This window comes from Parasteatoda tepidariorum, chromosome 6, assembly GCF_982258835.1.
Source record: "Parasteatoda tepidariorum strain Cologne lab strain chromosome 6, Ptep-v5.0, whole genome shotgun sequence".
Taxonomy (NCBI): domain Eukaryota; kingdom Metazoa; phylum Arthropoda; class Arachnida; order Araneae; family Theridiidae; genus Parasteatoda; species Parasteatoda tepidariorum.
The window spans coordinates 107474824-107619002 of NC_141760.1; the positions used below are offsets into that span (position 1 = coordinate 107474824).

Here is a 144179-nt window from a genome sequence, read left to right on the forward strand (position 1 = left end):
CACATTCATTCATAACGAAAATTACTAGACTTAGTCCCCCTCGTTTCCTCCCTCGTGAAACAGTTGATTTTTATTTATTTTTTAATTTAAGCATGCATAGACAAAGAGGTTATTCAAAAGAAAATAAAAGGAAAATTATGACTGACTAGGACTAAAGTCTTTTTCAAATTGTATTCAAATGATTAATTTATTGACAAAATTTGAAATTTATTAAAATTGCTAAAATCGAAACAAAACAAAAAACTTGGGTAACTGTTTCCAATTGCGTTATTAGAAAAAAAAAGAAAATTTAAAAAGGAGAAAAAAAAAGCTGAAAAGACAGCAAAACAACTATTGTTTTCTTTTTAAGAATTTTCTTTAAGAAAAAAAAAGAAGATTTGATTACATAAAATATGATAGAGTTTTCTTATGTCTACCAATATTAATCATCAGATTTTGAATAGATTGTTTTGAATTAATTTCAATTGAATGGTACCATTGAAATAAATTTATTTTATGAATATGCTTACATTTATTTAATGGTTGATTTTGTGAAGTAATTTAAAATTTAAATATCACTATACAATGTAATTTCTTATATCATTGAAATCTTTAAAGTTTTAAATTATAATTTCTGCGCAATTAGATTTTTTTGAACAAGTATTTTAAGTTCCTTAAAAGTTTTGTTTTCAAAATCTTTATTAAATATTCTAAATATTGTTAAATCTGTTTTAAGATTGGCTGCCAGCAAAAAAAAAAAAATAATAATGCCCACAATATTTAAAATCCTTTAATTTTTAAGTATTAGTTTTTAGACATTAAATTTCATTATTTCTAATAAAAATCACATTTCTTATTTAGAAAAAAAAAATTAAGAGGAGAGAAAAATAACTAAGTAGAGGAAGTTTATTTCTTATAATTTTCTGTTTCTACTTTGCATTAGTAACAATATATGTCTCTGCTTAATTATTTACTTACTTAATTATATTTTTTTTTATGTGTGGATAAAAAAATTTTCTATTTTTTTTTCTTAAATCTATGGGAAACACCATAAACTAGGGTACGTAGTCGATCAGAGAAGGTATATATGAAATTGAAAATGCATGAAAAATTTGCACTTAATAAATTGAAGTATATATTATTTTCCCCTAATTAAAACAATTAAAATTTAATTAACTCATGTTATTGTTTAAAGAGAGAGAGACTAACAGTTGAATTATTAGACATTATTTACTAAAAGAAACTAATTAAATACAATAGAAAAAGTGTAATAGAAAAAAGGCTAGATATCTTTAATTTTATCACCATAGAAAAACCAACAGTGCTTAGTTAATATTATATTTATAAATCTTATGAAAATTGCACGACCTTTTGGTGTGACAATGTTTGAATATGAATTTCTCTAATTTTTTTTCCTCCAATATCAGTTTTATCTATATCTTTTTCTTAAGGTGCTCTGTGTTTTTTCCTTATTTTTTACGATGATCGTTAATCTCTCTGTCCCTGAAAAAAAAAATATAGTATAATTTTTTCTTGAATTTAAAAAAAAAAAAACAACAGAAAATGAAGTGGTTGAATTTTGTGTATTTTTCTTTGGTGACGTTTACTGTGTGCAATACCTTACAATGCCTTTCCGCAGCTATTGTAATTCCACAAGTAACAATGAAGAAGGAATAGACAAGTATTGAAAGAATTTCTGCCTCTGGTAACTGTGGGTTAGTAGGATAGTTTAGATGCCCTGTGGTGAAGAGGAGTCAAAAAGCTTTGTGAAATTTTTCTATGTAAAGCAAATAGTGGACAACCGTATTGTGTAAATCCTTACACAGAATACTTACAAACATTAGTCTTTCCCTTGCCACGAAAAAAAGAAATATTCCTAAGGGAGTACTACCACAGTAATATAAATTTGAAATAGAACACTGAATGATTTTTATGAAAGAAAAATGACTACGCATAATTAAGAAAAAGAAGAAAAAAAAGAAAATATTTATTATTTAAAGTTAGTAAAATATTAACACTAATCATTAGCATTTTGAATAACATTAAAACGGTTTGATATCAATGAGGTTGAGAATCAATGAGAAATTAAAGTAGTATTTTGATCGATAAAAACTTGATTTTTGTATGACTAATGAAAGGCTTTCAAACATTTTCGAAAATTCGTTAGGTCGTCTATTTCTAAACATTTTCTGAACAAAAATAAACGAAAAAGATATTCAAAAAAGTAGAAATACTGAAAATTCCTTAGAATAAATTCGTATCTTTTCTTACATTGAAATAAATTTGTAGACATTAATATATTGTATTTTCAATATTTTTATGCACCATAAAATATTAAAAGATAATGTCTAAGTTTCTTTATTCGCGATCAATATCGAGTAACATAACGACGCATATCATAATGAAAAATATAAGTTTTAATGTTGTTATACATTTTTAAATTTAAAAAAGTAACCAAAACAAGAAATCAGTCCTTTTTCAATTTCAATCTTTTTTTTTTCCTTTATCGATTTATGCGGCGTATTATTATTTAACAATAAAGCATTGATCTTTATCATTCGAAGACTATTCGAAAGTTTTATGTAAGTGTTCCTGAGGTTTCCTTGTGTACCTGCTCAAAAGCACATTAATTCGTATATGCAATTATAAAACGTATTCGTATAAAGCACTACATTTCCTCTGTGTACTAGATATATTGTTTTGAAAAAAAATTCCGCGAAAAACTATGTAATTAAAATTTGATTCCACTTTTTAATAAGAAAAATTAAGTATAAGGTAATTGCTCAAGCATCATTACCTCCAAAGACTTGAGAATAACAATTGTATTAGATAATTAAGTTGAAATATCAAACAAATTTCTGTATGCGCTAATTACAAACGCTTTTTTTTCTAATACAAAAGTGTTTTTTTTCCTTCTTTCTTTTATTTATTCATTTTTTTTAACCGCTGATGTATTTTAACAAGTGTAAAAGAAATGTTAATCAATGTTTGACAGAATTAATTAAACAACTTTCTTATTCCTATGAATAGCGAATATTTAATGTGGTTAGAGTGAAGTACAGTTTCGTCAGTTTAGGCTATTTTGTCAGTAAACTCGACATGGAAATCCAATATGGCAACAGTTTATTTTACGTTTCAGTTAAAAGAAAAAATTTTAAATTCATATATACTTATATTTAGCACGATTTTAACAAGTCAAATTGCCACAAATGAACATAGCCGTTGATTAAATGGTTCTTTTTTTTTGCTTCAAAAATAAAATTTCATAATGTGATATGAAAAAAATTATAATTTCGTTTTAAAATTTAAGGTGTTAATGCAAAGAAAAATTATTAAACCGAAGAAATTAATATATGTTCCATAATTATTCGAAGTTTGCTTAACGGTTGCACTATGACAAACTCTTGTGGCTAAGAGAAAAGAATTATTAAAGTATAGCAGCTCTTAGGAATTCCCGCGAAGAATAAAAAAACGCTACGTTTCAGTTTTAATTGTAATTTGACACAATTATAAATTCTTATTGATTAAATAATTGTAAATACTTTAACATAAATTCTGAAAAACATTTATGTATTTATTTATTTTTTATAAAAAAGGGCTGTGAAGCATTTCGTTATAACACAGGATACGTCCATTTGTTGATTTAAAACAGTGTCTTTCCGTGAAGTTTGCATTAGAAGATAAAATTTGGTGTTTGGCGCTTTCTCTAAGAGCCATGCCTGCAATTTTTAAAGTTAAGAATAGCAACCTTAGGAGAAAACTTTTCAACAATGCATAGGGAGGGAACTAATTGATGTTAACTGACAATCCTATTTTCTCCCCTCCCCCAATGAACCCCAACAACCGCGAAGCTACCTTCCCCACCTTATATACCTGGAGAGTCACGAAACAACACCTATCCGGAGTTTGCATGTAGATGTTTTTTCGTGACGCTTCGGAAATAAGGGGTTAAAAAAAAAAAATTCCGTCATGCAGGAACCTCTAGAATATCGAAAACCACATAAAAAAAATTAAAATAATTTAAAATAAACAAAAAAAAAGGAAAAAAAATTTCTGAAAATTTGATCGTCCCTGGGATTCGAACCCAGGACCCCTCCCTCCTGCAGCGAACTCTCTTGACTGGTGGTCTACCTTCCAGTCCACGGGGATACATGAAGCCTACCACAGTTTCGCTTCAAAAGCTCTCTCCTCTCATCTTCGCAATATACCTTTTGGGGCCCACTGTGACCCCCCTAATTGGCCTACAAAAATTATCTTCATCAGCCTTGTTTGGACCATAGACCCCTACTTAGGGTCCGAGTTTGAAAATTATACCTTGATATAAAAGGGAGCTAGGGGATCTTGAAATTTGATTCTTTCTCGAGCCATTTTATTTTTTTATTCCTTTTTTTTATTATTCCATTACGCTTTGTTTGCTGAATTTCACACACAGAAAACACCCCATGCACTCTAGAATATCCAAAATGTTATGATAGAAGTCGAAAAAGAGCAAATAAACTGATTTTCCTGGATTTTTCCCATTTTCCCAATAAAAAAATGAAAATTCCTACATGCAGGAACCTCCAGAATATCGAAAAAAATAAAAAAAATAATATAATTTTAAAAAAAAGAAAGAGAAAAAAATTGAAAATTTGACCGTTCCTCGGATTCGAACCCAGGACCCCTCCCTCCTGCAGCGAACTTGCTTGTCTGGTGACCTACCTTCCAGTCCACGGTGATACGTGAAGCCTTCCACAGTTTCGCTTCAAAAGCTCTCTCCTCTCATCTTCGCTATATACCTTTAGGGGCCCACTGTGACCCCCCTAATTGGCCTATAAAAATTATCTTCAGCAGCCTTGTTTGGACCATAGACCCCTACTTAGGGTCCGAGTTTGAAAATTAGACCTTGATATAAAAGGGATCTAGGGGGTCTTGAAATTTGAACCTTTCTCGAGCCATTTTATATTTTTAATTCTTTTTTTTTATTATTCCATTGCGCTTTCTTTGCTGGACTTCACACACAGAAAACATCCCATGCATGCTAGAATACCCAAAATGTTACAATAGAAGTCGAAAAAGAGCAAATAAACTGATTTTCCAGGATTTTTCCAGTTTTTCCCCACTTTCCCAATTAAAATTTTTTTTCCTACATGCAGGAATTTCATGAATATCGAAAAACACATAAAAAAATAATATAATTTAAAAAAAAAAATAAAAAATAAAAAAAAAAAAAATTTTTTTTTTTGAAAATTTGACCGTCCCTGGTATTCGAACCCAGGACCCCTCCCTCCTGCAGCGAACTTGCTTGTCTGATGGCCTACCTTCCAGTCCACGTTGATACGTCAAGCCTACCACAGTTTCGCTTCTAAAGCTGTCTCCTCTCATCTTCGCAATATACATTTAGGGGCCCACTGTGACCCCCCTAATTGGCCTATAAAAATTATCTTCAGCTGCCTTGTTTGTACCATAGTCCCCTCTTTAGGGTCCGAGTTTGAAATTTATACCTTGATATTAATGGGAGCTAGGGGGTCTTGAAATTTGAACCTTTCTCGAGGCATTTTATTATTTTATTCTTTTTTTTTATTATTCCATTACGCCGTCTTTGCAGGACTTCACACACCGAAAACACCCCATGCATGCCAGAATATCTAAAATGTTACAATAGAAGTCGAAAAAGGGAAAATAAACTGATTTTCCTGGATCTTTCCAGTTTTTTCCCTCTTTCCAAATTAAAAATTTTTTTCTTCCTACATGCAGGAATCTCCCGAATATCGGAAAGCACATAAAAAAATAAAATAATTTAACATAAACAACAAAAAAAAAAGAAAATTTTTTGAAAAATTGACCGTCCCTGGGATTCGAACCCAGGACCTCTCCCTCCTGCAGCGATCTTGCATGTCTGGGGACCTACCTTCCAGTCCACGGTGATACGTGAAGCCACTGTGACCCCCTAATTGGCCTGTAAAAATTATCTTCAGCATCCCTGTTTGGACCATAGACCCCTACTTAGGGTCCGAGTTTGAAAATTATACCTTGATATTAAAGGGAGCTAGGGGGTCTTGAAATTTGAACCTTTCTCGAGCCATTTTATTTTTTTATTCTTTTTTTTTTATTATTCCATTACGCTTTCTTTGCTGGACTTCACACACAGAAAACTCCCCATGCATGCCGGAATATCCCAAATTTTACAATAGAAGTCGAAAAAGAGCAAATAAACTGATTTTCCTGGATTTTTCCTGTTTTTCCCCATTTTCCCAATTAAAATTTTTTTTCCCTACATGCAGGAACCTCCAGAATATCGAAAAACGCATAAAAAATTATATAAATTAAAATAAACAAAAAAAAAAGAAATTTTTTTGAAAACTCGCCCGTCATTGGGATTCGAACCCAGGACCCCTCCTCCTGCAGCAAACTTGCTTGTCTGGGGGCCTTCCTTCCAGTCCACGGTGATACGTGAGTCCTACCACAGTTCGGCTTCAAAAGCTCTCTCCGCTCAGCTTTGCAATATACCTTTAGGGGCCCACTGTGACCCCCCTAATTGGCCTATAAAAATTATCTTCAGCAGCCTTGTTTGGACCATTGACTCCTACTTAGGGTCCGAGTTTGAAAATTATACCTTGATATTAAAGGGAGCTAGGGGGTCTTGAAATTTGAACCTTTCTCGAGCCATTTTATTTTTTTATTCTTTTTTTTTGTTATTCCATTACGCTTTCTTTGCTGGATTTTACACATAGAGCACCCCATGCATGCCGGAATAGCCAAAATGTTGCAAAAGTTGTCGAAAAAGAGCAAATAAACTGATTTTCCTGGATTTTTCCAGTTTTTTCCCATTTTCACTATAAAAAATTTTTTCTTCCTACATGCAGGACCCTCCTGAATATCGAAAAAATGCAAAATAAACAAAAGGGAAAAAAAATGAAATTTTTTTGCAAAAATGTACGTCCCTGGGATTCGAGCCCTGAGCTTCTCCTTCCAGCAGCGAACTTGCTTGTCCAGTGCTCTGCCACCTAGTCCTCTGTTATATATGTGTGAAATCGTGCATGTTTCTTGAACGCATAATGAAATAATAATAAAAAAAATAATAATTAAATGGCGGGGTGGGGTTCGAATTTCGAAGCCATCTAACTCCCTTTATTATTAAGTTATATGTTTCAAACTCAGACCCTAAGTAGGGGTCCTTCGTCCAAACAAGCCTGGAGGAGGAAATTTTTATCGGTGAATTAAGGGGGTCTCAGTGGGCCCCTAAATGTCTTTTGTATTACTGACCGTGAGAGCCCTTTTGAAGTGAAACTACGGCAGGCTTATCTTGCTCAAGCGGTCTGGTGATTAAGTCACCGGACTAGCAACTCATGCCTGGAGCGAGGGGGCGAAGGTTCGAATCCCGGAGGCGAGCAATATTTCGAAAAAGTTTCTTTTTTTTTCTTTTGTTTATTTCACATTATATTATTTTTTTAATATGCTTTTCCATATTCTGGAGGGTCCTGCATGTAGGAAATTATTTTTTTCATTCGGAAAATGTTGAAAAAACTGGAAAAATGCTGGAAAATTAGCTTATTTTGTATTTTTTGACTCCTTTTGCAATATTTTGGATAGTTTAGCATGCGTAAGGTGCTCTATGTATAAAATTCAGCATCTTTCTTCGTTAAAGAACGCATAGTGGAATAATAAAAAAAATTGTAAAAAAATAAAATGGAGCGAATAATGTTCAAATTTTGAAACCGCCTTAGATTCCTTTAATATTAAGCTATAATTTTCAAACTCGGACCCTAAGTAGGGGTCTATGGTCCAAACATGCCTGCCAGAGGAAATTTATATAGGTGAATTAGGGGAGTCTCAGCGGGCTCCTAAAGGTCTATTGCATAGCTGACCCTGAGAAGGCTTTTGAAGCAATACTATGGCAGGCTTGTCGTGCTGAAGCGGTCTTGTGGTTAAGACACCAGACTAGTAACTCAAGGCTTGGAGCGAGGGGGTGCAGGTTCGAATCCCGGAAGCGGGCAATTTTTCGAAAAAAAAATTTTCTTTCGCTTATTTTACATTATATTATTTTTTTAATGAGTTTTTCAATATTCGGGAGGGTCCTGCATATGGGAAAAAAATATTTTTATTCGGAAAATGGGAAAAAAACTGGAAAAATCTATTAAAATTAGCTTATATGTTATTTTTTGACACCTTTTGCAATATTTTGGATAGTTTAGCATGCGTAAAGTGTTCTATGTATAAAATGCAGAATCTTTCTTTGTTAAAGATGGCATAATGGAATAATTAAAAAAATAATAAAAAATAATAAAATGGCGCGAATGAGGTTCAAATTTCGTGACCGCCTAGCTCCCTCTAATATTATGCTATAATTTTCAAACTCGGACCCTAAGTAGGGGTCTATGGTCCTAACATGCCTGCCGGAAGAAATTTTAATAAGTGAATTAGGGGGGGCTCCTGCATTTTTTATGTAGAAAATTTAGTCCTACAACCAGGCTATCCCGGTCCCTAGAGTGGAAATATTTTATTTCACAACCGTCGTTGAACAGCTGACCCAATTTTATTGGTTTACGACAACTAATGCTCAACTCCGTAGTCTTGTAATTTTGAACCCAATTCAGAAGACGAGGGAACTCCTGAATCGAGTATTGGGAGAAATTTGCCTTCGTGGAGGACTTTTCTATGGAGTTAACCCGCATTTGCGTTACATGGAGAGGAATATCACGAGAACCTTCCGTGGTTAGCCTGAAGGCAAAGGGACTTAAACCCATGATCCGCCTACCACTGTGGATACGTCTCGTCAACGCTGTGGTCGTTGCCAGCTGGATGCTTAATTCGTATCGACTGGGATTCGAACCCGTTTCGCCACAGTGGAAGACGAATGCTCTATCCCGTGAGCCATCGCGGCCCAGTGTGACAATATTATCAGTGTGGCAATATCGCGCTTAATGTCACCTTTACTTCCCTTCGCTGAGCGGCATCACCCACCAAACACTATGTAGCAAGTTCGAATTTTCGATGTATTTTCGTGTTGTTTTACTCTAATCTGGCCATCTGCTCTTCTAAATAACAAAGGCTTACGGGTCGTACTTATTTAATTGAACACACAAGCCCACTTATGTATGTCTACCAATAAATCAATCAATTAAAATTTAATTCCCAGACAATGTCGCAGTGGAATGATCGTAAAGACACGGTTCCCTGTAGAACACTGACGTCTGTCATCACTGGCTGTATTCAGTAAGCGGGTGGGGGCCCACTTTGATCAGTCTGCGTAGGGACTGAGGGTGCGTGATATGTGTCCTCGTTAACCTGTTCTGCCGTAAAGTACATGACTTCAGGTCGTTTGGCTACCAAAGCGGAGAAACCATCCCTTCTTCAGAGGATCAAAAGAGTGATCATGTTCAGGGGTATTTTCCAGACCGTCACCAATAACCCATCGTGGAGCTCTAGTGCAACATAAATAAAGTACCTACTATCCAGACCATCGGTTATCATTGATCTGAAATTGGTTGAGATTTAGGTCTGTACTGAGATTTCTAACCCCGGTCCTTTGTTATGATAGCTCACTGATGCCAGTTAGACCCTTTTAGTTTACTAAAAATGTGGTAAAGTATTCGAATCTCAAGCCATGGCGTCTGAATATAACTCTTTTTAAAATGGGGTGGTTTTTACTTGTGTCACATAGGGTATACCCTTTCGATTTTTAAGTTAAACTAACGAAATACTCGTAGTCTGAATCTTGGATATAGAACCTAAAGTGTGTCACCCCGAGATAAACTTTAGCAAACATTTCAAATTTACTAAGAAAAACATAAATCTAGGCAAATCATTATGAGAAAAACTTAAACCAAGTCAGGCGATGTATTATTTTCTGTGTATTTTTACGCTGAAACGAATGACATTAAAATCAAATTGATGAGACTAAAAGTACAGAAGTTATAATGAATTTGATGAGTATAAAAATGAATTTTTTTTACATCCTTTTATGTATCTGAAATACCTTTTTAGAAAAACTAATACGCATTTCTAAAATTAATACGTCAGGTGGGATCGTATTGCCGAAGTATTATTTGAGCTAAGCTGAATGACACCAATACAAAAATCGAGAAAACTAATTGTTGAAAAGGTGTAGTTTAAAAGGTATATAAATTTAAAAAATAAAATTCTGTGATACATAAATAAGTGTCCAATATTGCTGCATACGTATATATCATGGATATACAGCTACAAAAATCTGCAAAAAATCATAGGGTATTTGGAACATTTGTGTTTCCTTCACAAAATGTGTTTTCTTCATCTTTTCTGCAGAAAATAAAAAAGTAGCTTTTTTGCTAAAAACCTTCAAAAAAAGTATAAAAGTCAAAAATAGTCACAGTCACAAGTGGGGTAGTTTTGAATTGTCCCAAGGAGGTCATAATGTGACTTTTATGTTATTCTGTCTTGAGAAATCCCATAAAAGTCTCCATGACTATTTATGGTGACTTTCGTCTCTTGGTAGTCACCCTGGTTGAATGCCTTGAAAGTCATATGAGATCTATTTTACGACTTGTCTTTCTAAAATTATGAGGATATTTTTTGTGATTTGTTTCTTTAAAGTCAGACCTGTTACTTAAAAGTCTATAAGCAGTTTCCTTACGATCCCTGTCCCGCAGTAGACTGATCGTTAAGACATGGTTCCCAGCAGATCTACATGTGCAGCTCTAGTGCGACGTAAATGAACAAATCAAACAAATCAAATCAAAATGAATAACACACACACACAGTCGTAACAACTGAGCCACGCCATACACGGTGTTCCTCCGACTATTTAGCTTAAAGAACCCTCCCACGGTCACTCAAACAAAAGGGTTTTTGATCCATTGTGGTCCAAAGGGTTTTTAACAAATATGCTAACCGAGTATTAATTCATTTCAAGCCAAGCATAGAAATTTCATGAAATGTGATATTTTTTTACTTTGAAATATGCTTAAAAAATGAAACGTTGCATGCACCATTGGCCAAATCAATGGACAAACCATTAGTTGAACACTAGCTATTTTTTAAAGAAATTTGTTATATTTTTATTTTATTTACGGAACGTTCAACTCTTTTCCGTCATGAAAACATAGAATCAATCTTAAAGGGAATAATTATAAATTTTCAAAAAGTCGAATTGAATAAAATTAGTGAAAAATATACATCACAGTGTTAATTAAAAAAATGTTTATTGAAATGGTGTTTTTACGCACCTTGCTTTAACCGAAAATGAGTTAAAGCAATTAGATCAATAGAACCTGAACATTTATAAATCGCAAAATGTTATTCGAGAAGCATTTTTTTTATTTTTTTATCTTGAATTCAGCTTTAGTTACTTTTTTTTCTGTAGTGATGCCAATCTTTACCGTAGATAAAAAAAATTATGAAAATTTTAGTTTGATGTATTGAATATGAAAAACAATTTTCGAATCAAAGTATATTTTCAGAAAATAAAGAGATGTTTTTAAAATTAAGGGAGCGTGAAGTATGATTCAAAAATGTTAAAGATTTTAACAAGCAAATAATGCTTAAAAAATTTACATTTATTTTTTCTTCAGAAATTTAAATTTTAGTTAGAACACCCCTTTTGACTTTTTCTTAGACCGAGTGTAAGTGTTTGGAAACTTAGAGTTAAAAGAAAAGTTTTAAATACGTTTGTAAAAGTAAGTTAAATAAAAGAAAGTAAAAAAAAGAGAATAATAGTTTAATACCACTCTTTTTGTATTATTTTTAGAGAAGTCTTTTAAAGCATTCAAATGCAGTGAAAATTGTGAACAGGATCTTGTTCACAATTTTTAAATTTTAAGTGTCAATAGTTTTCTGAATTTTTCGTAATAATTATATTTGTGAATTTTTTTGTATTAATGTTCTAAACAAGTCATGGAGTGACTCTTCAAAGGTATTTCCCTCTGCAAAGAAAAGATAAATTACAATTTAAATACAAAAAGGGATATTTATAGGTAATATATTTTTATTATTAAAAAATAAAACGTAATAATTTATGTCATTTTCCTTAATCTTCTAGCTTCTTTAATCTTTAGGTCAGCGAAATCCCCCTACTATTCTCCAAACCACCTTATTTCGATAGGGCTATCAAAAAGCACGCGAACCTATGATCTCAAACAGTGTCATGGAAACTATCTAACCCCCTCTCCAAAAGGTCCAAACTGTGATGGCAAGTCTGAAAAACTTTTAATACATATTTTCGCTGCCTTTTTTAGTACTTCTCTATACCCAAGTGTTTTGTTTTAGCCTTTCCCGCTAAAAGATTTCATTTACCAGGTTATGCTTCAAATCTCTCTCTCCCATTCGCGAATTTTCTTAAACAGTGAGAATGTCCCTTGCGGTTAAACAACGGGTGAGCCAGTTGCTTTAGGTCAGGCTGATCCTTTAATTTAAAATCAAAGAACTCATGCAACAGAAATAGAAGGTCAGAAACGTCTTAATCAAAACAAATAGAATTCAAATTTAGCAGAAAATTTAATTTTTCGTTTTTCAATAAGCTTCGAGAAATGAGATTAAAATTTTCTATTTTTAGAAGACTATGAAGAATGGACCTCATTTAAGAAATCCTTCGTCTCTTGGGAATTCCTTTAAAGAACATTAAGCAGTATGCTTTTGATGAAGCTATATGCTTGGTTAGTTTTATTTCCACCCACTAAATGTTTAAATTAGTCATGGAACTAATTTAATCTTTTAGTGGTATACCATGCTTATTGTATTTTCTACTATAAATCGTATTTTGATAGGGATTTTTGATATCGTAAATAGCATAGTAATTTTGATAATCAGGGGTCTGTCCAGGCCGAATTTACTACCGTTTAGCGGTACCTTCACAAATTCAATTTTAGGAAAAACGGTAGTTTCACAAAGTACTTTTTCTTACAATTTTATTTTTGTATCCCTTAAGAAACGATAAATCCATATTTTTACCATATTTTTGTGTTGATTTTTAAATATAATTTTTAATTTTTCACAAATAACGTCTAAATTTTCACAAAATAGGTACCTCTCAGAAAAACCTAGACAGACCCCTGATAATGAAATGCTGTGAAGTATGAATAGTAGGTACTCAAACTCTTAAATTCGATGTTATAAAGGTTTTATAATTTTGTATAAAACTTTAATAATACAAGTATAGTTATTTAAAAAAAGAAATGTAAGAAAATTAAACTCTCTGTCATTATATTGAATTTTAATTTATTTAAATTCAAATATGTTTATGTAGGAACGGATTGCTAAACAATTCTATATGGCTATTTTTAGTATCACCCATTTCATTCAATTTGCTTCGGTTTTATTTTTTTTTTCAATGTCCTGGAAAAAATAAATTTTTTCCAGTAAATATTCCTAACTAATATAAAATCAAGATTTCTTGACAATCGAATATAAAATTTTTTTTCTATATTTTCCCTTTTTCTCAAGAAAGACCCTCATTCATCTTACCCTTTGGTTTTTGAGCCCACATTGTAAGTTGAAAGTTTTTTGCTTTGGTGAATTCTTTTACCCTTTATGGTTGAAACCATTAGTTTTGTCACACCTTGTTTACAACTAACAGCTATATAATTGATTTACTTGTTTTCAGTCAAGAATTCTTGCAAATAAAAGTTTATTCAGCTAACTTTATTTTGGTTGTAAGAGACAAATTTTTGATTTCGTGAAATATGACTAATTTATATTTAAGTATATAATATGCCAATAATATTTACTTCTTAGATGATGCTACTTAGATTAAACATAATTTGTTTATTTTTTAAAAAATTTCGTTAAAAAAACGTGTATTAGGGAGATATGTTTCACACTTTTATGGGGTCAGCAGATTTGACCCTGGAACTTAAATGGTCTTAACGGAGAATTAAACTGCCACTAATCATTTTATTTGTTTAACTGCAATAGCTTAGCAATTTTTGGGCATTTAATTTCTAAAAAAATTTTGGCAAATCCACCATATAAATTCAAAATAAGTTTCAATCATTTTACTTACCTAAAATATGTAAAAGACATATATAACCAGATGTAAGTTTGCGAACACGTCTTTTAAGCAACTCTCATAAGTAAAAACATCAGATTGTGTAAACAAGATATTTCTCAGAGTTTAAATAGCTTTAGCTTATACTTTTCTCAAAAAAAAAAATAAATAAATAAAAGATAGGAAAAAGCTCAAAATCTTTTATGAAAATTGTACCATTACTGATGATCATAAAAAATATGAGCAAAGGATTTTAAGGTGTAACACAATGAAGTCCTTTATACAATATTCCAAGTTTCAGAAAAAAAGGCTTACAGATATAATAATTTAAATTTTTTGACATATATTTTCAAAACAGTCATTGTTTAAGAAGTATGTAATTAAAGAAGTATGAAATTAAAATATTGTGAGAAAGAAAACAAATTTTTGAAACTAGCTATGTTTATTAGAACTCCTTAGACTGCACCAAAACTATTGCTTTTCAGTTATGAGATTTATCTATTTATTTCATGATAACATCATATGCAGGTTTGAGTTTTTGTATTTTGAAATAAAAAAAGTTAATTATAGAAGTAAATCATCTTTTTAGGTAAAACAACAAAAACAATTAAATTACTAAAATCAACTCTTAAATATAACACATTTCTAGCATTTATGTATAGTTTTTATGTTTTGTGAATATATTTGATTTTAACAAATCTTTTTCAAGGTCAAAGGAAAGGAAAAAGACTCTTAATACTTTTTATATTTTCTTTTTAATATAGGATGCAAGGGAAGACAATATTTGTTCAATATATGTCAACAAATAGTTCACAGCCAGTAGCACACAACTATTTATTTCAAAATTTTTAATAAATTTATTTATAATTTTTAAAATAAATGTTTATTTTACTTTATCTATTTACCTTTATTTTTCTTATTTCAAATTTTTTTTTGTGTGTTTAAATTAGTGTAATTAAATTACATACACTTAATTGTAAAACTTATACTTAACATTTTAATTTTATTTATTTACTTTTAGTTTTTCTTTTTTTTGATATCTGTAATGCATATCATTATTATTAAAAAGATTTTATTTTTCATAGATTATGCACACACAAAGCCACCAGAACATTATAGTGGCCCCACTTTCTTTCTTTTTGTTATCCAGCACAAAACTTGTTGAGAATAACCAAGAAAACCTTTCAGGAGCCTCAAACTAAATAGCACATTTAAATTCAGTGCCACATAATGTAATAAAACTTTGTTTGATATTAAGATTTTACGCTACACACAGTGCCATCTCCTTATTAGTGTGTGAAAAATTAATCATTAGATCGGAAGTTATTCAGTTTTTTATTTATTTTTTTGTAAATGTTTTTCTTATTTGAAGTTACCTAAAAAACTGCGTGATATTTTCTCAGACTACTAGCTTTCAGGAATTAGGTATTAAGTCTTTTTTTATTTTTTTTTTTAGTGCATTAATGTGTGGATCCATGCACACATTTTATACAACTCCCAACACTCTTTCTTCTAGATTAGCAATTTTGTATGAATAAAAATGTCATGATGAATAAAAGCAAAAGAATTCACAATTATTTGCTAAAAATTATAGTTTGTATTTTAAAAAGTAAAATAAAAATCACATAAAATTTCCTAGAGTTAAAAAATTTATTGTAAGACATCCCACAAAGTCAAATTGGATTTTTACTTTAAAGTTCATTAATATTTTTAATCATTAAATTGTTTCATTAATAACTGTTTTAATAATATGCCAATTTGTTCTAAGTTAAAACTTGCCAGCCATTTTTCAATAATAAAAAAAAATTAATTTTAGAGTGTGTTCATCAATAATTTCTACAGGAAGTTGTAACTAACTTCCTAGAAAATTTTAACGAATATCTTTACGAAATCTTATGTTCCGATTTAGTTTTATAGTATTTGTGGCAATGATACTTTTTTTATGCTAATATGCTTGATTTGATACTATATCAATATTCTCAAACCAATTAATATTGCACCTTAGTATGTGAAAATCTGTTCACCAGATAAACAATTATTCACAGTGTTCTTTTTATGCATTCTCCATAGTCTTTATGCTAATATATTCTTTTACTGAATTGTTATTAAATTGTTAGTATGAATTTTTTACAGACTTATTCTGAGGCTTTGTGTGATTTTTAGAAAAATTTGTTTAAGCTAAATGAAAGAAGAAAAGAAAACAACATAATTGTTCATTCTAATCCAGTTAACAAAGGTATTAATTCTTTTATTATTTTAAATATTATAAAGGGAGAGTAGGGGGAAACTGGGTACCTTGATTGTGTCAAAATTAATTCTATTTTTCAGTGGGCAAACTCTGAATTACATGTCACTTGTCAAAAAGATGCACCTATCATATTGTTGGTGATTAATTCAATGCATCTGTGTCGATAAACTTGTTTTTCTGTATCAGCTTTAATGTTCTTTCGTTTTTAAATCTAGCCTTATTACAATTATTTTTAGTACAGCTTAATAAACGTAATTACTAACGATTCATTACAAACAATAAGGTTCATTAGTTAGTATCACTCTTCAGTATAGCCTCTGCTCTTGAGGTTAGGCAGGGTAACACCCAATCTTTCCCTACCGTGAGCCCACGGAAGCTACAAAACATTGAAGGAAGAAAATAACTGTATTCAAGATTGAACAAAAGTTTCATGGAACAAAGTTTATTGCTTCTTCCATGCACCCTTATTTTAATATTTTGTGTAGTTTTTGAAGACAGCAGAATTGTAGTTTATGCTTTGATATAAAAAATTCTCTGCAATTTTCTTTTAAAAAAATGATTTAGTTTTCGTAATGAATTTTGGTCAGGCGCCTAGATGTTTTGTCCCCCTCCCTTGAGTACAGTCTTAATGACATCACATGTAAATTGCCTGCGTAATTTCCGTAAATTTCCTTATAAAATGGAAATGTCTACTTTTTCATTGAAATTCTAGTATTTCTAAATTTCCCATAGAGTTAGCATTTATTCCTGGTCTTATTAATGGGGCGATTCGACTTTTTCTAGAAAAAAATCATTTATAGCAAAAGTTATATATGTGTGACTTTTCATGACTGTTGTCTTGTACAAAACTAAACAATGGATATCTGACAGTTTCTATGTTGAGCAGATCAGCTCCAACACCCTTTAAATCTTAGCTAAACGATCTTTCCCCACTTTTCCTTATATCTGAGAATGAAAGACTATGATATTGAACTAAATTTATGTATTATCTTTTTAATTATCCTTTTTTTAATAAACTTTTATAATTTAATAATATCTCACTGCCATGTATATTTTTTCTATAAAATTATAACTCTCTATATTGGTTGTGTTTTGTGGATAAATTTACAAATTAGGTCATTGAAATGTAACATCACAAAATTACTTATGTATGATCTTTTGTGATGACTACTTGTTGTCATTCTATAATCTGGTCACTATAAAAAAAAGATGGCAAACCTACGGCCCTCGTGGCACTAGGTGTTCAGATGTCATGGTGGCACACAACAAGTATACTATAAATTACTTTATTTGCTTACATTTACTGCAAAACGTTTTTAAAAAATCTCTAAGACTGACAACAGCAAAGGTAGATTCAGAAACGAGTACCATTGTGTGCATAAGTTAATATGCCGTTATTTTATGATCTTTTGTCTATTTTAACTAGAATTCTTAAAATTTACATCTGAATGTGCTTTAAAAAATCACAAGTTATCTGAGTTGTTACAGGAAATAGAATCTCAATAGGGCAAACTTCTTACATTGTATACAAATTCTTCTCAAATTTGAGGAACTTTTAGATGAAATTTGATTTTTCATATCAAAACAAGGATTTACTTAATTTATGGGTTCAATTTAACTGTGTGATTTCATATTTTTTTTACATTTGAAGCACTATCAACTGATTTAACTTAGGAATTGCGAAGAAAAGTTTAAACTGAAAATATGTTGTTTGAGATCCCTGAAGTGCAAACTTGATATATATTCCTGAAAGGAATAGCGAGTTTCGCTGATTTATCTTCTAAAGGCAGAAAAATATTTTTAAGAGCTGTTTGGATATTACAAAATTCTGATGAAATATTATCAAAGCTATTTTCTCTATTTTGTAAATTTTATAAAACATAAAAGGTTTGTTTTAAGATCTCCCTTTGCTAAAATGAATAATCATAAAATGTCACTTTTTTAGTGGTTTGATATTTTGGAAAGGAAACTGACAGAATGGTCTTGGTAAAGCTTTAGAAGAACTTGAGAATACAGATTTGAAGAATTGAATACAAAAAATAGGGTAATTTTATCCTTAGAAAATTGAATATTTTCATACTTTTTTTTAATGAGATATTATATATTTATATATAATGTAATATAAACGCATTTTGAAATGTAATAAGTGCATTAAGAAGGCATCTTAAATTGAATTGAACAAAATTTTTTTAGAAACTGAAAGAAAATAAAGGCAGATTAAAATAATATTTTCAGTTGTATTGATGCATTTAATTTTCCATGCTATAAAAAATTAAAAACTTTTAACATTAACTATTTTTTTTGCTTATAACTGTCTTCTTCAGTACAATTTAAAAATCTTAATATTAAATTGAAATATTTTCAAAAAAATTTATTCAACTTATATCTGATACAAGTTAATCCTTAAACAGAAAATTCAGTAATAAAACATAATTTAATAGTTTAAAATCACAGTAAAGGTTTAAATATGAGTTTTAAAATGAAATACAATTTTTGGTAAACTGGACCATATATTGGACACTAGATGAACATTTTCAAATTCAAGAAGATTGATTCAAACAGTATACATAATGAACAAAACAATTGTTTCATTTATATTCAAATGCATATCATAGGTATTGAAATCAGTGTTATAAATTTACAACTGCATAAAATGAAGGGTTGAAAACTTTAAAATGTTTTCAAATAAAATTAAAATAAGCTATGTTAGACCAGAAACTGTAATTGCCTTATAACTAATAGATAATAAGTTGAGTGTCTACTGATAGGGACAGCTTTTTGTTCTATCTTACATCAAATACGCTGCAATTTATTTTTAACTAACTGATGATCAGTCAAGATCAGGACATACTTCCTTTATATTCTATTGAAAGTAGAATTTCTTAAAATTTTTGAATTATCGTTGATAAAAGTAATGTTAATCTAGAGGGTCAGATTCAGTAGCCATTTCAGCATTCTTGCTCTTAATTCAGACGATGAAAAAATTATTTAAAGATATTATGAAATTGTAGGTTTGATGAAAACATCCTTCCATCTCAATAGTTGAAGGGATTGATTGACTTTGACAAGAAAAACTGTTAGAAATTAGATATAGTAAATATAAATTCAGTGATGAGGAGTAGGATATTTGGTAACAACAAAAAACCCTTTCTTATGTCCAAGTGTGCAGTATATTGATATTTCCATGAAACTATTTTTAGAGAATAATTAAAAGTCAACCACTAAAGGGTTTTCTTAAGGGAACTTGGCTTTACATGTTTCAAAAGGATAAACAGAAATTATTGTATTTCTCTTGAAGGTGACGTTGATGAGAACAAGTAAATGAGACATAAATACAATAAGCAGAATTTTATTTAACAGCTGCAACTACTTGGAATCTCCCTCTATATTAACCACAAGTAAAGAAAGTATAGTTATGAAAGAAGTTTTTTTTATAAAAAGAAATCCAAAAATCCTATCTAAAAGTATATGAAAAATATCCATTTGGATTTTTTATGTACATATAATATTTTATGTGGTAGATAAGCACATTTTGTCATTCTTCTTTGTTTATGGTGCCTTGGGCTTCTTTAAGCCATGCATTTGGCAATCTCTGATAATAAATCCAAAACTTTCTCAATAAATTGTTTAAAAATTATTCTTACATTAAAAATATTTTCTTTCATACAAATTACTAATCTTTTAAAATTGTAATCTTGTTCCCAAACTGTTGAGCTGTAATGTATCTTAATTTTAAGTGAACTGATTGTTCATATTTTAGTGTTTTATCTACAAAGTGCTTACGAAATTCAATTTTTAAACTCTATTAATTTACTATTTGTATTAGAGCCCTGCTAATGTGTCTGGAATATATTTATGCTTTGAAATTAAATCGAGTGTTTACCTGATAGCTCTTACTTTCATAAAACTAATATAGTCATATTTGCTTTTTGTAGTAATGATCTTGATGACTTTTATCATTTCATCACAATCTTGTTATTTCAAAGGTTCAATATATCACAGATTTTAGATCGTAACTGTTATTATAGTTTATTTCAACTGTGTGATGCAATTAATTTTTATGATACATCATACATTCATAACTGCAGTTGTATAAATGTATAAGAAGGGTGCAAAAAAGTAATACAAAATAAATTTGTAGCAACTTTTTGCAACAAACTTTTTTTAGCTAACTTATTTCAAGCCTTTTGTGTAGTGCTAATTATGCTCTTCTGTGATGTGTACAAATCAACTGTTCTTTGAATGATATTTCAGTCCTCACATACTTGGTGGATCAACTATGTTATTGTTTTCCTCTCTATTTTTTACACATAATGGACCAATTACTATGTATTCTCCATAATGCTATCTTACCTCTTAGTATAAACTAATTTTTGTCTCTTCAGTAATTTTTTTACTGATACTGAATGATTTTAAAATGAAAAAAATAATAATACGGTTTTTTTATTCCTTCTAATTAAAAGAAGTCTTAATTTAGAAAAATATGTAAAATACTTCTAATACACTTTTCCACAATAAAAAACATAAATGAGCCATGCAAGCACATTAATTCCTATTGCCATTCTTTCCTTTGGCTTTGAAAGAATTAACAGGTTACTTCAAACTATTGAGTCAATTGCAGTCTGTGCATTGTATCCTTTTGCTAAGTTACAAACTCACAAATAGATTTTTTATCCACTGAAGAAAAACTCAATAGTATATTTTACGTGTTTTATTTTGCTAATTTTGTGTTGTGATTATTTTTATTTTGTGAATTTTTAATTATTTTAAAATTTGTTTGCTGGTTTTAGAAAAAAAACATTTCACGCTATTGAAATGGTGTAATTATTAGTTGTTGTATATTATTGAATCGAGATTATATATTATTCATTTCTAAGAATATGTAAAAATAAACCTTCATTATGTAACAAATGAAAGTGCTGTCAGAAACTTAAAGACTCATATCAATAAGAATATCTATGCCTTATCAATTCAAAGAAATAAGAAATATTGGTTATTTGTACTTTTTCCTAACTTTGTCATTTAAGTAGTTGAATGATTGTTCTGGTAACTGAATCTTCTTTTTAAATTATTTTAAATACAAAAGCAAAATTTAAGACTCCTGTTTTTTTATATATTTTTTTTCTATTGTATATCATTGAGCAATATTTTAAAAAGGTATTAAATTTGTCAAAATGTATATTCCAATATTGTTTAATTTTTCTAGGCAAAGATTCCTTTAAATGTTTTATTTTTTTAAATTCAATTCAATTAGATTATAGATTTGTGCAAATAATTTTTTTTACAACTCATTCAAGTTCTTTGCTAGATTTAATTGTTATTCAACAATACTACTCACTAAGCTGGTAATATTTAAATATATATTTTTTAAATTAAAATTACTGTTGTTTAAATATATTGTACATAGATTGTATAATGTTGTTTTTAGTTAATTTTTTTAAGGAAATTCTATAATATTGTATTTGAAAGAAAAATCGTGTAATTCTTTGCTTAGGTAATGATAGTTCAATATTATGATTTTTACATTACATTTATCTTTTTGCATCTAGTTTAAAAACTTGTTTAAACAACTACAACCAGCCATTACTGGCAGTACAGTTTATTTTATTTACGCTCTGAAATTTACGATATGAGTTAAATATTATAAAATAGTAACCTGAAGAAATACAATAATTTATATTCATATTGAAATCAAAAGTTTTTATTTTAATTAATGTTACGAAATTTATCCTTAAAATATAAACTAAATAATATACCTTCACACCATAGTTACCTCTCAAACTAATTCCGAAACAATGATTTACATGATATATAAAACTATAGTATGCTGGTATGATGAGCTAGCTAGGTGAGGCATTGCTTCAGATCTTGCCAGTAGTTCGAGAATGGCTAACTTAAATGTATTTTTGGAAGGTGGGACAAGAAGATAAAAAGGCATTAAATTTGAGCTTTTTTTTCTTGAATTCTTAAATCTAGGGATTGTAAATAACCACTGTTCTCCCAAACCAATACCATTACTATCTAAGTTTTGTTCCTTTGGACTTAAGTGGAGGAGTCTATGATACCCTTATGAAAGATCAAGGCTGGCTGTCAAAAATGTATTTAATGAAATATTAGCCAATATTTTAAAATTTCTACTACTATGTATTGATTTTTGAGATGTCAGGCATAGAAAATTAAAAAAAATTAAAAAATCTGTATGTCAATAGAGCTGAAAGTGAGGTATGGCAAGATATGTGCACTGGTGGACAAAATTAAGACAACATCAGAATTGGACACAGCTTCAATGGGCTAATGTTCTCTTCACCGATGAGTCCAGATTCAGTTTACAACCTGATTCTTGACGGTTATTGATATGGAGGGAACCTGGAACCCGATACCATCCCAGCAACATTATCGAAAGGGATCATTATGCTGGTGGAGGGCTCATGGTTTGGGCAGGGATCATGCAAGATGCCTGCACACCACTCGATGTGTTTGACAATGGTTCCGTGAATGCCCAGAGGTACAGGTAGGAGGTCCTAGAGCCCTATGTGCGTCTTTTCAGGGGCGCTGTTGGCCCTGAGTTCATTTTTATGGTGTAGAAATACATGTTATTGAACCACCGATAGATGGCGGAGTTTATCATTAGATTGTAACCGTAACCGCAAACTAAGATTTTGTAAAAAGCAAGAAAATTGTAATGTAGTAGTAGAAAAGTCTACCATTGTACCGTATTGAACATGTTAATGATTTAAATATATTTTTGTTACTTACCCCTTGGTAATTATTGAGTAGTTTTCCTGTGCCATCAAGAAAACGAGAAAAAGGTTATATTCACTAATAATAGTAATAAATCTTCGGTGTATTTACCCTATTAGAATTGCTTTAATTTGAAAAGCGAAACTGGTGCATCGATGCCGAGAAAGGCAATGCACTGAAGATAAGAATAGAATCGAATTTTAGTGGATAAAAGAAAGCCAGAAAAAAGGGGTAAGTTTATTTTGATTGAGAAATATTATATTTGGATATATCATGGATATAGAAAAACTTAAAATGAAAAGAAGAGCTTTGAAAAGTTCTGCTACTAAATTTCTCACTAACTTAGATAAAAACTTTGATAATTTGACAATTTATGAATTAGAAACATCTTTAGAACAATTAAGTGAGAAAATGTTGAACATAAAATTAATAAATGAAGAGATAATGAAAGAACTAGATGTTAAAGATATCGAAAAGGAAGTTGAATCCTCTGAAACATATGTAGAAGATTTGATTAACTATAAATGTAAAATTAAACAGAAGATTCAACAAATTAGTGCCACTTCCTCAACTAGTTCTAATTTAAATGGTGTAACTAGCTCTCAGACTGTAAATCAAACAGAAGTAAACAAATGCACGATAAAACTACCAAAATTAACTGTAAACAAATATTTCGGAGATCCAAATTCATGGTTGGAATTTATCGGCCAGTTCGAAAATTCAATTGATAAAAATCCGTATCTTTCAAATATTGAAAAACTAATTTATCTAAAAAGTTTTGTTGGAGGAGCAGCTTCAAAAGCAATTTCGGGTCTTTCTTTAACGGATGATAATTATAAAGCAGCCCTTAATTTGTTGAAAGATCGGTTTGGACAGAAAAACTTGCTTATAAATGCTCATTTAGGCCAATTATTAAATATAACACCAATAAAGCATAACTCTGATACTTTTGGATTGCGAAAATTATTCGATCGAGTAGAAATCGAAATTAGAAATTTAGAATCGCTAGGAATTGATTCGGCATCTTACGGAAATTTATTAACGCCGATAATTTTAAAGGTACTCCCATCGGAAATAACTTTAGATTTTAGTAGGAAAGAGAAGGGGGATAATTGGGATTTAAAAGCCCTTCTAAAATTTTTAAGTGAAGAAATAAAAAGTCGCGAAAAAACCACCGCCATTACAAATATAAAATGTTCGAATAATCAAAAAGAAGATAAATTTAGATCAAGGCCGCACCCACAAAAAGAAATAACATCCGCTCATGAATTATGCGCGACCGCAACGAGAATTAATAAATGTGTATTTTGTGGGGGTGACCATGAATCTGAGAAATGTGATACTCTCACAGTAGAAGAAAGAAAAAATGTTTTGATTAAGCAGAGACTCTGCTTTCTTTGCTTAAAACCAAATCATCGGTTAATTGATTGTTACAGTAAGAAGAAATGTGTTTTTTGTAATCGGAGACACTCGAAAGCGATTTGCTTTAAGTTAGAGGAAAATAAACAAACAAAAACTTTAAACGATAGAAAGAATTCTAAGGAAAATTTAGAAATTGTTTCGGCCATTTCTTCTTGCGAGAATAAATTAAAACAAAAACAAAATTCGAATCCCATTTTATTACAAACTTGCTCAATCATTGCGGAAAATAAAAACAAACAAGAAAATTTTACAATTTTTCTTGATAATGGAAGCCAACGGACTTTCATAACAAATAAATTGGTAAAAAGATTAAATTTACCAGTAATTAGAAAAGAAAAATTGTCGATTAATTCTTTTGGATCAGAGCAACCCCAAACTAAATTGTTTAATGTAGTTAGCATCCGATTAAGAAATAGGGAAGATCCTAATTATAAAATAGATATAGAAGCCGTAGAAACTGACACTATTTGTGCAACTCAGCTGCCTTCTCCAAGCAAAAACATTGTTAAGGATTACGAATTTTTAAAAACAGTTCAACTTGCGGATGATTTTCAAACCGAAACTAAAGATGTTTTGATTTTAATCGGATCGTATTTTTATTTTGATATAGTGACTGGCCGAATTCATAGACTTGATAAAAAACTTGTAGCGGTAGAAACAATTTTCGGTTGGTGCATTTATGGGCACATAAATAAAATAAACAATCTACTAGCTATGAACGTAATTGTTAACCGTGGTGATGAGACTTTAATTAGACAATTTTTTGATCTTGAGTCCATTGGAATTTTGCCTGATTCGCCTATTACTGATAACGAGGAAGAAACAATAGTTCAAGAGTTTGAGTCTTCCATTACATTTGATAAACGTTATAAAATTAAATTGCCCTGGAAATTAGAATTGATTGACAACTTAAAATCAAATTATGATGTTGCCCTTAAGAGACTCCACCATCTTGTACACAAATTCGAAAAGAACCCTTGGTTACTTAATGAATATAGACAAACCATAGAATCATATCTTGCAGAGGGTATTATTGAAGAAATTCCTGACACTCAATATTCAAATGATAAAATTATATTTTATCTTCCCCACAGGGCGGTTATTAAAGAAGAGCGCCAAACTACAAAACTCCGCATTGTTTATGATGCATCGTCTCACTCAGCTGAATCCTGTTCGCTAAATGATTGTTTATACACTGGTCCCAAATTAACTAATGATATTTTTGATATTCTAATAAACTTTAGGAACAAAGAGATAGCTTTTGTTGCAGATTTGAAGCAAGCTTTCCTTAATATCGAAATTGTGGAGGAAGATCGAGATGCGACCAGATTTATCTGGATGGAACCTCCCTTTGATGAAGGTAAGATTAAAATTTATCGATTTACTCGTGTTTTATTTGGACTTACTTCTAGTCCCTTCCTTCTTGCGGCAACTATAAAATTTCATTTGAAGAATTATGAAAAAATATATCCTCAAACTATAAAAATTATAAGAGAATCATTGTATGTGGACGATGTGATAGGATGCGAGGATAATGTAGATAAAGCTTTTAGTTTCAGTCAGGAAGCTATTAAAATTTTTGAAGATGCGGGTATGCAACTTAGAAAATGGAATTCAAATTCGAAACCTCTTATAGACTTGTGGGAAACTAATAACATTCAAATAGATCACACCATAGAAAATTCAGACTTAATACCTTCTGAGCATAAAGTACTTGGGATAGGGTGGAATAGTGACACAGACATTTTTTATTTTGATACTAAACATCTTATCAAATTTTTATCTGAAGGGAGACACACAAAAAGATTTTTGCTGAAAGCTGCTGGTCGTATATTCGACCCAATAGGATATTTGAGCCCCTTTGTAGTAACCATAAAGTGTTTAATTCAAGCAGTTTGGTGCGCTGGAATTGATTGGGATGAAGAACTCCCTCAGGAAATTGCTTGTGATTTTCAGGATTGGTGCAATGGTGTTAAAAAATTAAAAGACATTGAAATACCACGTTACTATTTAAGGGATGCTCTTGGAGATAGTATACAGGATATACAGCTTCACATATTTTCTGATGCTAGTTTGAAAGCATACGGCTGCGTGGCGTATTTGAGAATTGTTACAAATTCAGATAAGATATATACATCATTTGTTGCATCCAAAAGTAGAGTATCTCCCCTCAAAAGTCTGTCATTACCCAGACTGGAATTGATGGCTGCCCTTTTAGCTGCTCGATTGAGCAATAATTTGGTAAAAAACTTAAAATTTAAACTTACTCAAAAATTTTGGACTGATTCATCCATCACTTACTTCTGGATTAGAGGTTTACCCAACCGATTTAAACCCTTCGTAAAAAACCGCGTTGTTGAGATTCAACAATTAACAGATCCTGAACATTGGTTCCACTGCCTCGGCAAAGAAAACCCGGCAGACTTAGTTTCGAGAGGACTGAAAGCATCCGAATCGATTAACAACACTCTTTGGTGGGAAGGACCCCCTTTCCTCAAAAAACGTGTTGACAGTTGGCCTCAGACTTTTGAAACATCCCCGGAAGAAAATCTCCTGGAATTCAGAAAGAAGAAAGAGGAAATTCCAAGTTTCTGCTTTAGTACATCTTCCAATGATCTAAGAATTAATCCGGAGAATTATAGTTGCTTTTTAAAATTTTTGAGGATAACAGCATGGATTAGACGTTTTATTTCAAAGATCAGAAAACAATCTACCTCTAAGGGACTACTCACATCATCAGAAATTGAAGAAGCAGAAGAGTTTTGGATCAAATTTGAGCAAAGAAAAGCGTACCATTCAGAAATATTGGCCTTAGAAAGTGGAAAAGAAATTGACAAGAATTCTTCCATTAGAAGTTTTGCCCCCTTTTTGGATGATAAAAAGGTTTTAAGAATAGGAGGCAGATTGGAAAATTCGGAATTTTATCTAGAACAAAAACACCCTATCTTACTTCCTAATAAATGTAAATTTACGGAACTGTTGATTAGAAATAAACACGAAGGAATATTTCATGGTGGTGTTTCTGCCACCCTTTCTAAAATTAGAAATCGATTTTGGATCGCTAGAGGTCGGCAGCTTATAAAGAAAATAATAAAGAATTGCATAATATGTCGCAAATATTCAGCTCTACCTGCTAAGCAAATAACCAGTCCCCTACCTAAAGATCGAGTTTCAGAATCTCCACCATTCTCAGTTTGCGGAGTGGACTTTGCAGGTCCGATATATGCTAAAACATCGAATACTCCTGAAAAAGCCTATATATGTTTGTTTACTTGCGCAGTAACAAGAGCGTTACACTTAGAATTAGTTTCAAATCTAAGTACAGAAAAATTTATATTAGCCTTGCGTAGGTTTATTTCCAGACGAGGAATTGTCCAAACCATATATAGCGATAATGCAAAAACCTTTAAAAGCGCAAATAAAGAACTTCAACTCATTTTTAACTTGATTCAAGATCCAAAGATTCAAAATTTTATAGCAAATAAAAGGATCAAGTGGAAATTTATCATGGAACGAGCTGCATGGTGGGGAGGTTTCTACGAGAGATTAGTGAAATCGGTGAAGGAATGCTTACGCAAAACTCTATCTAAATCTCTTCTTACTTTTGAGGAATTAACAACAATCTTAACAGATATAGAATCAGTGTTAAACCAGCGCCCTTTAAGCTTTGTTTATTCTGACTTAAATGAACCCGAACCTTTGACTCCTGCTCATTTTTTATTGCCTCAGAAGAAAATCGAGCTTCCGTTATATTACACCGGAGCTCTTTTTGAACACTCAAATCGTTCTTCCTTAATCAAAAGGAAACTGTTCCAGATGAGACTTTTACAAAATTTTTGGACCAAATGGAAAGAACAGTATGTTCTTCTCTTAAAAACTGCGCATCGGCTGACAACTTCAGAAAGTCAACGGAACCTTCAAGTCCAGGACGTTGTCTTGATCGAAGGAGCCCAAAAGAATAAATTACTTTGGAGCCTTGGAGTAATCGAAGAAGTCTACCCTGGACGGGATGGCAAAGTCCGGAGCTGTCTCATAAGGACTAATGGAAGTCGGATCAGACGTCCCGTTCAACTGTTATATCCTTTTGAAATTTTAAATAATGCTTAAAAATTTGATTCATGTTGAACTTTAATGTTTTTTTTTCTATTTGTCATTTTTCCTTTAATCTTACTAGATATTATGGACGTCCCCGTCCATGATGGGGAGTTTGTAGAAATACATGTTATTGAACCACCGATAGATGGCGGAGTTTATCATTAGATTGTAACCGTAACCGCAAACTAAGATTTTGTAAAAAGCAAGAAAATTGTAATGTAGTAGTAGAAAAGTCTACCATTGTACCGTATTGAACATGTTAATGATTTAAATATATTTTTGTTACTTACCCCTTGGTAATTATTGAGTAGTTTTCCTGTGCCATCAAGAAAACGAGAAAAAGGTTATATTCACTAATAATAGTAATAAATCTTCGGTGTATTTACCCTATTAGAATTGCTTTAATTTGAAAAGCGAAATATGGACGACAATGCGCAATCACATAGGGCTCTCATGGTTGATGAGTATCTGGAAAGCGAGGATATTCAACGAATAGATTGACCAGCCAAATACCCTGACCAGATTTACAGTTACAAATCATTTATCACTCAAAAGTTATTCCAATAATTTACTTCATTGAAAGTAAACATAAAATGTAAACTACTTTTCTTGTAGCAGTTATTTTAAAAATTTAAACAATGGTGCATCAAACTTTGAGTTTTTGTTTGATATCTCAACTTTATTAAATAAATGAAGAAAAATTGAATAAAACTGGGTGACAAATTTTATTTATGTGTAACCATAATTTAAATTAAATATTTTAATTTAAGGAACTTTTGTCATTTGTTTTTCAAAAGCAGATTGCTAGCTTATTTTTATTTGCTCACTCCTAATAAAATATTATCCATGTTGCTCGATGAAAATGAGAGGGAATGTTGTTTATAGGTCTTAGAATTTTGTTAAAAAACTATCTGTTAACTTTTGAAAAGAAGCATAATATTTTTGAAGAAATAAAGATTTTGAAGTTATATAAATTTTGTAAAGAAAAAGTAAAATTCTAAAAACAAATAAATTATTCACTTTTTACAATGATTTTTTTTACTGTGAAATATGTTTTATAAAATAATTTTTTGATAATCAGATTTACAACATCGAATTACTGTGTTTTATAGAATCAACCAAGAATGTTTTATAGAATTAGTAATTTATAAAATAGCAACCTCCTGTGTTTTTCACATTTTGTAATAATTATGAAGCAACAATACTGTAAATTCTGTTTTTTTTTATTTAATTACTTAAATCAGGTTGGAAGATATGACAAAATTATGATAAGTGGATAGTCGAAACCCTTTGAATGTAGTAATCATTGATAAAGAAAGGACAGTGGAAGAAAGTGAATTTCTATTTCTGTCTATAAATAACCTTTTAAAGAACATTTTCTTTTCTTTTGTTTTTTATTGTGGACACCCTTTTTTTCTTATTTAGATAAAAGATGAAAAAATTATTAAAGAGCATTATGCCAGAAAACTGAGATAAAAGCACATATATTGATAGTTATGATGTGATAAATATGTGTTCAGTTATATATTTAGATTATTTTATGGGTGAATAAACCCTTGATGCTTATTACAGTTTAGAAAATTTTAAATGTTGACTTACTGACCTCTTGGTAGACACTCTAACTAAATGTATCATTAAGAATTAATCTTCTCTATTATGGGATTAAAGAAAAATTATATGATTATAGGCATTACATGTTTATAATCACTGTTAACTTTCCACTGCAATAAAGTTTCTCATTCAAACTTTTTATTCTTTCACAGGAATGGACAGCAGGTGAATGTATACCAGAATTTTTTCCGATCCTCTGATTTTTAATTCTATTCACTCAGACTTAAATGATCTTGGCATTCCATGGTGTGATAGTCCAGAAGATTTTGTGGCAAAGCATAGAAATGCTTTAGAAAGTTCTCATGTATCTGAGCCGCTTCATCACTGGATGGATTTAACTTTTGGTTGTATAGTATGTATTCTTAATTTTTCTCTTTTAAACAAATGGATTTATGTTTTTGGTGTGTTGAAAATTGTATTAATTTTCTGTACTGTGATTTTTAAGTAGCTTTTAGACTTACCATTATTTATATACATCAGTTTTTCAGGTAAAAATTTAAATAAATAATGTGAGAGTACTAATTTTAACCACAAATCATTTTTTTAAAATTGTTTGTTACTCATTTTTTCAAAAAAATAAATAAATAAAATAGGAAAAAAATGATTAAACTTCATAAAAGTAGATGTAAAATTTTTACTGATATTATAGCCTTTTTGTAACCAATGAAAAAAAATTAAAAAAATTTTATTAATTGTTTCTATTAAGTTTTTAAAAACATTCTGGGAAAATTTTTTCAACCATGACTTCAAAAAATTTTCTATTGTTGGGTTATTAATTTTTAAAGGGTAACCTAAATATCCTTACATATTGTTGCAGAAAATCTGGTTTTGTAAGCACTAATAACTCAAACAGTGAAAATGATACAATCTTAGTTTAGACTTGGAACTGAATTGTCTAAGTTTTTCATGTGATCAACATTTAGTGAACATATTATGTTACTTATTGCTTTTTACATTTGATAAACATATTACGTTACTTTTTTTAAAAAAACATCCATTTTTTTAGTATTTAAATATTATTTTTAAGTTTATTTTTACTATGAATTTTAACCTTTTATTTTAAACTGCATACATCATAATCCTATGAGACAGGAGACTTAAGCTTTTTTGAAAATGTTTATTTTTTAAGGTCATTTTTCATTGGTGAGGTAGAAAAAAAGTTTTACATAATGTTGCTTAAATGTATCATACTGGTTATTTCTTATTAATTTGCTCTATGATGCAAATAATGAAGGATGTTGCCCTTAAAAATAATAGTATTGAAATTTTATTTCTAAAAGTATTGAGACCTTAATTCCTAAAAGTTGTATATTTGTAAGGAAATGAAAGAAGGGGACAAATATTTCCTTTTAAGGTAAACAATGAAATTAAAAGGAATAATGTATACATCTACTAAATATTTCATGACAATATTTTTCTAGAAAGCAAGGAAGAGAAGAACTAAATTCTTTAAAATAGATTGAGTTTGTGCAGTAATATTGTAAAATTATATAGTACCTAATATAGTAATATTATAAAAATGGTCAAGCTGTTGTTATTCTTAATATGCAGAAATCATAAAAAAGGGAGGGAGCTAAGGAAGTAATCAACATGTATAACTTCATTCTTGAAAATTGCATGTATTTTTTTATTTCTGAGCCTATCTTTATTTCTTTTTAATTTTAAAATAAATTTTTCGTATCATTATTTAAGTAATTTTTTCCATTCCAATGACAGTGCAAACACATTAACTGAAAAATAAATATGTCAAAATTAGTTTCCTTTTATTTTTAGTACTAAAGCGTTCAAAACAAATCTTTGTGAGAAAAAAAATTCTAATAATTTTTGCTTAAAGCAAAATATGGATTGAGCTAATTTTCGTTTAAATTTAGGTCTATATAGTTTTAAAGTAAAATCTAATAGTGAGCTATAAATGGATGAATTAATTTATCACTCAATCTGACTGCCTTGAATTCTGAGTTTTATAAACAGTCAATTAGCACTGCTTTATGCATATTTAGAAGTCCAGCATAGACACAATGTTAGAGATAATTGGTTTTTAACTATAGCAGTAAATATTAAAAACAAAATGATCTTATTTTGGTTTTATTAACATTTTAAAATAGGTAGGTAATTTCTTTGCTTGGAGCAATGAGCTTAATATGGTTAAAAAATCAAATATGCTTTAAATATTTTTGTTTTATTCCATAGGTAATTTAATTTGTTTTTTTTTCAAGAGAAGTTTTTCAGATCTCATAACGAGTTATCTTAAAAATATGAACTCTCCCAAATAATGTCAAACACTTCAATGAAAATGAAAAATAATCTTTTTGAGTGTTAAAAATAGATAATAAAATTACGATTAAGAATAAGAATAATCAGGTAGTTTTCCTTACAAATATTATTATTTTTCTGTTCTTACAGTTTCAAACTGATATTGTTTTAGTAATGTTGTAATACTAAAAAATTATAGTTAGGCAAAGAAAAAAAAAACTTAAGATAAAATTTTAAGTTCAGAAGGCGAAAGTTGATTCGCATTATTTAATAAATTGATTTAAAGATTTTAAGTTATGAAAAAGCAATTTAAAGTTTAGGTGAGATTTTTGGGTGTGATTTTAAAATTCATTTAAGTTATAGAACTGCCAAAGTCTGAAATTGCTGGGGCTTTATTTAAAAAGTATAATTTTTTTATTAAAAAAGTACTTAACAGGACATTTTCTTGATTGTAGCAGAAAAGAGAATATACTCTTTTCGTTAAAATAATAACATTTTAAGGATTGGCTTCTGAAAGCTATAAATATGACCATGTTATTTGTTAATTTATTTTTTTGTATCTTACTAATTATTTAGGTAAACTATGTGTGAAATAAAATAAAATTTGCATAACAAAATGCTTATTTTTCATACCTGACATGTATCATGATATTTTATAACTAAGATTAAACATAAGAAGAAAATGATTTCCAGATGTGAAAAAAAATATAATTTGGAATTAAGTCTAGTGTCTAGTAATTCTTGCATTTGACATTTTTTGTAAATTTTATATCTATTTTTAATTCTTTTTTAGTATGGATTAGAAATGTTGTGCAAAGCAAAGGCTTAAAAATATTTAGCATCTTTATAATTAATTATTTGTTTGTATTTAAATCTTATTTTGAAAGAAAAAAACAACAACTTATTTCTTATACTTTTTGCATTTCAAAAAAGTTTGTTTCTTTTTTAACAGAAAAATATTTAATTCTTGGTAGTACCATTAGTTTTAAAATTTCCCTTTCTGTTGTTTATTTAGAAAATTACTAGACTTTAAAAGTTAAATCAACACTTCCTTTGCAAAGTATTTTAATGAAAACTATAAAGTCTGTGAATTTTGTTGCTAAGGCTCTTTTGAGTAGTTTTAATCATCTAGGTTGATTAAGTATTTTCAAAAATTTTGCAGTTTTATATATTTAAACTAGTACTTCCTTTTGTAAAAAGTTTTTAGAGCATGTTTTTAAATGTATTAAAAATCATTATAAAATAAGTATTAAAAAATATGAAGGATGAAGTTCTCAAACATATTCATTAAATAACTTTTTAAAGAGTGAACACAAAATTATAGAACAGTCATCTTTAATAAATTTTATTTTAAATTTTAACTTCATGCATAAAACTTCAGTTTTGTAATTTTGTTTACCTATGATGAATTAAAAATGGTAGACTTTTGACATCTAAATTCTAAAATAACATTGATTTATGAATTAATATTGGGACAGAAGATTTCCTTATAATATAGGATACTGCTGAGAGTTCAAATTATATTTTTCTTATCACGTAACGCTTATTTCTTTCTCTTATTTATTTATAAAATTTTGAAATGGAAAAACTAGGAAAATAATTTTTCTTTTCTTTTCAAAATGATCTAAAATTATTCACGTACACTATATTTGAAAAATGATTTCAAAATTGGAACAAAAGAAGCTTAAAGGTACAATTTTATGTCTGGTGAAATTCAATTTTATTTAGGGAGTTAAAAAGAAGGATGTTAATTAAAATTTTGATGCAATTAAAAAAAAAAGATTTTTTTTTTTAAAGAATATTAAAATTTTGTATATATTTTAAAGTTATTCATGTATAAAAACCAAACAAAGATGTTGTAAAACAATATATTTGTAGTTATTATTGTAGTAAAACACTTTTTAAAAACTATTCAGAGCTATTTTTTTTAAATTAATCAAACAAGCCTCCTTAATATATGCATTTCCAAGGCTCCCAAAAGTGGCCCTTTTGTCAAGCTAAAAAAGTATAATCATGAATGTTAGTGCTTTATCTTAAATTAACATTCAATATCTGGACAATAAAAAATAAAAAATTAAATTGTTTTTGGCTTTCAGGTTCAGCTGCTGTCAAAGCAAAATATGTCTGCTTACCATTAGTTGATCAGCATACAACAGTTCAAAGTTATGGAATGGTTCAGTTATTTACACATCCTCATCCCCATAAGTTGATCAAATCTTTATTTTTGAGAACTCCTTGAATTTTTAAAAGAATTCAATTTGTTTAGTTTTATTATTTTATAATAATTAGATTTCAGCAAAAGAAACATTGGTTCAGTAAGATATAAAATTAAAAAATACTTATTAAGTGTTAAGTTTCTGAACTGTCATTATGAAAAGCTCGGGCTCCATCCTCTGTGACGTCTTAAACCCCACACAGCTTCAGATTGATGGGTACCAGCTTGTCTGGGAAGTAAAGGTGGCCTGTGTGCAGTGCTGACCACATTGCCGCAATCATGTCGTTGGTCGCAAAAATTAGAAATTAAAACATGTTTATTACATTTAAAAGTGCTATTAATTGATGAAAAAGAATTGTAAAGACTTCTAATTACAATTTTAAAAAATAACATGTTTTCTAATATTTCTTTACTTCTAGAATGTTACAATATTAAGTTTTTTTCAGGCACTACTATCTTAGAACCACTGAATATTGTTATCTGCAGTGTTATTTGCCTTAATTAAATCCGTGAAATGAAAATAATTTAAAATTTTCTGGTGGAAGCTTAACAAAAATACTTTCTGAACGGTAGTATGAATGTTAGTTTTAAAATGTCGACATCTGATTGCATACCAAAATAAAATGTTACAGGTGTCTGACACAAAAGAGAGAGGTGATGAGGAAGGACAAGTCCAGCTTTTTTAAAACATTTAGGTAATATAAATAAATATTTTAATTTAAAATAATACATTTTTAAATTGTTATTCTTTAATTACTATTTGATTAACTTGTATTATAATTATATTGATTGAAATTATGTAAAATGTTGCTTAAGACAATTTCAAAGAATAATTTTATAAAAAGCATTTTTGTCTTGAGAGTAAATATGTTGAATTGCTCTGAGCATGTTGAATTTTTATCGATTTCAATAATAAAGAAAATAAGAATATTGTTTTTAAAAGTATTTTTTGCTAGTTTTGTTTTTAAAAGTATTTTTTGTATTAGTTTTCTTGAAATTATTTATCAAATACAGTGTGCTTATTTGTGTTCAAAACTGATGCAAAAAATAAACAAAACATCCTGAATTACTTTAGATGTAATGGTTGGATTTTTACATACTAAAACTTAATCCTTTCCCAATGGGAAAAGTTCAAATCTACTGGTATTTGAAATCCTATGGAGATGCAATGCTATCCTGTGCCTAAAATTACAGTTTTTAAAACATTCCAAAACACTGTCACAAATATGGGATGGTCGGAGCTGCCACCGTCATGTTCGCTGCCACCGACGCACTAGCGCATAAGAGCGGCACCTCCTGGTATGCCGACGGCGCGCTAGCGCGTCGATCGACTATGATAAGTTATATGCTCTGTGTTTAGTGTGGCTTTGGGAGTTGAACGGAGAGGTTGTTTTGGCACATTAGTGAAGCATTATTTTTTGTGGTTGGTTTTCAAAATTTTTGTTTGAATTTTTTTATGTGCGTGACTGCCAATATCTGCATATTGTGCTTATTATTTGTAAATATTTTCAATTCTGTTTCATACATGGTACTACATATACTTGAATGGTATTCTATTTTATTCCTTTTAAACTGCTATTTTATGCAATATGCCATTAATTTCTGAAAATATTGGTCAGACGCGCTGCAGCGTCAGTGGCACTGACGAAGACAGGTTGTGTCTGTGTGCCACTGATGCTCCAGAGCGTCGAAAAAAAACAACCACTCTCTAAACAGGAAAATAATATGTTTCTTTGTTTTTCTGGTTTTCCTAGTAAAATATAAGGAACATTTAAACCATTAAAACCCTGTTCTGTAATCCGGCTTCTGAGAATGGAAATATCATTTTTAGTGGCAACGAATGTGTTAACGAGAAAAGTGCATGGCAGTGTGTCGGCCGGAAAATGAGAGCGTTTCATTCCTGCTTGTGTATATGACAGTCAGCTCCAAACTGTTCAAGGAAGTGACTTCAGATATCTTAATTAATTAATGCATATGATTTTTTAGTTACGAAACCAGACACAAAACATACTTTCTCTGAATAAACTTACCCTTTTTTGGCAAATTTTTACCTTGCCCTCAAAATATTATGGGTCGTTGTTATCTTGGAATAATGGTCAGGTTAAAATTTTGGACCCTTTAATGTTAATTCTACTTTTTGCTTAGTTTGGAATGTTTTGAGAATTTCTTAAGTGAATGGAAAGATTTTTGCACACAATTATGGAATTGGTTTATCCAGAACTGATTTCTTTCAAAAGATAATTTTTATCCGTTTTAATTGTTTTTTATTATTTTATTTAATAATAGTTGAAAACATTTTGAATGGTAAGGTGTAAATTTTTTTTTTATCTCTTTAAGACTGTAATTGTATTTAGAAACATACAAACTTTGAACAAAATCAGTTGAATAGTTCCTGAGAAATGGAATTTTAAAGAAGTCTTTTATTTGAAATTCGAATTTCTACCGAAATATTTTGACCAATTTCATTTCAATATTTTGTATTTTATCACGAATTACATTTTTTAAAATGATGTAAAAATTTGTATATCTTATATATCTAACAATGTTTATCTTATATTTCTGTATCTTATATACCTTACACTTCAAAAAATTTTCAACTCTTATTAAATAAAAAAAAGACAAATAATTATTAAAAATTATTTTTTGCCTGAAGTTATCTTTGGAAGTTATCTTCAGTGGATCGATAAATGAGTACCAAGCATGCTTGGGAAATAAACACTGGGGGTTCTGACCACTCAACCGGAACATCTGTTCTTGCACCTCAGAGCCCAAGCTACGGAGTTGAGCATTGGTAATTGTAAACCCAAAATTGGATCCGCTGTTCAACGTGATTATAATACAAGGTAAAATATTCAACTATGTTCTCAATCGATGTCATCTCTCATTCAATTTTTTTTATTAATCAAAATTTAACAGCTATTAAGCCAATAACATTTAATCTTTGGTTATGAGTTAGGGCTTACATCAAAAGTAACGATTGCCACAGGGTGGCTGACTGTTACAAATAGTGATTAAAAACTTGTTTGCCAGTCTCCACCTTTTGTTAAAAATGTGAAATATGTGCACTTTATTATTGGATTTGGTTTTTTTTTAAAGTAAATATGGAATTAATATGAATATTCATAACAATTAGGGAAATTATTTTATTTAACACTTGCTTTTTAAAAATTTTCTTCATTTTACAATTGTAATATTTATCATATTTTGAGAGATGCTTTAAAAAAAATGTCTGATATTATTATTTATTGACAATTTTTAACCATTCAAAATTTTCTATTTTTGAAAAAGTTTCTACTGTTAAAAGTGCTACAACTGGCTGTTGCCATAGTTTCCTAATTTTGCCCTATACCATCTAACAACTCCTGAATATTTTATGCGCATGGGCGTCAAGAATTAAAAATTATATTACCCTGCATTTCCTAGGTTTGAAAAAAAAGTTAATTTTTTAATAAAATTTTAATTTTGAAATTTTTTTTATTTATTACCTAGATGCATATAAAAGATAGTACCTAGATACCTAGTAGATTTAGTACCTAGATACATAAAAAATATTTACATACCTAGAAATATATGTCTAGGTATGTAAATATTTTTTTACATTACCATCAATTCTTTTAAAAAGAAAACTTTGTACCAGAGTAGTGCAACTTGTAGTCCTTAAAAAGTTTTTGTATTTCATTTAAAAAAAATATATTGTTTTTATTTGGTACTATAAGATTTTTTAGTCTTTTTGCAGCATTTGGAAATATTTGTCTTTTGAGCTAAAATATTTCTTCAAAGTAATGATAAATGAAATGAGTTGTTTTATTCTCTTATCTTTTTCTTGGCAGTGATTTTGATATGGTTTTTTATCAGTGGCATGAAAAAAACCATAATGTAAGTAAGAATACACAAAAACTTAAAGAACCTGACTGGTGTGAAAATGAATTTGACAAGTAAGTGTTCTCTTTATTAGTTGTTAATTTAAATTCAACTTTTTTAAATCAGAAATAAATGAACCAGGTTTTTAATTTGAAATTTAATTGTTTGTAAGCTTTGCGAAAGTTGATGCTATTATATCCATCTTTTTATGCATCCCGATGTGATTTTAGTTTAAGATTAGATTTGATTATTTCCTTGCGCAACATGTTCTTCTTTTTTCTGAATATTACTTTATTATTCAATAAAAAAACTGCTTGGTTGCAAATTTGTAAAGAAAACTTGTGTTAAAGGTATTAATATTTTAATGTACTTTCATAAATTAAGTTACATTGCTACCTATTTTCACTAAAATGAATTTATCCACTTATGGGGAAAAAACTTTTATTTAAAACAAAATTTCACTGTGCATATTTTATTCAAATTATAATTTAATTATCTAATAAATATTATCTTGACAAAGTGTTATAAAGAAAGAAACCAATATTTGCAAATCATCTATGTTTCTTTTTTAGATTACTCTTTCGCCAAGTATCGATAAATTTTTTTTTTTCAAGATAAATTTTTTATTTGAGAGTTTAAGTTTTAAGCAACTTCCATGTATTCTTATTTACATTAAATGGTGGTAAGAATGTATGTCTTGTAGCCGTTAAGTCCCAGTTTTGATGCGACTCTTTCCAATTTTTTAATCAATCAGAAAAATGATTGTTTTTTATTTATTTATTTAAAGTATATAAATTAAAGCAAATGTACATCAAATTTCAGTCCCACAGTGGACTGATTGTTAAGACCCAGCAGATCACCGAAATCAAGCATCACTGGCTGTGGTCAGTGTGCGGGTGGGTGACCACTTGGATCAATCTGCATAGGGACTGACGGGGTGCGGTATTGGTCCTCGTTACTGTTCTACCGTAAAATGCTCAACTTCGCCTGCAGGTTGTCAGGTTACAGAAGCAGGGGTGTCGTCTGCACGGCAGAGGATCAAAAATGTGATGGCATGTCTTCGGATCATCCTCAGGGATGTTTCCCAGTCCGTCGCCAATAGCCATTGTGCAGCTCTAGTGCAGCGTAAATGAACTACAACTACAACAACATTAAATTTCATTTTGAATTTAAATTTTTTTTTATTCAAAAAATATTTCAATCGAAATGCATAAACTATTTTAAAAATGTTTTAATCAACTTTAAACTTTGTTCTGTTGTTATATTATTACTAATTATGAGTATTGTCAAAATAATAAATAATAATGTACTTTCTAAGTCAGATTTTCTGTTCAAATCAGAAAATAAACTTTAATTTTAAGATTTAAAATGGGTCTTACATAAATTTTTAAAAGAAAAACTTTTTGTCCCCCTATTCAGTGAGAATTTCAATTATTTAATTTTTTCAAATAACTTTAAAATATTTTCAATTAGAAAGAATGAAAAGCCTTTTATGAAATTTTAAGCTTTATTTTTCTTTTTTTTATCTATACTAATAAGGATAAGGCATTTTTAGCTGTACTAATTTATTCTTGCTATTATTTTCTTTAAAAAAAATCAGTTGTGGTATTGTTTATATAGATAAATTTTTTCTAGGATTGTTATCCCCGAAGAATGCATAAAAGAATTTTATGAAAAAAACAAAGGGCTAGTGAAATATAGGTATTTTAATTTTTTTGGTTACTTATATTATATATACGCTTAATAATGTATAACATAGTGTTCATTTGTGTCAATATAATTTAATATCTTATATACTTTTATTCTGTTAAGTTCAAGAATTTTCAAAAGCACTATTTTTATTAAATGCGATACTATGCATTGGTATAATTCTGTGGTTTTCAAAGTGTATACTATCATAAATAGAGGATCTTATCATAAATAGAAGAAAAATAATTTTTTGCATCTGCTGTTATAAATAATTTGAAAGAAGAAATGTATAAATAATTTGATAAGAAATGTAACTAACTACATTGATATATTGATAACTGAAACCGTAAGAACTTAGTGGTAACTATAGTGTTCAGGGTGGCCACCCACCTGGAAAACCTGGAATTATCAGGGAATTTTTTTATACTGGAAAAAATCAGGGAAATTTGGATAAAAACCTGGAAAAATCAGGAAAGTTTAAAGAAGAGCTGGAAATTTTTTCTTAGATATTTTTTAATTTCCCTAATTTAAATTATTTACTAATTTTCTTAGTTTAAATTATTTCATCCATTATACACAAATTTTTTTGACGGAAATGTGTCTCCAAACAGTTAAAATGTCATCAACTTTGCTTGCATCAAAATTTGCTATATTATAACCCTGTTAAACTAGAATGCCACATTAAATTCTCTCATGGTTGCTAAACAAATATTGAAACCTTTGATCTCTATGGAGACTATGGGACTGTGCAATTTAAGAAAGCAAAGATTGTGCTGGACGTGCAAAAAGGGGCTAAGATATTTGCTGCTGTTTTTAAATTCTGTCTGTGGGCTGAATCCATTTATGGCTCAAGTTTGTTCCAATGCTTTGGTGGTAATTTTTTTCTATTTTGACAAAATGAGTCAAAATGTTTTTGTATTTTTAAATAAAATTCTCCAAAAATTAGTTGGTTATAATTTAATAATAATAGATTTTATATTGCACTCTTTTGTACTCCCATTCAAAGAAATCTATAAATGATTTTTTCTCAGGTAATTTTTTTCTATTTTGACAAAATGAGTCAAAATGTTTTTGTATTTTTAAATAAAATTCTCCAAAAATTAGTTGGTTATAATATAATAATAATAGATTTTATATTGCACTCTTTTTCTGAAATCTTTTGTACTCCCATCAAAGAAATCTATAAATTATTTTTTCTTAGCAAACCAACCAATCACACATTTTTTTACAATCACTAACAGCAATGTTTGTCGACAAATTGTTACAATTGCTGCATTAATGCTAATTTTTTCTATTTCATTTTAACCTTTTATTACATATCTTAGTTTTTAAAAAAAGGTTCTTTTTGGAACAAACTATTTATTAATATTTAATTTTACTGTTTTGTTGGTAAAGATTTAATTTTTGATTCAAAATTCGAATTGTACAGTTATCACAATATCGAAAGTTCGTAAATGTTACTTGTATTCCAGAGATGATATTTCCAGAACTATCCCTCCTTTTAACCTAAAAAGCCGATAATGACTAAGTAATATATTGGAAACATATTAAATGATGTATAAACATAAAATATATATATTTTTTTATTCATATGTGTTTAGTCGGAGGAAGGAGAACGAAACTTAGTGTTTTAGTTGTGTGCTGTACAAGATTCTAATTGTTGAAACACAAAAACGATTAACTATGCTAAACGCTAAACTAAAAAACCGTGTGTCTTGTTTAGATTGGAATTCTTTAAATGTCTGAATTTCAAGAAAGAAAAAAAAAATTCAAAAAAGTATAAAATTAAGGAATTTTATCTTTTTTTTCCCCTACTGTGTATAGAACAAAAAATTAGACAATTTCACATTTGTGACATTTATTTTTGTGTACTGAATCTCTTAAAATAATAATGCTAATTCAAAACAATATTATTTAAAAATTTGACTTCAAATGTTGGCTTAAAGAAAATATGATCAATGAATTTTATAAAAAAGCATTGGTAAGAAAAAAGACAGTATAATGCGATATACAGTACAGCTTTATATTGAAATGTAATTACAGTGATTCACAAAAGTGTTGGTAGACTTATGACTTTCAATGAAATAAGACTATCCATTAATTAAAATGAATATTTCAGAATGAATATTTAAAAATAAAAAATGTAGTCTAATCTTAACAAAACTGTATGGAATATTCTAAAAACAAAGGAAAAGTTTATTTTTGAGAAATCAATCATCAAAAAATGACAAAAACTTAATCTCACTCAAAAAAAAAAAAGTCTGTCTATTAATAAATAGTCTAATTTTTTGTTAAATTTAACATTTCGCAAGTTTCCTTTTGCATCTACAATAGCTTTTATAAGTTTGTAAATACATGTAGCTAGTTTTTTTTTTTTGTCGGCTTAAATTCAAGCAGACTATTTTTTAAAAATTTTTACAGAAACTTTTACAACACTCAATTGCAAATTTATGAATTTTTCACAAATTTTATAATTTTAATCTCTTAAATGAAGTCCTTCTTTTAAGCATTTTATCACATATTGCACAGTGCAACAGGACACAATAAACTAATTTAACATTCATTACTGATTTACCTCTTATGATAACAAATAATCAAATTTGGTCTATTGTTTTATTACTACCACGAGCCATTTTTAAATGATAAAATAAAATATTATGGAGTTAACAAGCAAAAATTAAAATATAATTTTGCTATCATAAGTTTGATACTAAATTGCAAATAAATAAAAAAATTAAAGCAATTGACAATAATTTTAATTCTGAAGATTACATTATACATCTTATCAAATACCCATTGTGAAATATATTCATTTTAATTGATGAATTTTTATTTCCCATTTCAATAGAAGTTATAAGTTAATGACCACTTTTGGAAGCCACTGGAATTATAAAAATTTATTGATATATTACCACCTGAAACAGTTTTCCTTTGCTTAATGAAAATATATTAAATAATACTTATCCAAGGTTTTATTGGTCATTCTGTTTTTGCCATTTTGTAGGTACACTTTGAGCAAATACAACTTAAAGTAACACATTAAAAAAATTTTATTCTACAAAAACAATATATTCTACAAGCTAAACATATTATTTTCTCCACGTGTCTTAATTTTTTAAAAATTAATGTTGTACCAAAACATTAAAAAAAAAATCTTGTCAAAATAAATTTTTTTCCCTCAAGATCATATGTTAAAGAAATTACTTTTTGAATAAAATATTTTATAATATCGACACTTTTCTTGTATACATCCTACACTTTATAATAAAAGAAAAAAAAAAAAACACGGACCTGGAAATTTTAAGATTTTTACCTGGAAAACATGGAAAATCAGGGAAATTTGAAATCTAATTTGAGTGGCCACCCTGGTTCCTATCTATTACTTTATTTCTTTATTTTTATCTCTATAACTAGTACCTAATATGATTTGGGCTAAAAATATGTAAATGAAAATAAATAGAAAAACGTGTCTACAGATTTTAACAAAAGGGCATTTTATTACACTTTTTGGAAAAAAAATTCATAAATTTAAAAATAGATTTATACTAAAAAATATGCATATGATGTCTTATTTATTGCATATTATAAAATCAATGAAATTTTGCATGTTTCTTGGCCTTAATTTCACTATAAAATAAAATAGGCAGAGTAACCCAGGTCAGGGGGAAGATACTGTACGAAGATAACTTTGGAGATTTAGCACACGGTCGATCACTTCACTAAAACAAATTTCCCCAACTTCTTAGAAAAACAGTGAAAAGAAACAAAAATTACCAACGAGATAGCCAGATCTAACACAGATGGAGATTCATAGTGTTCAATTAATGACAGATGAAGAAAATGAAGGGTTGATGTACAACAGGCTGTAGTGCTTAGGTAGAAGTGCTGAAATACCTTTAGTAAAATATCACATTAACTACTAAGGATGCTTTTGTTTCATTAAAGAAAACATTTAATTTAATAATTGTAAAAATTCATACCAAAAATAATTTCCTCTTCCAAATTCGAAATTTCCTTCCGAACCTTGTTAACGCAAAATTGGCGGAACTATCATAATTATTTACGTTAACCAAATTTCATCTTATCCGATACATTATGAAAACAATTTATTATGTACTATTAATACATATCATGTACTACGCTTATGTACCAAACAATTTCAAATAAGCCTAAAAATTTTAATAACTTTATTTAACTATTTTACTTATTTGCCCATCTGCTACTCCTAACAAACGTGGATAATGGAAATAGCATTCCTCAAAATGAATAATTGGCACATTATGCACATGCTTCTTATCTGTGTTGTGACTTTTCATGTAAAGCGATATTCAGCAAGAAATTTTTATGTCAAATATTCTGTAAAACACAATAATTTATTGCTGACTCATGGGACCAAACATATATTTCATGTAAAGCGATATTTCACCCTAAGTGATTTCGCATTAATGAGGTTTGACAGTATTTCCTTTTTTTCACATGAAAAAAATTTGATATTTTCACCTTTTAGTTCATGTGGGAAATGATAAACACAAATTATATATTATATTCAAAACTTATTTTTAATTAGCCTGAGCAATTTCAAGAAGATTTGTTCCTGACACTGCTGCTCCTACTCCATCCATCACTTACAGCTAAAGAATGGCTGAATGGAAAAAACAGAAATCCTATTCTGATATCCATTTATGTAGGTATGGTAATAGTCATTGTATGTTTTTTAATAACTCCAGGTAAAAAAAAAATTAATTGCATAGCTGCCAGCTTTCATGAAAAGATTGGAGGATTCCTAACTTTTTGGGAAATCTTTTTTGCTCATAGAAAATATTCAAGTCTTACAAATTTGTGAATTTTTTTTTTTAACAATATCAGAAATTTTTAAATTTTTGCAGCTTTTATTTTAATTTTATATATTACTGCAAATTCTACGTAACATTTTCATTCAGTTAAGTTTTAGTAAAAGTTTTAACTGTGATTTTTATTTAATCAAGCATTCAGATACATTTTTGAAGCAACAGATTTAAAATACCACTTCATTAGACTAAGCAAATTTTTTGTTTTTTCTATCTAAGAGAAAATTGTTTGCATGTATGTAGTGTATATAAAATCTTAGTGCTGTTAGAATTTCAATGTTGTCTGGATTTTAAACTCATTTTTGGTTTACTTTGAAATAACAAGGTAAATCCCCTAATTACTCCAAAATGTTTCCTTCTATTTCATATATTGTGCCTTGTGAAAAATATATTTTTTTAATTTTGTAAAAAAAGTTATAAAACCAGCAGAAGTAAACTCCTTAAATTATACTTATATATAGGTATTTTGTGTGAAAAGATATAAATTGAATTTTCAAAACACAAGAAACATTTTTAAACAAATCTATATATCATAATCTCTATATATATTCAATTTCATTGAAGATATTTAGAGACATCACTATTGGCAAAAAAATATCTAAATTCATGATTGTAAATATTTTGTAATTTCAAAAATGCATTTTCGAAATTTTTCAAAGTACTCAGTCCCTTTTTCAATGATAATTAAAAAAAAGAAAACTAATGAACTTTTCTGAAATACAATTAATTAACTTTAAAGAAACACATCTATGTAAATTACTTGTTGATTTCCCTCTGTTTATTAGTTATGAATTAAAAGCATGTGTAATGAAATATTCTTGCTGCATTTTGTATTATTTTAAGTGTGAAAATTTATACATTATTTAAAAAGTTACTATTTTTTAAAAAAAATATTTTTATCAGAAATATTTACTAATGAAAAAATGGATTAAACATTACGACAAAATATGTAATAAAAAAGAAATAATTTTTTAAATTGATGAAAGTTATTAAAAAAATTATGTATATAAGAAACTCATTCAGTTGTGTTTTATCCATTTCAATGTTGATAAATTTAAAATAATAAGTTAATTATGTGATTGGTTGAATTGCCTTAGAACCAGTTGTCCTAGAGTTTCTGATACTAAGTGAGCCTTAATGATACCAAATTTTACCAGTTTTACTTTCTAGCCGATTGTTAAACTATATCATTCTTATTTTAATGTTGTTTGAAATCGGACAAAATAGAAACAACATATGTAATTATATTAAATTAAAACATATTAAACACATTAAAAGCTTTTTAAATAATTAAAAGAATTACAATCCTTTATTCAGTAGTAAATTTCCCTTTTAAGTATATTTTAGGTTGGCACAGTAATTAAAAAACAATAGTTTTTCCTATTAGTTGTAAAGCAATTTTTTTTAAAATTAAACTCTTGATACAGTGTATAAAAATAAGTTATTATAGTTTGTACAAAAAAATTTTTTTTTACTCACTTGCAATTTACTGAAAGAAAGCTGAAGGGGCAGGAATTACCTTCAGTAAACAGGGTATCCGCGCACCTGGAAAGTCATGAAAAATCATGGAAAGTCATGAATTTCGGTATTGAACAAAATTTGTCATGAAATGTCATGATTTTTACTATTTTTCAAAAAAAATCATGGAAAGTCATGGATTTAGGTCTCTGAAAAACCTAATTTTTAAAATGGAATCTCCCTCCCCCCAATTTCATCCTGTTCCAAATATCTGAATTTCTAACAAAATCACCACTCAGTCATATTTTATTTGAATATGAAATGATTTTATCACGTTCTTTAAAAATTATGGTGTTTAAAATTTTTTAATTAAAGCTAAGGAATTAGAATATTATTTGTCTCCTAAAATCTTTAGTAGTATTCTCTCAATGCTTGAAAAATAGACAAGTAGAATCTTAATTTCAAACTCTGCATAATTTCTTTTAACATAGTACAATTTTGATATTCTAAATTTCTTGGTTCAAGAAGAAGAATTAAAATGCTTTAATTAAAAATGAAATTAGTTAAATTTAATATAGTAACTAAATAATGCCTTGAATATCAAAATAACTTTCTTTTTTTATTATCCATCCTACAAAATGTATATCATACGTATAAAAAAAAAAAATTTGATTCATGAAAACCATTTATTCAATTAAAATTTGCATCATCACATTCTTGTAAGCTTTTGTTTAATAGTCTTATATAGTTTGCTTTAGAAAAACATGAGATTGAAACTCAAATTTATGAAAATGTTGAATCAATTTTTATTTAGCTATACGCTTTAGGTTCCCCCCCCCCCCAATGTTCTGCTCAGGTTTCAGCCACTATTGAAATAAATTCTTCTTTTTACTTTTGTATTAAAGTAACTACTTCTATTAACTACCACTAAAATAATTACTTCTATTTACTTGAATAAATTTTATAAAAAATAGAATATTCTAATGTTTTGATATTTAACAAAAAATCATTTTATTAAAAAATGAGCAAATTTTAAGTTAGTGAATTTGTATGATTTAAAATAAGTTCCTCTCAAAAATATTGTTTGCATATATGCATTTATAATGCTTAAAAATTAAATGTTTTATTTTTATCTGATAAAAACTTGGATTATTCTAATATTTTCATTATACAGTTGTTCATATTTGATCTCAAACGTTTAAAAATTGTCCTATGTTCCTTTAATAAAGTGTGTTGAAATATAAAAGCTACTGCTGTGTACTGTCTGTTTTTAAATAATTTTGAATATAGAAATAGGGTATTTTATTATTCTTTTTTGTAAAACTTTAATTCATTTAAGTAGAGCAAATTATATGTTTTTTAGTTTACTGTGTGTCTTTTTTAAAATTAGTCTGGCATATGTCTGCTGTTCCAGAAAATCTCTGTATTTTTTCTTTAATTTGTCCTTGGCCCACTACAAAGCCTCTATTGTATCACATATTCTGTTTTCCTATGTTTAAATTTATTTTTTCTCGGGTGCAGTCTATTATTTTCAAGACAAGATAACTTTATATTATTATAAATAAAATATTAAGAAAATGTTCCAATATAAAATTATAATAACTGTGTATTTTGCTCTTAAAATAAGCTTATTTTGCAAAAAAGAATGACCTTTAAAAGAAACGAATGTGGTGCAATAATGGGGATTTGTGAGCAGAGCCACCAAGTTTTCTTTTTTTTTTTTTCTTAAAGTTTGTTTGAGCATTGACTAATCCTACATTTTTATTAGAAAAACTTTTTTTTTACTCTTCTAAATTTAAATATCCGTATTCAAGCACTAACTTAAGTGGATAGTTTTTATTCTGTAAAGTTTTATGTCAAATATTATAAAACCATTTAAATGACTGGTTATTTTTATTTTTTCATGTATGTTACATATGTTTAATTGAAGTGTATCAAAATCAGAGGAGTTACTATGTAAAGCAATAACTTAATATAGTATATATATACATGGTGCTCAGTAAAGTTCAAGTGCCTGTGCACTCTTTTTACTTTTGTTTTCAAACATCTGCAGCTTTTTAAAGGTATCTGCAGCTGTTATAGTGTCTATGTATTGTAAAATAGCTATGTACTACATGATTATATTACTGAAAATGCTAACTGGAGATTTGTGTTTCTATCTTGACAGTGGTACGAGATATGGGAAAAAGTAATGATGATGATAATAATAATTTTGAAAAATTTGTGCATTTGAAAGAACACAAAAGGAAAAACTCTTTGAGTACTTAAAATGATCACAGTACTGTAAAGATTGCTGAAAAAAATATAGTATAAACCAAACATCAAAAAAAAATTTATTATGAAGAAATATTATCTTAATAAGTCATAAAATGTTGCATAATATGTAAGCTGGAAGGTGTGGAGGGAACTTAAACATTATCTAGCAAATTAAGAATGGCTTAATAATTTTTTTTATGCCAAATCGAATTGAATCAAAACCTAAATGAACAGGATAAACAATTAAGTAGATATAAGGGTTATTATGCATAAAAGGTTTAAATATTAGTTAAACCTTTTTGCACATAAAAACCCTTATAACTTCCACACTATGAAGCATTCAGAATTTAACAGCATATTTGATAGCAATGCCTGATGAATTTTTTTATTTAAATAGTAATTTAAAAGTTTTTACAGGTAAAACTTGTTTTGTATTCTTGACTCTTTTTTTTTTTCTGATCACATTCAGAATAAAACAATATGCAGAATATAATATCTCACATGTTTAAATAGCAATTTTGAACTCACAAATAGGTAAAATTGTAATTTTTATTCTAAATTTTAAAATCCATATTTTGCGTATTTTCTTTTTTAATTTTCAAAACCACTTCTCTAGACTGCTATGCGTCAAAAAGTGTAAATCAAAACATTAAGCCTTTAAAATTCTTGTCTTCTGCTGAACACATTTTGGACTGTTTGGGTTTCTTTTCAGAAATTTTTTTTCTTTTTTTATTTATTTCATCATTGACTTTTTGAATATCTTCAAATTTTAGTCTAACTCTAGCAACTTGGTTTGGATTTAGAACAACTATTTTAATTATTTATTTTCTTTTGATCATGTTCAATTTAAAGTAAATGTAATATACCAGACAATACCTCACTTGTTCAGGCGGCAATGCAGATGCTTAAAAGTCTAAATTTGCATTGTTTTTTCATTAAACCACATCAACTTCTAAACTTTTAGTTCTATTGATTGGGATTCGATTTCTTTTTTTTGATTTAACATGAATGGATTCATCAGAAACAATACCTCCTTTGTCTAGATAGCAAAATTTAAGTTTTGCACTACTCTGACTTCTTCTGTAAATTTAAGATAGTGGCAAAGCTAACTTAAAATATCTGCATTTTGCTTTAAAATACTAACTTCTAAACTTTTAGTTCTATTGATTGGGATTCGATTTCTTTTTTTTGATTTAACATGAATGGATTCATCAGAAACAATACCTCCTTTGTCTAGATAGCAAAATTTAAGTTTTGCACTACTCTGACTTCTTCTGTAAATTTAAGATAGTGGCAAAGCTAACTTAAAATATCTGCATTTTGCTTTAAAATACGACTTTTGTAACATTGAACTGGTTTCCTCTATATATTTCCATATTCTTCTGTTTTGAAAGAATGTTCCTAGATCCCTAGCTTTGTTCCTTAGTTTTGTGATTAAACAAGTAAATATTATGTAAGTACTCATTTTTCCAAACATAAAAGTTATTTTAAATTTCATTAGCTATGGTCTGATCCTTATAATTAATATCATTAGAAAAGGAAATTTTCTCTCTATATAAATGAATGTCTATGTAATACTCTTAGTAATTTCAACTAAAAATATTTAAAATTGCAATTTGAATCAAGTTGTAGTGTAGTAGTCAAACATGCTTGCTAACTCTTATAATATTACACACCTGCCAAATCTCTTGTTTTTTAACGAAGACTCCTGTATTTTAGGACTATCTCCTGTTTACTTGTGTATTCTCAAATTTCTCTGTACTTGTTGCTGAAATTTTTAAAACAAAATCCATAAAATATCTGCTGATGGCAAAAATACTCAACTTATAGTGCTATTGCCAGTACTGCAGTATGTTTAGTGTTAATAGTTTAAGTACTCCTCAAGGTCAGGCTAACCATGGGACGTTTTCGTGATTTTCCTCTCTATGTTACGCAAATGCAGGTTAGTTCCATCAAAATGTCCACCTTGAAGGCAAGTTTCTCCCAATACTTGATTGATCCAGGAGTTCCCTTGTACTCTGGATTAGGTTCAAAACTACAAGTCTATGGAGTGCAACATTAGTAGCCTTAAACCCAAAATTGGGTCAGCTGTTTAACAACGATTTAAAAATAGTTTAAGCCATTATAAATAATCATTCTAAAAAATCTTCTTTAGATTTATAAACATATTTTTTACTTCCCTAAATGTAAGTGCTTATATTATTTCCAATTTTGAATTTCTCTTTTTGAGTTGCATGATGTTTCAAAACTTTACTTGTAGCCTAAAATATATCTCTAGTAAAATCTCCATTATTTTATTTCTCCAATGTTGGCAGGTATGATATTAACTATGAGTGCCTGTCTTTGTTGTATTCTGCCTATTTACTCAGCTTTTTCTTCAGACTTCCCCTTTTCAACAGACTAGACTGATTGGTTGTGAAAGCAAAGAAATTTCAGAAAAATATTCTTTTCAGAAGAGTGAAAATGAAAACAAGGACATAAAATGTTTGAAAGGACTGCATGAGAATAATAGTGAGGTTCAAGACGCAAGAAATCCTGGGTTTGCATCCAGCATAATAGAAATAATTCTAGCAAAGGAATGCCTATTGAGAAATCAACTGTTATTATTCAGCAAGGTTGGAAACAGTAAGTTGTCTAAGTGATAAAAACTCTATATAATTTCCTTCAGAGATACATTTTTTTTAAAAATTGAATTACAAAATGTACCTTATCCTTATATTTTTTCAATTATGCCTATTATTTTTCAAAATATACCTGATTTATTTTCAATTACTTTGACACTTGACTGCCTTTTATAGTGGTATCTTTTTCAGTATTTTACATTCTTGCAATGTTCAATTAATTATACATAGCTGCCAACTCTACTGGATTTTGCCAGTTTCTCCTGGTCTACAGGTTTAATAAAAATTCTCCTGGTTTTTGTATATTTTAGAAAATTCCCTAAAATATAGTAAGTTTCCTTAAAAAAAATCCCTATTGAAATAGAATTTTTGTACAGATAATTGCGTGAATATTTAAATAAATATTACTAATAAATAAAGAAGTGAACTTCATTTATAGAAATCAGTTCAAAACTTTTTTTGTTCTAAAATGTTCAATTTATTTTCATTCAAATCTCTCTTCTTAAACTAATTAAAAAAATCTTTTAACTATCTTTGATGAATTAAATACCAATTAATATTCGAAGTTATGAGTAAGCATAATACATAACATTCCAGGTATGTTTAATGTCAATCATAACTGGAAAATGTTGCAGTTTATCTATTTTGATAACTATAAAAATCCCTAAAATTCCCTATGTGTAAAATATTTAGTTCATTATGCAACAATTATCATGAAATGTATATTATTTCGTAAAATTCTTATCCATGTTGGCAGCTATGAATTATATATAAGTTACAAATGAATTCAAAATTGGTAGAATAGTTCTTAAGAAAACTATTTAGCTGATAGCTCTTAAATTTTGTATTTCAGCATTTAACATAAAACAGTTTAAAATTATGTAAAAATCTCTATGCTTTACTACTTAAACTTTTTTCAACTGTTATTTAAATAAAATAATAATTATTAAAAATAATTCTTTTATTCAAACTATTCCTTAGGAAATAAGTTTCATTTGCAAGTACAAGTGTTTTTTTTTTAATTGTGTAATTAGTTTTAGATTTATAAACAAAAACTAAGAAAGTAAAATAAACCTGAAGCAGTCCAAACTTTCTCCTGAAATTAATAAAACTAATTTTTAGATTTTCAGCTGCCATTAGATTTTATTGCTCTAAGTCCAAATCTGTTAAAAAAAAGACCTTATTATTCAGAGAAAGTTTGTTGTCTGATTCTGTTACTAAAGTAATAGTTAGTACTAATTAAATAACATATTTGAGATTAATTCATTGAACCACTAAGATTGTTTTAGTGCCGAAAATCCCATCATTAGAACAGAAGTTATTCAGGGTGATGTCTTTTCTTTCTTTTTTCTGCAGAATGATCGTTAATCTATCTGTTTAAATTTTAACATGATGCTTAAAATTCTGTTTTACTCATTGCATTGAGTGAATTGTTTTTTGAAAAATTCAGGTTTACACAGGCTCATTGAATTAAATTTCAATGGGCTTAAAAAACAGATGATCTTTCTTATTTACTTTCAGATATTTAATCAAAGTGAAGTTTTTGAAGATGCAGGCAACTATTTAAAGGACATTTAAAACCATAGATAAACGAATTGAAGCCGAAAAGCAGTGGTGTATAAAACTTCAGTCATTTTTTGAACAATGGTAGGGGAGAATTAACAATATATTTCAATTGTGTGCAATTACTCTACTTGATACTGTGTGCCAAAAATACTGAACTTTATTTTTCTATTATTTTTTTTATTGTATTGTTATTAAATGAACATCATTGAAATGTGAAACTTTTAATTTTTATGTAAAATTTCTTTCTTGAACATTATCTCTAGATAGGCCGCTCTACAGGCCACAGGAATGCAGCTACGGAGTTGAAATTTGGCATGCCAGGTGGCAATTGTTTATGAACTTAACATAGATTTTTTTTTTCAAAATTCCAATCTGTTCTAAAGTTATTATAATTTTAAGTGTTATTTTTGCAAATTTTTCCTCCCTGTTACATTTTGCTTTGCTGCTCAAAATCTGTAAAACTTAAAATTTACAAGTTTGATGGAATAAAAAAATTTAATTTGATTGTTAGCTGTTAAAACTTGTGAGGAAAAAAACAAATCGACGGATTTTGTTATTAACTCACTATCACCGCAGAATTTTTTTTTCTGAAAAAATTGCATTAAGTGTTTCTTGTGATTTTTTATTGTATTATTGACTGTTTATCATTGTGAAAAGTTTATTTTAATTCCATAGAAAATCTACGTGACATGTGTTAACTGAGGGTAAATTTCAGAAATTTGGTGGTTTAAAGCTCTGCATGAAGATAGTGCAAAACCTTCCGGACAAACCAACTTCCTCACCGAATCCAGGCAGTTATCAAGTCCAGATAAGGTGTTACACTATAATAAAATATAGCTTTTTGAATAAATTAAATGGCTAAAAATGTTTGACAGAAAAAAGTAAGTTATTAAAGCTTAAAGAAAGTTTTTAAAGTTTAAAATTAAACTTTTGCCAATAAATAAAAACTTCTACATCCATAAATAATGATGCTGGAAAAATACCGTAATTCTACAGTACTGTTTATGTCAGGAATTAACCATGTTTTTTTCCTCATAATTCATCAATATGTGTAGTTTCAGATATACTTCTCTTCTAAAATAAAATTCTGGCTGAAATCTTACATGCAGTCATTAAAGTCATGTTTGAAAAATACTAATATACATTATTTAAATATTTTTCAAATTTGACTTTAAACCATTAGAGTCATGCTTGAAAAATATTTAAATAATGTAAATTAACTCTTCAAAAAATTTTTACCTTCGTATTATTCAAATGATCTCTTTATTTTAATCATTAGATGTAGTCATAAGTAATCTTACTACTGTTTTTTAGAGAATAGACTGAAGGCTAAGCTTTAGAGAATAATGATTCTGATATTTATTTATTATTCATAGGTCATTTTGAATGCTTTTTCTAAAACTATTCCTCCGATTCTAAAATCAAAAGTGTTGCATTTTCACTGTGACTGTCTAACTGCACACCAGTGAGAGAGAAAACATAAAACAGTTAAAAATCGATCACAAAAAGAAATGAATAATAAAAATTAAGAATGATTTATTATAAAACTTAATATACATGCTCATAATTAGCATTATTGTTCTAAAAAACTTAAAGTACACTTGATTTCAGGAAATAATCTGTACACAGCTAATATTAAATGAATTAAAGAAAAAACTCTTTCTCGTGTTTTTTTCCTCTAGAGTTTTGTTAATCATTATAGTACAAAAGAAAATTTTTAATTAATTTATAATACTCTATATTCAATTACTGTTTTGTCAAAAAGTTCAGCAAACAAATTATCAAACTTTTACCACAAAGATTAAAAAAAATCAAGTCTAAATTCTCAAGGAATTGTTAGAAAAACTGCTTTCGTTAAATGCACAGATGCTTAATAAAAATATTTTTCAGCAATTTTAAAAACTTTCTAATAATTTGAAATTTTTTATACTTGAATTTACTCAAAGGCGACATTTCAATTCAAAATTTTGAAGAGAATATTGATATTTAGTAGCCCACTGACAATTTGAAAGTCAGTGATAAAGATAATTTGCTAGGAAGGTTCCCATAGTGCCTACTAAAAAAAGCAAATAATTATTATCATAATCATTATTAATTAACAAATAATTATAAAGATTATTGTTGTAAAAGTTCAGCTTAAACTAACATCCATGTAGCAAAATTTGCAAATTTAAGGCCTTTAGAAATTATACATTAATATTTGAAACAAGTTTAGAAAGAGCAGCAACTTTCTCCATTTGCTTTTGAAAAAGAAAATTAAGATGAAAAATAATGTCTAGGGTTTCTGTTACCAGCCAATGGTGATGATAACTTTTGAATTTCCTAAATAAAATAGTTTTAGCTCATTATTTATTAGTTATACTGAATAAAATTATTTTTTTAGTAAAAAGTTAGTAGAGTTTTACAGTTTATCCTGATATTAAAGCATTTTCAAATGTCTTGAGTGCCAGCAACATACAACAATCAGAGAAAAGATTTTTTTTGAGGCACTGTAGCACAAATAAATTATAGTACAAATAATGAAAATGGACAATGATAAGTTACATTAAAAAAAGTTCAATTAGACCAACAGACACTATTCTAACTGTAAACATCTCAACTTCAATAAAAAATTTAAAGCAACAAAACTTCATATTGCATCAAAAATATACATACATATTTCACAAAAATTAATCATTAAATGAAATTAAAACACTAATAAATCATAAAAAGAACTTAATTTCAAAATGAGTAAACAGATCTCTTAAATCACTTAGAAAATTGTTTTATAGAGTTGAACGCACGGCTTAAACAGTCAGTCATAATACTGTAAAAATGATGCATAGCTTTAATAAAATAGAACTCCGATTTATGAAAAAAATTCGATCAATTTGAATTATTATTCGATCACATTAAGTGGAAGAAATTATTTTTAAAAGCAATAAAATATACCTTCATTAGTTGAGGACAATATAATAAATAAGAATTGTATTAATTTAATTTTGTTAACTGAAATAATTCCTTTTTCCAGTTATAATGATTTTAAATATTTTACACTGTCCAAAATAACTGAATAGATAAGTGACTAAAATGTGAATCTCAATTTAAATGAAAGCGTATTCATTAGGCTAATTAAATTTAAAATAAGTGATCAATTATTTAAAATTTTAATGACCTAAACATTTACTGGAAAAACAACATATTTGTAATATATTTTGCTTAAACCAAGCATTTGTTGAATATTAATAATCTAGAAACAGATTTAGAGTTTCAGTGGACTGTCTCTACACAGAAGGAGATAGAAATGTGTAATTTGCTATGTTTTGTGAAAGTAACAAATATTCAATTGTTATGAAATGTAAAATTGTTTATAAACAGGGTACGTAGCGTCTTTAAAAAGAGAGTTTATTTTCGACTTACGTTTTTTGAAAGTCCTTAAAAGATGCTTTTTTTATTGGGTGTTTTTAAAAAGTACTTAATTTCCCCTTTAGATAAAGATAAATATTTTTCTTTACCATGCCGATTTTTGTCATGAATTAACTAAAAAGCGTGGTTTTCACATCGTTCAACCTTTCACATCGTTCAACATTTTCACAATTCATTCAACCACAATCTATTTTAGGGTACTGTCAGTCCGCAGCGTATGAAAGCACCATTCATTTTACATGTTAGATGAAATATTTGTGAGTCCGCATGTGTTTACACTGAGCTTCATTCGGTGTGAAAGATTCTTGCACTCTCGTGTACATCTGCTGCATTTTGCAAGAGATTCTCAATTTCAGGCTTCATTTAACGCACTTTGAAATCGAACCGAAAAATTTCTTGAATTTTTACTGATCATTGGGACTAACTATGCATTGCCAATTTTTATCTCTAATATCAAAAGAAAATTTTATTTATTTTCTTAATTTAATCAATGGTGAAGCGCCATTGTCTTCGTCACTGGCAAAATAATGGTTTTCTTGCACTACTCTATTTATAGATCAATACTATAAGCTTTGAACTTCACGTGGGGATCATTCACAAATTACGTTTGATTACAATTAAGAGTTTTAAAAGTAAGATTATTTTTACCTAACGGTTCACTAATTGCATAATTTTTTCAATGTACTGTATTACTTTTTTTATTGTATTACTTTTTTATTGTATTACTTTAAAAATTTCCAAGTGAAAATTAATTTTGATCCAGATTAAAATTTTTCAAATTAACAAATTTGAATAAAAAATTTATTAGGAGCCGTTTACTTATTTACTATAGTAATATGAATTTATTTAAGTTTTCTTTGCTAAATTCTTTACATATCTCTATAAATTCGATATGATCAATAATATTGTTGAATATGCTTTTAGAAACAACTATTATTTAAATCTAAAAAATACGCTTTATAACCTTTTTAAATTATATGCAGTTATTATAATTTTGAATTAAATTTTTTTACACAACCACTTAATATTGAATATATTTAAAATTATGTATAAATTGTTTTTATGGTGGCTAATATAAATCAAGAAAAGAGTTCTTTGTTAGAAATTAGTTATTTTATCATGATGGTGTAAAGCAGGGGTGTCAAACTCGCGGCCCGAGATGGACATTTTTGTGACCCAGTCAATATATCCGAAGCAGAGTAAAAATAAAATAGAATTGTGAATTAGAGACGAAACCAGCATGTAAAATTATAATATACTTTATTTATGAACTATACGGATCATTTTAAATTGTCCGCTCGAAAATGTAAAATTCTAATTGGCTGAAATGGAGTCCGTTTAACACTAAGCTATCAATTAGTACATAATCAGGTTTATCCTATTATAGCGAGGTAAGTTGTTTATCTTGCTCCAAGGTTTTCAATCAATTCTAGGATTTAAACAAAAAAATATGTAAGTTTTTACAAACTATAAATCAAGATACAAGCTTGTTCTCCAATCAAATATGGTTGCAAGATTTATCTTTTATGGTTGACATAACCAAACACTTATCCGATTTAAATTTATTGTTACAAGGCAAGGATCAGATCATTACGAACATGTTTGACATAATTAAAAAAGCATTCAAATGTAAACTATTTCTTTGGGAAAGTCAACTGAAAAATGAAGATTTAACGCACTTTCCAACGTGCAACAAGAACAAATCTAGTTTAGATGATACTGCATCATATCAAAAATATGCAGAAAAAAATTTCAAATCTTTGAACAGAATTTGAAACAAGGTTTAAAGATTTTAATTCTTTGGAAGACAACTTATGTTTAATTTCTTCGATTTTCTCAATAAATATAGACTCAGTACCCAGTTATATGCAAATGGAAGTGATTGAGATTCAGTGTGACTCAAATTTGAAGGCAAAATTCATTGAAATGGGTGTGCCTAAATTTCACGAATATTTACCAGCAAGGTTTGAAAATACTCGAAAATTCGCGTATGAAATTATTCCCAAGTTTGGAAGTACTTATCAGTGAGAGCAATTATTTTCTGTTATGAATGGTATTAAATCTCCTGTCTGAAACCGTATTAATAACGCTCACGTTGGGTCAATTTTGAAAGTAGTCTCGGCCAATAAAATTTCTCCCAAAATAGAAAAGATAATAGCAGAGAAGAGATGTCAAGTATCAGGACGTAAACAATAATTTAACTTTATATATGTTTATTGCAATTCAAAATAAAAATATTTGTTTCTATAAGCATTGATTATTTTTTTTCCGGCCCACCTAAAATTAAGCATTGTTAATTTGGCCCTAGTTAGCTTTTGAATTTGACACCCCTGGTGTAAAGTCTTTGAAAATTATTTTGTATTTTGTTAATGTATGTATGAAGAACCTTCAATAATAATAAGAAAGAATTTTTATTGCTGCCTAGATCCTAACTATACTTTTTTTAGAAACTTAAAAATATTTTTCGAGTGGTTAAAAAGTGCTTATTTTTTCTTTAAAAGTTTGGCTACACATCCTGATAAAGTTTATCTAACTATTGCGCTGTGACTGAGATAAGCTTTAAAACAATGTTTTCTAAGTAATCAACATTTGCAGCAATGTAATGCTGTCTGCGGGCAAAATTCAAAAGGCACACTTGCAAATACTTCAATTATAGAAACCTAATATGCAACAAACAAAAAAATTGTTTGATAATTTTCTTGGTAACAGTACAATCTGTTGATGAACTTTGTAATTAATTTTAAAATTTGATAAGAATAAATTACCTGATTTTCTTGACAGAACACTGTCAAGAGAATCTATAATTATAGAATCTTCATAGAATGTGATGTACTAAGTATTTTAATACAAATTTAATTACTTTGACTTAAACTTATAATTTATCAATGTAATTGTTTTAAGAAAATTAAATTCATTTTTTTATTCCCAGTGCCATGGAATTGCTCTTATATTATGCAACATTAAGTTGAAATTTTAATAACTAAATTTAATATTTAAACTGTTCATAATTATAAATTTAAGTTCTACTATTATATATATACTTTTGTATAAAACATTCATTTAAGAAATTAAATTTTTCTAAATTTTAATTTAGTTTTAATGAATTTTTCTAATATTAGTTATATATTTTATGAAAAGACTTCTTCATGGATTGTTTTTTTATTATAAAGACTGGTTTTTAGCATGTCGTGTCAAAAACCTGTCAGTGTCAAGAACTCTCTTAAACTGTAGATCTGACAAAAACTGTTTAAAACGTGGTACAAGTCATGCACAATACTTGTCTCTCTACTACTATAATTGATTTATATTATATATAACATAAATAATATAGCCAAAATTATTGAAACTAATAATAGGTTTTTCTAAAAAAAAAGTTAAACTTTATTCTTTTAATTGATTATTAGCAGTATTATAACTATTCAGTTTATATTACAGGTAGTTTTTTATTAATCTAAATATTTCAATTATTTTATGCTGTAGTTTTTAGATTAAGTAAAACTAAAGCTTTTCCCAATACTCATCTGATCTCAACTTATAATTTTTTTCATTTTTGATTCTCAATATTTGTTATTACTTATATGAATATATCTGATTTGGCAAACAAGGTTTTGGAGAATTCAGGCAGTCATGTGAAATTATTGTCTAAAAAAAAATTTCAACACAATTTTTGATTTAAAAATGTATTGCTTTCCAATTTTTTTTTTTTTTTTTTTTTTTTTTTTTTTTGAAGAATGTTAATTTATCTTTTAGTTGGAATTCTTAAAAATTAATGTTAAGAATTTTGTAAAATTAAATTATTTTCCCTATATAAACTTTACTTTCCAAAAATATTTTTAACCTGTTATAATACTCTATATGTTATGATAGTTACAGTATGTTTACATTCTAGTCTATGGAGTTCAGCACCAATCGAAGGAGTAGTTTCGAATTTCGGTCTTATTCTGACAACGCTAAAAAATTGGAGTACAAAAGAACTCATAATTTTTTTTTTTTATTGTATGCTTCATGAAAAAAAGCTAAAATGTAAATAAAAATTGATTTTACATATAATAAGATTGAAGAGTTTTATTTTTACACAATTGTATTTATACTTTCAATGAATAAATAAATTAACAAATCTCAATTTTAGAGATTTTTATTTATAATTTTATATTCTTCAACAAAATCTAAGTTTTGATCGTAATTGTCAAAACAGTTAAATGCCAAAATTATTCAGGAACATTATTGATCACTTGTAATTTTATATGTATGTTTATTAATAAATATTTCCTATTTATAATAGCTAATAATTATCCTTACACCAAAATTTTGGATTTTTGACATGACTTTTAAAACTGGTTGAAGTCATCAATTGTCAAACTTATAAAACCTGAGTTTCTTCCAAATTGTTTTTTTCTTCTGGAGTTTTTACCACTGTCCGTCCATGGTTATAACTGTGACCCTCTGGTTAAGATGAACAAAAACCTGTTCTTTAAAATTTAGTCTCTTAAATTTATAAGAAATGGAATCAATTTTTCATTTTGTCTGATGCCAGTGTTATCTGATGCCAATGTTACATTTTTATAATTTTTAATTATAAAAATTTGTAAATGTCTTAATGTTTGTAGAATCAGTTACCAGATTGGATGAGATTTTTTAATTTTGAAGGGAGACTAAACTTAAATATTTTATTGAATATTATTTTTGCCTGTTGTGAAGAAAATTTATAAGTGTCTAAAACCTTAAAAAAAATATGTTAATAAATTGTACCAAATTATAGGCCATCTATTTGCATCTAGTCTCTGTCTAGATACTGAATTTCTTTTATTTAAATTGCTGTTTCTAAGGAATTTTCCAACCTATTTAAATTTTTATCTAATTTGGAACGTTTTTCTAATCTAATTAAAGTAATACTAAAAATATACATGCATCATATTTCAATATATCTGAAACAGTTATTTACATATTCAATTAAATGTGATTTACACCTGTTTATGAACAACGTACCCATGAAAATTATATTGATTTAATAAATGTATGAAGTTTATTTTTTTAGTTAAATATATTGATTTTAAAAAGTTGAGAAATTTGATTTGAGACTCAATCGAGACTTGAGAATTTAAGTTTGAGACTGTCAAAAATAACCTTTGATCTCCAAAAATTACAAATTTGGCATCCCTGTAACTAAATGTTGTGTAGGGCAAGGAACTTTAACCTTTCAGAGAAGATCAAATTGGGCAACAATTTAAAATATTTTGCTAATGAAAACCAGGGATCTGTAAACCCTTCCCGGAGGGAATAAAAGTGAGAGAAAGACTGTTCGAAACGAACTAGTTTCCCTAAGTTGAAATTCCAAATGTAGTATTCTAAGAAAATATTTCTACTTGTGCAAACATCGTGTGCACATTCTTATTGATATTAAATTATAATGTTTTTTATTTTTTATGAATAAATAGTTGATCAATTTATATTTATTCATAAAATTAATTAATAGAATATTATGCAAATTATTACCCTTCCCGGAATTATTACCCTTAATTATTACCCTTTCCGCAAATTATTACAAATTATTACCCTTTCCGCAAATTATTACCCTTAATTAATTAATAGAATATTATGCAAATTATTACCCTTCCCGGAATTATTACCCTTAATTATTACCCTTTCCGCAAATTATTGCAAATTATTACCCTTTCCGCAAATTATTACCCTTAGAATATTACCCTTCCCGGAGGGAATAAAAGTGAGAGAAAGACTGTTCGAAACGAACTAGTTTCCCTAAGTTGAAATTCCAAATGTAGTATTCTAAGAAAATATTTCTACTTGTGCAAACATCGTGTGCACATTCTTATTGATATTAAATTATAATTTTTTTTATTTTTTATGAATAAATAGTTGATCAATTTATATTTATTCATAAAATTAATTAATAGAATATTATGCAAATTAAAATTAATTTCTAAGCAATTTTTTAAATAAAATATTGTAAATTTAAGAATTTTTTAAGTTTACTAATGCGTAACACATGAAAAGTGATGCATGACTAAGTTGTGTTTAAAATATGTCAATTGAAATTTTTTAAAATGTGAGTGATTTTGTTTCCACTATTCGTCCGAAATGAATATTCTGCGTAGAGCAGTATAGGCTAAATACCGAATAATTATGTTGCATATCTAATTTAGTAGCAGCAATTGTTGAGCATAATCTTGTATCTATTTACAATTTAAAAAAACTTCTTGAAAAGGTTTATCTTCCTTGAAAGTAAGGGGCCCTCAAATCACAAGGGGTCTCATTCAGCCCCTAGTATGTAACATGTGCATTCTACTTGAAATTCACCCAGCTTTAGTTAAGGTGAAAAGATCAGTATTTCTGTCATTTTTCTGCTCTAGTCATTGTCTTCTTATAAAATTAAAAAAATTATTACTTTGCCTAATATTTTTTACTAAATTGTGACAACTTTGTTTTAGGTGTCCTGAAAGCGCCAAGGTCAAACAAAAGATGTTATGCCCTAGTAGTTATGATTCTTTGAAGGAAGCTCTAGTTAGTGTATACAAATATGTCCAAGCTTGCGACTTTGAAGAGGCCAGTCAAGAAGCAATTGAGGATCATTTCAGAAAAGGTAAATAGGACACTTGCTTGTGTATCAGCGATCTTTATGGTACCGGAGGAGCAACTTATGAAGTGTCTTCTCAGCACTTTAAAATGATCCCTCTTCCATTGCTTCTGTTTATTTTTTTCAAAAAATGATGCCAGACTGGGATGCTCAGTGTAAACATCTTAAAATTACAGAAATATCTGGGTAGAGCATCTTTATATTTGCTTTTTATGCTGATTAATATTTAAATGTGAAACATGTAGAGAAGTTTTTTTTTATATACCTATATATCATTTTCTTAATTGTAATTGGCAGTCATAAGGAAATCGCATGATTCTGCAACTGTTTTGAAAAGGAAAAATTATATAAATGTTTGTATCGCTCAACATGTGATTTTTTTTTTTTAATTCCATGATTGAAAGGGATTAGTCAATCTGTTATTTAACTTGGTACCATTGATGTGCAAACACTTCCAGTGTCTCTTAAGTAATTTATGTCATATCGTTTACTTGTGTTTTTCATATGACTGTATTTGTATGTAAGCACCAAAAAACAAAATAAAATAATTTTATTTTTTTCAATGAAATTATGTGGTCATAAATTGTGAAATTATATACTTGTAAGCATCTGATAACTTTTCTCTTATACTACAATATCTTTATAAATTTTAACGAACCTAGCCAAATTAATCTTGACTTTTTTTTTCATACCATCTGAAAATTTTGTAATTTCTTGCTAGAATGACTAGATTCTTTCATAATTTTGTTAAAAGTAAAATAAAAATTTTTGTCATTAACATTTCTGCCTCTTTAACTTGGTTTTTTATTTTGTTGGAAAGTTCATTTGCATTTATTGATGAGAATGTTAGATGTAAGTTTATTCATGTTTTTAGTAAAATAAAAAAAACTTGAAATTCACTAAGAGTTAAGTTAAGTGAGAAAAGGATTATTAAATTCTTGTTTAAAAATTAACCTGATTTTTATGGCTATTGGTAAAAAGTTTTAAAAAACACTAACACTTGTTTTAGAAACTAAACTTTTCTTCTGACATTTTTTTGGAAGTGTAGTGCACTGCCGATTAGATTTTTTATGAAATCAGAAATTATTAATTTTGAAAATCAACTCTACTGCAGGTTATATTTAACGTAAGTAATTATCTGAATTATTGCATTTACTTGTCAAAGTAGACAATTTTCTTTTTCCTTTTTTAAAAACAAAAAATAGTTAAAGCATATTAATCTTCTATAATCTGTTCCTCAATTTAGGTAAATCAATTTTCAAAATACAAAACAAACTTTTTTGTAACAGAAAGTTATATTTTTAACAGATTTCTGAAAAAAGTAAAATTTTTGCAGCACATAAAAATGTAAAATTTTTTTTATTATGCAATACTTGTAAAACTACAAAGTTGGAAACTGATGTTTCATTGAAATAAAAGTGGGTACACTTTAACATATGTCCACTACATCTGTTTAGCTTTTTAATGCTAAATATGTTAATCCGTATCTACAGAAGAAAAATAATTTCATACAGAGTTGTTGGTAAAACTATTTTTATTGACAACTGATAGCACAGCATGGAAGAAGTTGAAAGTAATTTTTATCTATCTAAATATTTTTAAGTGGATCTATGTTAACTGTCCAACTTAATTCCTGACATTTTCCTGTGGCCTTTTTTCCCACTTTGAATTAATCAATTTTTATTGCTTGAATTAGTGTCAAACTTTTTGCATTTGAGTAAATTAGGCTCCGCCCATGCCTGTTTTGCTTCTGAACCCCATGATTGCTTCATAATTTGTTTCTTCAAGCAGACTCTTTCATCAAGAATAAAAATATTCATGTATTATTAATTCATAATTGTTTCCTCAGATTTATTTTCTGATTCTATGTTGGGTTAAAAAGAAGAACCCTATTTAAACTAATATAGCACTAGTACTCTGATTAAGTTTCTGCTACGTACTACAAATGTGTGCACCCTTGGTCACCCGGCTCCATTATCATTAACTTGTTTGCATTTAATTCCGTCACGCAATCTGGGATGTGTTCATGCTGCCTTTTTTTATATATATTTTTTTTTTAGTTTTTTATTCAAGAACAAAATGATTCCTCGTGCACCACTGAAAAAGTACAACACGAGGATTACAGACATAAGTATGGTAGCAAACAATGTAGGATATTTAAACAGAAATACATAAAGGCTAAAAGAATACTAAAAGGGCATGTAAAATTTAGAAAAGAAAAATAATAATAAAAATAAAATAAAAACATTTACAAAAAGGATGAGAAAAAATAAAAAGGTACACAAAACAAAGTGATTTATAAATTTGGATGAAAAACTGAATCAATGAATTTGCAGAAAAGTTTGAAGATGGTTTTGCTTCCCACAAAAGTGCGAAGAAGGGGGAGGAAAGTTAATATTGAGCGACTTTAAGGCAATTATTAAGTTTTTTCTATTTTTCTCAAAATGTGAACATTTTACAATAAAATACTTGACGTTTTGTGTTCCTCCAACATTGCAATCACACAGATCACTGGAACTTAAGCCGAATCTTCTCAAATATGCCTTGAAGTTGCCGTGTCCAGTGAGAAATTGCGTCACATGAAAGTTGCAATTCCTGCTGCCTTGAGGTTAGTTGTGCACATACTTATGAAGGATCAAGTTTATGTACTCCTGGTGCCTACAACACGAGAGGAACGCATTACTGTCGCTGTGACGAACTTTGATAAAAACAAGCTTTAGAATCTATGGACTGATTTATGGTATGTGTGTCCAGGTGACCAAGGCTGCTCACTTATCTATTGTATGTATCTTTCTATCTCCTGCCTAGTGACCAGTGGCGAATCCAGCGGACCCCTATGACACCCCCCCCCCCAAATTGAAAAAAAAAATTTTTTTTAATAGTTAGCAAAAGAAATAAAATATTTCAAAAATTATTTAAGGGGGAATCTGAGTCAATGACCCCCCCCCCCCCCAGGAAGAATTTTTGGATCCGCCTCTGCTAGTAACATTAAGTCATACAATTCAAATATAAAATATTCTAAACAAGAAGAAAGGCAATTTAAAACGAAAGTATTTATTTAGAAATAAATATAAAAAAGACATTCTGATTTTTAGACAGGACAATTGAATATATATGCGCATTAGATTCAAATTATTTAAAAAATAGTCAAATACTTAAACGAAAGGCACTAAATGTGCGCTTTTGGATTATGTAACTATAAATTTAATTTTTTTTTAAAATAAGAAGCATTACTACAGAAATAAAAAATTATAATGTTCAATAAATTCTTATTTAGATAAACTCCTGTTTGTGAAAATTGCAACACCATGAAGGAATCGTCATAATTGAATGAAATTTACTACACAGTTGAGTGGTAGTGGTACAAATAAATGATTAAACTTTCAAAGCAAACAAACAATAACAAGAGATCGAAATCAGTATTTTGTGTAGCCGCCACGCACCGCAATAAGCGCTGCTACACGACGTGGCATGGAGTCAAGCAAATTTTGAATGTCTGTCTGAGGAAGAGCATTCCATATAGTTCAATCGGTGACGTATCTGGGGAAAACGCAGGCCAAGGAAGAAACTGTACCTGCCGCAATGCAAGGAAGGATTGAACAGTCCTAGCAATATGAGGGCGGCCATTGTCTTGTTGAAATACAGCGTCTGGCAAGGCTTGAAGGAAGGGAACAGTTTGGGGCTGTAGAACTTCACTGATGTGCCGGTTGCTGTTCAGATTACCCACAATTCGTAGCAATTGAGATTGTCCATGATATGCTATGCTACCCCAGACCATAACTCCGGGTGTTCGTCCACTGTGGCGTTCGATAACTCACTCCGGAAGATGGCGTTCACCGGCATAGCGTCTGACACGAATGCGGCAATCATGGTACCACAAATTAAAGCGAGATTCGTCAGAAAACACGACACGCTGCCAATCAGCAAGCTAGTCTCTATGCTGGTTGGCCCATTACAGCCGCAGGCTGCTAAGGTTTAGCGTAAGGGGGATCTTGTATAAAGGAGTCCTTGCGCGCAGTCCACGCTGCAGCTGACGCCTACGAATTGATAAAATACACAATGAAACACCTGTAGCTATTGACCACCGTGCTGCCAGTTGTCCAGAGGGAGCCGTACGGCCTGTCAGCGCCATGCGGACCAGGTGTCTATCATCGCGAGCTGACATGACATTTCGGGGTCCACTCCCGGATTTCCGAGTTGTCTAACACTTGTCCGTCCGCTGCTTTCAAACACGCATCACTGTGCTGCTGTTACGCTGCACACGAGCGGCGACTGCACGATGAGACAATCCAGCTTCACGAAGGCTGATGATTCTCCCCTTTCTAACTCCGTAAGTTGTTGAAATCTCGCAATCCGACAATTTTAATTATGTGTTTTTGAAACAAAATATAACGCTAAGTTGAACACCTTAAACAACGGCACTTTATGATTTATTATTGGAATATTATATTGGAAATAAAAATATATATTGGAAATGAGGAAAGCATTCCAAAAAAGGTAAGTACTTTCGCTCTGAAATCACTGCCTCATATAATTGTGAAAAAGAACTAATCAAATCACTTCTATTATCTAATTGCATTCATAGCAATGTTTTGTAAGTTATATAGATTGCAAGCTAGGTTTATATCTACAGGGTGATTCTAAAAAGATGGGGAAAATTTTAGGAAGTGATAGTACACACCCAGACAAACAATTTTTATCAAAGAATGCATGGTCGAAAACAAAACGCAAAGGTGCTGGCGCATTTGGAAAGTTTTTTCATGCAAACGAGAAAGCTCCATTCCTATTGCGAGTTACTGCGCTACGTTATTTGTCGCCAAGCTTTCGGCCGCTGCAGGGAAAGTTTTCCTATCTTCTCTTCGCCGTTGTACCAGCATTGCCGCTGCCGGCCACTGTTTTGAACACTTATTGTAATCACATGCCATTAAATTTGCTTTTATAACTTAACTTCATCGTTCTTTGTGTGTTTTTGCCTCATATAAGAACATAAACTTTGACGCCCTCTAGCGATTTTGGGTTTTGTTTTCGACCATGCATTCTTTGATAAAAATTGTTTGTCTGGGTGTGTACTATCACTTCCTAAAATTTTCCCCATCTTTTTAGAATCACCCTGTATAATTAAGAAGAAGTACCATTTTTTTCCCAACCAATTCAAAAAATCAATTAAGTTAATCCTCTCGCTTAACATTCCAAATTGCTGATGAAGGGGGATTAGAAAATTGTAACCTTTAAAGTGGACGAATTCAATAAATAAAAAAATATTATTTTTCAAATCAGGAGCCAATCATGCCGCCAATTGGCGAGCTCATACGGTTCATATAATTGGGTATAATATGAAAAAAACACAACTACTTCGATTTAGTAGGAACAACATATGACGCAATGCTAAACGAATGGAATTTAGTTGTTGTTTATTAAGTTATTGTTATTAGTAGTTGTTGTTATTTGTTTTGGTTGTTGTTGTTTATTTAGTTGTATTAAGTTTCAATAACTTTTCTTTATAATGCAATAAAATCTGGCTAGCAGCTATTTAAACGATCGAACACTTCGTTTGTTTATTTGTGGCTTGAAGTTAGGCTCGCAGAAAATGCCGTTCATGGGTTAAATTTAGTAGGAACAACACAACCTGTGACGTAGGCTATATTATACCCAATTATTTGAATTGGACATAAGCGTTTTCTCTTGACGCAAAAATGTAATTCAGTCTTTCAACTTTTCTTCAAGTTTAAGTGTTAATTTTTTCGAGAACAATTCCAGCGGTTGTCTTTATTAAAGGTAGGGTTCTTTACCTTTTTAATATTCCCTTTTTTTCAGCTTTAATGTTTTGTTTAAGTGACTTAGATTTTAAATACTTTCGAATTCGTCACTTTATAAATCTAGGCACAACTACGCAGTGTTAAAGGTTTAGCATTCTTCGAAAGACGAGATAAATTAACGGATTTTAATTATTGTAGTGCATGGATTTGTTTTTAAAGCTAAATATCAATTTAATCAGATTGGATTTTTATATCATTAACATTTATCGTATTTAATTTTAAATTATTTTTATTTGTCATTTCACAAATGCCATTGTTTGAAAGTTCCGGTAGTGTTTGTATAATTTACTTTTTAGGTAAATTGAAGTTTTTCAAAAAGATTTTTTTCTCATTTTTGAGTTTACTTTGAAATATGTAGCTTAGAAAAAAGTAAAAATCGCATTTTCTGCTGTTCTTGAAATTCTATTTCTTTTTGATCATTTTTCTGCAAATACAATATATTTTTTGTCTATTAAACCACATTTTGTAAGCAAAAGTAAGTATTCGAAATTTTCAAATAAAATAAGTTAATTCAATTTTTGAATTGATTTTAATCAAAATGAACGAAGAAAAAAAAAACTTAAAATTTAATTTTTAAAAATAATTGCCGTCCGGTAGCTCATTTATGTTTTCTTTACAGTATTTTTGTTTCTTTTTCATTTTTTATTTTAGTATCGATTATAATTTTTTTTTTCATATTTGGGAGAAAACTTCTTTAAATTAATTATTTTACTGTACTTGGATAAAAACTTCCGACTTTATGACAGACATGTAAAACTCAATGTGTCAAATTGAAAGTTTTAAATGTTACCACAGGCTGAATTTCCAAATTAAATAAAATGGAATAAAGCCAAAAATAAAATTTTTCATTTAAAAATTTTTTTTTTTTTTTTTAAATCTTCGGGCGTTTAGTTAGTAGCATGGAGTAGAGTTTGGGAAGACGAAGCATCTAATTGATTCGAATCAGTAACATTGGTAGTTCACTTAGGTGATTCAAATTACTGATTCGAATCACTTATTGATTCGAATCAGTTGCAAGCTGATGATTCGAATCACCGAATCAATTCAGTGAATAATTTGAATCATCGAATCAGTGAGGTGATTACTACTACAATCTGTCTTTGGATATAAATTGTGGTAGTTAAGCTGAATGTCCTCCTCAGATCATTAAATATGAATCCTAGACCGTCGCCGATAACCCATTGCTATAGCTCTTTTGAGGTATTTATTTTCAAGCCAAATGATGTCCAATTTGTGCTTAAAATATAAGAGCTCTGAATGTATGATGCAATTTTAGGACCGTAAATAAAATAAATATAAATTTTGGAACATGTGTAAAATGATTTTTGTATTAAAATAATAATTGTAATACCTAAAAATCAAAACATTTAATTAGTTTAATAGTGAAATTATATGTTTCAGATGAAGTTTGAGCTCTCTAGTCTATCGAAAAGTGGTTTAAATTTCAAATAACGATATTTGGGAATAAAATAGTGATACAATTTTTCTGTAGTCATCATGCACAAAATTTTGAGAACTCTAGCTAATATAAAAGTGATCGAAATTTCGATCTCGAGATTCCAACATTACATGCAGGAAAGCGAGTTAAGTACATAGGAAAAAGTGATCAAGGCAACAAAAAAAAATCGTAAAATAAACAAATAAATAAAAAGTTACAATAAATGTCGAGTTTAGTGCCACGAGAACCGGAAAATACAACTTTCATTCAAACAAAAATCAAACTACATACTCTATATAAGTAATTTTTTTTAAAAATGATACGCTGACTGGACCGATTTTATATCTATGTTCTTGAAATTTTAATTTTAGACCATCAAAATACTCTTATAACTATGTTAAAATCTCTTATAAATTTGTTGAAATCATCTTTACGCAATCCCTTTGCTGTAAAAAATGTTAAATCAAAATATGTATGTAGAAGGTTCGACTTTCTTTAAAAAAAAAAAAAAGATCTAATAAAAGTTGAGCTAACGATTCGGTACGTCGCATATTTTCTAAAATCTTTAATTTTAAATTTATAAACTTGGATGTAGTATAATGGATTTACATTGGGTTACAAATTGCAGAATTTCGATTTATTGTTCTAAATTTGAAAGTTAATTTCAGTCTTTGGCGGATTTATCATTTTACGGTCTAACATAATTAAAATTCTGCCGAGTATCAAATTTCCAGTTTCTTTAAATTTGTCAATTGCAAGTTTCTAAGACCACGTGGTTTAAATAATAATAAAATAAAAAAATCTCTATCACTTGAATTGTTATGCTCATTCGGAAAAAAAAAAAGTTTTCAATGCTAGTTAATCATTTGTCGTGACGTCAATGCTATTTTAACCAATGACAGCAAAAATCTTATACATATACATGCATTTTCTGGCGTATTTTCCCTCTCATCGCTTTGTTTTTTTCATATTAGAAAATCGAAGTTTTGAAATTAAGATAAATTTAGATATTAAGATTAGATTCAGTTATTTAAATAAGGAAATTTGGTGAGTTCTATGTTTCTTTAATTATTTGATAGATTTAGCGATGTCAAATTTGAAATAAAAGAATCTGGTAACAAATCTTGTTTAGATGGAATTGCAGTTTTGTAAACTTGAACATTTTATTTTCTAAGTTGGAAAAGAAATAAAATTTTTATTTATGGCGATTAAGTTAAATTTTGGATTTCTTAAATTTAATTAGTTTTTACACTGTTTGGCAATAAAAAATATTAATAGATATAATGATTTTAAATAAATGTTAAACTCATTTTTATCAAAATCAAAAATGCAACTCAAATATTATACCTTTGTTTTAGTGCTCTGTTTTAAGTTTTAACATTGAAGTTTATTAAATGCAGTTGTTTAAGCACGCAATTAATGAATATAGCAGTTTCTCATTGAGGAAAAGAAATTTAATTTGAAATTGTTAGGTTTTAAGAGAATGCGATAATTGTTTTAAAAATTTCAATTTTAGGTTTCAGCAATTCTAAGCTGACTCCGTTTGGTATATGCAAGTCATATTCGAATTCTGTTTTCTCAAAACGGAGTTTTAGAAATCGGAGACTGAAATAAGTTAAGAACTAATCAGTCAATTTAGTTACTTCTCTCTTCATATTAATGTATTCACATTTTTAGGTTTAAAGAATACAAAGCAATACTGTTTTTTTTAATAAGTTATTAAAGGTTTTGATTCTCTGAAATTGTAATTGCATTTGTTACATTAAAGTTTTTTTTTTTTTTTGCTGATCGAAGGCCGTTTTCTAATCCAGCAGTTCCCAATTTTTTCGGCTGTGGAACCCTAAATAATCGACCTTCATTTGACGGAACCTCGAGACTAAATGAATAAATTTATTTGGCATTTTTAAAAACATATAAATTAACGAACGACTTTTAAATATTTAAAAAAGATTTAGTGAATGAAATATTTTTTCTATATCGTTTTATCAGAATTAGTCTTAAAATGGAGTTTTTAACGTCTGATAGTTGAATTCACCGTTCTAGAGTCGCATCTAGTATAAGTTCTTAATTTGATTTTAATGCATGCATAAACTGAAAATGAAAAAGCTGGAATATGTTTTCCATTAAAATGAAAACGGAAAAATAAAAAGAAATAAACGTTGAGGTACTAGCTTACCCCGTCATAGACTTGGGTTCAATTCCTCGTGTTAAAGTCTAGTTGTCTGGTCGTACTGCCCCATCTCTGATCTTGTCTTAGTTGTTTGGAATATACTTCCCATATGTTTTGTCCCCGGGGGGTTAAAAAATTTAAAAGAAGTCAACAGAAGTTTGGGTGGTTTGTAAGTAGTATGGAGTAGAGTTTAGCAAAACGAAACATCTAAGTGATTCGAATCAATAGTATTAGTTCACCTTGGTGATTCAAATTACTGATTCGAATCACTTATTGACTCGAATCAATTGCAAATAGGTGATTCGAATCACCGAATCAATTCAGTGAATCAGTACCCAACTCGAGTATGGTGATTACTATACTACCATCTGTCTTTGGATATAAATTGTGGTAGTTAAGCTGAATTGTCCTCAGATCATTCTTAAATATGACCGTCGCCAATAACCCATTAGTGTAACTGTTCTGAGGCAATAAGCTCCAAGCCAAATGATGCCCAAGTTGTGCTTAAAATATAAGAGCTGTGACTTTACGATGCAATTTTAGGACCGTAAATAAAATAAGTATAAATTTTGGAACTTGTGTAAAATGAGTTTTGCATTAAAAAATAACTGCAATACCTAAAAAGCAAATATTAGTTTAGTAATGAAATTGTATGTTCCTGATGAGGTTTGAGCTCTCAAGTCTTATAGAAAAGTGGTCTGAATATCAAATAACGATCGATATTCTGGAATAAAATGGTGATACATTTTGTCTGTAGTCATGCACAAAGTTTTGAGAACTCTATCTAGTATAAAAGTGATGGAAATTTCGATTGCAAGATTCCAACATTACATGCAGGTAAGCGAGTTAATAAATACGTAGGAAAAAGTGATCAAGGCAACAAACAAATCGAAAAATAAACAAATAAATAAAAAGTTACGATAAATATTGTGTTTAGTGCTACGAGAACCGGAAAATACTACTTTAATTCAAACAAAAATCAAACTACATACTCTGTATAAGTAATAATTTTTTTAAAAAATGATACGAGGACTGGACCGATTTTATATCTATGTTCTTGAAATTTTAATTTTAGACCTTCAAAATACTCTTATAACTACGAGGCAAATTTGTTGAAATCATCTTTACCCAATCCCTTTGCTGTAAAAAATGTTTAATCAAAATATATATGTAACAGGTTCGACTTTCTTTAAAAAAAAAAGATCTAATAAAAGTTGAGCTAACGATTAGGTACGTCGCATATTTTATAAAATCTTGAATTTTAAATTTATATACTTGAATGTAGTATAATAGATTTACATTGGGTTATAAATTGCAGAGATTTATTGGCTGAAATTTGCAAGTTCAGTCCCAGTGGCGGATTTATCATTTTACAGTCTTACATAGTTAAAATTCTGCGGAGTATCAAATTTCCATTTTCTTTAAATTTGACAAACGTAAGTTTCTGAGATCACGTGGTTTAAATAATAATAAAGAAAAATCTTGATCACTTGAATTGTTATGCTCATTCGAAAAAAAACAAGAAAAAAACAACAACCTTTTAATGCCAGTTAACCACTTTTTGTGACGTCAATGCTATTTTAACTAATGACAGCAAAAATCTATACACATACATTCATTTTCTGACGTATTTTTCTCTCCTCGCATTGTTTCTTCATGTCAGAAAATTGAACCTTTGAAATTTAAGATTTTAACACTCTTTAATTAGGAAATTTTGTGAGTCATATATTTCTTTAATTATCTATTGTATATAATTCTCTTACGTGGCTCCCAAATTTTGGCTGTATTTCTTTTCCGCTGGTGGCAACAGCTTTCATTTTTAAAGAAGTACTTTGTACAACTAAATAAGATTCTTTTCACAACACTTAAATATTTAATTTATTTTCTTCATTTATAGAGAAAACAGTCGGCAAAGAATTCTGTTAGGTTAAAAAACATTTCGCTAAAAAAAAATTACGAATTCTAAAAGAAATAAAAATAAACAACTTAAAAAATAAAAATGCTGTTGCCAGCCATAGAATTTTTTGAAAGTTAACTTAGTTAACTATAAATCAAAATGACATAGAAGCGCAACTAGATCAAAATTATGATACCTGAGCCCTTGACGTAACAAATCCTTCAATTCTATAAGTCAGTGTTTCCCAAACTTATGACTTTCATGTACCCTTTCTAAATTTTTCGTAACTCTGTGTACCCCTAATAAAAAATGAATGCATTTTTTACTATAAAAAATTGCACAAAAGTTACAAATCACAACTGGCTGTTGACACCACTAATTATTAACTGTCAACTCTGCAAAAAGTACCAGATAGAAAAACACGTAATCGTAAATTTTCATGGCTGACTCTGTTTTTAAATATAAATTTTTGAAATTTTCGTTTGTTGCAAGATATTTCGCATAAGAACACGTACCCCCGCTAAACTGTTCAAGTACCCCTGGGGGTACGCGTACCACACTTTGGGAAACACTGCTATAAGTGTTGTATCGCCAAATGCCCAGATTAACAATTGTGTTTTTAAAGAAATTCTATAAAAAGTTTTAAATAAAAAAAACTTCCATCCAGCTACTTCTACAACTGCTTCTTGAAGAACTTGGCTCATTGATTAAAAATATTGTTTTAATTTTACAGTACTAACTTTACTTCTACTTACATAATTGCTATGACCCTCTTTCATTACATTTTACAACTTCATTCTAAATTTGAGGACTTAAGTTGTTTTGTGGTTGAATACTGACATTTAGAAATGTGTACATAAAAAAAAATATTTAGAGGTTTAGAGTTGCCTCAGAAAAATTTGAATTGTTGACACTGAATTTAATAATGGAAACAATCATTTTTGTGAAAAATTGAATTGTATTGCTGACATCAAAACTAAAAATATTGTGTTTCAACTTAACAATACTACCTTAATTTTTACTTATATAATTACTATGATCCCTTTTATATATATATATATATATATATGTATATATATATGCATTTTAGAACTTCATATTAAACTTCCGTTGTGTGTCTGAATACTAACATTTGGAACAAAATCAAGGTTTAGAATTGCCTCGGAGAAATTTGAATTGTTAACAATGAATTAAACAAAAAGTTATATTTTAACTGACAAATACTATATTATAATTTTAACTTTTTCTACGACTATACTCATTTTCTTACTCTTTTCTTTGTTTTTTATATATTTTATATTTTTGTGATAAAATAAAAACTTATAGTTGTTCTGCTTCTGAACACTGATGAAAACACAAAATGATGGGCTTCATCAACAATCAAAAATATATACATTTATTTTACAAATTCCATATTATTAGGGTGGTGCCCTTCAGAGAATTAAAAATACAAAATTATCTTCATCGAAGCCGATGCTTTACATCCGGCGTTCAGTGGCAGACTTCTATTTCATATTGTTTTACAACACATGGCTTTAGCCCTCTGGTGGGAAAGACTTTAAAACAAAACTTACAACAGTTACTTTTCTCAACAACTGAAATTAAGAATAGTGTGATTAAGCAAAATATGTGAACTGTTTGCAATTTCAAATTAATATTGAAATGTACAGGTTTAGAATTTTCTACAGTGAAAAGTTTTCGGAACATCAGTATTCAAAAAAGTATACAAAAGCTAGACGTTAAGAACGTAAATCCGAAATGAACTGCGAAAGCAGTTCCGGGGGTTGGCGAGCGCCAGCGAGTAGGGGGCAAAGCCTCCTAGTTTGATAGATTTAACGATGTTAAATTTGAATTGTTGGATTTATTCATTTTAGTTGCCGAGTTATCAATTGGGACTGTTAATTGCGAATTGTTTGTTTTCCTTTAAGGCATAAGTTATTTTAAGTGGGTTACTACAATATTTTTGTTGGTGTAGTAAGATATTTATAATTGAAAATTATATATGCCTTGTCCTTAATGAGTTTTGTTATAAAGTTCTAATTACAAGCAAATTAAAAAATTGAATGTTTTTCCATATTTTTATTTGGCATATTTTAGATTCGTATGGATGAAAATTTTGCCGAAGATGCGCCGGAAATTTTGCCGAAGTCTCAACTTGTTTTGAAAGCAGGCCTTATATAAGCTGATTCTCATGAAGTTCATGCCCTACTCAGATCTTAACGGAATATTATGGATAAGTACTTATTGTATTAATTATTATTAATTGTATTTAAATGTCACAGGGCTGCTAGGGGTCACTAAAATCTGATTAAATTATCTGAACAATGCTTATCCATATATTTTACTTTATATCCGGCGTTAAGCAGGTGACCCATTTTTGACCTTACGATTATTACGATAAGTTCAACCGCATCGTCTTCTGTACCCAACCCAGAAGACAAGGAAACTCCTGGAACAAGCATTGGGACAAACTAGCCTTCGTGGAGAACAACTAATCCGTATTTGTGCGTTATAGATAAGAAAACTTCGTATGGTTAAGCCAACGACCAGGGGATTCTAATCTATAAATATACCGCTGAGGATACTTTACGTTGTCACTGTGCCAGCCGGAGCAAAATTCGTATCGTTAACCATCGCTGGGATTCGAACCCGAATCGCCTCAAACAAGAGGCTAACGCTCTATTCCCGGAGATACCGCAGCTGTGTCAATTCGTTATGTATTTTTTTCTTTTTTTTTTTTTGCTGGCTGCTAATTTTTTTTTTTATTTTGTTGGCTTTCACTCTGTAGTATCGAATCTATGAATGTTATTTGAATTTTAATTGAAGAATGTAAAGACAAAGTTTCCGTAACCCTTTGGTTTTTGGTTTTCATGTCTGTTTGATTTTTTTTTTGTGTACAGTTCTTTAAAACATGAGTGATTGGGACTGATACTGTTTGGGCTTGAATTACAATTTTTAAGTTTTTTTTTCTCACTTATGTTCATCTTTTTAAGGAATCTTCAGATTCGATGTGACTTTTATATAATGCATTACATTGGATTATTTTTTTTAAACGGAATATTCTTAGAGGGAAAATGATAAATCTGTACTTCCATCAATTTTCAACTTGGTTTCATAGTAGAATTAAATAAAAGCTTTGAAGACATTAAATAGGCTTTTAGGTCACGTTATATTATTTGCAACAGCAACATAATTAATTTTGTATTTAATAAGTTTTTACTGAAGAATTAGACTAAAATTTGCATTTGCATACAGAAAAAATTTCACCTTGCCTTTTTCACTTAAGATAGCATAAAAAAAAATAGTTTAGATATTAAAATACTTAAATATCTTTTTCGTTAATTAGAATTTCTTTTAAAACAACTTCACATTTTTTCTGCTTTTTTGAAAGCTCAAAGTAGTTTATAGCTAAAATTTGTTTGGATAAACTGGTAATTTTAGAATATAACATCAAATAGAGTCTCGGTGCTGCCATCTAGTGGGCAGAAAATAGACGTCCAATTTAACATGACCAACGGTATCTCACCCATTGTGGTGGTCCTGAAATAGTGGATACCACCTCTGGAGAACGCACTAGGTCTGCTCATCGGCAAGACCAATTGTGCAGCTCATTGGAAATAAAAAAATAAATAAAAAAGAATATAACATCAACTTTTCTTTTTAGGTATCCGACTGGGCGAAAATCGGCAATTAGGATTTAAAAAAAAGAAAGATTTTTTTTTGTTATTCATATTTTAACTTTAGTTCAAGAGCTTTCCCAAACCTTTAAAATTTTAATCTCCGACTTTTGGAAATGGAGTAGTTTTTTTTTTTTTGTATGTTGTCTGGTGAAACCGAAACTAAAATGTGTTTCGTTTTTCCTTGAGTATTAGAGCCTTTATTTATTTGAATAAATTATATATTTAAAAGAAAATTCATTTTCAGAAAGAAAGACTTTATTTCGGATTTTTAATTGTTGTGTTGTCAGAATATTTTTACGTCTTAAACTTTCGGGTGAATGCTGATTTTGAAAAAATTCTTTACGCTAATACACATTACAAGGAAAAAAAAAGTTTATTAAAGAATTCTTTGAAATTTTAAACGTAGAATTTGTATAATTTTAGCGTTTTTTTTTAAAAACTAAAAGCTGTTTCATTTTTTTTTTGAAACTTCATGCTTTTAGTTCAAAACATAGGTAATCACATTAGTATTAATCTGTAAAAAAATATTTTGAAATTTATGCATCACAATTTGTTGTAGAGCTGTTAGCGTGACATGAAAAATGTGTAGTTTTTAAGGTCAAACTTGCCCCTATTTTAAAAATTATTTTACAAAGTTTTAAACTTTAAATTTATAATTTTAAGACCTCTCTGCTTACCAAACATAAAATTAAAATTTTAACTAATCCTTTTTTTTAAAAAAAAATTCGAAACCATCCGAATACCTTAAATTTAAATCTGAATAGTTATAAAAAGTTTTTCTCGCATACTCAATATAAAAAAAAGAGTATATTTAATATTTGACTTTTGAGGCTACATACAATGTGCTATTTAAAATACCTAGAATAATATTAATACAAAAAATAAATTTTGAGGTAGTTTACAGGGTTGCCCTTTCAAAAGTATAAAGATGAAGTAATTTAAAATAGAATACTAGAAATACATCTTTCTTCGCTAATATTTTTGAAATTCCTTTTTCAAGTTCTCCCTTCGTTATTTTGTGTGTACTATTAAACTTGTTCTTTTCTTCGAAAAAAAAAATATTTGCAATCAATTTATTGCTGTTTTACTATAAAAAGATATAGTTGGGCTAATTAACTGAAGTAGCCAAAAGAGAGGAAAAAAAAGTTGCTGATTGTTTAGTTTTTCCTTTCTTTCCAATTAGTATTTTAGACAACGATCACTATTGTTCGTTATTGGTCCTCTACAACAGTGTTCCCCAACCCCCGGTCCGCGGACCGGTACCGGTCCGTGGATCAATTGGTGCCGGGCCGCCCATTTCATTGAAACTGAATTTAAATTCCTAGGTTAATACCCCAAATTAAAAATATATGTGCTCCATTAAAAAAAAATTTATTTTAAAAAAAGGGGCCCCCGAAGGTAGTGACATAAATTTTTTATTGTTTTAAAAAGTCAAAAAAAGAAAAAGAAAACCACCGCAACTATTTTCTCCTACAATTAGTTTTAATAAAAAAAATCAATCATCATAACTTTAAATATCATAAATAAATCATGAAAGCGCGGTGCGAAATTTACATTGGAACTAATGAAGAAAAGTAACAGCAACCAAAACAAAGCAACTACACACTTCGGGTGTCATTGTCTCCAAACCCCCAGATGGGACCCGTGTAGTAAATGGTGACTGATGCACGTTAAATCTGTCGAGTCTCAAAGTCCTCCATGTTCCCATGACAAATCAATACCTCTGGGGGTACCGATCCAGGAGTTTCCTTGTCTTCTGGATTGGTTCAAAATTACAAGGCTACGGCGTTGAACATTTGTAGTCGTAAACCCAAAAATTGGGTCGACTGTTCAACGGCGGTCATAAAATAAAATAAAAACCCCCAGATGGAACCGTCTCATTGCAAAGAAACAAGTTCAGGGTTCTCATTGATTAGCGTTCTAGTAAGATAAAATGTTAAATCTCTTTACATTTATTTTTTGGGGTAACTGTATTTTATTTTGAAGACATGTTTGAATGCAATTAAATTAAAATTAATAAATCAAAATAATCTGAAATATAAACAATCAACATCCCACCCCAAGCGGGCCGCGGTTAAATTATCAAACGTTGACCGGTCCGCGGTGATAAAAAGGTTGGGGAACGCTGCTCTACAAGATGCATACGGAATCGTTCAGATATTTACTTTTAAAAATTCTTAACATTTGTTTTATTAGCAATACTGTAATAAAAGGTAAATATTTTTCAAGATAAACTCGTTATTATTTTTATTCATGTGTCAAAAATCGACCCACATATTTCGCACTGAGACTGTTCAATTTTATTATTTTTGTTTTATTGTAGTTGTCAATTTGAAAATGCTATTTTAAATATTAATAAGAAGTAAAATTACATTATTTTAATTAATGGTATCTCACTAGCAGCCCTGTTAACTTTTGTTCTTTGTAATTGTTTTAATGTAATGCATACCATTGTGCAATGGTCAGAAACCGGTTTTGTTATTAATGCATATAGTGTTCTGCCCCAAAAGTAATGAGACTATAATATTTTATGGTCACCCATCTCACGGAAATTGTACATAAGTTGTACGGTTTCTAAGTACGAAGCGCTTGTTGGGTGGAATTGATGGATGGAACGTTAGGTTGGGATTGATAGATGATGGAACGTTGGATTGGGATTGAGGGAAGAACTGGGTGGATTTGATGCTGGGCAGACTTATAAGAGGACGCTATAATGCTGGAGAAACATTTTATGGTAAATTCTGTTTTACTTACATTATTAATTTTATGCATGGATAGTTAGGATAAATTAGGAGTATAACTTGAAGTTTCAAGTGCGGAAATGTTTTTTTTTCTTTCGAAATATCAAAATAGGAATTATGGCAGAATTTACTCGCCTACTGCGTAATCCTGAATAGTTATTCTTACAGAATTTGTTTGCATTTTGATTTTTTTTTTAAAATTTCAGCGTTGATACTTTGACTCATAGTTTATCTGAATTCTTTTTCTATACTATAAATTTTAAATTACCGACGAAAATAAAACAGAATTTTTCATAAAACGTTTCTCCAGCAGTAGAGCGCCCTCTTGTGGAAAAAATGTGATTTGGCTCGAACTTAGGAATGATCAGGATCTCACAGTTACTTAAGACTTTTTGTTTGTCTCACACGATTCAAGACCAAAAAAAAAAAAAAAAATCAACGTTACGCCAACAAGTTCTGCACCAAATTTCAGCAACTTCTGTGTGGATATATTCAGGTTGTTTACAGAGATGGTATCGTTCTTTAGTTTTAAGTGGCATATTACGACCAAAAGTGATCTGGATCACACGGAAAATAAGAAACACTCCAGTAAACACCAAAAAAAAAAAAAAAAAAAAAAAAACAGACGAAAATGTGAAGCGGGTATAAGTTACTTTGAACTCATAACAGGGCTCATTGCTGATGAAGTAAGGCTTTGAGGAATAACACTCATCGAATCATTCTTGGCATCAAGTATCATTTCTCGCTGTTGGTGAAGAAAAATATGGTAACTCTTCTGCCTGATATGTATAGCCCAACTGTTTTTAAATATCTAGCCAGTCTTATTACTTTTGAGATAGTATGCTGTAAGAAAAAAAAGGTCCAAATGTATAAACTGAGTTTTATAGAAATGAAAGATGCAGCAGAAATATGAAAAATACAGTTTTTGACAAAAAACCAAACTTGCGGTATAGAAAAAAAATTATCAGCTATAATAAATATGAAGTGATTATAAAAGTACATATAAAATTACACGCGGTCACGCTTTGCAATCGGTTTACGACATCCTGACAATTAGAAATTACCTTCAAATAACAAAGTATTAAATTATGTCATGTCAAAAAACCAACCTTTCTCACAAATTACCTTCAAATAACAAAGTATTAAATTATACATTTCTCGAAAATAATGACGTTTATCTCTATGTTGAATCTCTAGTCCAACGTCCAACTCAAAAGACCCAAGTACTGAGACTAACTCCTCTTTGAGGAAGTATTTGGTGAAACTAACGAGCATTTGCATTGCTTAGATGGAAATGCATGGGCTTATTACTTCTCCAGTGTGCCAAACGCCAAAGTAATTTAATTCTTCAACTGATTCCCAATGAGAAATTTTTGTCAGCATTTGTGCTTTTACCAATAATCTAAATAATCTTTACTTATTATTTTACTCATTTAAATTTTCCTTATTTTTTTTAACTATAAACACCAAAAAATTCGATCTACAGAATTGACTTTTGCCATTTTGAGAAATATCATGGCTACCGTAACATAAATGCCTTCAATAATTGCAAACTTAAATTTATTACTTATGTTTATTTTAAGCGATACAGACTTCGTCCAGTTACCGCTTAATTGTATCGACCAGAAATTTTCCTAGTTGCCAGTATAATGAAATTTAGTTGCGAAATTTTTAATCAATTTGTTTAACATTTTGGAACATTTTTTTATGCCAATTTGGGCATCAAATTCTCTCTACTGTGTAGACATGAATGATTTAAAAAGAAACATGCTTACTGTTAACTTGGACAACGGGGTCATTTGTTATATAGTTTCCAGCTAATTTTTTCCCCTCTTAAAGCAAAATGGCGGTATAACCTTTATGTATTATTAATAAAAGGTTTTCTGCTATTCGTTTCATGACAAGCGTAAGAAAATGCAGAAAAAAGGTTAGTTGAGGTTGCTTACTCTCTAGACTGCCGTATCTTCCCCCCGTGAGCTTCAGTTTATATTTAAAAAGAAAAAAAAAATGCTTTTGCAGGTGCATACTAGGGAAATATGTAAAGTCGGTTATTTGTAAACATTGCACAATGGTGTTCATGTTTTTATAAGGTTGTTTTTAAAGTATTGAGCCTTTTCCGAACACAGTTTTAATTTCGCAAATCTCAGACTGCGACTAGACATGTTTAACAGTAATTAATAATCGACTGTTGCGTTTGATAAATGCGTCCGAAATATTCATATTTTTTATCACCAGACCCAAGCATAGAGAAAGCTGGGATTCAAACCCGGGTCACCTCATTGGAAGGAAAGCGCTCTGTCTCCAGCGCCACCACGATCCTGATATGTTATTTAAAATCGAGGTTATGTAAAAACTGGAATTGAAGGAGCGTTGGCAGATCAAAGCTTCGGACTAAAGAAGATTCTTCAGCCACTCCAAAGTGGTCCGAACATCTGTCAACTTATATAATTCGGTATTGTTAGATCAAGAAAAGGTTTCTATTTTTCAGAATGAGTTAGGAAGTCATTTCCTGTGGAAGAATTTTTTTGGCTGTTTTTGCTATGTTGTGTATCCATTAGAATTTAGTAGAAACACTGAAGTTGTTACACGTTACTGTGTTAAAGAGTGATTGTAATTAATAATTTTCTGTATCGAGATTGAACTGGTAAACTTTGAGCTTCCTAAGGCTTCGTCTTCAATCATATGATTTGACTATTCACTTTTACTGATCATCTAGCCTAGGGGGCGAAGTTTTTACAGCTCGAAATTCATGATAATTTTAAGAGAGTAAGTTTTATCTTTCAAACTGGCATGGTTTCCCCTGAGTATGCTGTTGACAAATATGGTGAGCAAGAGTTTTAAAAAAGATTATTAAAACATGCGCAAAGATGTACATCTCAAAAAGACTGAAATCTATGTTATTAGATGTGATGAACATGTTTTTAGCATCTTGGGTTTTCCTCACAAAGAAAAAGAATTCTTGAATTTGGGATGGAAATCATGAAGCTGTGGAAATTGAATCCAAATATCTTTTATGATAAAGTGAAGATTGTGCTGTCAGAGTGGGTAGAATCCTAGTTCACTTCACGAACGTAGACTCAGAATCTGGAGAAGTTTGACAATTGTTGATTTGATGTATCTTAATTTGAGATTTTGAAGGACAAAAAAATGCAATTGTTTCATTTTATTGCAAGTGTTATTCATTTTCACGAAATGGCCAAAAGGAGTGTAGCATCACTCGAGATTCAACAGCTCTCCGATCTCGAGAGCTTAAATTCTTCATGAGCTATGTGTCTAACAACAATAGGAGTTTCAATTGCTTGGCTACAATAGCAGAACTCTAATTGCTAATGGTAATTCATCTTTCGCAGTTTCAACAACTTTCTGACAAGCTAGAGGACGGAAATTTTCAGCCGAAACTCTGCTGTATAGTATGACAAGTGTCCATAGTTTTCCTGATGGCTACAAAAAAGATTCATCGCTTGTCAAATCAATTGCTATTTAACATATTGACCATTTTTTTAAAACATAAACTGACAGACACATTAAAAAAATATTTACACTAGCGAGCTTAGTAATTAAATCAAGGATAAATATCTGGATTTTCCAACTTTAGGAGCGAAGATTTAAGAATTTTTCATACAGAACCTCTCGTTACCGTTGAAGAAATGTTGTTGTTACTTATGCCACTTGCCAGTTAGCAAGCCTGTTTGAAATAGTGATTTTTTCAAGACAAAGAGAGCGTTTCTTGTTTTTTTTCAGTGGCGCCATCTATGGCCAAGAATATGACTTTAGCCACCCACTCGTCACAGCCTGTCTTACAGGTAGAACCCAATTATACTCCATTCATTCATCCACACAGCGTAATTTTGACCTGAACCAGAAAACGATCAATCTCTAATTCCCCCAGAGGTATTGATTTGTTATGAGCACTTGGGGGACATTGTGACCCCAGATTGTGACCGACAGATTTAGCCTGCACCAGTCACTACTTAATACACGAGGATTTTTTGGTCGGCCGGATTTGAACTCTTATTATCGTGTACACGAGTCCGACATCCTACTAACCAGGCTATTCCGCCATGAAAGAATGATTAATAACGACCATTACAAGGAAGTAATGACAAAAAGCATGAAAACCAGAGTTAAAAAGATGATAATTCAAAGATGTAATTTTTAAAAAAGAATAATTTCACCATAATTTCAAAAAATGAAATGCTTTGTCAAAAATGTAGTTGACTAAGAACGACCTTAAACCTCCTCGGATCTTAATAGATGGAAAATCTATGGCTATCCCATGAGGAAACACTCGAAAAGACTGGTTGCAGAACAAAAAATAACATTCTTCGATTCAAGTATAATATTTGAGTTTCGAAAACTGTATAAGTCCCCTAGAATCTAGGACAAAGCGTGAAAATTTGGTTCTGCAGTCTAAGGGAAGACGTTAACTACTAAGAACAAAATGTATTTATATTTCCAATAAATTGCTATTTTTCAAAATGTGTGATTCAATTCATAAGCTCGCTACTTAAATAAAAAAATAACAATCATGTTTCTCAAGTGAATTTGAAGGTAGAAGAGAGTTTTATTTTTGTTCCACCTGCAATTAAAAATGTAGAGAGTATCACTTCTATCACCATTAAAACTTCATGCCTGACAAGAGTGTTGCAACCTACATTTTGCTTTTATAGGTGTGTCAAAAATAAACTTTTTTAAGTCTAGTTGAGAAACAAGTGTTTAAAACTTCTATATTCTTTTTAAATTTTTAAGCGTCTCTAGGTTACGTGATTTTTCCACTCTCCATACCTTTCCACCTTCTGGTACCAGGGTTACGGAAAATTTTGTATTCTCCCTATGATTTCAGTAACAAGTGGGACAAAGCAAAATTTGCCTATACAATGGGAACGGAAAGTAACAAAGTGCGGTGGATGGTGAAGTCACATAACCTTGACTGTTGCTTTTAAAGTTATTTTCTTACATAACTTTCAAGGGCTCAATACTTTAAAGACAACCCAATATCTTTGTATTCTTATATTTATTGCAAAACTTTTAAAATGTTTAAGTAGACTAATATATTTTATATAATTTTGATTAAAATTATTTTTAAATTGTATAAATGAATATTGAAGAAAATGATTGAAATTTGTATGTGTTTATACATTTCAAGTTCAAGTGGTTTTTTTAATTTCCCTCCTTTCACATTCTAGTTATGTTTTTTAGTGTTTGAATTACAATTAATCATGCAATTTAAAATATTGCCTATTTCAAAGCACGCGGGAATGTTCATGTGTACCTTAGTATTCAAAGTATATTCTTAGAAATATTGTTCCTATCAAATAACTATACATCGTCATGTAAGGGGAAGAGCGTTTTTATAAGGTTGTAACAAGGTTTTTTTTAAGGTTCTTAATCCCTTTTGCGGTGCGTATTAAACTCTCAAGTTCAAAAAAGAAAAAATAATAATTTGATATACACGTAGAATATATATAAAAAATTGCGCCCCCTCATTGGTTTTTATGTAAAATTTTATTAGTGTTCTTAAACCTTTTTAAAGGTTTTAATAATTTTTTTTTAAAGAAACGTTTTTAAAATAACCTCAAAACTAATTTACCAATTTACCACAATTTTTAAAACATTTTATCAAAGCATAATACTGTTTGATACGCACCGATTCTAATATACTTATTATATTACGCAAATAAAGGAAAGAAATTGATAATTATTATCAGCAGTAATTGGAGATGTCTTAATATTTAAATAAGCTTTCATATTAACATTATCTAGTTTTTTTCCAATCATTCCATAATTTGATAGCGTTAAATATTTTAACTGGTTGATGATGGTGAAATGGTAATAATAGAGAAAAGATAAGATTTGTTCAAATTCATTGGGCAACTAACTTAATAAAAATTTTCGCTTCCAAGTGAAATAGAGTAAATTACTAATATAAATGTGCCATATTGGCTACTTTTTGTATTTTATATACTAATACATACATAATATTATTTATGCATTATTACATAGTTATGATATGCACATTTCTAACACGAAAAACGTTAATAGATCTGCACCAATCATTGTTTTTTAATTGTTCAGCATTTTAAGTTAATTTGTTAGGCGTTTTTGTGTGTGTTTGGAAAAAAATAAGTTCGCTTAAACTAATAAAAAATGTTAAATTTATTAATGTTTGATTTTTTACACTTAATATTTTTAGAAATTTTATTGTTGTCCAGTGTCAGTAAAAAGTTGAAAAAGTAAGAAGGAGTTAAGAATCAATGAAGTGTTTGAAGTTTTGAGTAAAATGGAAGGGTTTACTATGAAACAATGGCAAGCCATGAAAAAAATAGAAATCAAGTTTCAAAAATATTTAAAAAAAGTTATCCGTAAGACCCCTCTACATCTAGATTTTTAAATTAATATTTTCGTATTTATAACTATACTCAGTAAAAATAAGTTTAAAAAAATTCAATGAAATTGCTTTGCCTTTTAAAAATGTTTTTTGTATTGATTGTGCAAGTTTAAAAATTGATGAGCAAACATTTGTGGCTTGTAATAAAATTTCGAAATAAGCTCTACAAATATTATCTATCACGCTGACGCAACTCATAAGTTAATTTTCTAAAAGACTTAACCTTATAAGTTTCGTTGCAAATACAGGACATGGCATAATTTTACCATGTAGTGGATAACGTTGTTTGAAGTTTGCCTTCTGAGAGTGCTACTTCCTGTTTCTTTTTTTTTCCGAAATAAGCTAAAGTTTTCTTTTGACTTCTGTTAAATATAATACGAATTAAATAACGTAACTTATCCTTTGTATCCCTTGAGTCTGGTAGCAGAAACTCTGCATCACTGCAGATAATTTTTTCTTCAAGATTTTTTAAAAGGCTAAATAAAAAATTGTTGAGAGGAGATGGAGAAAAAAATTATTTTCTATTCCAGAACTTATTCAATTACTTATTTTTTTTGATAATCTAGATTTATATAAACTGAAGAAATTTAATGATTTTCTAAAATTCCAAAAAAATTTTCTTTAAAATTTTGGAAAACAATGATTATTTAAATGGAAAGATTAATTTAAAAAAATAATCCATTTCTCAAAACTTTTTTTGGTTACCGACCATGTACAATTAATTTTTAACATAAAATTTGTATCTTCGTTATACACGGATGCAAATTTTGCCGCTATACACTTGTTAGATTACTTATACACAGTTGAAAATTTTGCTGCCATACTCTTGTCAGACTAAGCATAGTTTTTACGATATTAGTATCCGTCTAACTCTTGTAGGATAACAGAAATTTGAATTTATAAAGATAGTGATGCAGATTGGCTTCGCAATTTCTGCTACCAGGTCTTTGAGTGTATTATCACTAATTAAGTGTTCTAAAACGGTAGATGGCTCAAGTTTATTATCAACAAATTGTGTTCGCAACAATTCTAGAGCTTTAGTTGGGAGTGCATAGGGTAACTGAAGTGAAGCTGCAGAGAATCTGTACTAAAGCTGAATGGTTGAGGCCATTTAAGTCATTCTTATGGCTTTGGAATTAAATTTAAATGTATTCCAAGAAATGCAATCATTTTATTATTGTTATTCAGATATTCAAGATTGTTTCCTCGATGTCACTGTTGTAGTGGACAATTACTCCTTTTAGCAAATAATATACTGTGTTTATAACTGTCGTGACAGTCATTCATGATTGTTAGGTTAAATTTTGCAATTCAGCCAGTGTCATTTATGCTAATTATGAAAAGGGCGTGATGTGACGGTATTAAAAACATATTTTGCCAACATGAAAAGCTTTTTTGGTCTTAATTTTTTCATATTTAAAAAGTTCTGTGTTTCACAAATTCTGTGTTGTTTGAACTCTTAAACCTATGCTGAATTTGAAAACTATTCAGCATTAAGAGAAAAAGTCTCGCCAATTTTTTTTTAAAATAATAACTTTCTGCATAAAGACTAAGTTTTTGTTCTTTTCAAAGTACAGATAATTTTTTACGGTTAGTGAGCATGGATAGTTTAAAATTATAGCTTTGTGTCAAACTTAAAGCATACAAACTATGGCTCTTTGTTTTCTTGGCGAAACAGTGTCGAACAATCATAATACTTACAATTTTCAAACTGAAATTATTGTCGTCTTCCCATTTCCTCTATTCTCATTCTCTGCTTGGCATGCTTCTTGGCACCATTATTATGCATAATTCTGTAAGCTTAATTCAAAACTTAATATTTCTTTCAATGGCAATTTTGAGGTAAGAATGAAAGTGGTAGTTACGGACGAGTCTTTAAATTCAATTCATGAAAACGGTGCAATATCCTAAGTAATGTTGTTTAACTCCTTAACAATCGGTTAATTTTCAAGAAAACGGTCATAAAAGTGCCATTTTTTATTAGTACTATTTGATTAGGGCTGACATCTAGTTTAAAATAAACTATCTACAATTACCTTAAAAATATCCTGGTACTGCCATCTGGTGTGTAAAATGAGAAATAAAATGTTTTCCGGGCAAAAGAAATGAATTAGTTTTATTCTTATTGGCACGTTGCTACTGAACACTCCAGCCCGGAAATATCACGGGAGCGAGAAATAGAGGGCGAATCCTCACCCCGTCATTTTCACGGGAGCGAGAAGGACGGGGTTAAGGTAAGAATGAAAGTGGTAGTTACGGAGGAGTCTTTAAATAAAATCTATGAAAACAGTGCAATATCCTAAGTAATGTTCTTTAACTGAGTTTCTTCGTTAGATAATTAGCAAAAAAAAAAAAAACTTTTTATCAGAATTCAAGTGAATCCCAGTAAATTAGTTGAATTTGTTCTGCGTGTTAGACATGCCTTATCTATAGTAATCAAATTAAACTTAACTAGATGAGTGATGTAAAAGGTTCCTAGATAAAAAAAAGACTTAATATAGAGATGTTCGTTTTGTAAATTAGTTGAATTTGTTCTGTGTGTTAGACATGCCTTATCTATAGTAATCAAATTAAACTTAACTGGATGAGTGATGTAAAAGGTTCCTAGAGAAAAAAAAAGACTTAATATAAAGATGTTCGTTTTGTAAATTAGTTGAATTTGGTCTGTGTGTTAGACATGCCTTATCTATAGTAATCAAATTAAACTTAACTAGATGATTGATGTAAAAGGTTTCTAGAGAAAAGAAATAGACTTAATATAAAGATGTTCGTTTTGTAGTTCTGTTAGTTTTATCATTTGCACAAAATATTAAAACCGTGAGACTGGGGAATGGCGTAACAATGTGTGCTTTTGTATTTCGGTATTACAACAAATGAAGTTCTCTCATACACATGCAACATAAAATGGAGCTATTTATTTCGTTGTAAAATTCTAAAATCATCTTCGGCAAACTGCAACGATCAGTTGTTTTTGAAGAAATAGTTCTGAATGCTATTCATCAACAAATATTTTTCTTTCTTAAAATCGGAGGTCATATCTTAGTTTCCTACTTGCTATAATGTTTGTAATTAAAAGCATAAAAGCTGTTAAGTTTGCTATGATAAGTGAGAATATACAACATACAGTGAGAGTAGCAAAACTTTAATATTTTAATTTATTTTATATTCCAAGTGTGCCAGTGAACAAATTTATTTTTATATTTATTTTAGACAAGCGTTCTCATTTTTGAAAAGAAATTTAGTAAATATTTATATCAGGGTTGGTAAGTTTTAACCACGGTTTCATCCGTCATGTCAAAATCAATTATTGCCTCAGTTTTCGACAAGTGTCAAATCCCCGAAATTTTGGTGTAAAGCTAATTATAGGAAGTATTTATAAATAAACATACATATAAAATTACAAGGGTTCAATCAATTATGCTTTTGAATTATTTTGTCATTAAACTCTTTGTTTTGACAATTTATAGTCAGAAAGTTAAATAAAATATCTAAAATTACAATTTATCTAATCTGTTAATTTGTTTAATCATTGAAAATATAAATACAAAAACAATAGTCTTATAAAAAAAAAACTCAACAATCATTTTATTCATTATATGTATTATCAATTTTCATTTACTACCATTTTAAATCCTTTTCCTGAAGCATACGATTACAAAAAAGGAGTTTTTAAGCCCTCTGTATTCTAAGTTCATTTTTCAGTTTTGTATGAATAAGACCGAAATTCGAAACAATTTTTTGGCTGCCTAGACTGGAATATATAGAACTATTATAACGAAATAAAATAGCATGTAACTAGGAAATTTATTCTAATAACTGTACTAACTATTAGTAGTAATTTAATTTAATCCTTGAGTTGTTTAATTGGAAAAATTATTAACTTATTTAAACAAACATTTATATTTTTTGTTAATTATAATTAGTTAAGTAATCGGAGAAAATTCAATTTGGCTCTGAGAATTCTTGGAGAAAATACTCAGAGCCGAATATTCCATAAGAGGTAGATTTCTTTTCGGATAACTTAAGGAATTCAAACTAATAAATACACAAATTAACATATGTTCTTTTTTTTTTTAACAAGAAAAAGTTTTGCGAAGCGACGCATTTTTTAAACTAAAATCTAAGTAAGAATTTTTGAGACCAAAAATTTCTTCCTGGCTGCCTAATTTTTCTCCAAAATCTCATTAATCGGTCAGCCAAATTCTGCTCCCCCCCCCCAAATATAATTAATAATAAATATTGAGAATCAATAAAAAATTATAAGTTAATCCCTCAGATAATTGGCGAGCACTGAATTGGCGAAAACTTTAATTTGTTATTCTAAAAAATATGCGTAAATTGTAACATAAAAAAATTTAAATCACCTATCAAGATTAATGATAAATAAAAACTCATATCTATTACCAGTAATATAAACTGAATAGTTATAATATGGGTCTTAAAGTATTAAGAGTACATTTAGAAACACCAACTAATACTTATAATAATTTTGGCTAAATTTTTTGCATGAAATATAGATACTATAAATCATAATTATTGTTGTATATCATGCAAGTATTGTGCATGATTTGATATCTAACAAATTGTCTAAAATTCCTAAAAAGAGACTTTACCTAGGTTTTTGACGGATTTCGTCAGTTTTTGACACGTCTTGTCAAAAACATGTATTTGAAGTTTAACACCCAACTCTGATTTGTGTATACAGGAATAGATTGTATCCTGTTTACTGGATAAATGTTAAATTTGAAGTGCCGAAATAATTTGTTCATGGAATACTAATGGATTTTTTAATATCACTGGATCATCGTATCATTGTTTCTATCAATGGAAACTAATAATTCTGTAGCACATACCATTTTGACGCAGGAAAATTATATAACTATATTTTCCTATCTAAAATGCATTTTATAAAAACGTTAAATGGATATAAAACGATGAGCAACCCTTTTAACTTTACTAACATTATTTTTTATTTAAAAGAAAGCGGTTTCGTCAAAGCATATATTTTCAAACGCAACTTTTTTTTTTTGCGTAAAAGTTACATTTTTCTTCGACTCGTCAACTAATTCTGTAAAAGTGACGATAAGTTCAATTCCTTTATGGCAATTAGTTGTGCATTTTTATTTAATTCATATTATTTTTAATTTTACACAATGGTTTGAATTCTCAATTAGCCAATTTTGTAAAACTTCTTCAAAACATAAACCTGTTTGTTTGGTTTTATTTTTACTAGGAACAGATGCTTAAAATAGGATCAGAATATCTTTCTTGGCTTATTAGGGAGGGGCATGACTTGAAAAAAATCCCTTTGGGATGAAGCGACCGTGGATGTGCTCACCCCTTTAGATAATAAAGCGCACTAGCTAGCGAGGTCAGTGAGAACAGCCCTGAGGTCTGCGTCCAAACTGACAGAATAGTTAAGAATCTAATTAAAAATGCAATTTATTGCAATTTGAAAACAGATAAGATAATTAAAAAAAATGTCATTTATTGGACTACATTTTTTAACTATGTTCAAAACAAATTTAAACTTCCTGAAGTAAAAATTGTTCTGTTTTAATGTTATAAAACGATAAAATTCACGCGTGTTGTTTGATAATAATATAATGTTTTCATTATTTAGCTTTGGGCAGACTCACTAAATATTTTTAAAATTCCTGACATGCCGTCTCCGAGAGGAGAATTTGCTTCAGCAAATTTTTCTCCCTTAAGAATATGAAGTAGGCTCTTTTTCCATCTATCTTGTCAAACAATGAAGCCCTATCAAAGTTCCTCTGGTTTGTAAAAAAAATCGCATTACAAAATAAGAGAATAAAATAAACTATAGTAATTATCGAAAACGAAACCATGTAATGATATTCTGTATTGCCCTGGCGAGTTCATAAAGGTGCAATTTTTTTTATTTTTTATCATGGATGTAATTTTGAATAAGAGTCTATTTTGGATGTATTTTTAGAGCTACTAAAAGGCAGTCTCGTTCTGTTCTAAAATAATATTAAAATAAAATGAAATTCACACGTGTTTTTTGATATGAGAGATACGTGCTATATTGTTTACTTCATTGCTTTGGCCGGACTCACGAAATTTTATTCTTAAAAGTCCAAACCTCATTCTTAAAAGTCCTGACAAAGACGTTTGATAATTCCATGAATTAGACGCGACTATAGTTTCCCCGCCAACCTCAAAAATCAGAAACAGCTGGACAACTCAGCACAACTTCCCACAGTGTTACCAGGTGCCGATAACCGTTTACCCCCAGATAGCGTTGTAAAATCCCCTAAAAATTTAAAGAAAACCCCAAATTTTTTAACTTAATGTATAAGTATTAAAAAAATAGTACAAAAGTTAAATAATGTACAGAAAACGTTGCTTTTATACTTTTGAATATTTTATTATCAACAAATTAATAATGTGCTGCTAATTAAAAAAAGGGATAAACAATTGTACTATTATTTTACTTTTAAACTGCTTTTCGTGTTCGCAATCTTTCTTGTACTTTTGTACGTACTTCTTTTTTTCTTTATCATTTTGCATTATTTTTAAACCATGCACATTAAAATTTTTTAAATAATTTGAATTCAAATTCACCAAACGTACAGATTGCTCGAGCAAAGTAATAACTTACTACATTCAACAAAGGGGTTGAGTTCTAAAATTAAATCTTAATCTTTTTGTTTTGGTTTAACATATTGATTTTCCTATTACCATCTCACACATTCAGTTATAAAATTTGATATTAGAACGTAACCAAAATGAAACTAGTAAAATTCGCAAATAACCCTAAAACAAACCCCTAAAAACATATTCCCCTAAAATACCCACTGAAGATAAAAAAATCTCCCTAAATTTAGGGGGAAAACCCCTAATCTGGTAACACTGACTTCCCATGTTAAAGTCGAAATTTACCACAGGAAAATATCGACAATATCTTTAAACGAAAGAAAAATGTGTCTTGAATTAAAACACAAAGTTATTAAAATATATTAAAATTTCCGAAAACGAAATGGTCGGTTGAGTTAAAATCCGTTTAACTTAAAAAATTTTGATCCTCCAACTGGACTGTGAATTCAGAAGCGTATTAGAGAGTGTGATTCAGAATGTCTTAACTTAAAATCTTTTGTTGATTTAAACTTGCATACATGTCCCTATTTTCAAATTATTTGAAATTATTTCTAGCATTTCATAATTTGATTATTAAGAGAGGCGATTTACTTGTTAATCTGGTTCAGAAACATCCGCTAAATGGGTTTGCCATTATTTTGCTATCTGGGTCGTTTTTCACCGACATGTTAGGCTTAGCAAAGGCCGACAGCAATCCAAAACTATAGGCTAATGGATCGTCCTTGGTTAAAATTAACTCTCTATTTCCTTAATAAAGTTTTTGCTTGTTTGTAGTACTTATAATAACTTTATTTCATTTATTGTATTTTTAAGTTATTTAATATTTCTTGAATTACAGTAATAAGTTTACTTAAGAGAACAAAAAATTTAAAAGGTTCATTTCTCCCGAGAGAATCAATAGAAAATTAGTTTTATTGTAGAAAATTATATTGTTTTAGTGATCTAGTTTGGTAAAGTTTTTAACCATAGCTTTTATTTCCATGACTCATTGGCTATTTACGACAGTTTAGGTTTGTTCTTAGCATAACCACCTTAAGTGTTTTCCTAAAAAATGCATTAACTTTATGCAGTGCTTGCTAATTGTATAGTAATAAAATATGCTAATTATAATTAAAATTGTAGTAAATTAATGTCATCATAATATGCATCGTTTTTAAAATCGGATTTTCTTTCGTTTGCTAAATGCAATATTATGGCAACAATACTCTTGCAGGAAAGAGTATATAGATTGTGATTAACTTAATCGTTCTTTTATCCGAGTGAATCAAATCCTAAAATATTTGAAAAGTGTTTAAAGGTGCTTTTTTTCATTGGGGAATTGTAAAAAGTGCTTAATTTTCTTGAGATTTTTCTTTGTTGTCATAAACAAAACATGATTTTCTCAATTTTCCCTTTTATATTCATCAGAAACTAGTTATTTTATGCTTATGTATAGTCAGTGAAAATGCTTTTGCATTTTGTTTATTTTATGCTTACGAATAAAGAATATGCAATAGAAAGAAATATCCCTGTTACGAGTATGCTTATCCTAATTCTGAGTTTTTTTTTATTTTAAGAAAGTGATAAAAATTTTCGAGTGCTTAAAAGGTTCTTATTTTTTGTTGAAAGACTTGGTTACGCACCCTAGATTTCAAAAATCATACTATATCAAGATACATTAATTTTAGAAAAACTAAAAAAATGAAAGAGAAAAAATTTGCTCTTGTTTTTCCATTGTTAAAAGTATTATTAACTTTTGTTATTGGTTTCCTTTTGGAGTACAAGTAAGAACATAAAAAAGTAATAAGGTTTTGTTTAACATAATTTTTCCATAAAGGCTATTGATGAAATAATTAATTATATAAACAAGATTTTTTATTACTTAAATTTTTTTTTGTGATCTGCGCTACAGATCACTAAATATAAAAATATATTTTCTCAACTTTGCAGTCGTTTTTCAATGTTTAACGAATTTAAGTAAATCCTATCATTGTTCTCCTTTTGGATTTTCCTCATTCATGTTTAAGTCTGGAAAACTTTGCGTATTAAATAAATTTTTCTAGCAACGATTTTATTTTTTACTGTACAATATTGAATGATTTTTTTAAAAGTGATCAATTGTTTAAAATTAATTTGAAATAAGTAATGTTGCCTAGTTTGAATTGTGTCTTTCGAAAAAATTTGTTATTTTAACGTTCGTACATCTTAAAATATGATTGAAACAATAAAATTTTTCAAAATTTTAAAAAGCAAGAAAAACATTTAACAGTAACATCCCGACTTTGCAAAACTTGTAAAATGTTTTAGTTCAATGAACAAATACTTAGTTATATCCGGTTAAAATCGACCAAACAAATTTCAAGATAACTAAATAATCGAAAATTTAGATACACAGTTTCATAAAATGACTAACATGTCTAAAAGATATAGAAGTTTTAATATTTTTAAAAGAGTGATTTTAAACATGTGGAGGAGATGAAAATTGGAATATAATTTTTTTTTATATGAAGTCCATTTATTATTAGAAATCATTAATGATTCATTACAAAAAACAAAAAAAACCGTCCTTCCCACATAACACTGATTTTTTTCTTTAAATCAAAATCAATACAACAATGGCTTTCTAGCTTATATTTGAAAATTCTGAATAGAAATAGGGATTATTTTAGGAGCAGTTAAGGTTCGTTAAATCATCACAAAATTCTTAAAAATTGTTCACAAAGTAATTTTTTGCGAAAACAGACTCTTCTCAAAATTTATTTTTTAAAAAGGCAGAACTAATGTCTTCAACTCATAATTTTAAAACTAAATCTTAAAATTCATGGTTTTTATTTTTTTCTCTCACAGAAACAAGACTTTTCAAAAAGTCTGAAAAATCCCTGATGAACAATCCCATTTGAAAATTTTCTTTTTTCTTCTTTTATGTTTATGTGTCATTACGACACCAAAGTAATCTGGAGATATTTCCCCTCTTTTTTTTTGATGGATTTCCCCCTTTTTTGAGTGAAACTCTCATTTGTTATCTACCATTTGACTTCCCTAACTTCAATACGTTGTTTAAATACCGCTTAATTTGGCGTTGTACAGCCACTTTCGGCTCTCGTGATGAATTATACAGTAAGTTGTACAGTGAATTAGTACACGATTTGTCTCAGATTTTCCTTTAAAACAACATATTTAGAGAAGAAAATTGAAACTTTGCTAAAAACAAAAACGATCTTTCGAAGGTGCATGTTAAACACCAGGGCCGTCTAGTGTATAATAATTTCTTTAGATGAAATAAAATCTAATTAAAAAAACTTCGGTAGATAACAAGCAGGAATTAATGAAATTAAACTTCGTGAATTAATGAAAAAAATTTAAAACCAAAAGTGTTTTTATAGCGCAGAACATAAATATCAGATCTTGTTTATTCCGATAACAGATTGTCATTATTTGATTCTATTTGGAGTAGTAACTCAGCCATGCGATTATAAAAACATACCGTTGCTTTTTTTAAAAAAAAATTAATTGCACGATAATTTGTTTTGAGTTAAGTTTAAAATAGAATCCAGTAATAAAGGTTTTCTTAACTTGTGCATAAATTTGAATTGTTATATTAATTATTAAAGGAAAAATTAATGTATTTCAATTAATTTTCTAAAGTTATTCCTGTTCATCCTACTCTATTAAAATTTCAATGTTTGCATAAAACTGATTTTAAATATTTGTATATGCTTAAAATTAATATCAATTGTAAAATTTCGGAATTTTATTTAATTTTCTTTAAGGATTTTTTATTTTTTGCTATTCTAAAGTGCTGTAAAATCCATCGCCGAAATGGTGCTTTATGCTTGTCGCCAAACTGTTGCCAACGCCGAAATGACTTATTTACAATGAAGTCAAAAATTGGCGTAGATAAAAGCATATATAATTGTTACCTGAATACGGAAAATACATAAACTTACAACGAAAAAAAAAGCAGTAGACTATCAAAACTCACCTATCACCATATAATAAAATTGCAAACTTTAACATCTCTAATGTCGCCAAATCTACCATGCAAAGTTTACTAGGTGTAATTAAGTGTAATTAATTTACTTAAATTATAGAAAACTCTTTTATTCCCTATTTGTTTTTACTAAGTGTCCCATACTCTAAATTCGTAAGTAAAAATGAACTGTCGGGAAATCATTGCATGTGATTAAAATTTAGTTTCATGTTTATATATTTTCCATTCTTAAGAGCCGTTAAATTTTACATTTAGTTTTTTTATTGTTGATGATTTAGGGTATATTGCTCAAAAAGGCATAAAAATGCAGTATAAAATTTTTTCAACTTGTTTAAGAATACGTGACTAAAACTATTAAAATGAATGAACGATCCGATAAAACGCTGCAAATAATCCGTTGCTTCACACTTGCTCGAAAACAATAAATCGCATGAAATTTCTGAATTGAAATTAATTTCAATAAGTCGTGAAGGAATAATGGGTTAAAAAAATTCTTTTTTGATTCTATATTTAAAAATTATTAATTTCAAAGCAAAGTTATAACCAAAAATATTAGGCATTCGAATTGAGTTATAAATATGCTCATTAGTTCACGTGGAATTTATTAAACAGAGTAAAACAATATAAATATTAAAATTTTTAAAAAAAAATAATAATAAAAAAAAACGAATGCAATTTTCCTTTATAAATGCGCATTAAAAGTTCGAGAGTTAATTTGCTTGTGCCATGTAAAACGTTTGGTTTATTCCATTTAAAAATTATATATACTATTATAAAATTATTACTTATTTATTAAATGCTTTAGAACACATCAATTTGTTTAAAAATTTTTACTCACACCGATTTTTTTTTTAACTTTTGGGTACAAAAAATAAAATTGTATTAAAAATTGTGGGAAGAAGCTAACAATTTATTTTGGAAACTTATCGACAACAACTACTTTTCTGAAATATTTTTAATAAGGAATTATAAATTTTAATATTAGTAATTATTTCTTGTTTAGTGATATTTTTTTTATCACCAAAATTTGGGTGATATTTTAATTTTAAAAACCGAAAAGGCTCAATAAGAAAACTCGCTGTACAACATACGTAGTATGTTGAAAATATATTTTCGGTATGAGATAATAATTAATAAGATTAAGTCACTAATAAATTTTTTTTAAAAAAAATCTAGTTTTAAAAAGTAAAAAGTTCAATCAACAAGACTTTTCACCATAACGTATACATATAGAAAAGGATATCGCTTTGATAATTTCTTTTACTCATGAAGCAAAAAAATGGAAAGAATGCACTATCAAATTTAAAAATTAAAATAAAACTACTTTTCATTATGAAAGAAAACAAAAAATTCAGCTTCTAGCAAATTTGTTTAAATTCTTGTAAAGAAAAGGAGAAAATACACTATAAAACGCAAAATGTAATAATTCAAATAGTTTCGAATGCAAAATCACTCTCATACAATTTTAAAATCACAATATGAACACTTGAATTTACAAGATTTCGGAAATTGGCATTTTGCTTTGGATTCTCGTCACGCAAGATTACATTTGGCGATAAAAATGTCAATTTTTTATATCTTTACTGTTGTAATTTCGCAGCCAATTTTCAGCCTAGGGTTTTCTATCAGAATACCTGTAAAATTCTAAGATTTTAGTTTGGGAGCTTTTCCTTGTGAGTTGAATAACAGAAAACGCAAATGTTTCTGGAAAGCAAATTTTCTATAGTGGTTGAAACAAAGAAGAAAAAAAACTATATTAGTTCTCAAGAGTGCATGAATATTTTAGTAAGCTTTTCTCAAAAATCATTTTCTGCCACAGTGTTGTTTATTCATGGGTGGAATAAGGTAGCGCAGTTTTTATTGGGGTATATATTTAGTAAGAAGAATATCAAAATTAAAACGTGAAGAAATAGTTTTTTTTTTTGGATCACTCAGAAAATGTATAAAAATTCCTGTTTGATAATAAAAAGTTTAAATTATATGTTCCAGGCTGTTAGAAGGTTTTAAATACCAAATTATTTGGTTTTATTTAGATTTAAACTATAGGGTTTAATTCTAGGTAGAATGATTGAAAAGAACTGATAATTTATATAACGCATTGGTGTTTCGAATCCTGCAAGCTTTTATTTTGAAAATAATAGGTGAATGTGATAAAATGTACAAGAATTCCTCTTAGATAATAAAAGCGTAAATTATATGTTACAGGCTGTAAAAAGTTTTTAAACACCAATTTATTTACTTTTATTTAGATTTAAAGTATAGGGTTTGACTGCAGGTAGAATGATTAAAAAAACTGATAATTTACAGAACCCATTGGTGTTTCGAACAATACACTCTTTTATTTTAAAAATAATAGATGAATGTGATAAAATGTACAAAAGTTCCTTTTAGAAAATTAAAGCTTGAATGATATGTTCCAGATTGTAAAAAATTTTAAAATACCAATTTATTTGGTTTTATTATGATTGAAATTATAGGGTTTCATTCCAGGTTGAATGATTAAAAAGAACTGATAATTTATAGAACCCATTGATGTTTTGAATCATGCAGTCTTTTATTTTAAAAATAATGAATAAATGTGATGAATGAACGAAATTCTTTCCTTCTCATTGTAAATTATAAGTTTGGAAAAATTTATTTGGCATTATTTTTTTATAGTAGCTAAAAACTTAGTTATCAAATGTTATCATGTAGTTGAACCGACAGAAAAGTTTTCTTATGCTGTTTAATAAGAAAACTTTACATTTTAGAGGTTCTATATCATTTTGTTTCTATGATTTTGTCATTGGGTTTCCATGAGCAACCACCTAAGGGAAAATATGTACTTTTATTATTAATTAATCTTAATTGCTATTAACTTAATTTCACCAATCTTAATACAATAATTGTTTATTTTGGTTAGTAATTTGTTTTAAATTAAAATACTTATAATCAATGTTTGAATAATATTGAGAAATTTTCAAAATTTTTAATTAATTCAAAATTATTGCCCTTCAAATTGCGTTTAAAACTTTCTTTCGAGGATATAGCATTTTCAAGAGGCATTCGAAATAAATTATCAATTTTTTAATATGCAAATATTGTTATCGTTTTCTTTTGATATAATAATTTGATGAATTAAAAAAAATTCGAAAGATTTTTTACTAAAAATACAATAATATAGTAATAATAACATAATTATATAGTAATAATAACATAATAACATTCTTTTATTTATTATTTCAAAATGGCAACGTACAACAAAAAATTTAAACAATTATAATTAATTAAAATGTAGTTCTCCCTCAATTATTCACTCTTGTAGACAAGTGATAAAAAATGTAACAGTTTTACAAATAATTAAAAAAAATTTTTTAGCGTTGGTGACTTGAGTGTGTTCAAATTGTTTCGGCTTAACACGTGACCTTTTGTGTAACAATATTCTAATTGTTAAGAAACGCAAGAAAAAAAAATGTTTAACAAATTGAATTGCACTTGTTTAAAGCGGGTTTCAAATGTCGTTAATACACTTCTTAAGTGGTTTAGTTGCTTTTGTTAATTGACTTGACAAATTGTTATAAAACAAAAGAATCAAAATACAGTATTATTTTAAGAAGCTTTTACATTTAATCGATTTTCTTATTCAATATTTTTCAAGACTATGAATTAGCAGCCATGAGTTTAAAACAAGAATATGGAAAAGAAATCGTATACTGCAATGTCTTCCATATTTAAACTGATCGTAATGTGTATTTCTGAGATTTGATTTAATAAAACAAAGGAATTTACTCTTTATACTCATTAGTTTTACAATATTGAGAATCTACTTGTTGGCCGTAATGTGTACTTTTGCGATTCATGTTTGGTAAAACAAAGGTGAATTTACTTTATATGCATTGATTTTACAATAAGACGAATCTCGTCCTTAGCCGCGATTTAGTTAATACCTCTACTGCATTCACATTTTTAAATTAATTACAAAACTCGACTTTTTTTTTTAGTGTGAATGAGTTTGGAACTAATCGTTAGTAGGAAGATTACCAAGTACAATTTCCGATAGCACTAGTATATGCTTTATATATTCTATATTATAAATTTTAAAAACTCGTTAAATTGAATACTTTTATCATTAACATAATCCATATTGCATTGTTCATATTATGCATATTATTTAGTTCATATAATGCAAGCAACTACTACTCGTGATCAAAGGTGACATTCTTATTATCTGGCTTATTTGGGCTGTTGCAACTCTATTATTATTTTTTACTGTAACAATTTCAATGTGTCAGAACATTGTAAAAGTATGTTTACTATAACATTCGAATATATTATGCGATATTTAATACATATCCGTGTATACGAATTAGATTGACCCTTAAATTTAAATTATGTAAATTACTGTTATTGCTTTGCGTTGCACATTCCGAAATTATATCTGTAAATTACTAGATGTTGACGTCGAAAATTGCAATTTACTTAATTTGAAACACTTCAGCCAAAAGCAAACGGTAATTATTATTTTTATATTATAAATCTTACGACATCAAACAAATGTTGCAGTCAATATTAAAATAGACAATTTTGTAAATATATTCTTAAGAATTTGTAAACTTCGGAAATTTTTTTATTAAAGTCGTGCAGATTTCAAATCCAGGCTCTTGATTACAAGAATTGCTGCCCTCTTGAATTAAAACATTAAATTTTAAATAGTTTTTCAGGAATCCTCTTGAATTCTTTAATTGTAATTTAGACATTTAATGAATTTCCGAGTAATTGAAATTTATTTTCTTGTGAAATCATTAACTTTGTTTTACAAAATAAGTAGGCATTTTCCTATTCCATTAAAAAACTTTTATATCTATAAACAAATGTTTAAAATTTTTTATCGAAACTAATGCAAAAGCAAATAAGTTTAAATTAAATATCATTTATAATGTAATATTACACATGCCTGTATTAGGTATGTGTGTAAAAATGTTTTACAAAATTCATATTTCAGTACAAATGTTTAAAAATGTTTATTTTTTTTCACTAAAAGTTGAAAAAATTACCGTATTTATCGCGTATGCTTAAATGAAAGCTTAAACACAGCCCATCAAATAGCACTTAAAAAACATAATTCACGCATAAAACTTACTGATTTTATAAACAATTCACATCATAGTATGTGTTTTCTAAAATAAATCTTGTTTGCAATCACATTGTAAATGAGATCTCTCTTATTAATCTAATTATGAAAATTTCTGGGAGACGATATAAATCGTTCTTAGCGATGAATGCGTTAATTTCAAAAATTTTTTTAGTTTCCTTTATGTAATTTTTTCCTAGATAATATTTTTTTTATCTTGTTTTAATGCATTAAGTGCCACGCCTTTCTAAGGTGACTTACAACTGAACTTTTTTTTCTAGTCACGTCACCGTAGACTGGCTCTGTAAAATATAATAGAGAACAAAAAAATTCGCATTCTTTTAACCGATTATTAAAAATTTATTTCAAATTTACTTAATTTTTATGTATTACAAGTCAATTTTTTATTCATTTCATTCTGTTAGTAGTGAACTTGTAAGTAAGTGCGCGCGGTCTGATGGAGATTCCCTTAAATATACCTGTGGCGCGTAACGTGTTAAAAAAGAATCGAACTTTTATTTGCATAGAAAAAAACTTAAATGTCTGATTTGTAGATGTAGCAAAACTTTACTCATAATATAAAGATTGAAATTTTTAAATGCGATAGATGTATATACAGTACCTTCATGAGATGCTTAATATTTGTCTACATTTTTTATGAACTCTCTTTATGGGTGAATAAATTTTCAAATAATTCATCTTTATCAATTAATGTAAACTTATTTTGGTGAATTACTAAAATAAAGAATGTGTATTCTTGTGCTCAAAAATCGACATCTTATTGGAGCTTGGATATTCTCTAAAAGTAAACTGTTTCGAAAATGCTAATAAATACGAAGAAGTTTCTTAAATTATAATACCCAAGCTGACGAAGAATGCTGAGAGTTCCAAAATTTTAAAGGTAATGAAATACTAAGGTATAAAAGATTAAAATTTTTTATGTGAATTAAATCAATTATTCTAAAATAAGTCTTTGTCTTCTATCTAGTCGTAAAATGTATAAATACTAAAAAGAAATTATGTGAAAACAAGTAAATAAAAAATAAAGATATAAAAAGAAAGAAAATGAAGGAAGATTAAACAAATGAATAAATAAATAAAAAAAAATAATTTTAATATCTGGAACTAGTGAAGGACATTAGTTTAACTTCCTTTACTTTATATTCATCTTCAAGTATATATATATTTTAATTAGATTATGCTTTCTCATATTTTATTTGAAATTTTTTTAAAAAGTAAATTAGATTATTTTACTTTTTATCTCATTAAACGATCAATTCTATCAAAAAATTATTGAACTTGCATTTTACTTAGATTCTTGAGCACAAATATCTGATGTATTACTGTGTACTAATGCAGTTTGTCTGAAATATATATTTGAGTTTTTATGGTTTAAATCATTAAAAATATTGATCCTGTTCTCTCATATTATGATTGGAATACACTTGTGATTTTCTTTGCAAGATTGAGAGCCCCCATCCTTTTATGAACATAACGTCAAAGACTTCACATTAGTACCATAAGTTTTCGTGGCAAAAGAAAATCTTCGCCGTTAATAAAAGAAAGAAATAGAAGTATAAATGTGTTGAAATGAAAAAAAAACCCCAATAGTTTATAATTTGATGACAAGTTAGTGCGAGATATGAGAGATAGTGCACGCGACACTTGCTACAAGACTGACTGTGGATGTAGCATTGTCTTGAATTAGTGAATAAAAACAAAAATGCACAAAAGCTGTAACTGTAACTGAATCTGGATATTGATATAGGAGTTAGTGCACACAACACTTCTTCCAAGGCTGACTATGGAAGAAGAATCTCTCTAAATCTAGTTAATTAAAAAAAAAAAGGACCCTAACTAGATTTTTGAGCTATTGATGTTAATAAGTGCAGGCAAAACTTCCTACGAGACTTGGATGAAGCATCCTCCTGAATGTGGTGAATGAAAAAAAAAATGACTGTGGGAGAATGATCGCTCTAAATCTGGTTAATTAAAAAAAAAAAAAAAAAAACAGTACCCAAACTAGATTTTTGAGCTATTGATGTTAATAAGTGCACGCATAACCTCCTACGAGACTTGGATGAAGCATCCTCCTGAATGTGGTGAATGAAAAAAAAATGACTGTGGAAGAATGACCGCTCTAAATCTGGTTAATTTAAAAAAAAAAAAAACAGGACCCAAACTAGATTTTTGAGCTATTGATGTTAATAAGTGCACGCATAACCTCCTACGAGACTTGGATGAAGCATCCTCCTGAATGTGGTGAATGAAAAAAAAAATGACTGTGGAAGAATGATCGCTCTAAATCTGGTTAATTAAAAGAAAAAAAAACAGGACCCAAACTAGATTTTTGAGCTATTGATGTTAATAAGTGCGCGCATAACCTCCTACGAGACTTGGATGAAGCATCCTCCTGAATGTGGTGAATGAAAAAAAAAATGACTGTGGAAGAATGATCGCTCTAAATCTGGTTAATTAAAAAAAAAACAGTACCCAAACTAGATTTTCGAGCTATTGATGTTAATAAGTGCACGCGTAACCTCCTACGAGACTTGGATGAAGCATCCTCCTGAATGTGGTGAATGAAAAAAAAATGACTGTGGAAGAATGATCGCTCTAAATCTGGTTAATTAAAAAAAAAAACAGGACCCAAACTAGATTTTTGAGCTATTGATGTTAATAAGTGCACGCATAACCTCCTACGAGACTTGGATGAAGCATCCTCCTGAATGTGGTGAATGAAAAAAAAAATGACTGTGGAAGAATGATCACTCTAAATCTGGTTAATTAAAAAAAAAAGGACCCAAACTAGATTTTTGAGCTATTGATGTTAATAAGTGCACGCAAAACTTCCTACGAGACTTGGATGAAGCATCCTCCTGAATGTGGTGAATGAAAAAAAAATGACTGTGGAAGAATGATCGCTCTAAATCTGGTTAATTAAAAAAAAAAAAAAAAAAAACAGTACCCAAACTAGATTTTTGAGCTATTGATGTTAATAAGTGCACGCGTAACCTCCTACGAGACTTGGATGAAGCATCCTCCTGAATGTGGTGAATGAAAAAAAAAATGACTGTGGAAGAATGATCGCTCTAAATCTGGTTAATTAAAAAAAAAAAAAAAACAGTACCCAAACTAGATTTTTGAGCTATTGAGGTTAATAAGTGCACGCATAACCTCCTACGAGACTTGGATGAAGCATCCTCCTGAATGTGGTGAATGAAAAAAAAAATGACTGTGGAAGAATGATCGCTCTAAATCTGGTTAATTAAAAAAAAAAAAAAAAGGACCCAAACTAGATTTTTGAGCTATTGATGTTAATAAGTGCACGCATAACCTCCTACGAGACTTGGATGAAGCATCCTCCTGAATGTGGTGAATGAAAAAAAAATGACTGTGGAAGAATGATCGCCCTAAATCTGGTTAATTAAAAAAAAAAAAAAAAACAGTACCCAAACTAGATTTTTGAGCTATTGATGTTAATAAGTGCACGCATAACCTCCTACGAGACTTGGATGAAGCATCCTCCTGAATGTGGTGAATGAAAAAAAAAATGACTGTGGAAGAATGATCGCTCTAAATCTGGTTAATTAAAAAAAAAAAAAAAACAGTACCCAAACTAGATTTTTGAGCTATTGATGTTAATAAGTGCACGCATAACCTCCTACGAGACTTGGATGAAGCATCCTCCTGAATGTGGTGAATGAAAAAAAAATGACTGTGGAAGAATGATCGCTCTAAATCTGGTTAATTAAAAAAAAAAAAAACAGTACCCAAACTAGATTTTTGAGCTATTGATGTTAATAAGTGCACGCATAACCTCCTACGAGACTTGGATGAAGCATCCTCCTGAATGTGGTGAATGAAAAAAAAAATGACTGTGGAAGAATGATCGCTCTAAATCTGGTTAATTAAAAAAAAAAAAAAACAGTACCCAAACTAGATTTTTGAGCTATTGATGTTAATAAGTGCACGCATAACCTCCTACGAGACTTGGATGAAGCATCCTCCTGAATGTGGTGAATGAAAAAAAAAATGACTGTGGAAGAATGATCGCTCTAAATCTGGTTAATTAAAAAAAAAAAAAAAAGGACCCAAACTAGATTTTTGAGCTATTGATGTTAATAAGTGCACGCATAACCTCCTACGAGACTTGGATGAAGCATCCTCCTGAATGTGGTGAATGAAAAAAAAAATGACTGTAGAAGAATGATCGCTCTAAATCTGGTTAATTAAAAAAAAAAAAAACAGTACCCAAACTAGATTTTTGAGCTATTGATGTTAATAAGTGCACGCATAACCTCCTACGAGACTTGGATGAAGCATCCTCCTGAATGTGGTGAATGAAAAAAAAAATGACTGTGGAAGAATGATCGCTCTAAATCTGGTTAATTAAAAAAAAAAAAAAACAGTACCCAAAATAGATTTTTGAGCTATTGATGTTAATAAGTGCACGCATAACCTCCTACGAGACTTGGATGAAGCATCCTCCTGAATGTGGTGAATGAAAAAAAAAATGACTGTGGAAGAATGATCGCTCTAAATCTGGTTAATTAAAAAAAAAAAAAAACAGTACCCAAACTAGATTTTTGAGCTATTGATGTTAATAAGTGCACGCATAACCTCCTACGAGACTTGGATGAAGCATCCTCCTGAATGTGGTGAATGAAAAAAAAAATGACTGTGGAAGAATGATCGCTCTAAATCTGGTTAATTAAAAAAAAAAAAAAAACAGTACCCAAACTAGATTTTTGAGCTATTGATGTTAATAAGTGCACGCATAACCTCCTACGAGACTTGGATGAAGCATCCTCCTGAATGTGGTGAATGAAAAAAAAAATGACTGTGGAAGAATGATCGCTCTAAATCTGGTTAATTAAAAAAAAAAAAAAAGGACCCAAACTAGATTTTTGAGCTATTGATGTTAATAAGTGCACGCATAAACTCCTACGAGACTTGGATGAAGCATCCTCCTGAATGTGGTGAATGAAAAAAAAAAATGACTGTGGAAGAATGATCGCTCTAAATCTGGTTAATTAAAAAAAAAAAAACAGTACCCAAACTAGATTTTTGAGCTATTGATGTTAATAAGTGCACGCATAACCTCCTACGAGACTTGGATGAAGCATCCTCCTGAATGTGGTGAATGAAAAAAAAATGACTGTGGAAGAATGATCGCTCTAAATCTGGTTAATTAAAAAAAAAAAAAACAGTACCCAAACTAGATTTTTGAGCTATTGATGTTAATAAGTGCACGCATAACCTCCTACGAGACTTGGATGAAGCATCCTCCTGAATGTGGGGAATGAAAAAAAAAATGACTGTGGAAGAATGATCGCTCTAAATCTGGTTAATTAAAAAAAAAAAAAAACAGTACCCAAACTAGATTTTTGAGCTATTGATGTTAATAAGTGCACGCATAACCTCCTACGAGACTTGGATGAAGCATCCTCCTGAATGTGGTGAATGAAAAAAAAAATGACTGTGGAAGAATGATCGCTCTAAATCTGGTTAATTAAAAAAAAAAAAAAAACAGTACCCAAACTAGATTTTTGAGCTATTGATGTTAATAAGTGCACGCATAACCTCCTACGAGACTTGGATGAAGCATCCTCCTGAATGTGGTGAATGAAAAAAAAAATGACTGTGGAAGAATGATCGCTCTAAATCTGGTTAATTAAAAAAAAAAAAAAAAACAGTACCCAAACTAGATTTTTGAGCTATTGATGTTAATAAGTGCACGCATAACCTCCTACGAGACTTGGATGAAGCATCCTCCTGAATGTGGTGAATGAAAAAAAAATGACTGTGGAAGAATGATCGCTCTAAATCTGGTTAATTAAAAAAAAAAAAACAGTACCCAAACTAGATTTTTGAGCTATTGATGTTAATAAGTGCACGCATAACCTCTTACGAGACTTGGATGAAGCATCCTCCTGAATGTGGTGAATGAAAAAAAAAATGACTGTGGAAGAATGATCGCTCTAAATCTGGTTAATTAAAAAAAAAAAAGCAGTACCCAAACTAGATTTTTGAGCTATTGATGTTAATAAGTGCACGCATAACCTCCTACGAGACTTGGATGAAGCATCCTCCTGAATGTGGTGAATGAAAAAAAAAATGACTGTGGAAGAATGATCGCTCTAAATCTGGTAAATTAAAAAAAAAAAAGCAGTACCCAAACTAGATTTTTGAGCTATTGATGTTAATAAGTGCACGCATAACCTCCTACGAGACTTGGATGAAGCATCCTCCTGAATGTGGTGAATGAAAAAAAAAATGACTGTGGAAGAATGATCGCTCTAAATCTGGTTAATTAAAAAAAAAAAAAACAGGACCCAAACTAGATTTTTGAGCTATTGATGTTAATAAGTGCACGCTAAACTTCCTACGAGACTTGGATGAAGCATCCTCCTGAATGTGGTGAATGAAAAAAAAAATGACTGTGGAAGAATGATCGCTCTAAATCTGGTAAATTAAAAAAAAAAAAACAGTACCCAAACTAGATTTTTGAGCTATTGATGTTAATAAGTGCACGCATAACCTCCTACGAGACTTGGATGAAGCATCCTCCTGAATGTGGTGAATGAAAAAAAAATGACTGTGGAAGAATGATCGCTCTAAATCTGGTTAATTTAAAAAAAAAAAAACAGGACCCAAACTAGATTTTTGAGCTATTGATGTTAATAAGTGCGCGCATAACCTCCTACGAGACTTGGATGAAGCATCCTCCTGAATGTGGTGAATGAAAAAAAAAATGACTGTGGAAGAATGATCGCTCTAAATCTGGTTAATTAAAAGAAAAAAAAACAGGACCCAAACTAGATTTTTGAGCTATTGATGTTAATAAGTGCGCGCATAACCTCCTACGAGACTTGGATGAAGCATCCTCCTGAATGTGGTGAATGAAAAAAAAAATGACTGTGGAAGAATGATCGCTCTAAATCTGGTTAATTAAAAAAAAAACAGGACCCAAACTAGATTTTTGAGCTATTGATGTTAATAAGTGCACGCATAACCTCCTACGAGACTTGGATGAAGCATCCTCCTGAATGTGGTGAATGAAAAAAAAATGACTGTGGAAGAATGATCACTCTAAATCTGGTTAATTAAAAAAAAAGGACCCAAACTAGATTTTTGAGCTATTGATGTTAATAAGTGCACGCAAAACTTCCTACGAGACTTGGATGAAGCATCCTCCTGAATGTGGTGAATGAAAAAAAAATGACTGTGGAAGAATGATCGCTCTAAATCTGGTTAATTAAAAAAAAAAAAAAAAAACAGTACCCAAACTAGATTTTTGAGCTATTGATGTTAATAAGTGCACGCGTAACCTCCTACGAGACTTGGATGAAGCATCCTCCTGAATGTGGTGAATGAAAAAAAAATGACTGTGGAAGAATGATCGCTCTAAATCTGGTTAATTAAAAAAAAAACAGGACCCAAACTAGATTTTTGAGCTATTGATGTTAATAAGTGCACGCATAACCTCCTACGAGACTTGGATGAAGCATCCTCCTGAATGTGGTGAATGAAAAAAAAAATGACTGTGGAAGAATGATTACTCTAAATCTGGTTAATTAAAAAAAAAGGACCCAAACTAGATTTTTGAGCTATTGATGTTAATAAGTGCACGCGTAACCTCCTACGAGACTTGGATGAAGCATCCTCCTGAATGTGGTGAATGAAAAAAAAATGACTGTGGAAGAATGATCGCTCTAAATCTGGTTAATTAAAAAAAAAACAGGACCCAAACTAGATTTTTGAGCTATTGATGTTAATAAGTGCACGCATAACCTCCTACGAGACTTGGATGAAGCATCCTCCTGAATGTGGTGAATGAAAAAAAAAATGACTGTGGAAGAATGATCACTCTAAATCTGGTTAATTAAAAAAAAAGGACCCAAACTAGATTTTTGAGCTATTGATGTTAATAAGTGCACGCAAAACTTCCTACGAGACTTGGATGAAGCATCCTCCTGAATGTGGTGAATGAAAAAAAAATGACTGTGGAAGAATGATCGCTCTAAATCTGGTTAATTAAAAAAAAAAAAAAAAACAGTACCCAAACTAGATTTTTGAGCTATTGATGTTAATAAGTGCACGCGTAACCTCCTACGAGACTTGGATGAAGCATCCTCCTGAATGTGGTGAATGAAAAAAAAATGACTGTGGAAGAATGATCGCTCTAAATCTGGTTAATTAAAAAAAAAAAAAAAACAGTACCCAAACTAGATTTTTTAGCTATTGATGTTAATAAGTGCACGCATAACCTCCTACGAGACTTGGATGAAGCATCCTCCTGAATGTGGTGAATGAAAAAAAAATGACTGTGGAAGAATGATCGCTCTAAATCTGGTTAATTAAAAAAAAAAAACAGTACCCAAACTAGATTTTTGAGCTATTGATGTTAATAAGTGCACGCATAACCTCCTACGAGACTTGGATGAAGCATCCTCCTGAATGTGGTGAATGAAAAAAAAATGACTGTGGAAGAATGATCGCTCTAAATCTGGTTAATTAAAAAAAAAAAAAAAACAGTACCCAAACTAGATTTTTGAGCTATTGATGTTAATAAGTGCACGCATAACCTCCTACGAGACTTGGATGAAGCATCCTCCTGAATGTGGGGAATGAAAAAAAAATGACTGTGGAAGAATGATCGCTCTAAATCTGGTTAATTAAAAAAAAAAAAAAACAGTACCCAAACTAGATTTTTGAGCTATTGATGTTAATAAGTGCACGCATAACCTCCTACGAGACTTGGATGAAGCATCCTCCTGAATGTGGGGAATGAAAAAAAAAATGACTGTGGAAGAATGATCGCTCTAAATCTGGTTAATTAAAAAAAAAAAAAAACAGTACCCAAACTAGATTTTTGAGCTATTGATGTTAATAAGTGCACGCATAACCTCCTACGAGACTTGGATGAAGCATCCTCCTGAATGTGGTGAATGAAAAAAAAAATGACTGTGGAAGAATGATCGCTCTAAATCTGGTTAATTAAAAAAAAAAAAAACAGTACCCAAACTAGATTTTTGAGCTATTGATGTTAATAAGTGCACGCATAACCTCCTACGAGACTTGGATGAAGCATCCTCCTGAATGTGGTGAATGAAAAAAAAAATGACTGTGGAAGAATGATCGCTCTAAATCTGGTTAATTAAAAAAAAAAAAAAAAAACAGTACCCAAACTAGATTTTTGAGCTATTGATGTTAATAAGTGCACGCATAACCTCCTACGAGACTTGGATGAAGCATCCTCCTGAATGTGGTGAATGAAAAAAAAAATGACTGTGGAAGAATGATCGCTCTAAATCTGGTTAATTAAAAAAAAAAAAAAAACAGTACCCAAACTAGATTTTTGAGCTATTGATGTTAATAAGTGCACGCATAACCTCTTACGAGACTTGGATGAAGCATCCTCCTGAATGTGGTGAATGAAAAAAAAAATGACTGTGGAAGAATGATCGCTCTAAATCTGGTTAATTAAAAAAAAAAAGCAGTACCCAAACTAGATTTTTGAGCTATAGATGTTAATAAGTGCACGCATAACCTCCTACGAGACTTGGATGAAGCATCCTCCTGAATGTGGTGAATGAAAAAAAAAATGACTGTGGAAGAATGATCGCTCTAAATCTGGTAAATTAAAAAAAAAAAAAAGCAGTACCCAAACTAGATTTTTGAGCTATTGATGTTAATAAGTGCACGCATAACCTCCTACGAGACTTGGATGAAGCATCCTCCTGAATGTGGTGAATGAAAAAAAAAATGACTGTGGAAGAATGATCGCTCTAAATCTGGTTAATTAAAAAAAAAAAAAACAGGACCCAAACTAGATTTTTGAGCTATTGATGTTAATAAGTGCACGCTAAACTTCCTACGAGACTTGGATGAAGCATCCTCCTGAATGTGGTGAATGAAAAAAAAAATGACTGTGGAAGAATGATCGCTCTAAATCTGGTAAATTAAAAAAAAAAAAAACAGTACCCAAACTAGATTTTTGAGCTATTGATGTTAATAAGTGCACGCATAACCTCCTACGAGACTTGGATGAAGCATCCTCCTGAATGTGGTGAATGAAAAAAAAATGACTGTGGAAGAATGATCGCTCTAAATCTGGTTAATTTAAAAAAAAAAAAAAACAGGACCCAAACTAGATTTTTGAGCTATTGATGTTAATAAGTGCACGCATAACCTCCTACGAGACTTGGATGAAGCATCCTCCTGAATGTGGTGAATGAAAAAAAAAATGACTGTGGAAGAATGATCGCTCTAAATCTGGTTAATTAAAAGAAAAAAAAACAGGACCCAAACTAGATTTTTGAGCTATTGATGTTAATAAGTGCGCGCATAACCTCCTACGAGACTTGGATGAAGCATCCTCCTGAATGTGGTGAATGAAAAAAAAAATGACTGTGGAAGAATGATCGCTCTAAATCTGGTTAATTAAAAAAAAAACAGGACCCAAACTAGATTTTTGAGCTATTGATGTTAATAAGTGCACGCATAACCTCCTACGAGACTTGGATGAAGCATCCTCCTGAATGTGGTGAATGAAAAAAAAAATGACTGTGGAAGAATGATCACTCTAAATCTGGTTAATTAAAAAAAAAAGGACCCAAACTAGATTTTTGAGCTATTGATGTTAATAAGTGCACGCAAAACTTCCTACGAGACTTGGATGAAGCATCCTCCTGAATGTGGTGAATGAAAAAAAAATGACTGTGGAAGAATGATCGCTCTAAATCTGGTTAATTAAAAAAAAAAAAAAAAAACAGTACCCAAACTAGATTTTTGAGCTATTGATGTTAATAAGTGCACGCGTAACCTCCTACGAGACTTGGATGAAGCATCCTCCTGAATGTGGTGAATGAAAAAAAAATGACTGTGGAAGAATGATCGCTCTAAATCTGGTTAATTAAAAAAAAAAAAAAAAAAACAGTACCCAAACTAGATTTTTGAGCTATTGATGTTAATAAGTGCACGCATAACCTCCTACGAGACTTGGATGAAGCATCCTCCTGAATGTGGTGAATGAAAAAAAAATGACTGTGGAAGAATGATTGCTCTAAATCTGGTTAATTAAAAAAAAAAAAACAGTACCCAAACTAGATTTTTGAGCTATTGATGTTAATAAGTGCACGCATAACCTCCTACGAGACTTGGATGAAGCATCCTCCTGAATGTGGTGAATGAAAAAAAAAATGACTGTGGAAGAATGATCGCTCTAAATCTGGTTAATTAAAAAAAAAAAAAAAAACAGGACCCAAACTAGATTTTTGAGCTATTGATGTTAATAAGTGCACGCTAAACTTCCTACGAGACTTGGATGAAGCATCCTCCTGAATGTGGTGAATGAAAAAAAAAATGACTGTGGAAGAATGATCGCTCTAAATCTGGTTAATTAAAAAAAAAAAAAAAAACAGTACCCAAACTAGATTTTTGAGCTATTGATGTTAATAAGTGCTCGCATAACCTCCTACGAGACTTGGATGAAGCATCCTCCTGAATGTGGTGAATGAAAAAAAAAAATGACTGTGGAAGAATGATCGCTCTAAATCTGGTTAATTAAAAAAAAAAAAAAACAGGACCCAAACTAGATTTTTGAGCTATTGATGTTAATAAGTGCACGCTAAACTTCCTACGAGACTTGGATGAAGCATCCTCCTGAATGTGGTGAATGAAAAAAAAAAAAAGGCTGACTGTGGAAGAAGAATCGCTCTAAATCTGGTGAATAAAAAAAAATCAGAACCCAAACTAGATTTTTGAGCTATTGATATGAATTAATGCACGCAACACTTCCTATAAGACTGCTTGTAGATGAAGCGTCGCTCGGAATATGGTGAATAAAAGAAAATAATAAATAATAAAAAAAAAGAATCAGTACCCAAGTTAGATTTTCGAGCTATGAATATAAGAGTTAGCGCGAGCAACACATTATACAAGTCTGAGTGTGAATTTAACATCTTCCTAAATGTGGCGAATTAGGAAAAATAGAATAAAATTAAAGCACTCTTAATTAATTTGTCGAGACATTGATAAATTGCATGTTAAATGGAAAAAAAATCAACAACTCACAAACTTGATTTGGAGGCATTGATGAAGAAGGTATTACACGCAACATTTCCTATGGACTGCGAATGTTACTTAATCTTGAACATGGTGAATGAAAAAAAAATGCTACCCTTTGTTGACTTTTGGGGCAGTAATAAAGGAAGCTGCTGTTCAAGAAAATTTTATGGAAACACGTCAATTTGGCGAATCAATTTGGCGTTATCAATTTGGCGTTATCAATTTGGCGAATAAAGAAAAATGGTCACCACCTGATGTTGTGATAAAAATGTATCTTCAAGAAAATTTTGTAGTGAAACTGACTGAGGACAGAACTAACTAGAAATTTAGGATTGTCAAAATCACTAAATAAATAAAATAGCATGAGCCCATGCTATTGCCTGGAAATCATAATTTCTGACTAACATAATAACTTCTGACTGAGAAGTCATAATAACTTCTGATAAATATAAAAGGAAACAAGTTTTGTTGGGGGCTCTATATTTACAAAGGCATAAACTGTTGAAAAGAAATCCTATTGCTTCCTTTGTTCTTGCGTTGTTTCACTAATTACGCAAATATTGAATTAAAAAAATGTATCTTTATTAATTTCTTTTTCTCAAAGTTTCGTTAATTTTTTGGTTCTAAGGTTTAAATGTTACAACTGTATGCATGCAATAAAGATTTAAAATAGCAAAGTTTCAAAAATTTATGTATATATAAAAAAAAATTTCTTTTAATATTATATTTTAATTGTTTTAAATTAGCTGTTCAGAAAATACTAGTTACATTTAAATACTTATTACATTTTACTTAATTTACTTTTTAATCATAAAAATTATGTTAGCTTATGCACTTTTTTAATTTCTCGAATAGTTTTATTATTAGATAATAATAACTGTATGTTATAACCAATAGCTCTTTCGAAATTGTCATTTTGACGTAAATTTTCTGAGTAAATTTAAATGTGCTAAAAACTAATTATATTTTTTATAATGTTATTTTTGTGCACTTTTCATAAGATTTCATTTGGACGCAATACTGACCACTTAACCACAATCGTGTCGTTGGTCACGATGTTGTGGGGCCTTAATCTCAATGATTTTCCTGATTCATAAAGGGGTGACGTAAGAATACTTTATTTCATTTATTAAGCAAAAGATTTTAAGTGCTTTAAATTTCAAGTGCTAAATTTTTTTTTTTTAGTTATTGATAATTCGTTCTTGTTGTAACTCTGGTATTGTCTTTGATATGATAATTGATTGTGTATTTGTGTAAAATTATCTTATGTTTTAAACCTGACTGCAGTTTGCAAAAAAAAAAAAAAAAAAAAAAAAAAAAAAAAAAAAAAAAAAAATGAAAAAAATAATAATAAAAAGAAAAGAAAAAAATATTGAAGGAAAAAAAACAATATAAAAAAATAATAAAATAAAAAAAAAAGAAAAAAAAAACATGAAACAAAATAAAACGAAAAATATTTGAAAAAAATAGAGAAAAAAAAAAGAAAAATATTGAAAAAAAAAAGATCTAAAGAAAAAGTTAAAGCAAACTGTTTGGTCAGTGTTTTTATTGCTACATATCTTTTGCTTGTATTTTATATTTAAAAATGTTGCAAAATAACTTGGTGCTTGATTTCATTTTGAAGGTACTGTATTAAGTTAAAACGCGTAGAGAATAGAATTTCATTTTCAATCACTTATATATTCATAAAATTAATGTATGTTAATCTTATTAAATTTCTTTTAATTGATCTAGCATATAAATTTTTTTATTTTTAATAATATCACTTTTTGTACTGAAATATATTTCGCATAAGAAAAAACGAACATATTTTTCAAGATATCAAACTATGTAGCTTAAAACATAGTTATGCTCTTGCATTAGGTTTGTGCATAAAATTTTTCAACTTTGATAAATAGATAGATCTCTTAGAAATGAAAGTAAAATTCTTAACTTTTAAATAAAAAAAAGTATCTAAACTACTTTTCAAGATATTAAGAGGATACTTTTAAAAAAAGTTAATTTAAAATGTGTCATTTGCACTACCCAATCATTTAAAAAAAATAATAATGCATACTCATTTAACTAAATTTCATAAATATTAGTATTTTAATTATTTTTAATTAGTATTTTTTGCAGGCATTCGTGGCTTTCAAAGTCAGCACCAATTCAGACTTCTTATTGATTTGTTTTTCGAATATATACGCATTAAGATTCATTTGACTATCGTTGATTAAAATTCATAATCTTGTGAGAGCTACTTTTTTTATGAATTTTTTTTCTTGAATTTTATTTGAATCTGCTGAAAAGTCAGTTATAGCATCACTAATTCTAATATGTCTCTTTAGCTTTTCATTCTATTCTATTCGATTATTCTAATTTGTTTATTCTTTGTTTATTGAATTTTGGGATACGAATCGATTGATTGTATAATAATCTTTTTATAAATTTTTAGTACTTCATTCTATCCGTAATTCTTAAACTGTTCTGTTTAAAGAGTAGATTCGAATCATTTTATTCAAAAATAATAACCTGATTCAGTTACTGATTTAAATTCACTTAATAAGCGTATTTATCTGATTTGAAATTTCTTATAAAGGCTCATTTTACCTAATTTTTAACTCAAGACCAAATAAATTGCGAGTAGTGATGAATGTTAAAATTGATCATGAGTAGTGGATATTTTGTTGATAATGCATTTCTGTTCAATTTCAGTACGTTAACAAAACGATATTTACAATTTTATTTTAAGTTAAAAGTATTTTCCGTAATCTAACATTAAAAAGTTTAATTAGCACCATTATTTAGAACTTTTTATAGTATGAAATTACTTCGAATCCTTTTTCTAACTCAAATATGCACGATTCATTATTGTATGCGTGATAAAAACAGTTAAAATTTTTAGCACCGTTGTTTTAATTGGAAAAAATATTTTAAAATTTGACAACTAATTGTTTGGTTTCATCGAAAAAATAAATAAATAAGGAAAAGTTAATTAGAATCATATTTTAGTGAAAAAAGTAGTTTGAAAGCATGTTTTGTCCACTAAAAATATTTTAAAAATACCTTCTAAGAGTAAATTTTTTTGTTTTATATTAAAAATTTGGGTGATTTAATAGAATTTATTGCTTAAGAATTTTGTAAAATGTTTTGACAGAATGTAACGTTAATAACTAATTTAGTGAACAAGGGAGTCAAAAAGCGTGCATTCTCTCTCTCTAAAAAAATAATTCAATTTAAAAAAAAAACTGTTAACCCCTTAATATCGCATAATTTTGAAAAAGGTTATAAGTGACTATTTTGTATTCAAGAAAATCATATGAAGACTTTCGGGTAAATTTTTTGAAATAAGTTCAAAAATCTAGTTTATAATAAACTATTTCAAACGCACTACAAATATGTACAATACAATAGATTACATTCTATAACTTAAAGCAACAGTTTCCTAAATTTATCTAAAGCAACAGATGAAATTAATTGAATAATTCAGTTGAAATTAAATTGCACTACTAAAAGATATATCAAAAGATGAACCATGAAAACTGATGTTCCTCACGCTACTGTAATTTGTGATTGTTCAAAATTTTAATAAATTAAAATTCGAAATATCTAAAATGTATCAGTGTCTGCATGGCTAATATATATTTATCATGTGTGTACAGTCACCAATGCTAAAAAATGCCGCAAATTTTTTTAAATTTTTTTTTCTGCAAATGACTTGATGTAAAAATAACACGAAAGAAAACAATAAATAAATAAAATAAATCAATAGATAAGAAAAATGTAACGTTATGGTTTATAACTAAAAATAACGTCTAAGCTAAATACTGCTAAAAATATATATTTTTTACTAATGATTTGATATAAATATAATTGCACATAAAAAAATAAATAAAATAAATAGATAAATAAGAAAATTTTAATATTATGTTTTATTCACTAAACTAATTGCTTATTAAAATTTGTACCACTGAAGCACAAAAAAGAAATTTTATCCAAATGAAAGCAATTTTCAATAGTGAAATAATGACGTCATATATCCAACATACAATCTTTGCAATCAGATAATTAAACCCTCTAAAAATGCGAAACATCTTGGAATTATTATTACCTCTTATCTCCTTTTGAATAAGGATATTTCAAACGTCACCAACAAAGCTGCTAATGGTGAATACTATAGATCTTAAACTACATTTTTCGCATGAAGGCATAATACTTGCGCATTCAAATGGATCAGCATTCAAAATTTCTGCACATCGAAAATTTAAACATCTTTATCTACAAACGTTTTGAAAAATTTTATGATAAGGCTTAAGACTGTACAACCAGCAATTTTAGCCACTTACTTGACGTGATATATATTTTATAACTAATTTAGTCCTCCTACCGCTCATTTTCTATCGGCGAGCCTGCCTTATAACCAATTTTTATTTCATTTATATTGTACATTCACGGATTTCACAATTCAATGATCTTTCTGTATGCGAGAAACCCTTAGGTTAGGTAACAGGGGACCAATTTATTGATCCTTCGGTTTGCTAGAAACCCTTAGGGTAGGTATCGGGAGACCAATTTATTGATTACTTTACAGTTACGAATAACGTTGAAACGAGTTGTACTATCGAAACACCTGGGTTCATTTTACTTAACTTTAATTAAGTTCTATTTCAATTTACATAACTATAAGTGACTTTTAATTTTTATTTTTAAATTTAATTCAAATTTTATTTTGTTTTATATTAAAAAAATATTTATTAATTTTTTTAATATTTTTTATCAGATTTATAGACTTATTTTTACTAGGTGGATAGAAGTAAAACAATCAATAAGGAGTTAAAACTTAAAAAAAATTTCCTGAAAATGTTAGAAGTTGATTTTTAAGGGCTATAAGTCAGTTTATTTTAATCTCTTTCAGAGATTGCTCTATTTAAAATATAATAATTTTTGCTTTTTTTAATGTTTATCGTCTATTTGTGGAACAAAAGGTTGAAGTAAGTAGCCTAATCAGGTGGTGATCAATAATTATTAATATTTTATTTCATTAAAAGTAATAATAATTGGATTTATAATTTTTAATAATAGATTGTAAAGTTAATATTTCTAAATAATTGTTAGTTTTGAAACAGCATTACTTTTGATATAGTTATAACTCTTTGTTTCGTAGCAGTTTGAAATCTCGAAAAAAAAATATTGTAAAAATTTGCTAATCATTTACAGAAGAGTTAGTTGTTAGTATTAGACATTTAGTTTTCAAAATGTTTAACCTCGCGCTGAAATTACTTCCCGATTTTGCAATGTTCTTTGCGAGAAATAGGGCTTTGTGGCAGAAAATGTTTTTTAGATTTTAAGCATTAAAATGGAGATTTAACATTTTTATATAGCATCCCGCACTTTCACACATGTTCTCCGCACAGCGCTGTTAACACATAATAATGTCGGTACTCTACAGAGCATGCGCAGAACCTACGTCTGTGATCTTGCTAAATGTTACATGTAAATCTCTAAAGTAAAAACTATCCCAGTTTAAAAGGTAAAGAAATATTCATTAGTAATTATTATGTTTCTTCTTATTATGAGGATCACATTCGTAACTAAAAACTTAAAATTTTAATTAAATACATTCGTAAAATCTAAAAGCAAAAATATAATTTTCAGTAGTTACCATACGAAGTTTTAAATTTATTAAATATTTCGTTCTAACATTTTTACAATGAGAAGACTTTTCGCAGTTTTGTCATAGAACAGTTAATATAGGTATTGACCTAGAACTTACAGGTTCTATTGCTTGACATTTTGTATAGAACCAACTAAGAAGTTTTGGTACATATGGTTATATTTATTAATCCAACCATTATCATCTATTACATTTAGCATTGCAAGGCGAGAAATTTCAAATAAGAACGATTTTGACAGAGTTTTAAGCAATGATTAATTTATAACTAGACACAAATTTATGTTCAATGTCTAATCAGGACTCTTAGCTGTCTAAATAAGATTACAGAAGTGGTGCCAACGAATAAGATTACTTTTTGTATTTAATTTTAATTACAAATTAACTATTTACTTAAATTTATAAGGATTCTCACTAAACTTTAAGCATTTTAAAAGTTGTAATTAGTTTGTAAATATGCATTTTATAACTGTTTGTTAATATTAACTCCATAAAATTACGATGAACAGGAATATCTTGATTAAATATAAATTTTAAAACGTTACTTATTACCACTTATTTTATTTTAAATCTAAAGAGCGGTCATATTGTTTTAGTTTAGTTAAATGTATAGTCGCGAAAAATTTTACAAAAATTAAGAAAAAGAAAGTTTATTGTTAATAAAAAATTAGTTTTCTCATTGCTAATTCAAATATTTTTGCTGCTGGTGTCGAGGCATGACTCCTTGAAACTTAGAAGTGGAAAATGGATTTAATAAAAATACTATTAACATTTAACAATGCTTAAAAGTAAAATTCTTCTGAAAAACTTTCGCAAAAATCATACTAGTGTTTTTTAAAAATATTGTAAAGCTCTTTCATCCATTGCACCATTTATTACAGCATTATTTTTTTTAAATAAATACTTTAAAAATTCTTCCTCCCCATTTTTTGCTTTGTTTAATATCTCTGTACCAACTTTTAGTACATAAATTAGTTTAATTCAAATTTACGAAAACCTTAAGTTTTATAACAAATTATAATTTTTTTAAATATTAATCACTATTAAAAAACAATTGTTATAAATTGTCCTTCTTAAAGCTACTTCACAATACTATATTTTTAGCACTTTTGCAAACTGAAACATTAACTTTTAATACACTTTTCAACATACAAACGCTTTTTAATAATTTTTATATTTGAAAGACTGCCCGGCCCGCTACTGTTAGATGGAACATGTAATAAAAGTTATATTTTAATATTTAGGTCAATTTTTCAATTTATTTTTAAAACATTTCTGAGCAATTTTCCTTGAAATATATTAAAAACCAACAAATAGAAGAATTATGTTCGGCTTTTTATAATGGTTTTTAAATAAAAATGTTTTATGTTAACCTAAATTGGCAATTTTGTTTTATAAGTTTTATTTCGAAATTTTAAATAAAATATATTATTTTTTATATTGGTCATATTACATAGACTATTATTCTAAATATATTTTCAATTAAATGTGATGCCATTCTATTATATAGTTCAATATTGTATGGCCTTTTAAACTGGACTAAAATAATTTTTTAGTATTAAAAAACTTATGTTTCATTTAAGTTATTGGAAACTATTATTCCACATACAGCTAATGTTTATTGTAATTTAAGTTATTTACACAAATTGATTTCCTTAAATTGAGAACTTAAACGTCATTCGCTTTTGTAACTGTATTATCAATCTAATTTTAACTGAAGGTACTGTCAATGTTATATATTTATTTCTTAAATAACTTCTTTTCTGAAAAAAGAAATAATTATTATAATGATGCTTTTTTTAAAAATAAATTAGCTGAGTTTATTTGGGTTTATAATTAAGAAATATTAGAAATATTTAAGAACCCTAGCTATAGTCTGTTGGTATTTCAATTAACTCTTCAGCATTTTAAGCCATTAATCGACTAATCACATTGCTAAAAAGGAAACCAATATCCCGAATACAAGTTTACTTAAGTTAAATAAGTGAATTTTGATATTTAAATCCATAAAAACTGAAATATTAATTAAAACTATTAAATTCTATTTGAAGTCACTTATTCTCAAGAAAAGACTAATATGTAATTTCTAATTTTCTGTAGCCCAATCTTTAACAAGCACTCAGTTTGCTCAATTATGAAAATGGTAAAATTCAAAACTTTTGAACTGACATTTTAAAATAATAAATTGCAGCCTTTTTCTTTTTTCTTTTTGAAAAAAGAAAAGACTTTTCTTACAGCAAAAGGAAACCAATACCGTGAATATAAATGTTTATGGTTTTGTAAATGTTAATTCAATTCATGTGTATACATGATATAAATTGTTGAAATCGAAATAAGATTTCAAATAAGAACCTTCATTTTATTATGTATTTCCGTTTCCGTAAATTTAATTTCAAAAACTAAATGTATGAAGGAGTGGTGTATAATTTTTTATTGTGAATGAGGAATTAATGAACTGTCTATATTAAATACATTTAGCTGCGGATTACATCTTCTGATTCCATTGTTTTCTTAGAAGTTTTAATTTTTTATACGATATTTTTATATAAATATTTCCCAACTGAAGTAAAATATACATTTATATTTTTATTAGAAAAGAAGGCAGGTCACAAATAGATATTGTTATGAGTCTCTTGTATGTTGCCAGTATTGTTTTTAGTACTTTTAAAATCGTTAAAACTAACGGTACTTGGGGCCATTTTCGCCAAACCAGATGTTATCGCCAAAGGTATCTGCTCCAATAACCGCATATTTTATCATATGGTTAGATTCAAGAATAATTATATGTGTAATTATTAATAAAAAAAATAGAGGTTTTTATTTTGTTTTGATTCTTTTTATTACGCATTCTTACTCTTACATTTTTTATTATTTGATAGATTTAATGTGATTAAGGTCAACGGAGTATACCAAGCTAACTAATATTATAATTTCATTTGCGGTTTTAAAAAAAATTCCTTTTTTTGAATTCGTGAATTTTAAAAGTTTTTTTTAGCAGTATAATTTATAATTAAAATTTGATGGCAACTTGAAAATGCAAGAATTTTAAAATAATACCCACGGTATAAACTTTTGTAATAAAATATATACAAAATTCATTAAATAGCCAATGAGTTTTAAATTGTTTTTCCCCAGAATGCATTGCAAAAATATCTTATTCGCGACTTGGAATTATGCGCTATTTGTCTATTCCGATCAGATGGTATTCCGAAATTCGAAAATTGCTTAAGCAGGAAGATCCGCGTTACAAACCTAAAAAAAATGTCACGTTCTTATTATTTAAAAAACTAGCAATATTAGTTCTCTTTTTAAGCATGTTTGGTTAAATTGGAACACGAAGCTAATCATAGCGTCCCCCCGTTTATTTTGAATCTTTTCGCTACAGCTACAGGATAGTTTAATTTTCAGGTATTTCTGCTCTTAAAATATCTAACAATCTTTCAAATTATAAAGAAACATGTTAACTGTCTTTTTTTTCAAGGATTTATTATTTTTAAAATAGTTATAATGTATATGTTATTAACTAAATTGTAAATTAATAAATACATTTTTTCATTTTGAGAAAGTACTTAAAAAGTTATAAGGAAAAAATATGCAGTTTTAAATTAAGAATTGTTTTAAAAAGTAATCACAAATAAGAAGGTATGCACAATCGTATTCCAATTAAAATGTATTTGTTTTAAAGAATACTTTTTCAATGCTTTTTTTCTTTTTGTCGCCGACCACACGATATCGCGTGATAAATTCTCTCTCTCTCTCTCCCCCCTCCCATGTTTTTTGTCAATTAATCAGTTCAAGATGCATATAATCATCCAACTATTGTTGCAGAAAATTTTTTCGCAAAACAATAACGTATTATTTATGAAAATAAATTTATTGTAAAATTTAATAGATAAAATTGTTGCTGAAATTGGGAAATATATCTGATTTTATCTCTATATTTTAAAACTCTTTAATGATATAGTGATATAATATAACCACCTGCACTCGGCTGATAGCGATCGTGTAAGTTACAAACAACAATTTTTTAAGAATTTGCATTATTTTATTTATTTTTAAAAGAATTTCTTACATGAGATTTAAGACATTTACTTTTTTTTTAATGCTGCGGAAAAATTTAAATAAATCTATTTAAAAGAAAAATAATAATTTTTTGTATTTTAATCTATAAATGACTATATTTAAAAGAGTAATAATATAACTGATTAATCAATATTTAAATTAATCTATATTTAAATTACTCTATATTTAAATTACTCTATATTTAAATTAATCTATATTTAAAATAATCTATGTTTAAATCAATCAATAAATAAATTTAATTTAAATAGTGAAAGGGAGAAAAAACAGAAAACAGCGTCTCTGAAAGTAATCAGAAATGAGTGTTTGTTTGACATATAGTGGAAACCTTGGAGCAGGAATCGAAGCTGTAAGCATTCTTGCTTTATTTAAAAGAGAGTTTTATAAAAATTTTTGTTTAAAATTCATGTTTTGTTCATTTTTTACACTAATCAATTATTGTGGTAGTTGTATATTCTCATGAATTTTGCGAAATCTTTTGATTATTAATAGCAGAAAGCCATGTTATTTTACATTTAATTCAAGCTTTGCCTGAATAAATTTAAATATCTGCTTTTCTTAATTCGCTAAAAGATATTTTAAATAAAAACTCTAGCTTAAAGAGACGCTTTTTCTGTACAATGAAATATAACATCATTAAAACGAGATTTGAAAATAATTAATCTTTATGAAATGCATCGAGATTATTAATTATGAAATGCATTGACAGAGAAATAAGCATACGTTTTCTTGATTTAAAAAAAAGCTAGAGTAATCCACATTTAATTTACTTTTACTTTTTTATTTATTTTTAAAGAATAGTATGTTAGACATCTTGACATTTTCAGAATATTTCTGCTAACTACTGACCTCAGTTTCTTTTAAAAGATTGCAACTTTTGTACTTTTCGTAATTTTTTTAAAAAATTGCTTAATAAGTAATTTTTTTAAATAAAATATTCAAACAGTATCACTCGGTCAAAATTTTTTTTAAAGGTCGTTAAGGGTTGCTCATTGTATAAAATAATGAAAGGTTTTCGCGCAAAGTGGAAAACATTTTTCAAAATAGACCAATTTATTCCTGACACTTGTCTATTTTATCCGGCTTTGGAGATGGTGATATATTTTTTTTAAAAAATTGTTTAAAAAGTAATGTTTTTAAATTAAATATTCAAACAATATCACTCGGTCCACAATGTTTTGTAAAGATTATTAAGGGTTGCTCATTGTTTAAAATAATAAAAGGTTTTCGAGCAAAGTGTGCATTTTGATTTTCAACTTTGACCAATTCATTCGTGACAATTGCCAATATTTTTCTGGCTTTGGAGATAGATGGTGGAGCCCATAATTTAAGAATAAAATGTATGTCTAATGTTAGTCTCAATGATTATTTATTTTCTTTTTTTATAAGAGTTCATTTTATTGATAACTCTTATTGTTTAAGAAAAGTTTAATGTTAAAAATTATGTGAGTTAAAGGCTTTTAATGGAATAAGCGCATTTTCATGTAAAATTAAGTTGAAAAAAAATAGAAATATTTAAAAGTAGCACCTAGAAATGTAACACCTAGACGTTTATGGCACTAGATATCGTATGCTTGCGTAGGTAAGATAGTTTCTATTTGGAGTTAGAATAGAATATTCTGGTTTTTGGTTACCATATGCTTCACATTCAATCCAATCCAATCAAATCAGATCCCTCAATACTTTTGACAAATCGGTGAACAAACAAGAAAAATTAAACTTTGCTTTCCCACTGATCTTCGTTTAATCCAGTGGTGGCCAAACAGAAGTTTCTGAGCTACTGTCCATACTATGAACTATTAAACAAGATAACTACACACTATTTTTTTTTTTAATCTTACATTTGTATTCGGCAGATAGGTAAAGGAATAAAGGTTAGCCAACCGGAGTGTTAACGCGATCTATACAAAATAATCCCGCGAGCCTATATTAGCATGTAATCGACATTTTAGCGACGCTGATTTAATCAAACTAAACTCATTTAATTGTACACTATACTCTCGATATATCAAAGTTGAAGGCATGCTAAAAAATTTCGAAATTTCGAGTTTTCGAAATAACAAAGTTGAGGGCCAAATTTGTTCTAAAAAGTAAAAAAAAAAAAATATTCTTGGTATATCAGAATAAGTTCTAATAAAGATAATTGTATAATAGTTGACAATAAGTCTAAATACAGCAATGATAACTTTATTTTTAAAAGCAATACAAACATAATTATTCATTAAATATAAAAGAATTCGTTTATAATAAACTTACATTAATGGAATTTATTAAAAAGAACTCTGTCATCGTGGCTTGTCGACATCGTTTTCGAAATTATTCATCAATTTTTTTGTTCGAAAAATAGCTGCTAGTCATCGCTTTTCATGTTCTCGGAGAATTTCATGAAACGTTTTAATGTGTTGAAGTATTTGAGTATTTTTTCTTGGGACGCTGTGAGTTGTTCGAAAAAATTCATTTTTTACTTTGAAAAATATTCGACATAACAAGATTTTGATAAGAAACTCTTCGACATAGGAATTGAAATTGATTGAATTGAATTTAATTGATTGGCTAAGGAGAAAAGTATTTTTTTGACATAACAAGGGTTTCGAGATATCGTTCGAGAGTAAACCGTATAAAGAAAAATCTTCAGTATTTTAGTGAAATTATAAAAATTGAACTGATTTATAAAATTAGAAATGGAACTTAAATGCAAGTAACATGCTTTGATATGACCTCTTTTTAAAAGTGTTCGTTTTTTTTTTTAAATTTTTTTTCTTTATTAATAATAACAATATTTTAAGGATTCGATTGTAACGGTTCCAGAAGCGTATACTGTTGGGTCAAGCACGAATGCAGCGTGTACATTTTTTGATAATTTAAATTGTTGTTACAAAGCAAAATGAAATTTGCTTGCTTTCAAAAAGTGTTTGGAATAACCCTTTTGAATTGTTATAAAGCCGTATTACTAATTTTAAAATTAGTTTTATCATTTAAAATCATATGCAGTTTTTTAGTTCTTTAGATCTAAATCCTAAAAGACACGCATTTTATCAGATAAGTTAAAAAATCTTAGTTTTATCTCTAATTGCTGTTTACTGCTTAAATTATTATATTTTCTGATATACTTTAGTTAGTTATTATATACTAAATACTCAGCCTGCGATATTGAAAATATCTTGGATAATTTGAAAACGTATTATAAAAATGAATGAAATATATATCTTGAAGTTGCTGGGATTATTAAATATCAGGCATGTCTAACTTTTTTTCTGTTTAAATTAATCATTGATGATTACACCGAAGATCAAAGAGCAAACGTACTTGGCTCGTAATTTAAATTACATTGAGATATCATCTCAACATACACAATGAAGCTATCTTATAATAAAATAGTTGTAAGCCATTAGCTATTAGCTTTGTAATAGTTTCGTGCCTAAAAACTAAAAAAAAAAAATTTAATTAAAGAATTGGATGAAGCAAGTCGTTTAAAGCATAATTGAAAAGAAAATTCATGAATTTTTTTTTCAACGAACTGTTAAAAAACGAATTAAATTTTTCTTCAAAAAATTTATATTTAATAACATTTTCTCATTTATCATTTACATGTTTTATAATTATCATTCCATATAAATTCTACATTTTCTATAATTACTATCCCATATGAATTTTTAAAAAAAAATTATTTTTATGGGGAACCATTAACAACTAATCGTCAGTTCTTAATTCGATCTGCTAACTGGGATTCACTTGTCTATTTGAAATTAAACGAGCTGTTAGATTTTGAACTACCTCAATTCAAAATGTTTAGAACTTTTTACTTTTTTTAATTGTAATTAACTGAAAAGTGCCAGATAACTCATTTGCGAAAATTAATATGGAAAATGTATGCGAAAATAACTGATAGTATATAAAAATATTTTTTCCTCTCTATATATGAAAAAACTAACTATATTCCTGGTTTAGTTTTTAATTTAAATATTTGTATTTTTGAAAATATTCGGCCTATTTCTTCTAAACAACTAAAGTAAATTGTTTATGCTATAATTATTTTAATTTATTGTAGTTTGACTTATTAGGCGTGCTCGTCATTGATATCGAAACTACCATTTTCAATTCTGAAGTTTTTAAAGATATGAATAAAATATTTTGTAAAATCTCGACATTTTTTCAATATTTTTCCGTGGATCGGAGTACCCAGAAGACCATTAACATATCAAAGTACACATAAGAAATGATGAAGTTGACCTTCAGCAGCGATTTTCTTAAGAATAAGATTAAAATCTTAAAAAGCGAAAAGCAAGATTTAACAGAAGTTTCATCAGTGGTCGGAACTACTTTAATTTAGTTAACTGCAACTAATTTATTAGAAATGTTAATTTAAACTGTAATTGTTAAAATGTGATACCTAACTACTTTCGAAATGTATTCACTCCTTTTCTACTTTTAGGAGATGAATTTTGATGGAGTTATTCCATTTACACTTGTGTTCAAAATTGATTTGAAAAAAAATAATTGCTTTTAAACCTTGTTTCTTTACCAAACAAACGCTGAAAGTAGTTAGGACAAATCATTACAAACAAGTATTTTTTTGTATTTAGCCGCTACTTTTTTTTTTCAAAAAGTTTCACAGTACACTACAAACTACGAAAACAAGTAGTGACTACAGTATAATTTGTCCATAGAAAGAACTCCCTTCGCCACGAAGTCTAAAGCCGTCTTCTGCTATGGAAACAAGAAATAGCGCATTTCAATTAGGGGGGCTTCTTTCCCCCCTTGATACCCCTTCTCGCCGACCTGAGCCAAAACCTGTCTTATATTATGACCTAACTTGAAATAGTTAAACCTTGTAACAATAATCGCCGCTACTACTCCATACGAAAGGCTAGGGGAGTTCTTTACATAGTTAAACTATATTTTCGGCATCTGTTGTGCGTTAGTTCCGACCACTGAGTTGCGGCGATGCAAGAAACATTTTGAAATTCGTATTGTTGCCAAGCGTTAGAATCAGAACGTCTCATGCAAAATTTTAGCTTATTTCGAATGTCCACGGAAAAAAAGGAGAGAATTTTACTCAAGATTTCGAACATGATGTGAAAGAGTGCCCTTGGGAAAAAAAACCCACTTCTCCTACAATGAATGACGCTGTCTAGTACCTCGATGCTTTCCAATTATCTAAGGTAGAATATAATTTGAATTCAAAGTACACATGAACTTTTTTCTTCCTTTCCAGGCAATTTAGTTTTTAAAATTCATGGTTTTCGTTTGCAAACGGAAGTAAATAAAATTAAATCAAGAAGTAATGACAATTTCGTGTTTTCGCAGAAATAAACGAAGATTGAGTGTATCAGCTACCAGGTGTATTCTTGAAGTAACTTGAAAGTTGGTATATCCACTATTGCCTCATTAACTAGATTGTCAAAAGAAAGAAAAATCGGTCCAAACATACTATTTTAAGAGGGCATCATTAAGGAACAGTGCAATTTTTGCTGTAAAAGTAATCGTACACCATAGACTGATGCAGTGGTGGGGTCAGTACGAATTCCTTTGACAACAGTCCCGCAGTGGACTGATTGTAAAGACGCAGTTCCCAGTAGAACACCAAGTATCAGTGGCTGCGGTCAGTAAGCGGGTGGGTGACCGCTTTGTTCAGCCGATGTAGGGACCGAGGGTTAAACTGTTCTATCGTAAAGTGCTCGACTTCGCGAGCAGGTCGTCGAGCTACCGAAGCAGGGGAGCTATTCCCTCTGCAGAGGAACGAAATTGCGATGGCATGTCTTCGGATCATCCTCAGGAATGTTTCCCAGACCGTCGTCAATAGCCCAATGGTCCGTTGTAAATAAAGTACGCACGTACCCAACCATCGACAACAAATAAAGCAATACTGCTCCTTAATGGGATCTTTGAAGTAGTATTCATGCGTATGATTTTCGTCACTTTATTGAATGGGGTTTGATATATAACCCCATTTTATTGCCACTCCAAATCAATACATAGGAAACACACACCCAGTCTTTGTTTTCACTGGCGAAAACACTGAATTGTTATACTTCTTAATTAGCAATCGTATTAATATTATTTTATTTATTGGGTAGGTTAATTTTTTAATGTTTATATTACCGATATTACAGTAATTATTTCCTCTTGTATGTTTTTTTTTTTTTTAAATTTTTTTTTTTTACCTTTAGCCTGTTTTTTTTCTTCCTTTCTTGGTATGTTTTTTTTTCTTTCAATTTTTGCTTTTTGTTATTTTATACTGACTTTGTTTTCTACTATGCTTGAACTTTCATGAAAATGTATAATTAGTTTGGTGCCTTTTCTTAAAATTTGATTTTAAAACTCATTTTGTTGAATATGTTGATTGTAAATGTTTGTTAATTTTAATAAATTTCTGATATTTTAAATTATGTAAAGCATGAATTTGAAAATTTCCAAGTAATATCACGATTTTTTATTATTATTAACGAAATGTGAGCTTGTGATAAAATCCATGCTCATCGAGGTCCTATTATTTCTGTTACTATTTTAAGCCAAACTTTAGACATAAAATAAACCCGAGTTGTTTTAATTCAAATCAAAAATACTTCGCGATTTCGGTTCTGTAATAGCTACTGAATAGTCAGTCTAATGAAGTATTATTATCCCCCAGGGCGTTTGCTATAGCTCTACAATGCAGTTATTTTCTACTAAAATCTATTCTTTGGAATAAACTTTTAGAATTTACTTTCCTAATTAGAGGCTGCATTTTTAGAGATTAGAAAGAGATTAAATAAAATTAAAAAAAATTTCTAAAATTGAACTTCAAAAAAAATTACCAATTTCTTAGTAGCTTTTTACATAAAATAAAACTGATGATGTCCAGCAAATATGCATTGTATAGTTTAGCAAATACGGGCCTCACGCACCCGGGTGCCCCAGTGACGTCCATCTTGGTTTGTGTTCGTAAATAGCGTTAGTCGGAATTTTAAAATTCCGACTTACTAAATTTCATGTAACTTCAAGTTTTTAACTTGTAACAACTAAACAAAATTTCGCAGTGGAATAAAATTTGGCAGAATTTTGTCATTAAAACTTCTTATTTTTTATAAGGCAGGGGGAAGTATATTTCCCACCTACTTTAATACTCTTTCAATATCTATAGGAAGCTTTTTCTCCATATATGATTTGTTTGGCCATTTTTCTGATAACTTCAAAAATAAAAAGAATACCAATACAGAGTTTTGTACCACATAATTGTGGTTAACAGTAAAGGTTTGCGTAGGGTCAAGAAGAGAGGCCAACACTGGAGAGCTTTTTTCTCTTGTGCGTTATGCGCTCGTTCATTTAATCGTTTCTCATTTAATTTATCTATAGTTACAAGAGCAGAATTTATAAATTCGGTTATTTATAAGCACAAAAGTCTAGTTAATAGCCAAATCTGTATAGTACCATCCACCAAAAAAAAATTAAAAGATCTTAAAAACCGATTGATTTTAGCTAAAGGAATTTCTTTTCATAAATAAATCTTAATCCCAAAAATATTTTAACATAATATTATTGTAAAAAAATGGCGCTATAAAGGATTAAATAAACTTTTTCAATATTTCGGTGTGGTGTAAAAACTCAACCAATTTAAAACATATTCTCAATTTTCCGAAATTCTTACCTGAAATTTCCATTTTCCAGTAAATCTGAGCAATAACACAAGAATCAAGATGGGCGGTATGCCGTTTCCTAACGCGATATTTAAGAATTGATTTTAGTTTTTTTTAACATCTACTCGGAGTTCGTTATGTCTTCATTACTGTATTATAACATAAATGTCATTGGATTAAAAAAATGAGAAAAAAACATCTTGATTTCTCTACGAGAAAAACATATGCATTCTGAATATCCGATAGGGTGAATATTTCGATTATCCAATTTTAGGTACTTTAACACAGAATAAAACAATTACTTTGCTTTGTCATTTTTCGAATAGATATTTAAATAATAAAAATAAAGGTATGTGTAGTATTTTTAGCAAACTTTTGGTTGCTTTATATCCTGGAACTTTCTATTTTTTAACTGTTATATTTAAATGATGAATGTATGGAAAAACAAATGCTTTGTTCGGAAAAACTTTCCTCAAAAATTTGTTTAGTAATTCATGATTTTTGCATTTAACATTCAGTTTCTTTAATAGTAAAAATATTCTTTTGATGAATGTAAAGAGTTTTCAATTGTAATGACCATATTATTCAGTTTGAGCTCTGTTTTTTTTAGTTTAAAAAATACATCTTTCTAAGCTATTTAGAATCAAAATAATTTGTTTTTCCTATTGTTTTATTTGTATTTACGATTTTAATTATCTATTTATACTTTACAAAAAATTGTAGAAATTTACGAAAATTAAAGAAAATAATGGAATGTTTCCAAAATTTGCATTCAAATGCATTTGTTTTTCCAAAGTGGAAAGTTTTAGTTTAGTTTTTAGTTTACTCATTTAAAAATTTTGGAAGTGGCATTTTAATGAAGTTGTTGCTGTTAATTTCATTGAATGAATTAAAATACTCTTTTACATATTACTATTTCTACATATTACGACTTCTATATTTACACAAAACATATTAGATTCAGTTATAAATAGCTTCCTATTGGTTAAATCATAATGCTTACTATTGAATTGAGGCATAAATGTTAACTGTTATGACTCAAATTCATAGTTAATTATGAAATTAAGTCTGTTGACCATTAAATTGTTCTTTAACTGTTATTTTTTAAATTTTGCCATAATTGTTAACTATTAAATAGTGTCATAACTGCTAACTATTCGATAGAATTACAAATAATTTCTGATGCTTCGTTTAGCTCACTACTTAAATCTATTCAAAAGACTCAAAACTTGTTTATAGAAAGACAGTTGGAATTTGTTGTGTTTTATTAACCAATGAAACTGATGTTAGACTATTTAAATTGATTCTAATATGTTTTTCTGACAATGACAATCCCCTCATAATTTAGGATATAAAATATGTTAATAGTTTTATCTAATTTGCCTGTTTCAGTGCATTTTAACGCTTTTCTAATGCGTTTATTTAGTGTATTTTTAATGCATTCTCAATGTCGAAGTTAGCAGGTTATTTGAGATTTAAAGGAATATTTATTCATAAGCTAAGCACAAGCTTAGCTTATTTTTTATTGTCATAACTTGTTGCATTTTTTCTTAAGGCATAATGTTATGTCTTATCTATTTTTTTCGAACATTTTCACTCAAAAATATCTAGTTCCATTTTTTTATGGTCCTTAAGGCAGAGGGTTGTCATAACAGTCAGCCAAATATTGCAAATTTCATTGTGAATAAATTTTTATTCTTTGATTTTTTTTCAAGGAATACTGATTTATAATAAAGAGAAAGTAAAAAATTGTAATTAAGTAATGAGTAGAAAACTATCATTTTACTTGTGGGCTGAGATATTTACTCACCATTTTATAATATTTATCGTAGGTTTCTTGTGGCTTTTGTTTCTTAGGACGTTAGTAACTTCCTCAGAAAGCATAACCATCTTACCAATTAATAAGATGGTCAACTTAATATTAAACACAAAATTCGGACATATCAAAATAATCTTTGAAATAGGAAGACATTAAAGCTTCTTAAATTTCCCTTTTCTATTCAATTTATTTTCTATCAATTCTATTCTATTCTCTAACACTATTTTATTCTTTCCATATTATTTTATCTATTCTATTCTATCTAATGTTTTAAAATATAAAAAATTGACAATTAAATTTTGAAAGAATAAAATAATGCTTGCTGCTTTCTAAGGGTCAAACAATACTCCCATGAAAACAAGACTAAGGGAACTAACTTTCATTATAACATGAAACTTTCTATATTTAGCATTCTTAAAGTTATGGTTTATAATATTCAATATGTGTTTATAATTTGGGAAATTAAAGCTAGTGCTATTTCTTCTTTACTCATTTTGCAATATCTGCTTTACCAAAATAGAATGTTTCAATCATATGTTAATTTCCTGAAGAGTTGAGGGAGCAAGGCAGTAAGAGTAGTTTAAAAGTATTAATATTTTTTAATGCATAGCCTTGTTTCTTTCAATAAATTTAGCTCTATTTTATGAAATAAACTCAAAAATAAATTTAACATCATGTATAAAGCGAGAAAATGTTTCCAAAATTTGTAAAAGGGGTTGTTTTTCGGATGTTTATCTAATCATGCTGTTTGCTTCGAAAGTCAGAACGTTGAGCCAATTTTTATCATTTAATTTACAATTATTTAAGATATCTTCTAAAAATAATATAGGAATTTTTTTTTTCAAAAAAGAATATTGAAACAGTAAAAATGTGTATTGGGGCTAATAAGAAATTTCGAAACATTCTATTTTCTATGTATTTATATATATTTTTTTACAATTTTAGTTAATTTTCTTTATTGAAAGGAAAAGTTCAATTTTCTCTTGAACTGTTATCATAGATAAAAAATTGCAATCATAGTGTGGTTTTTGGTTTGTGATTTCAATGTATAAGCTAAGATTCTGTCTATTCCTGGATTTAAAACTATTATTTCTCTGGAAGTTTGGATTGCAAAGTGAATTTTTTTTAATGTTCAGAAAATTTCCATTGATATTGTGAACATCTATTACGTGTTTCCATTCCTACATTTAAAATTCTGCTTCAATGTACAATTTAGATTTAATAAGTGTGAAACTGAATATTTTACCTGGAGATATTTTATAGTACTTATGTGTTTTCATAAATAGAAAGTGTCCAGGAAACTTCATAGTTAGCAAAGCATTCAACAGAAAGGTTTTAAATCAGCCATGGACTAATAAAATAGGAAAAGGCAGCAGCAATCCCCCCCCCACCACTTTTCAAATATCTCTTAAAAAGTTGCATTGCTCTTAAGGAAAGAATCGTGTGTAATGTTAGTATACATACGGTACAATTTGTATACCTAACAATTCAAAATTTCTTCGACTATTGATAAATAAAATATTAAAAAATAAATAATTGTTATAAAAAATTACTATAATTATAAAGATTGCATGGAATTATCTTTTGCACACAAATATAAAATTCGTTTATCCAAAGTTTTTTCAATTCTCTTAAAGAGCTCTAGAGATGTGGCGAAATACGCAAAAAGTAAAATTATCATTGAGGAATTCAAGCTTACTACAGCTCTCCTGACCAAACTATAGGGATCTCGTCCCAGATCGCTGGTAAACCCTTTCATTTTGAGGATCAGGAATCCAAATCTGGCGAAATAAGAAGTATCTTTATTCAGATAAAGTACGTTTTATGACAGATTTCGTAACTTAAAATAGTGTACTAATCAACAGATTTGAGGTCACCACTTTGAATCATTAAGATTGAGTCCTAGTATGTGAAAATCTGATCATTAAGAATTAAGTTATTCATACATATTCTTCTTCACTCCGAATTGCAGCATAGGGCTTCGATCACAGTTTTCCATCTCACTCTATTTGTGGTCAGATATTTCCCCTCTCTTCATGTCTTTCCTATTGTTTTCCATTCGCTTACAATCATCCTGCTCCAAGCACTTTTAGGTTTTCCTCTTTTTCTATTGCCCTCAGGGTTCCAAACAAAAACTTGTTTTATATAAATTTTTCAGGTTTACATGGGACATGACAAATCCATTTTCATTTACGTTTTTCAATTTGAAGATCAATGGGTTTCTGTTTTGCTTTTCGAAGGGTTTCTGCATTACAAAATTTATGAAACCACGTGATGCTCAAGATTCTTCATAAACAGTTGTTAATAGATACTTGCAATTTTTTCCCGTTTTTTTTTATTGCAGTGCCATGCCTTAGATCCATATAATAGAGGACTTTCATCCACTTCAGAGAGATGGATGAAAGTTATTCAGGGTGTTTCGTTTTTTCTTCTATCGTACTGGATATTCTGTAATAACCGCTCTTAATGCATAATTATGAAATCCTTGTCAAAAATGAAATAAAAAGTAAGTACATTAGGGTACGTGAATTAATATTTAAGCGAGTAATCATTAAAAATGTTATCGAAGTGTAAAAAATCAGTAGTGTTCATCCATTATGACGTGATAAAACTTAAAAGTCGGTTTGATTTCCTGATGAAACTTATTTCATCGTCTTTTAACTTCTGTTTCTTCCAATATTGAACCAAACTTTTATTTTAAAACACACCTTCGTGAGTAGTGATTTTGTTTTTGTCTTTTTCCTGCTTTAAATAACAGATTTTAACCTTAATCGACTACTATGGAAATATGAACTTTGTTGAAACATGCAAGCACTAGCAATTTTTTCTTCTTCGACAAACGCATTTTTTGTATGAACGCAAATGGCAGAATACGGGCATTAATGGTTTAAGTAATCTATTAAAAACATTTGCTTCCTACAATTGTGAAAGAAATATGTAGTTGTTTTTACCATCTTATTATTCCTTACACACAATTTAGCAAATTTTGTTAAGACTGAATAGTAATTCAATAAAGTGATGTAAACATTAAAAAAAATATGAATTAAAAACAGCACATTGAGGAAATTTTTTTTCAATAATTGAGAAGCAAAATAACCATGTAGTTTCTAAATATTTTCAGTTATGTTTCAGCTTTCACATGCCTGCATAAGCATTTTTCAATAAAATAATCGTCTATCATATTAAAATGGTGATTGAATTTTTTTGTGTGAAATTTACTACTAAATTTTAGAGTGTTCATAAACAATTGTATAAGTAGCGTAATTAATGTACAAGAAATAACTTTACGGTTTGACCTTTTCAATTTATTTTTACTATTTTTAAATCCAATATATTGTCTAAATCCATGAAAAATAAATTCGTCCATGTCAAATATGGAGGTAATTATCTGTCACATGACGAGTTAATGGCTACTATTACCACTCCCCATAAAGCAGTCTCCCTATGTTATTAGTTTATGAAAAAACCCAGGTGAATGCATTGCTAACTTAATATATATTCGATAAATTCTCTTCTATGGATATCCTGAATGTATATGAATTACGAATGTGAGCAACTCCAAAGTTTGGGCGTTGGATTTTTTAACTTCGAATTTTCAATTCATGCTCTAAAAGAACACGCATTAAGTTGAGAATGCTTTTTATGATTTTAACATCGAAACGTTTAATTTCTAATCAGCTAAGTTCACTTTTTTCAAAACTTTTTTTTTGTCTCTTTTGTCAAAAATTTTTTTTAATTGATCTAGTTTTAAAGTACATGTTTTAATGGTCAAATTTTAAAAAAAGGCTGTAATTTTTTTTAAAAGAATGAGTGAATGAAGAATGTATGATTAATGCATAATTGTGGTTAGAATTTTTAACTGTTTCAGTTTCTCTAAATTTCAAAACTAATTTTTTTTTAATGATCTTTTTTTTCATAATAAAATTTTTATTGCAATTAAAATTCAAATTTTTTAATTGCAAAATTTATTATAAATTTTTGCTGACTATCACAAGCTATAGCGATGATAGTCATGTGTCTACTTACACAGAAAAGGTTTTGTAATAAATATTTTTATAAATGCTTTTTCACTTAATTGTTAATATCAACGTACGACTAATGGTTTTTTTTCAGGTGAAATTAATAAATATTTTAGAATTTTTTAGTTCAGTTTATGGAAGTGCTGTTAACCTCGTGTTGTGTGTATTGCTTAATGATTGGTTTAAAAAGGAGTGCAATCAATCTTTAGAAAATTCACCAACTTAATCTTTTGCTGAATCAATATCAAATGTTCTTGGAATTTATTGGGTAAGCTTGATAAACACATTCCAACATATTATCATGTATTAATCGAATTTCGTTAAAAGCTGTAATATTTTGTCTTTTTTTTTAATTAATTGGTTACCGTAGCAAAACAAAATCGTTGTTTTAAAATAATTCAGTTATTATTTTTCATTTATTCTATATTCACAGCAGATGAACTTAAACGAAAATTTCCGAAAACAATAGATCATTTAAACTTTTATTGCATACTAGTGGGCTGCGCGCACTGCTTGCTAACGATCGCCAACCCCCGAAAATTGCTACGCAATTTTATATGATAGGGGTGCACAACCTTTTTCAGTGAAGGGCCACATGCACAGCAGATTGACCAATGAAGGGGCGCATGCCAAAGTGTTTAGACCAACATATTGAAAGCAATTGTTGGTGGTGATTGTTATATAAACATCATTGTTTATATAACACTAAATTCTTTTTGTCGGTTAACCTTGTAATCTCTTTGCAGAAAATACAATACTTTAAAACGTTTAAAATTAGAAAATGCAAAACTGATTACTTAAGAAGGAAAACAGAATTCGAAAATCAGAATCAATTTATCAGAAAAAATTTAGATAAATTGAAATAATTAAAAAACTATGGAAAAATTGAATTTTTTTTTATCACATTACAAAATACAAAAGTCCATTTAAACATAAATTTTAACGTTAATTTTTTTTCTTCATAGAATTAAATTTCAAATAAATAAATATTCCAGTTATTAATATAAATTCAAGTTAAATACTTTTATGTAAAGAAAGGTTATAGGGTTAAAAATGATTAAAACTAAAACAAAACCCCTTAAGTGGAAAATAAGATTTAGCATTTATTAGGGAATGTACTTTAACTTTCAGACATTTTTATTTTAAATTAATAATAAGAGGCTGAGAGAGGGAAGAAAAAGAAAGAAAGAAAACACATTAAATTTTAAGGAACTATATTCCTTAATAATAAAAAACTATTAAGATACTTGTTTACAACTTTTTATGACGAATATATTTTTAACATGACACGTACTATTTACAATCAATTAACAATCAATTAAATTTACATTACTTTACAAAACTTATCTTGATTAAATTTTTTATGCAGTTAAAATTTAATGATATACAAATCATTTCACAGCATATAATCATAAATGATATAAAATGCTCCAAGAAGGTAGAAAATGGTTTAAAAAATTTCTTAATGGTTATACTGTAATTTGCAAAATTTTTGAATATTGTGATAATTTTATCTACTTGATCATGTGACATTTTTTGAGCCATTAAATGAAAATGTAATGATTGTATTTAAAGAATACTCTGTAATTTTGAACAGGCCAAATTCATTCTGGAAAACAGTCTTTCGACAGAAGCTGTTGTTGTGGGTAGTATTAAACTTAGAGCAAATAACATAATCAGTTTTGGAATTTGTCCTTGATGGTGTTCTTCCTTTTTGGGTTTTTAAATTCGGAAATACAAATAGCGATGTGTTATTTTTTAATTGCTTGAATACGAATTGCTGTGTGTTATTTTTTAATTACTTGAATACGAATTGCCATGTGTGATTTTTAAATTGCGTAAATAAAAAACTCGATGCTTGTTTTTCAAATAGCGTGAATACGAATCGTGTGGCTTTTAAATTGCGAAAGGACTACTCACAACACTTGATTTTTAAAATGCATGAATATGAATAGCGATATATGGTTTTTAAGACGCGTGCATATGAATTGCGAGAAAAGTAGCAACGGATGATATTTTAAACGCCAGAACACGAATCGCGATGTGATTTTAAATCCCGTAAATACGAAACGCGATGGATTATTTTTAAATCTCGTTAATGTTAATACGAAATGCGATGCGCAATTTTCAGATAGCGTAAATACAAATTACGATGTATGACTTTTGAATTACCTGTGACAACAAAAAGAATAGGTTCGATGTGTGTTGTTAAACTTGCACGTGTTCATGGGACTAAAGAATTATGCCGTGTTTTTAATAATTTTTTTTGCAAAACGGACCGCGTTTAATATAAACACATCTCGTTTTTTTTTTTCCTGAGAAGGTGTTGATTTGGCTAAGATACGTAATTACTTTTTAAGTTACGAAAAAAAATTAAAACTGAATCGAATTTCACGAGTTGTAATATTATCTGAAAATATCAGGTATATTCTAAATCACAAATAAAAATGCAGCAATAACGGGAAAAAAGAAAAAACACGTTCGAAAAACCTCTTAAAAAAATGCGTGTTAAAATCGGTACAACGCAAATGATAAAATCGGCACAAACAGAGCACGTAAAAAAATAATTATTTTAATGCGCGATTCAAAACTCGCTTGCTGTCAAACCATAGTATTAAAAATATCATAATCTTTTTAAATCACGGGGAAAACGGAATAACTACTAAAACAATAACCAAAATACTTTTAAATTACAGATGAAATTGGAGTAAATAAAGTCTATCAAAATTTTATGTAATTTAAATGCGGGATTTGAAATTAGAATGTCGCAATAGCGTATAAAAAATATCGGTACTTTCAAAACCTTGTAGAAATGTGTAGCAATAATTTCTAAAATAACGATTGAAAAATAATTTGATTTGCGATAAAATCGTTACAAATAAGCCACGTCAAAAAATGGTTATTTAAATGAGCGATTCTTTACTCGCGATTCGTAATAATATCGTGGTAAAATAACGAAGTTTTAAAAACCGGGCGGAAATGTGCAGCAATAACTATTGAAGAAAGGATCTAAAGTCATTTAGATTTTCCATGAAGTTTGCACAAATAAAGCGTTTTATAACTTTCAAAAATCGCTATTTCAGAAACTACTTGAAAATGGGTAGCAATAACTACCGAAAAGTCATTGGAATCGGCACATACGAAAAGCGTCAAAAGTGGTAATTAAAATTCGTAAATCGTAATAATGATGTATTAAAAATATTGGGATTTTTAAAACTATGCTGAAATCCGTAGCGTTAACCATCGAAAAACTACATTGATTGAGATTGGGTGCGTCAAAAACTTAAAAGTGTAAATTTAAATTACCGAATTTTTTTTATTATTTTTCAAAAACAAATTTTTTTTTTTCATTTTGTTCAGATTGCTGCCGCGGGCCGCACATCGAGGGTTGGCGGGCCGCATTTGGCCCGCAGGCCGCAGATTGAGCACCCCTATTATATGGTTTGCTTCGCAAACCAAGCTCGCTTCGCTCTCTACTAACTTAGGTACATTGAAAATGCACAAAATTCTAAGAATTCAAAACAGTCATTCAAATCCAAAAAAAACTTTTTTTTAAATAAAATTACATCTTTTTAGTAAATACTAAGTCATTAAAATAAATTTGAATTCAAATAAATGACATGTAATTCATTAAACCTATTAGAAATGTGCTATAGTATAATTCGTAATATAAATCAAAAATTGTCAAATAAATTCGTAATATATAAATTCGTGAAAAAAAGCTCTTTCGACAAAATACTAAAATAGACAAAATACTATCGACTAAGACTACTCACTTCTGCCTAGCTTAATAGTATGAGATTGCCGCAGCTGATGCTATCTGGTTATTTCAGTTTCCGTTTTTAAAAGCGCTATATGTTGAGCCTCCTCACCTAGATTTGGCATGTGACATTTTTAGCGGCAATCATTGGTCGATTCGCCGTGTAAGAGAAATAGTAGCGTAAACAAATACTGAATTATATAATATTTCTGAATTCTGAACTGAAATTATATATTATTTCTTTAATAAAGTGACAGTGAAAAAGCAATGTGATTTAATATTGTTTATTATTGTTTTGTTTTTTATTTTATTCACCTAACACATGAATATGTAACTAATAGTTATTTATATCTGTCTATGCTGCGGAGAGAATAATTTGACGCCGCAGGAAAACAAGAAGAATCGCACCCCCTCTGCCTAAGCAGGCATGCGTCAACAACAGAAAAAATTTTTAAATCATATTTATAGTTGTTAAATTAAACAAAGCATAAGTATTAATGGATGCATTTTACTATTGCTAGAAAAAATTCTCCGGCAACAACGATAAGATTGGCAAAAATGCATAAGTAAAAAATATATGATTTGCTACAATATTGTGAATTTACGTTTACATTAGAAGGAATATTTTAATGGTGGTTTCAAATGTGTGTTGCAGAACTGAGAATTTATAAGGAATTTGCTTCAGTAATTGTAACAAGATGAAATGATTACATTAGAAAAAAAAGATATTTTTACAATGATCTCTTATATGGAAAATTGTTTTATAGTAGAAAAAAATGCATGTAAATTTTTTCTAATTTTTTGGAAATTAAATGAAAGAATTCAATTACAGGCTGAAATAAATAACAAAAAAAATTAATTTCCCCGATGTTTCGATCGATTTTTTTCCTTAGGAAAAAATAAATTTTAAAAGACGCAATAAATTTATTTCAAAAATGCTTTAATTATATACGAAGTACTAATGTAATTTTGCTTTAACTATTTAACGTACGTAGCAAAATCTTTATATTAAATGTACAACTTTATAGCTATAATAGAAGTGTTTTTAAATTGAATGTATTCTTCTAGAGCAGGGGTCGCCAAACTTTTTCGATCTTCGACCCCTATATAATTTTTCGAAATCTCCATCGACCCCCACAAAAGTAATTTTCTGTTAATTAAAATAAAACTCTATTAGATACTGTGTTTGTACATTTATTTTGTGATTTTAAACATTTATTAAAGTAATAGTACATTGTGTAAAAATAGTTTTACGAAAAATATATTAATATTGAAATTTAAATACCTTATTATTAAATAATAAGTAATTATTAAAGCCCGGAATTTCAGGCAATAAAAAATGCAAAAATAGGCAGGCAAAAAAGCATTTAAAAAGCTTGAAATAGGCACTTAAAATTGGAGCAAAATGTTAGTTGGTAATGCCTAAAAGCCCATATAGGTATCCAAGGTATAAAAAAAGTTGTTAGAAGTATCCGGTATACCTACATATTCATTTTACTCGACTGTCGTAGCAATAGTACAAAAGAAGTGGACATAATTGCACAAAAAAAAACCTTCAACTGCGTAAGTGTGAAATAAAAATTGAAAACTCATACTTACAATAATATTGTATGCAAATTTATTCTGATGATTGGTTGTTGTTGCACATCACAACTAGATGCTTTTTCGAATTTTCAAAAGAGAAATTTTGTCTCCTATCAGTCAATATAGTTTTAAGCAAAGAGAAGGATCTTTCTACTTCGACAGAGGTTATGGGCGCGTACCTAAAACAACTTGCCATGGTAGGAGATATGGTAAGTTCAACTGTAGTATCACCAGAAAGTACTTTTGCAATGTTCTTGATGCATTCAAAGTCTGTATTTGCAGTGATGACGTTCTCACAATTCTTCCTTATTCTGTCACCAGCGGGTTCAGGCACAGACATTAATTCTTCAGTAGTATTGTCGAAAATCTTTAGTGACTCGGGTAAAGGCATATTTCTTTTTTCCATGTGTTCAATAGCTCCAGGGAGCTTCCCAAAATAAATTGAAATAAAAGTCGGTTCATTTTTTATTTTAGAACTGCTATGCAGACTTTTACTTTTTCTTATGGATATTGCCTCTTCATCCGAAAAGCTGGTAAGGACTCGAGTAACTTCCTCAAAATTTGTGCAGTAGTATGAGACTGCTGAAATCCATGTTCCCCATCTAGTAAGGATCGGTTTAGGAGGTAATTGAATGTCTGGTGCAATTTCTTCGAACACTTGAACTCTTGAAGGGGCTTTCACAAATGCTTTTTTCACACTAGAAACAAGCGAGTCTACCTCAGGATAGAGACCTTTTACTTCCTCTGCTATCCTGTGCGATGCATGAACAAGGCACGTTAGATGGATCATATTAGGAAATAAAACTTTTATGGCATTTCCAGCTTTAAGTGTATTCTATTCTCTATTCAAACAACACTGTCAATCTCATGGACAGAAAAATGTCTTTCACCTGCCTTGCTCACTCAAGCACGAGTACACTATCAGCTCAGATGAATAGCCATTG

At 28.9% G+C, this 144179-nt stretch overlaps 2 protein-coding genes across 16 annotated transcripts; both read left to right on the forward strand.

Moving 5' to 3' along the window:
- Positions 1-12372: 12372 nt before the first annotated feature.
- Positions 12373-63579, forward strand: LOC107449365 (uncharacterized). 15 transcript variants are annotated; one of them, XM_087166414.1, is made up of 13 exons: positions 12373-13016; positions 16055-16157; positions 18115-18213; positions 30191-30390; positions 34388-34496; positions 35139-35201; positions 38337-38441; positions 40003-40068; positions 44624-44744; positions 50933-51242; positions 52760-52885; positions 53480-53617; positions 62656-63579. In XM_087166414.1, the coding sequence occupies exons 5-9, from the start codon at positions 34462-34464 to the stop codon at positions 44652-44654; spliced, it is 300 nt and encodes a 99-aa protein (XP_087022540.1). In that variant the 5' UTR covers positions 12373-13016; positions 16055-16157; positions 18115-18213; positions 30191-30390; positions 34388-34461; the 3' UTR covers positions 44655-44744; positions 50933-51242; positions 52760-52885; positions 53480-53617; positions 62656-63579. The 15 variants fall into 15 exon arrangements, with proteins under 15 accessions (XP_087022540.1, XP_087022539.1, XP_087022538.1 ...); XM_087166413.1 differs by having other exon boundaries at positions 50999-51242; XM_087166412.1 differs by having other exon boundaries at positions 51071-51242.
- LOC147808264 (uncharacterized) lies at positions 23184-33120 on the forward strand. Its single transcript, XM_087166958.1, has 5 exons — positions 23184-23602; positions 24749-25692; positions 25855-28380; positions 30260-30390; positions 33085-33120. Exons 1-5 carry the CDS (start codon positions 23184-23186, stop codon positions 33118-33120), a joined length of 4056 nt encoding a protein of 1351 aa, XP_087023084.1.
- Positions 63580-144179: the final 80600 nt, after the last annotated feature.

Bases quoted from the DNA above. Each gene is read 5' to 3' on its own strand.
- LOC147808264 (XM_087166958.1), top strand. From the start codon at position 23,184: ATGGATATAGAAAAACTTAAAATGAAAAGAAGAGCTTTGAAAAGTTCT. The intron at 25,693-25,854 runs GTAAGATTAAAA...ACGATGTGATAG, and splicing joins GGAACCTCCCTTTGATGAAG to GATGCGAGGATAATGTAGAT. The intron at 30,391-33,084 runs GTATGTATTCTT...ATTCTTTTTTAG, and splicing joins ATTTAACTTTTGGTTGTATA to TATGGATTAGAAATGTTGTG.
- LOC107449365 (XM_087166406.1), top strand. From the start codon at position 34,462: ATGGTTCAGTTATTTACACATCCTCATCCCCATAA. The intron at 35,202-38,336 runs GTAATATAAATA...TTTTCTTGGCAG, and splicing joins AGCTTTTTTAAAACATTTAG to TGATTTTGATATGGTTTTTT. The intron at 38,442-40,002 runs GTAAGTGTTCTC...AATTTTTTCTAG, and splicing joins TGTGAAAATGAATTTGACAA to GATTGTTATCCCCGAAGAAT.